The following is a 138,344-nucleotide window of genomic DNA, read 5'->3' as shown; positions in this document are numbered from 1 at the left end:
GATCCCCAGAACCTGTGTGTTCTGTTCAGCATATACCTGTGACCCCTGAGGTCAAGGGACTGAGACAGGAGGATCCCTGGGTCTCTCTGGCCACCCAGTGTAGTTATATTAGCAAGTTTCAGGCCAATGAAGGATCCTGTCTCAATAAGGTGGAGGCAGGGGTTGGGGATTTAGCTCAGTGGTAGAGTGCTTGGGCCCTGGGTTCGGTCCCCAGCTCCGAAAAAAAGAAAAAAAAAATAAGGTGGAGGCAGGCTCAGGGGCTGAGTGGGTAGAGCTGCCTGATGCCAAACCTGCCGACCTGAGCTCAGTCTGTAGGACCCACGTGCTGGTACGAGACAATTGCCGCCTCTCTTATGCTGTCCTCTGACCTCCACACACACTCTGCGGCACACACACACTCAGAATAAATAAGCAGAAGTGTAATAAGGTAGAGAGCAACTCACACACACACACACACACACACACACACATGCACACACACACACACACTACAGGGTGCTCCTGTGTTACTGTCCAGCCCTCTGCCTTATGGCACAGACAATAAATGTTTCTTTCTAAAAAGGGAAAAGACCTTAAAGGACACCACAGTCAAGGTCATGGTCACTTCTCAATCAGATACCTCTGTCCACCTCAGCACAAGAACAGTTACTAACTGGAATGGAGCAGAGATAAACCATTATAAGATCTGCTCCTCGACAGCTGGAGTGGTCTTCGCAGTTGGGTTCGTGTTTACCTTCCTCCGAACACTGTACATCAACAGCTGACCACGTCCTTCGGGCTCCAAGGACTGTAGCAGGTTAAATGGATGTAGCGTTTGGAAAAGGAACAGGTTCTATCAGCAGTCAGCATCTAAACCTTTATATTCATAAGTGTGTAAGGTGATCCAATTGTGTCCACCACCGGCTTTTCCAGAAGCAACTACTTCTGCCATCCAGCTTTCTTCAGACAGCTGCTTACACAGCACAGCAGCAGACATGGTGCGTGCATGCACACCCATCGTCCGTCTGGCTAATAGAGATTGCCCCATGATGCTGTACAGCTAGGTCACAGGGTCCTTTTAAAGATTTACTTTAAGGGTTGGGGATTTAGCTCAGTGGTAGAGCGCTTGCCTAGCAAGTGCAAGGCCCTGGGTTCGATCCCCAGCTCCGAAAAAAAGAAAAAAGAAAAAAAAAGATTTACTTTAATTATGTGCACATGGGTATGTCTGCATGTGGATATATATGTGCACGTGGATATGTCTGCATGTGGATATGTATGTGCACGTGGATACGTCTGCATGTGGATATGTATGTGCACGTGGATATGTCTGCATGTGGATATGTATGTGCACGTGCCAGCACAGGGGCACAGCAAAGTCCAGAAGGGACATCATCTCCCCTGCAGCCAGAGCCACAGGTGGGTAGGAGCTGCCTCATGAGGATGCTACAAAGCAAACTTGGGTCCTCTTCAAGAGCAGCAACTGCTTTTAACATCAGAGCCACCTCCCTAACCCTTTTAAATGGCATGAACATCAACGTCATGATCCCTGTCCAGCGCAGCCCAGCTTCACCTTTCAACACTAGCAGGCTTGGAACACACAGCTTTGGTATTGTAGTCTAAATCTTTATCACTGCCAGATTTCCCTCAGCTTTCTTTCAACCATTCAGTGTGTGTGTGTGTGTGTGTGTGTGTGTGTGTGTGTGTGTGTGTGTGTGTGTGTGTGCGCGCGCGCGCGCTCCTGCACATCTGTGGGGAAGAGGGGATCATGGGTATGTGCATGCATGTATATATGGGAAGATTTAGGGTTGTGGCACTGTTTGGGTGTGTCGTTCAGGGAACAATGCATGGAAGCAGTTCTGTCCCTCGACTATGTGGGTCACAAGGACCAAACTCAGGTCAAGCTTAGCAGCAAGTCCCTTTACCCACCAAGCCACCTCTCTGGCCCTATTATTTGTTTTGGTTTGTCTCTTGTAGCCCAGTTTGGCTTTGAAGTCATCCTCCTGCCTCTGCCTCCCAAGTGCTGTATAGGTGCTACCACTCCCAGCTCCTTCAACCACTAGTAATATTTCTGTTTTTCGGGGCATCTCTGGCAAGTTCTTTCCATGCCCATTTCTTTCTTCATCTTTTTTTTTCTTTTTTCTTTTTTTCGGAGCTGGGGACCGAACCCAGGGCCTTGGGGCCTTGCGCTTGCTAGGCAAGTGCTCTACCGCTGAGCTAAATCCCCAACCCCATCTTTTTTTTTTTTTTTTTTTTCAGAGCTGGGGACCGAACCTAGAGCCTTGTGCTTGCTAGGCAAGCGCTCTACCACTGAGGTAAATCCCCAACCCCATTTCTTCATCTTTTTAGATATTTATTTTATTCTATCTGTATATGGGCGTTTTGCCTGCATGTTTGTATGTGTGTCAGAAGGTATCAGATCCCCTAGAATGGATGGCTGCGAGACATGCTGTGGGAACCAAACTCAGGCAACCCTTGTTCCCAACTGCTGAGCCATCTCTCCAACCCCTCACGTCTCTTCCTTTCTTTCTGTTTGTTTTTGTTGTTTGTTTTGTTGTTGTTTTTTGAGGTAGGATTTCTCCGAGTAGCTTTGGCTGCCCTGGAACTCACATTGTACATTAGGCTGGCCTTGAACTCACACAAGTCTGCCTGCCTCTGCTTCCCAAGTGCTGGGATTAAAGGTACGTGCCACCACCACGTATCCTCTGTCTATTTCTTAAAGCTTTGTTTTGACCAGCTCACTGAGGTTGTATGGAGGGTCTCTTTTCTTGACCCCAGGAGCTCTGCGTTCTGATGTCCATGCCAGCCATGGTCAGCCAGGACTTCCCCTCAGGGTGAAAAAGAGAAGGCACGACCAGGAAGAGCGGAGCCTTTCTTTCCCAGAAAGAGCTGGGAGCTGTATGGGAGCATTGAGGAACTTGTTGGCTAGGAACAAAGTGTGGGGCTCAGGAAGGCATTTCCCTCTGTGAAAGTCCTGCATTTGACAGCCTCTGGGCTTCCTCCCTTGTGACACGTCATGTAATTCTCAGCAGACCTTTGGGTCACGAACTGCCCTCTCTCATCTACAAGTAGAGGAAGTAAGACTCAGAGTTAGCCCAAGGTCTAGCCATTTCAGCCAGGACCAGACTTAGGCTGCCAGACTCAGGGTCCCCCTGGTACCTGCTCACTCTCAATGCTTCTATTTCCTTCTGTCCTTCTGAGGGGCTCCACATTCCAGGCATGACCCCGGCTCTCCTATTGCTTAGCTACTCTGTCCTCTGAGAAGGCACATCCACCTGCGTTGTGGCGCTTTACTACCCCATATGTGGTACAGGGAACACCTCCTTCCCCTCCTGCTGTCCCCCCAGTATGAGTCTGCGTCTTCAAGAGGAAGTGGACATCCTTGTCACATGCAGTTTGAAGCCAAGTGCCTGGAGGAGCAGTGACCGGCACCAACCATCTCAGAGAATGGCATCCTAGTACCCGTGGGCACCACAAAGACCAAGAAGCACAGGCTCTCAGGAGAGTGGAGGACACTAAGAGACTGGCCTAAGAGGTAGAGGGTAAGGTTGGTCTCAGGCTCTGTGGCAAACAGAGAGTGGGCAGCTGGGGGAGGGGGGTTAGCCTTTGAAGTTCATGGGGCCTACAGAGAATCTTCTAGTAAATATTGTATGTTGTCTTGGAAGTAGGCAGACACCCCAGGAGCTCAACCTATTTCCTGCTTCTCCAAGGCCAACCTTATAGCCAGGCAGGAAGTGTCTCCTTCCGTGGTGGCATCCTGGTCCAAACCAGGATTGTCCTATTCCAGCAGGTAAGCCTGATCACAGCAAGACTCTCTTCCTCAAGTCCCTGGGACATGCAGAGGCTGGCGGTGGCCAGTTGGGACCTTGGCACCCTAGGTTCCTCCCCAAGTTTGGAGGGGGATAGTTGGCGTAGGCCACAAACCACCCCCCTGTTCTATTTTTCCTTTGTTCTCCTCATCCTATATTTAAAGCAACCACCTCCCACTGCCAGCTGCTGTCTTCAATCCTTAGAAAGACGGTGGGGGTGGGGTGAGAGCAAGCCACAGAGGCAGAAGGTTTGTATTATTATTAATAAGACTTCTAGACTCTTGGGTGCACAGACGTGCTAGGCTCTGTGCTGAGCATTCTGTACACTGGGTCTGGTTTGGCTCTTCTGTCCATTCTGGGATGCTGGTGCCTACATCTCACAGGCGAGTCAGGCCCAGTAGTTACAGGGCAGATCAGGATTCAGGTCGTCAGCCTGTGATCCCAGAGCCCAGCTCAAAACTGCTCAGGTGGCTGCTGCCCTCTGGAACAACTCCCTGTACCTCTGTGACCTCACCTGCAGAATAAGGATCATCCTCCTGCCCCAGGTAGACGTTGGAACCCAGGAAGAAGTGACCATGAATGTTTAAAGATGTCCACATTGCTGGGGCTCATGGATTTGGGTTAGGGCTGGTGTGGAGCCTTGGGCTCCATTCCTGACACAAAGCTTAGCGGGGTTTAGGGGAGACTGTCTGGAAGTGTCCTAGGGTGTCGGGAAGGTTAGGCTGAGTCTGTCAAGATGGCCACTATCTCCATTCCTCCCTTACCACCTAAACTCTACAAAGCTAAATCAGGAAAGGCGGGGTGACTACTGAATGCCCCTGACCAGTGACAGAGACCACATGCAGCTGGGACCAGACCCTGACCTTTCATCTCGAGCTGAGACAGACTCCAGAGCATGTGCACCCGTGCTGGGGTTTTGCTCCTGACCAAGCAGCACCCCCTGCTATGTGTCCTTCTAGCCTCAAAATAGCCTTGTGAAACAGGCCAGGGAGATTGCACAAGAACCTTAGCATCGGGGAGGAAATAACCCACAGCCATCTTGTGTGTGTGAAGCAGGCTCTGGGTGAGGTTCTCACTGTGAGCTAGTGGCTCAGGGTGACAGCAAGAGTCCCACACTACCTGCCCCCTGCAGTAGTGACAGCTGCCCAGTCATTCTGTGTCCCCTTGTGCCCTGTGGCACATGTCACCATAGCATCTGCACCTGCTGCACCTTAGTTATTCCGTTAACTAAGGAGTGCTGGGACTGTGTGCTCTGTGCATCCCCAGTGCCTGGCACAAGGCTCCACATACACTATAATACATGCGTGAGCCACTGTGCATCCTCACACATGCTGTGCCAGCACTTAGGAAATGTAAGCAGGACTCTCGGAAATTTAGGTTACATCGTGATTGCCAGGCCAGCCTGGACTAAGCACGAGTGAGTCCCGATGTCTCTAAGAAATAAACACAAGTCAAGAATGCTGGTGTGAGCCTCTGATCCCAGCACTCAGGAGGCAGAGGCAGGCAGAACTCTGTGAGTTCAAGGCCAGCCTGGTCTACAGAGAGAGTTTCAGGACAGGCAGGTCTACACAGAAAAACCCTGTCTTGAAAAACCAAACTAACTGACCAAGTAGTAGTAGTAGTAGTAGTAGTAGTAGTAGTAGTAGTAGTAGTAGTAATAATAATAATAATAATAATAATAATAATAATAATATGCAGTGTGACTAATTAATTGAGCAAGTGAATAAAAGAATGATAATTGGGCAGCTAGACAAGTAGAGGGATGGGTGGATGGAGGAATGATGGATGGGTAAGTGTGTAAGAAGAATGGAGGGATGGATGGAAAGAGAGGGATGGGTGGAAATGTTGGTAGGGGGATGATGAGTGGATGGAAGGAAGAGGATAGAGGGATGAAAAGATGAGGTATAGAGGGTTGGTGGTCTGGGTACAGGACTCTAAAGGGGACTCCGGAATGAGAGCTGGCAGCTAGGGGCTCTGGGCAGAAGTACAGGCTCATGTTCCCAGCAGGAGCCCTCTGTGAAACTTCTGGCATCTTCCTTGACCACACTGGAGCCAGAATCTTCTGGCTGTGAGGACTCGAGAAGCAGAGGAACCTTCTGTTCCTTGTGGATCCCTGACCAAGCTTAAGACTGTGTACTCAGCTGCTGTTCACTCAATCATTAGCTCTAGGAGGCGTGGAGGTCCTTGACGCTCAGATGAACCCTAGAGGAACCTGGAATGTTAAACACACAGGGTTGTTCCTTTACAGGAAGGGATGCACAGCCTGCTATGACCATCACATGTCTGATGGGTCAGCATCTGTGAGGTTGAGCAGGATCCCTAGCAACAGAGTCAGCCCAGTAGGCAGGCTGGAGTGGTCCTGTGCCCGACCAGAGACCATCTCTCTACCTCTTCTTATCTGAGTGAATCCAGTGGTCAGGATAGAACCACAGCTATTTCTCCAGGCTCTCTGGACCCGCTGTGGTCTCCATATAGCTTGTCTTCTCCCTCCATCGCACCTGGCTGCTGGGCTCTGGAATGAAGGCCACTCCTATCACGATGCAGCCAGAGCCTTAACTATAAACCCAGCTAACACCAACGGTCTGCTCCATGGCTGGGGTACAGGGATCATGGAGGAAGGGAGACCGCCAAAGCACTGACCCCAGGGCCTACATACAGGAACCATTTAACTGGGATAGAGAGGTTTAGAAAGCCATGGGAAAGTCAAGAGGCTCCCAGCTTGTCAGTCAAAGATGCTATGAGTGGGGAGTGGGCAGAGCCATGATCGACAGGGTGAGACTCATACGTTATGGGCAGGAGGAAAAAACCTGGACCAGTGGGCAGGGACTCTTACAGGACAGCAAGGGGACAGAATAGGGATTGAGAACTCAGGCTTCATCTAGCTTTGAGGGTCTGACGGAGCTGGGGTGGGTAGGGGAGCAAGAGAGCCAGACCAGTAAGAACCTGCCCTACTAGCCAAAATGGAGCCGGGCTGCAAGCCATGCTGCAGGCATCAGAGAGCAGCAACCTCTTCACTGAAGCCCTCACTTGTACCCTGAACCTGATGGGTGTAACCCCTAGACCCAAAGTTCCCCATGGCTTTCCACCCTGGCTTGCAAGACCCAGCATAGCTTGGTTCCCCCACCTCTCCCTAGGGTCAACATTCCTGGCACCAATCCTGGTTCTAGGGCTTGGAGCCCCAGAACTGCAGGGCATGAGACACAACACTAAGCCCTGGGGCACTGGTAATACCCAGTTTCGCATTCACATCACCCAGGTGAGCTGGTCCTAGCCGGGTCCGCCACAACAGAAGAGACACTCATGATGTCCCACCTTGGGAGCCCAGACCTCTGTAGGCGCAACCATCCTGCCCTTTCTGAGTCCACAAATTGAACAGCTTTCTGCTGCTGGCGGTGCGGGGCGACCTCTTGTGGTCATACACGGGCATAACATGGCTATCGTGCCTCCGGGAGACTCCTGGGCTGAGTGGCAAGCCAACCACTGGCCAGGCTCATCAAGCCAAAAGAGAGAAAAAAGATAGAGTGGTTTTAAGTCCGCCAGAAACAGACGTGTGCTCTTCATCCACGCACGTTTATCAAGCACTTCCTCCACACTCTTTCTGCATAGGTACCGAGGCACAGACAGCCTAGTAGATTGACCCCCAACCTCCCTGGAGCTATAGGTCAGCTTGGGCCTGAGCTTCCACTTCAAGCTCAGAGCCCACAGTGCCAGTTCAGCACCTTCTGAGCCATACTCATGGGGATCCAGTGACCTGACTGGCCTAGCACCAGCTACCTCCTCCTTCTACCATGCAGGTATCACATGTTCTCTTCTTCCTGGGGTTCATTACAAGGGCCGCCAAATCCAGTGCATCAGCCTCTCCCTCCAGGGTCAGTCCCAAGAGTGACAAAGTGATGCCTGGGAAGCTTCTGGTGGTACAAGGGCCCATTGTCAGACTCACTGGGTGCTTGACTTGGCTTTGCCTGCAATGGGGCTATCCTAGGCTATCTGGGTAAATGCTGCTTCTACAAACCCCACAGGCCATGTGGGTATGAGTACCTTAGCTAGGAACATCAGGCACGACCATCTCCTCCACTCCCAATTCCCTCTGCCTCCTGAGTGCTGGGATCAAAGGTGTGCACCACCCCCACACCCCAGTAAGTCCTTACTTCAGACAGATTTGTCCAGGCAGCCCTAATATGAGAAACACCTAGAGGAGAGCAGCTAAAGTGGAGAGACTTTGCTTAGCTCTCAGGGGACGTGTCTGGCAGACTGTTGTCAGGGCCTCGATGGCCTGAGTGAGGAACCACGGTACTCAGAGCTGCCGGACATCTCAGCAGCATAGCTGGTATGAGGCTCGCCCTGCTGTGTTTCATGAGAAAGTGATGATAGGATAGGCTGCATGCTGCTGCCTCCTCATATCTGAACAACCTTAGGCTGTGGTCTCATGAGCACCCTCACAGCCCTCAACCACTACCCAGGTGCCCTAGGGCGGCCTCTTTCACAGCTCTCTTACCTTTCCTCCAGAACCTTCCCTGCCTTCCTACATTCCAACCCAGACCTGGACTAGTACGGGATAATGCCTTCATGAGGGACAGCAATGACAGCTTCCTGCTCTGCAGTATGCAGATGAGGAGAGGCCAGGACCAGTAGTGGATGGTGTGTGCGTGCTAGTGTGTGCACTCATGCACATGCACACACTTGCTCACCCACTCTCCGGCACCTCTAGCATCTATGTGTTGCTGTGCAGATCTGGAGGTAAGCACACAGGACCCCACTGGTTCTCTAGGTGAGGAGAGGACCTGAAGAGCAGGGAGGGCCACCTTGATGAGCTCTGTGATCAGCTGGATGTCTGCAGCCCACACAGTGAAGGTCCTGGTACTTTAGAGACAGAGGCTGATTTTGGACCTGCAGCGACCCCAGTAACATGCACCCCAAAGCCATCTAAGATGTGCCACATAGATTTGCCAGTCCATTCTCTTTTTTTAATTTTTTTTTTTTTTTTTTTTAGGAGCTGGGGACTGAACCCAGGGCCTTGCGCTTGCTAGGCAAGCACTCTACCACTGAGCTAAATCCCCAACCCCTTTTTAATGTTTTTTTAAGTTTTTGAAATAAGGGAGGTTGCGACGGTACAAACTTTTAATCGCACGCAGCATTTGGGAGGCAGGGGTAGTTTGTGAGTTTGAGGATAGCCTGATCTATATAACAGATTCCAGGCAAGCCAGGGCTACATAGAGACTCTGCCTCAGGAAAATAAACACACACACACACACACACACACACACACACACACACACACACACACATTTCCCAAAGATTGCCTACATTTGAGTTTTGTGTCAGTGGAGACACCAGGGTGGAGAGCCCCCTCAGTTCTCAAAGACAAGTATTTAAAAATAAATTAGGGGCTCGGTGGAAGTGCATGCCTTTAATCCTAGCAGAGACAGGCAGATCTCTGTGAGTTCAAGGCCAGCCTGGTCTACAAACAGAGTTCCAGGACAGCCAGGGCTACACAAAGAAACTCTGTTTCAAAAAAACAGAAAAAAGAAAAAAAAAAAGAAAGAAACTGGACCTGTGTGTTTTGTGTGTGTGAATGCTTTGCCTATGTATTTTATGTGTCGTGTGTGTGTGCACCATGAGCATGCCTAGCACTTACACAGCTCAGAGGACAACCTGGGATCCCCTGGAACCAGAGTTACTGAGAGAGGGCAAGGGAGAGACCACCGCAGTTACAGCTCATGGACCTCACATTGGACTAGCATGGTTCTGAGCAAGCCTGAGCCCTTCCTGTAACACTAACTGGGTGTGCTCAGCCACCCTGCTACATCCCTGGAGACCACCCCCAAACCCCAACCTCTATCTTACATACATCCACACCAGCCTCCTTCCCTCTGACAGTTTCTTCTAGGCCATTTTGGCTGACACTCTACTAATCAGTTGTCTTCCTCACGTCCTAGAGAGGCCGGGGTGCTCTGATCCTTGCCAAAAAACCTCATGACAGAGGGAAGAGACATTCCTGAGACCTCTGGGATCCTTCTTACAACTTCTAAATGGCTCTGTCCAAGTCTGAGAAAGTTTTCAGGTCCAGCTCTGCTTTGGGACGCTCCTTCCAACAGCAGGAACCTGTCAGTCACTGGCCAGAGCACAGCCACAGAGGGCTGCAGGCCTACTGAAGCAGGGAGGGCACCACTGCCTAAGGCCAAGCAGGTACAGGGGGAGGACGTGGTTTTAGTTTGGAAAAAAGGAAACTTTGAGCTCAAGCTCCAGCAACCTACAGGGTGGCTCTCAGGGCTCAGTCTAAACTGCTGCTCACAGATGACACCTTCTAGTGAGAACACAGCAGAGGCCTGAGGAACAAAGAGACCGGGGCATAGCTTCTAGGCATCTTCTCCAGGGTAGTCACGAAGCTCCTCAGAAACCAGCTGCGACGAGCCAGATGCTGACTGGCATGGCTGTCAGTGGACTCAGAGCCCTCGCTTTGTATTGAGGGCTGGTCATGTGTGCACCCTCTGCCTCACTTACCAAAGCTCCCAACTGACAGGAGGGCAGTCTGTTTGCGTAGTACTGTGTTTGAATAGATGCACAGGCTAGGCACAGAAAGCTGGCCTCCTCCTCCTTTTCCTCCTCTTCCTCCTCCTCCTCTTCCTCCTCCTTTTCCTCCTCTTCCTCCTCCTCCTCTTCCTCTTCCTCCTCTTCCTCCTCTTCTTCCTCTTCTTCCTCCTCTTCTTCCTCTTCCTCTTCTTCCTCCTCCTCTTCTTTTTTCTTTTTTTTAAAATATTTTATATATTTATTATATATAAGTACACTGTAGCTGTCTTCAGACACACCAGAAAAGAGCATCAGATCTCATTACACATGGTTGTGAGCCACCATGTGGTTGCTGGGAATTGAACTCAGGACCTTGGGAAGAGCAGTCGGTGCATTTAACCACTGAACCATTTCTCCACCCCCTCTTCTTTTTTCATGTCCATATAAGCTGGTCTTCTTATAACATGATGGGAATCTTACCCAGATCCAGATGCCTGGAAGCTAGCTAGCTAGAGCCAGACTTAGCAGACACCAGAAAGAAGGGAGACTATGAGAGTAAATGGGGCACAGGTGACGTGTGTGTGTGTGTGTGTGTGTGTGTGTGTGTGTGTGTGTGTGTGTGTGTGTGTGTGTTTTAATGACTCAATGAAGTCTATACTCAAGGAAGATCTCCATAGAGCATGAAGGTTGGAGGAGACGGAAGGGGGGGGGTCTCTAGGGAGCTGCAGAAATGTGGCAGAGCATTGGAGAAAAAACAACCAGAATAATGATCCCCTGGGGCTAAAGAGATGGCTGGGTGCTTAAAGCCCTCACTGTACAGCCATGAGGACCTGCGACTGGATCCTAGCACTCTCCCATGAGCTGAGCATAGTTGGAGTGTGGGGCTGTAACCGCACACAGTAGGGGAAGATCCCCAGGACTTGTTGAAGGCCAGCCTAGCTAAAAGACACAAGCTCCTGTGTGAGGGAGAGACCCTGTCTTGAAGGAACAAGTTAGAGAGCGGTCAGGAAACGACACTGGGTGTCCTTTGATCTCACCATGGGCTGGTTTGAGTCTGGGGAGGGATGCAGAAGAAAGCCCACGTCTAAGGAGCATGCTCCGAAAGCAGGACAGAACCCTCTTGATGGATAAGCACAGCTACCCTGGCCCCAGAACAAGGCTGTTGAGAAGACAGCAGAGGAGTGAGGTGGCGTGGGAAGGGGACAGGAAAGGGAAAAGAGTGTGGACAGGAGTCAGGTGATAAGACAATGGCCTGCGTGGCTGGATCTTGGCAATCAGTGGGAAGAGAGGGTAAGTCAGATGGACGCATGTGCAACAACCCCGCCCTCCAACACTGGTGAGCCCTCCTTCTCCAGGTGGCAAAGCCAGAGTCTCTGGCCACTTGGAGGTCTTGTATGGTAACTACAAGGTATCAGTGTGCCCTGGGCATGCTGGTGGAGAGGGAGGGCTGGCTGACAGCGTGGAGCAGAACATACAGCCACACTGGCTTTTGCAGCCCTACCCCACTGTATCCTGTGCCACAAAGACCAGCCACCCAGCCTTCCCACACTTGGAGGACGGGGGCTGGCTGGAAGTACAGTCCTAGGAAACAGGGACAATGTGAGGATGTGATGAACACAGACTCCTGGGGTCCCAGATTGGGATGCCCTCATCATTGAGAGGAGACCTCTAACCCTGTGTGCTTTCTGGGGAGCACTCCAGGGGCTTACCATAGAATATTCCTCCTATGTTGGATGCTGGGACAGGGGAGGGTACTCTCAATGTTCATCCTTGCTCAGAGAAGTAAGTTGGGCAAGCAAAAGAACACTGCTATGTCAAGGCCTCCATAGATCCTTCTCCCCTGGCTTGACGGACCTCCACACTGCTCTGCTGTCCATAGCCACCTGTCAGGAAGAGGAAGAGAAGGGGATGCTACACCCATTTTGCAGGTAGGAAAACTGAGGCCAAGTAGATGAAGCCTGGAAGGTGAGGATGGAAGTTTGTGAGGGCAGGGGATTGATACATGCTGGGGCCTCCCAGGCCACCAAAGGGACAAGGTGGAGGTCTAGGCAGCAGGGCTAGGATGGGACTAAGGACGGTTCTGCAAGCTATCTTAATGGGACTGCTCCTTCCACAGCTGCCTATAACTGAGCTGTCCCCTCTTGTCCCTCTGCCCTTGGCTACTCCTCTCACATGTGAGACACGTTTCCCAGCAGTTCCTTTGACCCTTCAAAGTGTGTGCAGGCCATTGGGCCAGAATCCATGAAGGTCAGTGGAAACAACTATTACTCCTCTTCTTCTTCCTCCTCTTTTTCCTCTTCCTCATCCTCCTCTTCTTCCTCTTCCTCCTCCTCCTCCTCTTCCTCATCTTCCTCTCCCTCTTCCTCCTCCTCTTCCTCCTCTTATTCCTCCTCTTCCTATTCTTTCTCCTCTTCCTCCTCCTCCTCCTCATCAGAAAGAGATATAATCAAGTTTGGAATATGTTTGCCTTTATATGAAAATAGCTGCAAATTATACTTTTAGTATTTTTTTGAAGATTGCGTGCCTGTGTGTGTGTGTATGTGTGTATATGTATGTGTGTGTATGTGTGTATATGTATGTGTGTATGTGTGCATGTCTGTGTGTGTGCACACATGCACACATACACACTCATGAGCACATTGGCAGACATGCCTGTGGAGGCTTGAGGCTGACCTCATATGTCTTCCCCCACCACTTTTCATTTTTTATTTTAAAGATGGGGTCTCACTACATAGCTCTGGCTGACCTCAAATTCACAGAGATCCATCTATCTTTGCCATCGAGTGTTGGGTTTAAAGGAATACACCGCTATGCCCTGCTCCACCTCGTTTTTTGCGAATCTCTCACTTAACCTGGAACTCAGGGATTCAAGAAGCCTCCTCTCTCTGCCTCCCCTGTGCTGGACTCTAAGCAAGTGTATGTGGGTACTGGGGATCTGAACTCAGGTCCTTATGCTTGTGAAGCAAGTGCTTTACTGGCTGACCCGTCTTTCTAGTCCTGGAGGGAGAACTTTAAAAAATGCTATTGAAGTCACACTAAGGGTCTGGTTATGGTGTTTGTTGTGGCCTGTGACCCAGCTAGAACTTATGTCTTGTTGTGATATGCTGAAACTGGTCAGTAGTTCATCCCTACAGCCTGGTGGCCTGTCCTGCCTGACCTTGCCAGAGAAGGGCTGTAGTTAGTGCTGTGGCTGACTAAACAGGTGCTCATTAAAAACGAACACCAACCCCATCACTGATAGCCTTCCAGGGAACCACACACTATACTAAGCTCATTCACACACCCATTATTCAGATGGGAACATCAAGGCTGAGAATAATGAAATAACACACCCACATTGTTTTTCGAGAAGGTCTGAGTCTCACGCCAGCTTCCTGAACCATCGGCCAGGTAATGTCACCGGGGCAGCTGATATAGCTGCTGTTTATGTCAGAGGGACGACCTCCCATAGTCATGGAGCAAAATGTCTGACCTATACAGCCACAGTCAAAGATGCTAAGCCTAAGGCTGGAGAGATGGCTCAGTGGTTAGGAACACTGACTGCTCTTCCAAAAGTCCTGAGTTCAAATCCCAGCAACCACATGGTGGCTCACAGCCATCTGTAATGGGATCTGATGCCCTCTTCTGGTGTGTCTGAAGACAGCTACAGGGTACTTATATATAATAAATAAATCTTAAAAAAAAAAAAAAAAAAAAAACAATGCTAAGCCTGCCTCTGCCTTCCTTCCTTCTGGATGCTCAACTGAGCATCCAGGCTATTATTCTGGGCCATCCCAGAACAGAGAGCAAAGGGTGTAGAGATAAAGGGATGTGCAGAATGTGGGAGCAGGCATGGAAGCTGCTGCTCTGCTTGGGAACTTGAATTGGGAAATGTCAGGGAAGACACCTAGGAACCTGTTACTGAATGATTGGCAGGATGTCATCAGCAAGAAAAGGGAAAAGGGCAAACCAGGCCCCAGTCCAGCCCAAGCACAGGCTTGGCCTTAGGAGAGGCCATAGGCAGGGCTCTGGGAGTGAAATTGAGGCCCACAGGGGCTCTGCATCTAAGGCTCCCTGAAGGCTGTGCCAGGGAGTCGGTAATTGAAGTTCAAGAAGCTGTGTTTAGTTAGCGTTTATTAGAAGCCTGGCACTGTAATGGGCGTGGGGTCGGAGAAGATGGAGAGACAGTCATTCCAAAGAGTCTGGGCCAACTGCTGTGTGCCTGGGAGTGTCCACCTCCGTCAGAGATCTACATCCCTCACCGACTACATGTATCACGTGTCTTGTAGCACACTCCTTCCATAAAACAGCTTTACTGGGCTGGCGCCTGCTAACAAACTCTTGGAATGGTTGGATTAAAGAGCCATGGCAGGGCTGGGTGCAGTGCGGCAACACCCCGCATCAGATCCCAAGGAGGCGGAGAAACAGCCTCCGGGACTTGGGGGCACCAGCTTTCTCAAGAGTCCTCACCCTCTGTGAGCTGCCAAACGTGTTCCATGCAGACATGAAAGTCCCCACACTGCCAGGTTGGCCTGTGATGGTTAAATGACAGACGCCAACACCCAACCGGCGGCTGATGCTGATACTGGCAGGGAGCAATAGGGGTGACCTTGGTTGCACAGAGGGGAGGGGACCCCTCACAGAAGTACTGAGTACTTGTCCCACCACCATGTGGGGCATAGCAAGGGAAGCCCCCAAGTTTGGCTGTAGGTCAAGGACAAACTGGGGGCCATGTGCTCTCCCCACAACGCCTTTTGCTTTCTTCGCCTGACCTCATGGAGGAGGCAACAGAATCCGGAAGGGCTCATTAACTTCTTCAAGGCCAGAGTTACTTGGTGTGGCAAGCAAAACGATTGCTGTTATTCATGTTTTATAAAAAGAGGAAACAGTTCAGAGAGGTTAAGTGACTTGCCTTGTCACAGGGTGAGCAAGCAGCCTCCACTGCAATGGCCCTTCCTCCACTCACCTGGACAAGAAGAGAGCCAGCAGCCACAAACCATCTCACGGTCCTGTGTTGGGAAGGGTGGTTTAATATTTGGCTCACCCCACTGAGCCCTGACTCTTGGTGTCTCTAGCCAGTGCAGGTGGGAAGAGGGCACCTCAACTGAGGGATTGCCTCCAACAGATTGGCCTGTAGGCAAAAGTCTCTGGGGGGCAGTTTCTTGATTGGTAATTGATGTGGGAGGGCCCACTGTGGGCGGTGCTGCCCCTAGCCAGGCAGTCCTGGATAGTATAAGAACACAAACGGAGGGAACCCACGAGGAACAGGCGCAGCAGTAAGCAGTAACTCTTTACAGTTTCTGCCTCTGCTCCTGCTTGAATTCCTGCGGACTGTCCTCAGTGAGAGACTGCAATAAGGACAAGTGAGCCAGAGAAGTCTTTTCCTCCTCCAAGCTGCTTTTGGTCCATGCTTTTATCACAGCCACAGGGAACCAAACTAGGACATCAAGTTCATGCTGATCTCATAAAAGAGGAGCATTACGCATGATAAAAAAGTAACATCTTTCTACCCACGTGGGAAGGAACATAACTTTATTATTTTTCTAGAGCCCTCGTGTGTGCTCCGGCATGGAGCTGTAAAATGGGGAAGGCACTACAGGAGGCGAAAAAAAAAAAAAAAAAAAAAAAGAAAAGAAAAGAAAAATGGAGGATGATAAAGCCAGAATGTGATCCCACTCTCCTGGCCAGGGTTGTCCCCCTCTGCGATCTTCTTTTACTTGGGGCAAACCAGTGTCTCTGCCCCTCCACAACACGGGAACGATGAGAAAAAAAAGCAAAGTAATGAGGGCCTCCAGTGGGTGATGGAGAGAAGGCCGCCTTACACATGACAGACCTCCCCAGAAGGGACAGAAATGACAGGGACAGAAGTCTGTAAGGTCTCTCAGAGATCCGATAAGGGCTGTCATGACAATGGAGATGGAATTACCAAAGCTGAGAATTTTTATTTCCCTGCATTGATTTCCTATAGTTGTTATGACAAATGGCTATAAACTTGGTGACTTAAAGCAACAGAATTGTATTGCCCCACATAGTTCTGTAGGCTTGAAATCTGTGATTGGTCACTAGCCCCTCCAAAATGAAAGTGTGGCAGGGCCCCGTGACTTTCCTTTCCCTCGGGAGAGTCCATTACTTGTCCTTGTGGGCATTCCTCCTCTCTGGGCCTTGATCTCTGTCTCAGAGGCCATATTGCGCCCCTTTCCCTTATCCATGCCTTTTCCTGAAATGAATTCTTGTCACAAGGCCCCTGATAATCCAGGATCATCTCACTCCAAAGTCTGAAAAGCCCTTCCATTTCAGATCCAATCATAGAACCGAGGATTAGCACCCATTCATGTGTAGCGGCCTAGCATACAGGGGAATGGTTGCCTGCAGCCAGTCTATGGGTATGAGGCACAAACCAGCACCTGGGGTAGGGAAGCAGGCTCTGTAATGGAGGTGGAGACTACACGGAGTGAGCCTGGACCCAACCCAGAGTCCCTCTCCTGCATAGGTATCTTCCCTGTCCAGCTAACGTTCACGCAGGCGTTAGTTCGCAGGAAGTCTAGGTTGTTCAGAAATAACACTAGTTAGCACAGGTCCAAAGATACTGCAAGGGTAGGCAGCACCCCATTTCCAGATGGGATAATGGAGGTCTAGAAAGGGGGTCTGCTTTAATCTGGCGGTGGAACCAAACCAATACGAGGGGTTTTGTGCTTCCTGAGTTTCCTACTGCCTTTCTATACCTGCTTTTGTTATTTTATCATTTTCTTGTCTCATTTTTTTTTTTCCTGGCATTTTAAACTGAAGGACACTGGTTGTCATCTTCCCTAGAAGAGACTGAACAGAAGTGTTTTATCCCCAGCCACACTCCTTCATCTTTTGGGGGGATGGTGTGTGGAAAGGGGACAGGTCTGTGGAGTCAGGAACTCACTCCAGAGGGTGGAAAAGTAGGAGAATATGTTGCTAGCCCTACCTTCTCTTGCCACCTGCTGTGGATGAAGCCTTCCTTAAAACAGAAAAGCTGCTGTGAAATTTGGGATTTCTGACTGGACATGGCGGTGCGGTGCACTCCTTTAATCTCAGTTCCGGGAGGCAGAGAGGTAGGTGGATCTCTGTGACAGTACAATCTTGTCTTGGAAAAGCAAAAACAAACTAAAACAACAAAAATGGGTGGTTGGGGAAAATGGGTAGTATCCTGCCCATCTTGGAACTAAAAATTCAACCTTAAAATTAAAACAGTATTAATCTTCTAGACCCAACTTCCCCTCTGGGTAGGTTCTATGTAAGAAACAAAACTTCCGGGGTTGGGGATTTAGCTCAGTGGTAGAGCGCTTGCCTAGAAAGCGCAAGGCCCTGGGTTCGGTCCTCAGCTCCAAAAAAAAAAGAAAGAAAAAAAAAAAAAAGAAAGAAAAGAAAAGAAACAAAACTTCCATGGATCTGTTTCCCTTGTCTTTAAAGTGGGCAGACAGGGCTGGCGCTGGGAAGTGTCCACACCACCGGTGCGCGCGGGGTCCACGGAGGGATCCTTTCCCAATGGCCAATTCCATGACACCCTGTGTGCACCAGCACCTAAAGCCTTTAGAGCTCCGGCGCGGCGTGAGCGTGGGCACGGGTGGGCGACGGAACGCACAAGTCCCACAGCCAGGAGGTCCTACTTGCTCCCGCCTCCCACGCGCGAACTACAGGGCCCACGCGAAGGGCGGGCCGAGCCGGAGCCTTTGTGTTCAAACCAACCAATGGGCGGCAACGGAGGGCGGGGCGGGCCGGCTGGGCCTGGCCAATGACTTGTGGGCTGTCAGCCTTGACTGACAGGCGCACACATACACACTCGGCCACGCGCGCACCGCCCTGCCCCACTCGCGCAGCGCGGGCCTCCGCCGGCCGCATTGTCCCGCGTCTCCGCTCTGCGCTCATCTCAGCCTCAGCCTCAGCCTCGGGACCGGCCCGGCCCAGCGCGCGGCGCCGCCCGGGGAACCCCGACACGGGAACAGCCACGGAAGGTAAGGAACGGGTTGGGCCCGCCTCCCACGGCCCCACGGCCGCCTGACCCGGGTCGCCGTCCAGCTGTAGCGGGCCTGAGCCTCACCGTCCGGTCAGGCCGGGCCACTCCAACCCCCTTGCGACGCACGCTCCGGGACACTCGCGGGCCGGCGCCCTGACGCATCGCAGTCACGGGGAGGGCGCTGTCCCCAGGCGGGACTTCCCCAGCAGCCTCCGGGGAGGAGGGCAGCCAAGACCCAGCCGCCCCAAACCGGACCAGGGCAGTGCCACAGGCCGAGCCCTGGCACTGGAAGTTCCCAGCCTGCGCCACCACCGCCTGTCACAGTTATGGGGGATGGGGGAGGGCCCATTTAGCTCAGTTCCAAAACAGCCTAACCCAACCAAAACAAAACAAAGCCATCGCGCGCTGGGGTGTGACTTAGAGCCAGGACAGAGAGTGAGCGCCTGGAGCACTTTTTGTGTCCCGGGGGAAATGGAGTGGAGATGTCACATATAAGATTCCCAACAGGGGCCATGTCTCAGGGGTCAAGGCTCTGAAGTAGGAAAGGATGTTTTATTTGAGGGTTTTGTAACTAATGGCAGGATGGAGGAGTGAATATCCCAGCCGCTCCCCACAGTAGACCTTTGTGATCTTGTGTAACCTGGATGGCCGCTGTGGTAAACTGTTTTGTGACAACAGGATGAAGTATGAAAGATAACGATGATAAGATTCGCATAGCTCTGGGAGTGCTGGGAGATGGCACATGGGCAGTGTTCAGTGCCCTATCTCCCCACCCCCTCAGAACGTTTAGATTCTTGCCACAGCAGCGTGGGTACTGTATAAACATGTTGCACTGTTTTCCCCCCTGGCAAAAGCTTCATGTGCTACAGCAGGGCAGGGGTTAAGAGGTGGAGGGTGTGGGCATCTAGAGCTGTTAGGTAGGGGTGGCAGTCATGGGTGGAACTACCTTATAAGGACTGGAATACAACCCAGGATACTACCAGTTGGTCCCTTTACCAACACCAGTTAAAGAGAGTGAAGGATGCCAGATGGGCATCCCACCTGGTTAAATGCCAGTTAGCCCAGACAGGAGGCTACTTGTCTTTCTAGCTGGATGAACCTGACCTTCTGGTTTCTGAGGTCGGGGTTTGGGTGTGTTTCCCACCATGGGAGGTCAGTATTCACCAGGAATCTCAGAAGCAATACAAAGTCATAAATACCAGGATCTCTTTTTGGATGGGTTTGGGGATCTAAAGTTTTGTAATTCTGCTAGCCCAGGTTGGAGAGACTCCTGTGTTGATGTTCTGAGATTTGAAATTAGGTCCCTGCACTGAAAGATTTGTTTATCTTCGCTGATGTAGTGGAAGGCTGTCTTTGGCCAGATCTTTTCACTTTGGCCTTCTTATCAGTTTCACCCACCTCATGTGGTGACTCTGACTGTCCTATAGGCCAGACTGACTGCAACTCCACAAAACAGCTCCACCTTCCGCCTTACTTCGTTAACAGATACTTGTGTAACTGCCATGTAACCACACCGTTGACAGCTATGTTCCAAGCATATGCTATATGGAGCTGTAACATTCCCCAGACAACTTGCAGACCTTCTGATGAAGTGCAAATGCCCAGGCCCACAGCCTGTCAGGTCTGAGCAGAGACCTGGCTCTCACCTGCAGGCTCGCATCCCAGGTTCCTCCCCTTAGATGGGTGATGATGGCCCCCTTGCTTGTGCCAGGGTCATTAATGAGTAGGAAAGGAATTAGGCAGCCAGTAGTAATTTATCACTGTCATTGTCACATCAAGGTGTCATAGCACAGTGTGCTGAGGGGCCGCAGAATATGGTAGGAAGGGTTTCTGCAGTCAGGACGTAGCTGGCTCTGTGAACCAGAGGCTGTGACTGAAAAGAAGGAAAGGAGGTCTGGAGAGATGGCTCAGAGGTTAAGAGCACTGGCTGCTTTTCCAGAGGTCCTGAGTTCAAATCCCAGCAACCACATGGTGGTTCATAACTGTCTGTAACTCTAGTTCTAGGGAACCTAACACCCTTACACATACATACATACATACATACATACATACATGAGAAACACCAATGGAAGGGGAGCGGTACCTATGAGGTTGGGCAGTTGGCTGGGGGTGGGCAGGCTGAAGAGCACACCCCAGGGAGCAGTGTCTGTCAGATGTCAGTCCCTGCTGCACCTCAGAGGTCCAACAAGGCCTGATTCTGGCTCCCACAGGATAAGGACAAGCAACCTATCAATTAGGAAACCCTGTGAAAAGAGCCGTGGAAGAAGCTCCCAGAGTCCTAAGTCAGTCCCAAGGCAGGTGGTAGACAGGGGTGAGGGGAGATGCCCTCTACCACAGGGCTGCTTTGTCTAAGTGCACAGGCATCTATTCTTTCCCCGGGGACAGCCCCAAACCTTATATGTTGCCCTGTCTCCTCCAAGTCTTTCTTCAGGAGAAGAGTCCCCACTCTGCCTCATCATGTCAAGACGAAGCCAGCGCCTCACGCGCTACTCCCAGGATGACAACGATGGTAGCAGCAGCAGTGGTGCAAGCTCCGTGGCAGGAGGCCAGAGCACCGTGTTTAAAGACAGTCCTCTCAGGTAGGAGCAGAGCCCGTGGCCCTTCCTTTCACTGCCTTTGTGGATGGAGACAGATACTTGGTCAAGAGGGTTGGTTCTGTCTGTCTTCACTTCTGTAAGGACACCAGGAGCCAGGATGCTGCCTTCTCTACCCAGTGTGAGCAGGGGCCACCCAGCCTCGGTTTAGTGAACAGGAAGTGGGGAGAAGCAGCTTCACACAAAAGCCAGGCAGGAAACGACAAAGTCTTCCACTGGGCTCACAGCAGCAGGCTGACTGTGGGCAGGTGTGGCAGACCAGCCACCTTTCCCAGGCTCACACTTTACATCTCACCAAGTGGAGAGCCTCAGTGGCTTGGGACTACATGCCTTGTCATCTCCCTTCCCCTCCCCCGGCAGCCATGAGCCCCTGAGGCTCTGACTAGGTCTGGGAAGCCAGGTCAGGTTTGTCCAGATTTTCAGTAGGTTATGGGAACTCCAAGTCCCCCTAGGAAGCATGGGGAAACATTTGGCTTTGAAGTTAGAAACCTGAGTTGGATGCTGTCTCTGTCTCTGGAGCTTGCTCATGTCTGGTGAGATTCAGCGATGACACTGGGAGCAGAGAAATACCTGTGTTGGAAGTAGTTGGGTTTTTGGGCGCCTGGCAACAAGGCTTTCCCACACAAAACGAGGTCGCCAGGGTTGGTGGCTTCCCCTTCCTGGCGGGGTTAACCCCTCCCCCCTCCTCTCTTCTCATGTCTGTCCCACAGGACTTTGAAGAGGAAATCCAGCAACATGAAGCGCCTGTCCCCAGCTCCGCAGCTGCCCCCCCCCTCTGACTCCCACACCTCCTACTACAGCGAGTCTGTGGTTCGGGAGTCCTACATAGGCAGCCCCCGGGCTGTGTCCCTTGCCAGAAGCGCCCTCCTGGATGACCACCTACACAGTGAGCCCTACTGGAGTGAGTACCCCATATCTCACTCCCAAGACCTGGTCTCCAAATTCCTCCCCTCTCAGTGTTCCTGAGGTCCCTCAGAGGACGATCCCTGAAGTATCCCTCAGCTCCAGACCCACTAGGGTGGAGGCTGTAGGAGCTCAGCAGAGCCCCTATCTCCTGCCAGGTGGGGACCTTCGGGGGAGGAGGAGGAGAGGAACAGGCGGCTCTGAGAGCAGCAAAGCCAATGGGCTCACCATGGAGAACAAGGCCTCAGAGGACTTTTTTGGCTCTTCCTCAGGCTACTCTTCTGAGGATGACCTTGCAGGTAGGTGCTGCTTTGTTACCCCATGAGAGTGGGCTCTAGGGCAGACAGGAGACTGAGGGCAAGGAGCACCCTGACAGCATGAGATGACTTCACATGTCATGGGCCATGGGCACTTCATAGCTTCCGTGAGACCTGAGAGCTGGGATAGTTTTAGTGGTAGAGAATTTGCCTAGCAAACATGCAGCCTTGAGTGTGTGTGTGTGTGTGTGTGTGTGTGTGTGTGTGTGTCCGTGCGTGTGTGCACCTTACTGGGTGTCCCTGTACCAAAGCTCTCCCTCCTGGCCCAAGCTGTCCCTACCTTAGGACTGTGGTGTCTGTAGGATCCTCCTCCACTGGTCTGTGAGCGACCCAGAACCACACCACTATGTTTTAGGCAGTTTTATCTGGGGCTCAAACATGGTTAATACTCAGTGATTTCTGATACACATGGGAGCAACCACCTAGAGATTGTTGGCAAGGTGAGGGTACAAAGGGAAAATAAAATGTCAGGGCCTGGGGACTTAGTTCAGGAGGCACAGAGCTAAAGCAAGCACAGGTCCTGGGTTCATTCCCCAGCACCAGGAGATTTCCCGTCTCCTCACTTCACAAACATTTCTGGACCTACTGTGTGCTGGGCCAGTCTAACACTCTGGGCAGAGGACGAGTGGCTTCAGCTCAAGGAGCAGTCAGGCTCCACGTCTGCGGCTCTTAGAAATCAGTGCTATTAAGGAGCTATGTTTGTTTTCTTCCCCTTCCCTGCAGGCTACACGGACTCAGACCAGCACAGTTCAGGGTCAGGGTTAAGAAGTGCAGCATCTCGGGCCGGCTCCTTTGTCTGGACGCTGGTCACTCTTCCAGGTGCGTGCTGACTGTGTGCTAGACAACTTCGGCAGCAGTCACTTCCTCCTGTGTCTGTAATTGGGCACCTGGGCTGCAGAGCTGGGGAAGGCTCTGGAATAATCACTGGGAGCCATGTCTGTGGGAAGCCTAGCAGGTTTGGGCAGGAGCCACCTCAGAGCAGGCTGAGTTAGGAAGGCTGGGCAGGTAGGCTTGGAAAGGGGTCACTGTGGAGTGGGACAAAGGGGACTGGGCAAGAGAGCACCTGATGGGGAAAGGGCAGTGTGCTAAATACGACCAAGTCTTAGGCTTAACGGCCACTTTTCAGGCCGCCTCTTTGGTCTTCTCTACTGGTGGGTTGGCACCACCTGGTACCGTCTGACAACAGCTGCCTCCCTCCTGGATGTCTTCGTCCTAACCAGGTGAGTGAGACTCCAGCCTTGATGAAGAACCAGAAAGACCTGGTACCACAGGGCTTAACAGAGCATCCAAGCCTGAATGTGGTCCACCATTCCTTGACGGTTCCCCAGGGTACATGTAGCTTTTGGCTGAGGTGGGCTTTCCCTCCTAGTTGATTACCTTCTAGCAGTACTCTGGAGCACAGGTTCTTGCTTCACTGAGACCCTTCCAGTCCTCAGCAAAAGGGTGGCTTTGCTCCTACTGGCAAACTGTGAGGCACTAACCCTTCTAGAAGAGGGGTTCACAAAAGTGAAGTCCTGCCTCCATCTTAGATCCGTGACAGGCTACATTCCAGAAGTTCCTGCCCATGATCAGAAATCGAAAAGAGATACTGTCTGAGGATGCTGTAGGGTCATTCCCCAAGTTCCCATACCAGCAGGACAGAGGTTAAGAACTGGGCCCCCTGGGCAGAGAACAAAGGTAGACCAGGAGAAGGTCAGGGTGCCTCTGCCAAGTCCAGGTCAGGGAGCATGACTAGTGCTGCTAGAAAGCTAGCCTGAGCTACATGGGGAGTCCAGGTCAGCCTGGGCTACCAATCAAAACCCTGAGGTGGTGTGGCTGGAGGCTTAGCTCAGCACTTAAGAGCACTTCCACAGGACTTGAGTTCAATTCCTAGCACCCACTTGGCGGCTCACAATAGTCTGTAACTTCAGTTTCAGGGACTCTGAAAGTACCTGCACTCATCTGCACACACGCGCACACACACACACGCACACACACACACAATTGAAATAAGTTTTAAGTTTATAGAACCAAAGTTTCCCCACAACTTTTAGGACCTACAGTACCATTCCAGTGGCCTGCCCAATCTCAGCCCCATGGGGAGCCCAAGGGTACATGTCGTAACTCCAGCTCAGAATTCTAGAAATGTCCCAAGAGACTGAGTGCAGAACGGAGGCCCAGATCCCACTGATGTCTGCCTTTTGTCTGTCCTCCTGAGGTCCAGGCACTTCTCACCAAACCTGAAGAGTTTTCTGTGGTTCCTCCTGCTCTTGCTACTCCTGACTGGTCTGACCTACGGTAAGCAGGGGTGGAAGAGAGGGAAGCTAGACAGGGCTAGGGTGTGGCAGAGTTGGGGCTAACGGTGATCCAGCTGTCCATACAGAGCCCTGGGCCTGACTTTCCTACTCCCCCGATCCCCCGAAAGTCCTCTAGTGACTCAGGCTGCCTGTCTGACAGTGTGCCGGGGCTGAGGGAATCTGCCTCGTCTCCTGACCTTGCTCCTGCTCTAGTACAGGGAGCTTTGGGAGGAACACCCCCGACAGCCACTTTCTGGGCAGCAAGCAAGAACTCTGCTATTATTAGGAGCAGCTATTTTCCCTCTCTTCCAAATCGGGACAGAGTCTATGTGAGTGGATTGTTTTTACAAGATCAAGTGAAACCTTGGCTGCCTTGGAGCTAGAAGCAGCCAGAAGGGCCCTGGTTGAGACTGTAAGAGCTGCTTACCTACAGCCCTGCTGCACTGTGCTGGTCACAGGGCCGTCTTATCTTTGTCTTGTGTGTTCTGCTTCTCATTGCACAATTGAACCAAGTTTGTGATTTCACATGAAGGCTGTGTGGACCGAGGCTCACTTTGAGCAACTGCATCAGCAGAGCTTTGTCAGTGCCGTTAGAGAGTTGGTTCCACCTTATAGTCTTGTACTCTTTCTGTTTTCATTTTTGAGACGGGGTTTCTCTGTGTAGCCCTGGCTGTCCCGGAACTCACTTTGAACACCAGGTTGGCCTCAAACTCACAGGTCTACTTGCCTCTGCCTCCTGAGTACTAGGATTAAGGTGTGGGCCACCCAGCACCCAGCACCCAGCTTTTTTTTTTTTTTTTTTTTTTTCGGAGCTGGGGACTGAACCCAGGGCCTTGCGCTTGCTAGGCAAGCGCTCTACCACTGAGCTAAATCCCCAACCCCACAGCTTTTTATTAATAAAGACGGCAGGGCATTTTTCCAAATGTCGGTTTCCTTTTTGTTTCCCGTTGCAAGAACTACTTGTTCATACTCAGTGGAAACTGGGCATCACCCTTAAAATAATATTACTTTATTACTCGAGGCCTTGTAGTGTTTATCCTGTCAGCCCTTTCCCAGGTGGTAAGCACAGCTCTGAGTCGTGGCTGATAGAGCCCATGTCACAGCCAGAGCATGTGGAGATGTGAGGTGAGAGGGCCCAGGCCTGCTCAGGGGGTGTGTGGTCATGTGCACTTGGGACTTCAGGCCTAGTGGCTTGTGTATGCTCCCTTCCCCTCCCTGCTCATGGCCGATAACTAAGGCAAATGTGAATTAAACACTGTTTCTCTGTGGCTAATCCTGCCCCCCACCCCCGAAGCGGGTGCTGTGCTCTCTGTGATGCCAGCCAGGGAGCCAGGGAGCTGTTAAACCCACTCACAAATGCCACTCGAGCCAGCAAGCCCTTCCAGACAGAGCAGTCAATACTAGTTGTTGTCAAAGATCCCAGGGACTGTCACTGAACTGGGAAGTCATCTGTCAGGGTCTGGGCTCCACCCCTGAGAATCTGTAACTGGTAAAGGAAGGTGCGTTCTCCTAAGTCTGGGGGATGAGTGAGGACACCTGGAGGGAGGTGTGAGCATGAAGGTGCTGTGAGGTCATGGGCTGTCACTTCCACCTCTGCTCGAGCAAGACTCACAATGTGTGACACAGGCTGTGACCAAGAAGATTCTAAGTTCTGTCTGTCTGTCTGTCTGTCTGTCTGTCTGTCTGTCTGTCTGTCTGTCTCTCTCTCTCTCTCCTTGTGCCTAGGGGCTTGGCATTTTTACCCCTTAGGGCTCCAGACACTGCAACCCGCTGTGGCCTCCTGGTGGGCAGCAAAGGAGAGTAGGAGGCAGCCGGAGGTGTGGGACACCAGGGATGCCTCCTCGCACTTGCAGGTGAGTCTGAGGGTGCTGAGGGTGGAGAGCATGCTTCTACAGCCTGGCTTTGCAGGTTGGAGAAGTCACACAAAACTCACACAAAGCCACAAAGCTACAACACCCTTCCTGGGCCGTTTGAGGTCGAGGGGGAGCTAACTTTCCTCTAAACAGGACTAAACAACCCAAAAGTTATGTACATCCTCAGAAAGCAGAAGGAAGGGGCTGGCAAACGGTCTTGTTGCTTTCCAATGCGATTTCTCCATATTGCCAAGGCTTCTGTGTGTAACATCCTGACCAGGTACCTCCCAGCCCTCCCCCAATCTACACTGTGGCTTAAGACTTCAAGTATGTAGTAGCTGCGAGTCTGAAGGGACCAGTGGGTCCTTCTGGGCTATGCCAGGACAGTCTGTGCTAGTTGTGTAGTGGGGTGGGTGGCCCAGGCCCTCACAGGGACAACTGCCCCTGCCTGTTCTTTGTTCACCTGCCAAACTAGCCCGGGCTTCTCCCAGAGCCATTCAACTGTGTTCTAGAGACAACCCAGATGAATTGAGACCTGGGGCAGCAAGTAGCAGGACCAGAGCAGATTATAGGAAGGGGAGGCAAAGAGAGGGAGGCACCTCAAGCAGGCAGTCTGCTAGGTCACTCTGCAGAGGCTGCAGGCATGGGCGTGAGACACAGCAGTCAGTGTCTTAGATTAGGGTGGGTCTAGGGTGTGCTCTTCAGGGGCCTGCACAGTTGAGGGTGACATGGACATATAACCAGAATGGAATAGAAATACAGTTCACCTGAAACTCTGTCCCCAGGCTGCGGTGCTAGTTCAATGCAGTTGAGTTCATATCACCAGTACTGACTAGCATAGGCCTGTAACACTGGTGCTGGGTGGTGGGGTGGAGTCAGGTGATCTCCAGGGCTTGCTGTCTAGTCAGTCTAGCCAAAGTGCTGAGCTCCAGGTCCAGTGAAAAGGCTTGACTCAAAAAATAAGGTGGAGAGCCATGGAGGGAGACATGTAATGTCAACCTCTGGCCTCCCCTTGTGCATGCACAAGCAGGTGCACCTGGACATACATGTGCATACATACATGTATGCGTGCACACACATGTTGAAGTTAAGATCTGGTTCTTCCTCCAGTCCCATGCTCCTAGAAATGAGACTCAGACTCAAAATATATTTACAAATACCTTGGCCATATAGCTAGGGTCTGCTCTTACTAGATCATAATTAGAGTAATCCAATTATTTTAACCTACATTCTGCCATGTGGCTGGTAACCTGTGCTTGTGTCCTCACATCTTCCCTGGCCCAATCTCCTGCACCTGCCTATTCCAGAATTCTTTCTGCCTTCCAGATATCCCACTTTCTATTTCCTGCCTAAGCCATAGGCTGTAGGCTTTTGAATTGACAGGCGGTGCATCCACACAGTACACAGGATGTTCTCTGTACACACATGCTTACACAACACAAGAACATGGCACACACACAAACCTCTTGGTCTTACCAGGGCATGGTGGCTCACACCTGTAGTCCTGGCACGTGGGAGCTTGGAGGCTAAGGCAGGAGAATCACATGTCTTTGCAGTCAGCCTGGGCTACATAGTAAACTACAGGACAGTCTGGACTGAGTGAGATCCTTTGTCAACAAAACATACAGCCCCTTCCTCCCAGCTCCTAACTCTTAGTCATTAGTGAACTCTGCCTGTATCAGCTAAATTAAGCTTGCACATTTTAAATATGTCCCAGCACAGTATGATCTTATTTCTTAAAATGATGGCATATTCTATCGCCTGTAGTTTCCTTTTAAAATTGACTTTTGAAGAGATGAGGGACAATTCGGTCTTGGGCCACCTTTCATGTGACAAGGGGAAGCAAGGCCAGCAGAGCACAGCCAGGATCTGCTCGTGGGAAGACTCAGTGAAGACAGTGGCTTGGGAGGGGTGATGGCAGGGGCAGCGCAGGGCAGGCTGGGAACAGGATTCTGTGCTTGCTGCCTTTGGAGTTGTGCAAGCATGGTTAAAACAGAATGTCTAAAACCTCTGCCCCAAAGCCCTTTGCCCTTTAATGGTAGATTGTGTTTTGTAATTTCCCTTGGCAAAGGTTTTGTTGTTTGGCCAACAATAGTCCTCATGTGAATGACACTATCAGGTGCCATGCTTGGGCCTGAATGGCTGTTACTACATCTTCTCTAGCACATTCATTTAAAGGAGGAAAATGCAAGTTTTCAAACCATTGCCTCTTTGGGACTCATTATCTATGGAAGAGCAAAAGCACTTGAAAGCCAAAAGCTGCCTCCCTGTACTTATACAGCTCATGAGGTGGGGCTGCTTAGCTGTGCCTGTGACCATCCTATAAATTCACAGAATTTTCCTGGCCAGTCCCTGTGCTCAGACTCCCTCTCCCAGCCACCTTTCCTTCCACAGTGGGATCTGATGGTGACAACATGCTGATGGCCCTCCTGTAGTGCATGCCCAGTCTCTCCTGCCAAATGCTGCTTTTTGCCATTTGTTTTTCCCTAGACAGAGTTTCATTAGCACTGGCTGTCCTGAAACTCACTCTGTAGAACAGGCAGGCCTAGAACTCACAAAGATCCACTTGCTCTGCCCCGAAAGTGCTGGCGTTAAAGGCCTGTGCCACTATGCCCAGCTGCCGTGTCGCAACTATGCAGTCAGGAGTCCTGGAACTTATTTCTTTCGGCTGTTTCAGTGGCCGCACTCAGGAAGCCTTCTGGTAGCTTTGCTCCCCTGGGCCTCACCTCTGCTCTTTCCTTCTGACCCCACTAGGCTGAGCAGCGCATTCTCTCCCGGGTTCACTCTCTGGAGCGGCGCCTGGAAGCCCTTGCTGCTGAGTTTTCCTCCAACTGGCAGAAGGAGGCCATACGGCTGGAGCGCTTGGAGCTGCGGCAGGGGGCTGCTGGCCATGGAGGAGGCAGTAGCCTGAGCCATGAAGATGCCCTGTCTCTCCTAGAAGGGTTGGTGAGCCGCCGGGAAGCTGCCCTGAAGGAGGACTTGCGCAGGGACACAGTGGCTCGTATCCAGGTGGGGGAACCATCGTTGCCTGGGGGTGGGACTGCACATTTCATAGAGGAGAGGCCATAGAAAACTCTGGCAGTCCCATGTGGGGTGTAAGAGGCCCCATAGCCAGGTACCCTGTCAAGATTAAAATGACCCATCTTCCATGGTGGGAGTCCCCAGCACAGTGCCTGACACAAGTGAAGTGCTAGGCACAGGTGGTACTCCTTGTATTCTAGAGCCTTGTGGCATAAGGCCACGAGCTGAAACTCGGGAGTTAAAGAAACGCTAGTAGGAACTCAGTTAGACCATATCTAATCACAAGTGTTCCTCCCAGGGCAGCTAGCAAACCCTCTCAGTGGGTGTGGTGGTGCACACCTTTAATCCTAGCACTCAGGAGGCAGAGGCAGGTAGATCTGAGTTGGAGGTCAGTCTGGTCTGTCGAGGGAGTTCTGGGACAGTCAGAACCACATAGAGAGACATTGCCTCAATAGAAAACAAGAAAAAAAACTACCAAAATAAAACAAAACAACCCTCATATCTGGTAGGAAGAGCTGGCTACCCTGAGGGCAGAGCATCACCAGGACTCGGAAGACCTATTCAAGAAGATCGTCCAGGCCTCTCAGGTCAGTGGGCTAGGCTAGTGCACCACGACCCCACCCAGCCCTACATGGGTCCTTGGTTCTCCATGGATACAGCTGGGATGCTGAGTGGAAGCCTGTAAGCGGGTAGTCTAGGGCCTGAACTTGCCACAGATGCTCCACAGCGACCCTGGGGACGTGCACGGGGCAGGATGGTATTTGTGCAGGGTGTTTGTGCTTAGTGAACATAAACTAACCCAGGTGGGAATGAGTCTGATGCGGCTGAGACTCACAGGACTTCACCTGCTCTGATCTTTGCTGAGAGGGCTGGGAGACACTTTCAGGGACGTGGTTAAGCAAACACTCCCTTATAGAACAGGCCCCCAGATGTCTCTGAACTCATGTCTTGTCCTTGCTCCTTCTTCCTGCTCCCAGGAGTCTGAGGCCCGTGTCCAGCAGCTGAAGACAGAATGGCGAAGGTAATGGCAGCCATCTGGCCAAGGCCTGCTCTGCCACCCCATTAGGGTTCTGCCTGGTTGGCCGAGACTTAGCTTAGGACCCTGCCTATGGCCTCTGAAGTACAAGGCGGGTTGGTAAGGCCTGGGGGTGGCAGGGACAGGTATGGCAGTGAAACTGGACTTTGTGGGCTGGTCTTTTCTGTCTGCCTTCTGCTCCTGTGAGCAAGTCTTGAAGGCCTGGGAGGCTCTCCAAGCCTAGGGAGAATCAGGCTAGAATTAGCTGAGACAGGTAAGCCCGAGCTCCTGGGCTGTGTTTTTCTGCCAGACTCCAAGGGCAGCCCTGCTCCTTCACACAGTGATGGGCTTACACATTATGACAGGAGTCAGTCAGGGGTTCCTCCTCCTTCCTCAGCATGGCCTTACCTTGCTTCCCTCCATCTGGAAATAGCATGACCCAGGAGGCTTTCCAGGAGAGCTCTGTGAAGGAGCTGGAGCGGCTGGAAGCCCAACTGGCCGGTCTGAGGCAGGAGCTGGCTGCCCTAACTCTGAAGCAGAACTCGGTGGCAGATGAAGTGGGCCTGCTGCCTCAGAAGATCCAGGCTGCCAGGGCTGATGTGAGTGGGAAGTACCAGAGCCCTACTAATCCCCCTCCCCTCTGAGACCACCCACCTGGGAGGGGGTGTGTCAGCTGGAGCAGTGGCTTTGGCCTGTTCTAGAGGCATAAGCATAGCTGACCTGATGCAGTCCTGGGCTCTAGGGGAAATGCTTTCCCATCCAGGTCACTTCCCTGGAGAGAGTAGTTCCTAACTTCTAACATCTCTTCCAGCTCTGCTTCCTCCTCCAGTGACAGCTCACCCACCCTGTCATAGCAGCCCCTGACATTCTTGCAAGGTTCTGAGTGACACTGCCTTTGTCTGTAGGTGGAATCCCAGTTCCCTGACTGGATCAGTCAGTTCCTTCTTCGAGATAGGGGCGCCCGCAGCGGGCTCCTGCAGAGAGACGAGATGCATGCTCAGCTGCAGGAGCTGGAGAACAAGATTCTTGCCAATATGGCTGAAATGCAGGGCAAGTCAGCCAGGGAGGCCGCAGCTTCTCTGGGACAGACACTGCAGAAAGAAGGCATAGTTGGGGTGACAGAGGAGGTAAGGAGTGACTCTCAACAGACTTGCTTTCTCCCCGGGAAGCTGTAGACCTGGTCAGTCTTACACTGCCAGCTCTGCATGTGTATTAGGACATGGTAGACCCTCCTGGCTGGAGGTTCAGTGTATATTCTGGGCCCAGTGTGGTGGGTGGAAGGGTTCAAACCCTGCTTGGGAGCCGCTGCTGCAGGGCCAGTCCATGGGTATGCGTGCAGTACCTCTTCTGCCCCATTCACATCCCTGTCTGCCTGGGGCATGTTTTAGCAAGTGCACCGGATCGTCAAGCAGGCCCTGCAGCGCTACAGTGAGGACCGTATTGGAATGGTGGATTATGCCCTGGAATCAGGAGGTGTGTGCCGCCTTCACCACTTCACCTTACCCCGGTCCTTACACTGCTGGGCCCCGGGCCTGCCAGGCAGCATGGTGCTGACTAAACAAGGAAAGCTTGAGGCCAGTACAGAGTAGACTCCAACCAAGGCCAGGGATGGCTGACACTGAGTGGACCCCTGGCTGGGAGTGGCTTACTCTGTGAGACTGAGTTAGAGCTAAGGGGTGGCCTGAGATACCTGTCCCCATGCAGTGGCAATCTTTTCAGCCCTGAAACCACCCAAACTTACTGGGGCTCTCCACTGAGTTTTAAAATCCTTCTTTTCCTGTGACAGGAGCCAGTGTCATCAGCACCCGTTGTTCTGAGACTTACGAGACGAAGACAGCCCTTCTCAGCCTCTTTGGCATCCCCTTGTGGTACCACTCCCAGTCACCCCGAGTCATTCTGCAGGTGGGCACTTTGAACACAGTGGGGGATGCCCTTCTCAGTCAGCCAAAGCTGGATTAGAGGCCTTGTTCTGACATGCCTCCCACCCCTCCAGCCAGATGTGCACCCAGGCAACTGCTGGGCATTCCAGGGGCCCCAGGGCTTCGCAGTGGTCCGCCTCTCTGCTCGTATCCGCCCCACAGCCGTCACCTTAGAACACGTGCCCAAGGCCTTGTCACCCAACAGCACAATCTCCAGTGCTCCCAAGGACTTCGCCATCTTTGTGAGTTCCTGATTTTTATTGGAGTGTGGGGGAGCGATCTTTGCTGAGAATCACATACCTGATCTTTACTGGAGTTTGTGTGTGTGTGTGTGTGTGTGTGTGTGTGTGTGTGTGTGTGTGTGTGTGTGTCTTTGCTGAGAATCACACTGAAATAGATTAGTTTGTTTAAAAGTGAGCCAGGGAGAGACCTGGCCCTTTTGCATGGCTGTCTGAAGCTGCAGTGCTGACACCACAGTGTGAGAGGGAATGGCCTCCCTGACTCCCTGTGTGCGTTTCTGTAGGGCTTTGATGAAGACCTGCAGCAGGAAGGGACACTTTTGGGCACGTTTGCCTACGACCAGGATGGGGAGCCCATCCAGACCTTCTACTTCCAGGTACAGGGTTGTGTGCTTGTGGGGTGGGTGGTACCTCGCACTCCCAGTCAGCAGCAGACATCTTCCAGTGTCCAGTCTTTGCACTGCTGGGCAGAGGATTCAGGGCTTGTCCCATCTTCCCACCCTGCCTTACTTCAGGGTATAGGGTAGAGATGACCCTCTGTCGTTAAACAGAGGGCAGCATCCAGAGCTTTCTGATCAGGGCTCCGCCCTAAGTGAGTTTTACTAAGGAAGGGTTGTCAGGAAGTGACTGTGAAGGGTGTTCAAGATGATCAGTGTGCTAGGGCCTCAGGTAGGGCACATGGGTGTCTGACCTAGGCCTTAAAGAGGCAGATTCTAGAGCTAAGTCATTCCTTTTAAATCTTTTTGTTTGACTTCGTGTGATGAGTATTTTGCTTGTATACATGTCTATGCCCCATCTGTGTACTGGTGCCCTAAGAGGCCAGAAGAGGGCTTTGGATCCCTTAGAGCCAGAGTTACAGACAATTACAAGTTGCCATGAATGCTGGGAATCGAACCTAGATTACATGGAAGAGTAGCCAGTGCTCTTAACTGACCCAGGTCTTCAGTCCTGTAACACTATAGCTTTAAGCATAGAGTACAGGCTAGACACTTGAGAAAAAAGCAAACTGTGTCCATAAGCTTCCTAGGAACATCCTATGCACTGATAATGCCAACTGTGACTGGGGCTGAGTTCGCCTGTCTCAGATGAACTGTGCTGGTCCTCGGTACTCAAGACTGTTAACACATGGCCCAAGGGCTGGCTTGTGTGGGTAGTGACACTTAGGAACCCCAAAGTCCTCCAAGGCCTTTGGCCTGGAAACTCTGTTCCAGGAAACAGAAACTTTAGAAATTCAGTTTTCTGTTTTTGTTATAAGCCCCAGGGCAGGAAACATCTGGCTGCCAGAGTGGCTCTCCACTACATCGCTTTTGTTGCTGAGTTGTCAAAGGACTCTGTGACACCGAACCCCTCTTTTCTACCTAGGCCTCTAAGATGGCCACATACCAAGTTGTGGAGCTTCGGATCCTGACCAACTGGGGCCACCCTGAATACACCTGTATCTACCGCTTCCGGGTGCACGGAGAGCCTGCCCACTAGCCCTATGAGATCTTGTGCCTGTTGCTAGCCACGTGGGAGGCTCACCGTTCCCAGCATCTACCCCTGCTCTGAGAGTAGGTGCACAGCACCCCACCACTGCCCGCACATGCTTGTTAGCGCTGACTTCCAGGAGCAAGAGCAAAGGCAGCATGTGTAGGACTCCCTGCATAAGCTAAACAGCCCGAGGCTGCCTACAGGCTCCTGTGCCTCTTAATCTTCCCCCTAGAGCTAGGCGCCTACGAGGGTGTATATATGTAGCATACTTTGGGGAGTCTGCGAGTCAGGAAGTGAGGTGGAGGGACTGGCACCGGTGAACTCCCGGTAGGTGCCAAAGCCACGCGCATACCAAGCCAGAGTCCCAGGGATAAGCTGGGGGTCTTGTGGCCTTTTAGGACAGTGCTTAGCACTATGCGGCTGGACTGTCCCTGGCAGGTGCCTGGTAAAGGACTCAGAGGCTGCTGTGCGCCTCCAGCATGGGAGGTACCATGGCCCATAGGACCCCTGGGGTTTCTTGCAAACTGGACGGAGCCAGCTCCTGTGTGCCTCTGAGGACTGCTGTCTGTGCCAACCTGGGAGTCCCAGTGCTGGGGACCATTGCTTTTCCCCCTGATGTGGGTGAGGGTCTATTCTGTTCCCATTCCTGCTGCATCCTGCCTGTGTGCCACAGCAAGCTTCCCACTCCCCAGGGAAGGACCTAGCCCTCTGTCTTTGGGGCGTTCTAGCAGCGTAGTCTAGAGAGGGGAGATGACTGGGGGTTCTCCTGATCCAGTGCCAATAGCCACAGTGTGGTTCAAGATATCAGGTAGAGGGGCTACACTAGCCCACCCCACTTAAGAGTGGCCCTGTCCACTCTAAAGCAGCCCCCTTGGGCTCTCAGCTTTTGCTTAGATTGTTTCCTTTCTGGCTCCTCCATGGTGGCAGTTGGATGGGGTTGAGAGGGAGGGAGGCTGGCAGAAGTTACCTTGTGTGGGGAGGAGGAAGAGGCTTTTAGATTGAATTGCCCTGTTGTATTATATAGAATTCTCAAGGTCTGTTTTTGTTGTTGTTTTGTTTTTAACTGAAAAAGCTACAGGCTTGATTTCTAGCCCCATTCTGAGGGGCACCAGCTGTTACCCAGTTTCTAGTTCCTGGCTCTGAGAGGAGCTCGGTCCTGCCTGGTCTATGGAAGGGCCAGGAGGAGCTGCAAGCAGAGGCCCATTAAGTGTTCTGGTGAACTGGCAACCTGTACAGCCCTGCCCTCAGGGCTTGTTTTGCGCTCTCCTGTCACAAATGCTGCACTGTTGATTCTTTCAAAACAAAACAAATCAAACCTCTCCAGACTCTAATTTATGCCTATGCAAAAAATAAAGGATGCCCAGGATCAATGGATTGTGTGTGTGTGTGGTTTTTTTTTTTTTTTTTTCCTGGCTGTCACACAGCTACTCAGCTTCTCTGGGGTGGGAGGAGGGGAGATACAAGGAACTGAACTGAATTCTTAGCCAAACCACAGTACCTAATGCTCAGAGACCCAGGCCTTTAGTTAAAAACCCCAGCTAAGGTCCATTCCAGTATTTTCTGGATTGGAGGGCTGCCAGGAGGAAATGAGATGACTTTAAGAGCCATCAAGAACACCTCTGTGGAAGAGGAGGAGGAGGAGGAAAAGGTGGTGGTAGAGGAAGAGGAGGGGGAGGAGCAGGAGGATTAAGAGGGCTTTCCTGTGTGCTTAAACTCAGGCAGAGGGCCTCAGGCTGACAGGTGTCTCCTGAAGGGTCAGGATCTGCCAGGTCCTGGGGGAGTTGCCCTGATGTCTAGATTCAGCTCAGGTGATGCTTCACCAAGCCTGAGGAGCCTCCTGCTGACCATGGCATCTTGCTCAGAAGCTGGTCCTTGCCATGGCTGAGAAAATAAAAGCAGGAACTGGTCAGCAGGGAGGAGAGGGCACTGACTAGAGTATACGTTGGCCCAGGGCTTGGTCCAGAGCCCAGGGACACTAGGTCTGTACTTACACCAAGGGCATAAAACAACACAGGCGGGGCTGGGGATTTAGCTCAGTGGTAGAGCGCTTACCTAGGAATCGCAAGGCCCTGGGTTCGGTCCCCAGCTCCGAAAAAAAGAACCAAAAAAAAACAAAAAAACAAAAAAAAACAAAAAAAACAAAAACAAACAAACAAACAAAAAAAACAACACAGGCATCACTGGCAGGGCAGGAAGAGCTCCAGCAACTAGCCCTGTAACTTGTCACATACCAACAGGGTAGTGCCTCTGCCGCCTGCCCACAATCAAATCTTCTGGGCTTCTCAGTCTGAGCTTCACACCATTATCTCCCTAGCTCTCCCCCAAACCCAGCCAAATACACCCCTGCACCATGGCACATTCCTGATACATCATTGTGATGAGCCTGAACAGCGCTGTACATGAGGTGAGGACTTGGTGCCTCCACCCCACCTCACCCCACAGCCTCAGTTCTAGAAAGGATGTTGCACATACAAGTTGCACATAGAGAAGGCTGAGCCTTACACTTACCAGACTGACAGGTTAACATCTGTATTCTTTATTGACTACAAACCGGCTGGTATTTTCTCTAGATGGAGAGCTGAGAGGGCTCAGTTCTGAAGGACCTTTGTGGTCCCTGTTAATAACAGTTCAACACTGAATTCAGTTGGCTCCCTTGGCCATATGCAGATCTGTCTCCCTAAGGGGCAGAGTCCAGACTGGTAGTTATGGCTCCTGAACATAATAGTTCTAGTGACCAGTAATGCTGTCAGGGCACAGTTAAGTTCTACTGTGGCTCAATGCTGTAAGAAGCCATAGTAGGCACTGTGCCATGCACCACCATGCTAAGGCCCCACTATTACAAAGGCACCAGCCTAAGAGACCCAGAACCACAAAGCACAGGTGAACAGTAGGAGTGAGAGGGTGGCCGAAGCACACAGCCCTTTCCTGAGCTTCAGGGTCCTCCTCAGAAACAGCAGCGAATGCCCAGCTGAGCAAGCCCACCCACAGCAGCACCACAGGCCTCCAGCCTGTCCAGCAAGCCCACCCACAGCAGCACCACAGGCCTCCAGCCTGTCCAGAGCACCTGGTTCCCTCACACGCTCAAAGAATCCACACAACCCGGAGGCAGGGATGTGTACAATGAGGAAAATGAGGTTCAAAGCTAGCTAGTGGAGCTCTATCACTGAGGAAGAGGGGCTCCTTTAGGTGCACAGGGCGGACAGAACCACGGCATGCCTGCAGCAGCACCCCCACCTGGAGGGCTGAGCAGGGAATGTGACACTGTCAACTTAGAACAAATTTTTATTGTGAATGCTGGTCTGGTCAGTCCATGGCCACAGGGCAGTGGTAACTAGAAACAGCTGGAGGGACACGGAGGGAGGGAAGGAAGAGCAGTCAGGAGCAGAGGACAAAAGAGACTTGGGAGGGGAGGCGGGGCTGTAGAGGGCCCCAGCCAGCTGCCTATTTGTCTTGGCTGAGCCTAAGGAGCACTCCAACCTGAGGCTGTGGTGCAGGGCTCTGCCCACTCTGGTCTGGGCAGCCCACCCTGCCCTAACCCAGCAGCAGTTCTTTCGATGGCCTAGAAGAGTCTGCACTGCCACCTGCCCTTGTACACCCCAAGTGGGGCATCTGGGCTCAGGCCCTTCCCTGCTATGTGGCATGGCTGTAGCAGCTGTGCTGGGGTGATGTGTGGTGGGAAAGGAGGATTTCTAGTCCTAGCTTAACTCAGGAGTACCTCCCCTCCCTCACCAAAGGAGGTACTATAAAACCCGATTCCAGGACGACTCGGACCCAGTCTGGTACCCTGGACTCCGAGGCTCAGCCAGAGACATAAGTGGAAACAGGAAGAACCTCCAGCGGGCATAGAAGCCAGAGCAGCCAGGGCCAGCCAGGCAAGCCCAGGATTGTCTCTAAGGATAAGCCCACCTAGGTCTCTGGATCAAGGGTCAAGAGTCAGAGAAGGCGGTCCTACAATGCAGTCACCACAGTCTCCACATCACAGTACCACTGAAGAGCTCGGAGGAAAAGGAGAGACAGGAGAGGCCACCATTTCCCATTAAACTCCCCAACGCATAGATTGAGGGAATCCCTGCTCTGGCAGAATCTTCTGAGCCCACAGGTCAGCCCCAAGGAAGAGCTTCTAGCTAAGAGGGGCACTAGCCAGGGAAGACAGGTGCCTGGGGCTCTGAGGTTCCCTGGACGTTCTGAGGATCTCATCGAGACAAATACAAACGGATGGAAGGACAGGCAGGCAGGCAGCTCTTGGAGGCTGGTGTCCAACTAGGACTGAAATGGAGACTGACAGGGTCAGCTGCACTTCTGCACACACCGGCTACAGGTGTGTGCAAGCACACACTCACACAGACACACAGACAAACTTGGGACAAATATATAATAAAAAGATAGAAATTAAGGGCCCAGATGTAGGAAAGCTGTGAGTGAGGAAGGTGTCAGGTGGCAAATGGTCAGTCCTCGGACGTCTAGTCCCTGCTCATTATAAATTACAACCCCCCCGGAAAATCGGGGTGTGGCAACAAGGGTGCTCTGGCTGTGGACTGGAGTGGGCGGGTGGCGGTCAAAAATTCTCTGCCCAGTTGGTGAGCAGTGGCCAGTGAGCAGTGAGGATCCCATGGGTGGTCAAGTGGACCGGGGGGACATTCAGCAGCCGCTGGCAGGAGTCACACAGGCCCCCTGGGACTTCACCTTGTGGCGCTGGCCCCCTCGTCGCCGGCCCCCACTGCTGGGCTTGGGCTAAAAGAAAGAAAGCAGGCACTTGAGAAGTGGTGGTCCTCCGAAGCAGGACCAGGTAGTGGAGCAGGCAGCAGCCCTAACCTGGTTCCTGGCAGATATGGGTTTGTGTAGTACTGGTGGGGAGCTCATCAGAGAAGCACAAAGGGAACAGGAGTCAGTGAGCACTGCTGCTCACTGGAAGGGGGCTTGGATGTCACACTGAGGGTCGAGGGGTACAAGGAGGAAGGAGAGAGAATAGGGAGGGGTGGAGGAGAGGGATACTAGTCCTGTGCAATAGTAGCAGATGCACACAGGACAGGCGTCAGGGAGACTGGTACCAGGCCTCTGTCAGGTCAGGAAAGGACTGGCAAGGACAGGCAGGTGAGCCAATGGAGTGATCGTACAATAGTGGTACAATGACCTCACGAGGCCACCTCCCTCATGCCGACAGGTGCATTAGGAGCCTCTAAGGCAGTGTCTCTCGGCTGTGTTGGGTCTCAGTCACACACAGCACCAGCATACCCACATATATTCTTATTATGAAGGGGAAGCCTTGGCTTGGCATGATGGCTCCTATGTGTGATTGACATCAGCATCAGAAAAGCTGAGGTGGATAGGAAAACTGCTCTGAGTTCAAGGCTGGTCTAACCTGCATAGTGACTTTCAGGCCAGAGTGCTATACAGTGAGAGCCTATCCAAAAAGAAAAAAAAAATCAAAACAACAAAAAAGGGGAACCTTGACATTTTTCTATTCTGCTTTATTTAATTAAAATCAAATGTCAATCAGGACCAATTAGATTACCAGGCTTGCTGCTCCCACCATCATGCCATAGGCCAAGAGAGGCCCTGCTTACCTGTGGCTGGAGACCACTGGATGTGGCAGCTTGTGTAGTCCCTAGCGAGGAAGCCTCATCTCCAGTTGAGGGGGGCCCTGCCGCTGGCACACCAGATGGACCACCTTCTTCTCGTTTGCTCAGGGGACCCTTTTTTGTGGACTGCATTTTAATCTGCTGGGGCTTGGAGTTCATGGGGGAGTTGTTGGTTGTCTGGAGGAGCTGTGGAGGCCAAGGATAGCAGGTCAGAGCTGCCTGCCCAGTTCTGAGCGAGGCAGGGCCATCCCAGAAGGCAGAGCAAAAAGGCCTCCCACCCTACTCTGAGTCCAGGACCACAGGGCAGTACTGATGCCTCAGCCTGCCTCCCCGTGCCTGGAAAGGATCCTGCCCAGCCGCTACTCCTGCAGAGAGCTCTCTGAACCTCTACCACTGTATCCTCAGCCCAGCTACCGAGCCAGGGTCTGGGTTGCTCAGAGCCTGCTGTGGACCATACTTTAACTTTAGGCCCCCTGAAGAAACATAATAAATGTCTGTCAGAAATCATAAAAGCTATCAGCTAGGAGCAACTGACTCAGAATCTTCCTTGCGGTCCAGGCTCAATCTCAAAGACAGCAGGAAAGGAGACTGGTTAGACTCCACAGGACACTACAGTGGGTGTCATAGCCTCTACCACACTGTCCCAGCTCCTCCAGGACAGACTGAGGGAAGTTTTTCAGGAAGAAAAGGCAGCCTGAGGTTCATTCCAGACTCAGATATGGAAGCCATGTCTTCCTCTAATGGGGGCAGGGGTCAAATTCTCTATCAAATGTCCCACCCAAGATCATGGGTGAAGTCCACAGCAGACAAAAGGTGAGCTCCAGAAAATCCTCAAGCACCATGGGAGCTTCCGACCATGCCATGTCCCCACGATACCCAGCACTCACTCCAAATGGATCTACCATGCTGTGGGAAGCCGTTGGACATAGTCCCAAGCAAGCCCCAGGACCCAGAGGGAGCAAGCAGCTCAGAGGCCAACTATGGCTCCCAGGCACTGTCCCATTGCCTCCTATGGAGGAGAACCATACTCCAATGCCACTGTCTTCAAGACAGTCTCCAACACTCAAGGTAGGCCTAGGGACAAATCCTGGGCAAACAAAGTCAACCCTGAAGCCCTATCCTAGAATTGGCTCAGCTCTGCCAGGGTGGGGACCAACACCTCTGTTCCACAGTGAAGACAGCTCCAGGATTCTCAAGAGGAGCTTGTGGTACTCATGGCTACTGGACTAGAGCAAACGGAAGCTTCCTTGGGTAGGTGAGGCTACCCCGTAATACCTTGGTGATGGTGCCAACAGCCTTGGTTCGACCTTCCCGGAACACCAACCGCTGGTCAATGTGCAGGTACTCAGGGGTCTTGATGAAGCGGAAGTGGACAGTGGCTTTATCTCCTGTGCGCAGACAGTCTTTATCCATGCTCAGAATTGTAGCTGTCTGCCGGATGCTCCCACAGTGCACTACCGAGAGAACCGCAGTCAGGACATGCATGACCTACCCCGTGGCCTCTGGTTAGAGCACTATCTCCAGGGCAGGACAAGAACTCTGAGGGCCGGATACGGCAGGGCAGCCTACTTTCAGATCTGATTCTGACTTTTTCACCCCTTCCCAGGCTACGTGGCAGAGCCTGAGTGCCTGCCTTTATGTACACACATGCCTTCCCACAGGACTGTGCCTTCATATCACCAGGCACAGAGTTACGCTCGACAACCCTGGCTAAATGAGTACTGGCACCTGCGGTCCCTGAGGACAGGTGTGGCTCTCTGAGCATCTGCAGAACTGAACAATGAGTGCTGCTCAGGGAATGAACTATAGGAGTGGCTTTGCTAAACAGGATAGAGACCTGTTTTGCCTGATGCTGGAGGCATTGGGCTTGGATTGAGGAGCTCTTTTGGGAGGGTGCTAGCCTAGAACCTCTGGGGTTGGTGGGACCTCGGATACCTACCCATGGCTTGGTATCGTGGACTAATTGTGGTGGGGTGGTGGAGGACAAGAATCTCAGCCTCAAACTCCCAGGAGGCCTGGGGATTCAGGCGTGGGGAAACCATCACCATGCCTTTCCGGATGGATGAGCGCTTGATCTGCAAGGAAAGAGGTGGGCATGGCTTGAGGACCGAGATGTCTTCCAGGCTTGCCTAGCCTGGTCCTAGAGAGCAACATGTCTCTCTAGGGGAGGAGACCACTCTAACTCAGGCCTGTTCCTCACTACCACCTAACGCAGACAGCTAAGCACAGCTCCTAGGAGGCAGGAAAGACTCAGCAAAGACTCAGGAACTCAGCATTCTAGCAGCTGGGCCTGAAAGATGGACCTGAAGCGCAGGCAGGCACTCAGGAAGAAATGAGCAGTGCATAACCACTGGAGAAGACAAACCGTATGCCACTTCTCGTGGCCATCTTGTCTTACAAACTACCAGCATTGACCCTAGACCCAAGGAGATGGAGAACTGAGCAGCAAGAGTGTGTGGCACAGACCTACGCATCCCAACCCTAAGACGGCTAGCACCATGTGCAGGAGGGATACGCCTCGCTAACTGCACTGCCAGCAAGACATAAATGCTCAGGCCACAGCGGGAGGAGCAGAGACACAAGACAGACTGTCTGAGATGGAAAGGTTACCAGGCTATGAGCCTCAGCCTTCTCTGTGAAAACGATCAGTAACCCATACCTTGCACCTGGAGACAGCAGACTACACCCTGACCTGTAGACCTCAGAAAGAGTTTTTGAAACTCTCACTCACTCACTCACCTTCACCCTCACTCACCTTCTTCAGTGCAAAGGAGGCTGTCTGGCCCCCCCGTACCTCCTTGACAGGCATTCGCTTGCGATGGATCGACTTGACAGCAATGGACAGGAAGTTACCCAAAGGGTCTGGGCCCAGCAGCAGTGTGTCATTCAGTTTGATCAGGCCCCGCAGTGTGGTCCCAGACACCACTGTCCCCACACCCTGCCAAAGAGTCATTCCCAGGTTAGAATAGGAGGTGCCCACTAGCCACCCACCCTGTGCAGACCTAGCCAGAGGCACTCACAGGAACAGAGTAGGTATCATCTATCTGGAACTCAGCAGGTTCTTCCTCCCTGTAGCTGGTGCGGGGGGACAGGAGGTTGAGGAACATCTTGAGCAGATCAAGGTTCTCACCTGTGACATTGGAGATCTGGAATATCGGGCACATCCTAAATGGAGAAGAAATAAATCTGTCACCTAGTCCCTTTGGCTCTACTCCTTGTGACTTACTTGTCTTGAGATCAGGAATTGCACATTCCTGAGTGCCTCATAGGCTAGATTCAAAGGAGCTGGAGTGGGGTTGTACCCAGTCCCTCACTGGACAGCTGTGAGTACTGAACACAGCATAAGACTAGAGAAACAGGCAAAATGCTAGGCTGCTCTAAAGCACAGACCAAGTCAGGAGGCAGGTGGTTCCCCTGAGGCCCTGGCTGTGGGCAAAGGGAAGGATCCATTATCGAAAGATGATCTTGGGAGGGGCAGTAGTAGAACATATCTTTAGTCCCAACAACTCTGGAGCCAGAGGCAGTTGTATCTCTGTGAGTTCAGGCCCAGCCTGGTTTACGGAGTGAGTTCCAAGGTAACACAGAGAAACCCTGTGTGGTGATTTGAGTAAGTCTGGCTCCCATAGACTTGTGTATTTGAATGCTTGGCCCATAGGGAGTGGCACTAGAAGGAAGTATGGCCTTGTTGTCACTGTGGGTGTGGGCTTATGAGGTCTCCTATGCTCAAACTACACTGAGTGTGAAAGTCTTCTGCTCCCTGTGGATCAAGATGTACAACCCTTGGTTTCTCCAGCACTATGTCTCTTTGTATGTTGTCATGTTTCCCACCATGATGATAACAGACTAAACCTCTGAAACTGTAAGCCAACCCCAATTAAATGTTGTCCTTTATAAGAGTTGTCTTGGTCCTCTTGCTCTTCCCCTCTTCCCCCTTTGTCTCCATTCTCTTCCTCCCCCCCCCCCCTCTCTCCACATGCTCATGGCCGGCCTCTACTTTTCTTCTCTCTCTCTCTCTCTCTCTCTCTCTCTCTGCCTTTCTCTGCCCCTCTTACCCTCTTAGCTCCCTTCCCCATGTCCTGAATAAACTCTATTCTATATCATAAAGAGTTGCCTTGGTCATGGCATCTCTTCACAGCAATTAAACCCTAAGACACCCTGTCTCAAACAAATAAGCAAACACAACAACAACAAAAAGATGATCGTGGACCAATGAACTAAAGAGCTTTAGACCGTGTTCAAGTTAATCTCTAGAACCTAGATGCATTACCATCTGGAGGAAGAGCCTACTACAACAAACGCCTGGTAAATATCTATTGAATGAAAAGACTCACTAAATAAACGCTAACCTGACCTGTGATTAGAGGGCTTTTGAGAAACAGTCTAACAAGTTAGTGAGGCATAAACAGACAGTGTTCTACCACAGGCTGCTGCCTTCCATGCTCAGGATGTCCAGAGCCCAAGCACCCTCAGAGGAGCATGAGGGTTAATTATGGTTGCCAACTTGACTGGATCTACAATCAACTGAGAAACAAGCACATGGGTGGAGTTGAGGATATTTCTGGGAAGAAGCAATTGTGTAAGGAAGTTCCTCCCCAAGGTGGACAGGATTGTAGCAGTGTAAAATGATGGGAGGTCCCCTAGTAATTTTTGGTGATGGCAGTTCCTCTAGGAGTGGTCAATTCAGAGCACTGAGCCCAGATACAAAGGAGTCCAAGAGAGAAAGCTAGGCATGGTAGCATACGCCTTAATTTTAGCACTCTGGAGGCAGAGGCAGAGTTCAAGATCTGAGTTCAAGGCCAGCTTGATCTACAAAGTTGCAGGACAGCCAGGGCCATGTAGAGAGACTCGGTCTCAAAAAAGCAACCAAACAAAAAATAAAGTGAAAATAAACAAAGAGGTCCACGGGAGAGGCAGTGCCACCTTTGCCCCCACCCTTGCTTCTTGCTAGTGAGTGCATCTACTGCTATGGCTGCCAAGGCTGTCTTCCTTCACTGACATCACAACCCAGGTTCATGGACTAAAGACCAGCAGCTCTCCAGGTATCCTTGAGGTCTTCAGCTCTAGATTGGAACCTAGGATGCATCCATCCAGCCTTGTGGATAAAGCAGCTATGAAGTTCTCAAGCTCTCCATCAAGCAGACAGCCACTGTTGGACTCGGCCTGTATCATGCAATCCAACTTAATATATCGTGTGTGGTATACATTTATTCCATTGGTTCTGTGCTTCTAGAGAACCCTGGTTAGTCCAGGAAGTTAATAACACCTCCACTTCCTAGGTAAGGACGCTGATGACCCAACTGGTACTCCAACCCGAGAGGCCAGTAATTCAGAGTGTGAGTCACATGGTAAAGGCTTAGGGGACTGCAAAGCCAACCTTCTATTCCTCCAATCGTGCCAGGAGACCTCATGCCTGATGGGCTGCTTCAGGTCTATAGCTCACTTTGTCGAGGCTGGCAGGGGCACCTGCTTAGAAGCAGGTGGTTCTCCACCCTGTAGCCCTGTCCCCATTACCTCTCAGAGCTGAAGTTGGAGGCTGTGACAATGACATCATCTTTGCTCTGCACCAAGACAGGGATCTTCCGGCAGCCTGGTGACTTCAGCAGACGCTGTAGCAGCTTCAGGGTTTCTTAAAGGGTGAAATGGAACAGAATTAGGGGACACAGCCTTCCCTCTGACCAGACAGGGTAAGACAGGTGCACTCAATGCTGATGCAAGCAGGAGACAGACAGACAGAGGAACCAGTGTAAAATGCCACAGTACCTGGAGAAGCAAAAATGATGATCAAAGGTGGGTGAACACACACTGTTAGCATTCAGAGAGCATATACATGGGTCTCTTCTCTAAGGCCATGAGTCTAGACACACAAAGTGACTTGTGTTCCCAAGGACGATGTTCTTTCCCACAATGCTCTGCTTCCTGGAAAGTCTCATCTCAGGAATATCCTGGGCATTCACCAATCTGCAGAGACCCTTTTGATTTTTGTTTTGAGACAGGGTTTCTCTGTATATCCCTGGCTATCCTATAACTCACTCTGTAGACCAGGCTACAGAGTTCTCTGTAGACAGAACTCAATAGATCCACCTGCCTCTGCCTCTGCCTCTGCCTCTGCCTCTGCCTCTGCCTCTGCCTCTGCCTCTGCCTCTGCCTCTGAGTGCTGGAATTCAAGGTGTGCACTACCACTGTTTGGCTGTAGAGAATATTCTTAGAGAACTTCTAATGGGACAGTGCTCTTTGACTTGCAGCACCAAGAAAGAGGAAAGGTGCAGAGGCCTCCTGTGGGATGATGTCACAGCTGAGGCAGGTACAGGATAGAAGGAGGCCTGTCATTGGATGAGAAGGAAGGATGGGTGGGAAAGAAGTCTGAAGGAAGAGGAGGAGACTGGGATGGAAAGGAGGAAGAGACAGGAGGGAGAGGGAGAGAAGCCATGGCAGGACAATATGGCAGGTGACGTTAAGATTCCATGCTGTACCTTTACAGGTTGTTATGAATGTTTTTAAGGGATGGATGTATATTGGGCTTTGTATGTTTAGGTGGGCAATTATATCTTATCAATTGGGTCAAAGGTTATTGTGTTATGTGGTTTACATGTGTAAATTTAAGTGTAATGGAATGTGGGGCAGCAGGTCTGGGCCACCACAGAGTTGGGATGTGTGTTTCTGGCATGGAAACCTGCCTTGGGACCTAGATAGATAAAGAGATTGCTGATGGCTCAGAGAGAGGCCTTCCGCAGTATGATATGGGATGGAGCAAAGTGAGTGAGAGGCTTTGCTGACTGAGAATTAAGATATCCAGCAGATATCTTGGGGCACTGTGGTGTAGACAGCGTTTTTATTTTTTATATTTTACTACAACAGCCTACTCCTAAGGCCTGTGTGTGTGTAAGCTTTGGTGGCTAAAGGCTACCAGACTCTTTGCCCAAATTTCTCCATACGCATCCTGCTTCAACGGTACAGCTCAGTGCCTGCTGCTGGGGACATGAAGGGGTTGAGGGAGGGGTAGCAGACTGGAGATTCCATAGATCCTGCACTTGGAACCAGGAGGGAAAAGAACAGTGGGAAATTCTAGTCAACAGCTAAAGAAGAGAGGAAGAAGTAAAAGACTTTGGCTGATGGACATCGAGGCTAATCTAGCATAGGCAAGGATGCAGAAGGTGTGTCTGAGGCTCTGAGGCAGTCAGTCCACCCTGAAATGCAGTGTCGCAACCCCAGAGGCTGATGCAGCTGGAGGCTTCATTTACCTTGAAGGATGTTGGCAGGACACATGTCAATCTTGGTGACAACCACAAAGACAGGTACATTGAGTGCCAGTGCCAAGCCCAGGTGCTCCTTGGTCATCCCCACGATGCCAGCATTGCTGCCCACCTGCCACAACAGAAAGGAACTATTAGTACAAGACAGGGATGGGTGGTTAGCGGACCCCAGCCTGCTAGTGAAAGCAGGGCAGGGCGCAGTTCATTTAATCCATTCCTGGTGATGGGACTTACACCTGAAATGCAGGTGACAAAGCCTGCAACCCCAGGCACTCAGAAGCCTGAGTTTGAGGCCTGCATGAACCAGAGTGGGGAACTCAATGACACCCTGTCTAAAAAGAAAAAAAAAGGTAGCAAAATTCTGGGGTATGGTGTAGCTTAGAGGTAGACTGTGCCTAGCACCACAGACCAGAGGTTCAGTTCTCAGTACTGAAAAAAAAAAATGAGCAAACAAAAACTCAAATCAAACCAACATCAAAAACCCCAGAGGAGGGTTGGGGATTTAGCTCAGCGGTAGAGCGCTTGCCTGGCAAGCGCAAGGCTCTGGGTTTGGTCCCCAGCTCCGAAAAAAAGAAAAGAAAAAACAAAAACAAAAAACCCAGAGGAGTTTTAGACAATAACAGACAATTGTGGTTATAGAACTGGGAAGCACAAGCACCCACGTGCCCTAAGTTTAGCATCCTTGGTCTGCAATGACCATATCACTGCTGAGCACTTTTACTTTAGAGGGTCACCTGATCTTGACATCATAATGGAACACTTGCCAGTATGAGCACACTGCTTCTCTGGGGTGGAGAGATGGCTCGGGGGTTAGGAGCACTGACTGCTCTTCCATAGGACCCAGGTTCAGTTCCCGGTATCTGCATGGTGGCTCACAACTGTCAAAAACTCCAGTTCCAAGAGATCCTATGCTCTCTTATGGCCCAAGAATACCACACATGTGGTACAAATACAAGCATGCAGGCAAAATGCTTATAAACAGAAACTAAAAAATAAATAAACCTTTGAAAAAGTGTCTCTGGCAGGCAGGTGGATCGCTGTGAGTTTGAGGCGAGCCTGGTCTACCCAGCCAAGTTCCAAACTAACAAGGGCTACACAGTAAGACCCTCTCAAAAAAAAAAAAAAAAAAGAAAGAGAGGTTAGTGTATACATGAATATGGATATGGATGTGGCCTGAGAGGGGGTAGGCATGCCACTTTGGTGTCTGGAGGAATTGTTTCTTTGAAAGATGCTTCCCGGGTATCAGGGTAGGTAGCAGACACCTTCAGCCACTGATCCATCGTGCTGGCCCTCTTCATTGCTTTTTGTGTATTATGCAAGCAAATGCTTACTAAAATAGAAGAGAGAAACTGCCACCCTGTGCCTGCCTGCCTGCCTGTGTGACACTTGGAACATGCCAGGACACCTTCACTGTGTAGCTTTTACTTGCTCCCACAGCCTGCAGGAGAATCTCCAGAAAAAGAAACTACTAGTATGTAATCCAGGCTGGCTGCAAAGCCATGATCCTCCTGCCTCCACCTCCCAAGGGCTGGGATTCTAGGCATAAGCCACCACCATGCTCAGTTATTTCTCTGCTGTGAAGTGGGAACTTGAGGGTTCTCTGGAAAGTCGGCTGGATGGTATTTTGCTGGGGCAAACACGTGAAGGAACGTTTCATTAGAGTGGACACAGGTGTGAAAGGCTAAGGCAGCCTTACGAAGGATGTTCTGCTAAAGCAAGCACGTGAAAGGACACGTGAAGGAATATTCACTAACAACATGCATGTATTGGTCTGCTTTACATTTCGTAGTTGAGCTGCACTTGTCGGAACCCCATAGAGTGAAAGGCACCAAAACCACCCTGGTGGTGTGTGCTGCAGTTTCTTGCCACTTCTGAGGACTTGGGCTGATTGGATGCATGTGCTGCGGCCAGACACGTACTGAGGCAGGGCACGTGGAGGACATGTGATGTTTGGAGCATATAAAAGGACTCCACGGAGTGGTGGAGACAGAGCTTGGCTTGCTGGTACAGCTAGCTGTACAACACTTGTGGGTCTCATGTCTTCGCTGATCTTCACTTCCCTGAGAGAGGCACAGCTTCTCCTGGTGTTCCTGCTGGTCCCTCCTGCTGACTTGAGCTGAGCCTGAGGCCTGGCTGTCTCTCTTAGGTCATGTCACTGCTGTTGCTAACCCTATTCTACTGAACTGGACTACTGGTGTATCTGTGAAGTGTTTACGAGTGGTTTGAACTGCTGCCGCCTGCTAACCTGTGAACTGAACTGCCAATTTCCAGACAACATAGACAAGAGTTATTGCACCAAAGAACCTTTGCAAACAGGTCCACCGCTCCACCAACCCCAGCCCTGCTGTGTTCTTTCTTTTCCATTACCTCTGGTGGGTGGTGAGCTACAAGGGAGGTTAAAGCATTTACGAACCATCATTAAAAATAAGGTTTGAAATAATTAAAGTTATACTGCTGTCTACAGAAGTCTAATAAATGGATGATGGCCTACAACTCAGACAGGAAAATGTGGTTTGGGGTGAAGATTACTGCGTCATTATCTTTACTCTTACAGCTCAGCTAGAAAAGGCTTGTTATTGTCTGAAGAACTTGTTAGATGCTAGTTAGCCTATGTGGTTAATCATCCTGCACACACAGTGGAGTACACTGGACCTCACAAGTAGTCCAGTTATCACACATGCTAGTTTATCACAACAGCAGCAAAAAAGAAAAAAATGGGGGCTGCAGAGACGGCTCAGCGGTTAAGAGCACTGACTGCTCTTCCCGAGGTCCTGAGTTCAATTCCCAGCAACCACATGGTGGCTCACAACCATCTGTAAAGAGATCTGATGCCCTCTTCTGGTGTGTCTGAAGACAGCTACAGTGTACTTATATATATAATAAATGAATAAATAAATCTTAAAGAAAAAAATGTTGGTTTCTAAACCCTTCATGTTTAAAAACACAGCCAGGGTGGTAGCACAGGCCTTTAACCCCAGCACTTGGGAGCCAGAAGCTGGTGGATCTCTGAGTTCTAAGCCAGCCTGGTCCACAGAGCTAGTTCCAAGACAGCCAGGGCTACACAGAGAAACCCTGACTTGAAAAACCAAAAATAAAATAAAATTAAAATAAAAAATACAATCAGGGTAGGATTTTTTTTTCTTTTTTTCGGAGCTGGGGACCGAACCCAGGGCCTTGCGTTTGCTAAGCAAGCGCTCTACCACTGAGCTAAATCCCCAACCCCCAGGGTAGGATTTTTTAAAAAACTGTTATTATTATTACTACAGGCTGGAGAGATGGTTTAGGAGTTAAAGAGTTCTGGCTGCTCTTCCAAAGGACTCAGGTTCAATTCCCAGCATCCACAAGGCAGCTCACAACTGTCTATGATCTAGTCTCTGGGGACTCTGACGCCCCCTTCTGACCACTGTGGGTACTAATACAGTGGTACATAGACATATATGCAGGCAAAATACCCAGACACATAAAATTAAGATTTAAAATTGTAAATTATTGGTATGTGTGTGCATGTAGCAGGTCAGAAGACAACTAGATACAGTCAGTTCTCTCCTACCTTTATGTGGGTGCTGAGGTCAAACTCAGGTCACCAGGTTTGCTTGGCAGGCCCTTTACTCACTGAGATATCTTCCTCAGCCTTCAAATTTTTCTTAATAGGGCTGGGGATTTAGCTCAGTGGTAGAGCGCTTACCTAGGAAGCGGAGGCCCTGGGTTCGGTCCCCAGCTCCGAAAAAAAAGAACCAAAAAAAAAATTTTTTTTTTTTTCTTAATAGCCATAGACCAATGGCCCTGTGGACTCAGAGATGCCTTTTGGTGTGGCAGCTTTCCTTAATCAAGAATAGGTGGGGTTGGGGATTTAGCTCAGTGGTAGAGCGCTTGCCTAGGAAGCGCAAGGCCCTGGGTTCGGTCCCCAGCTCCGAAAAAAAGAACCAAAAAAAAAAAAAAAAAAAAAAAAAAAAGAATAGGTAACAGCCCTTTGCAAGGTTCAAAGGCATGAGAGCAGCTGCTACAATCCCAAAAGGAATAGGCAGAGAGGGCTGGGTGTCCCTACAGCACATGCTGTTCCCTCTCTTCTCCAGTTTGAGGCTTAGCCTTGGGATCTGTTTGTGGGGCTACTTGAGCAAGTTCCCTAGGAACCGACTCCTGTGTTTACCACATGTATTAGCACAGGCAGCACTCTCTTCCTCCCGCTAGCTCCCCTGAAGCGGCACAGGAGCTGTGTGCACACACAGCGCATGTGCACACACGGCAAAGCCAAGCCTCTGCCCTTCTCCTTTTCAGTGATGGTACATGATGAGCTGCTCAAGCATCCCATCACAAGCTCTCTGGGAGCCTAGGAGCAGCGAGGCCTACTTCCCACTGTGCACATCACCAGGCGAGCACAGGGCCAGGCCCACGGCAATCCCCCAAAAGAGCTGAACCATGGCTGCCAAATCTCCCTCCCATGCTCTGAGAGACATCACCTCAGGCCCTGCTGACTGCTGTCCTTGGTTCCTGACGTGAGGTGCCCTTTTCTTCTCCAGGTTGATCTCAGAGTGCCACCTGGGGTCACCCTCTGGAAGTACCCCAAGGTGAAGGAGAAACTATTCTGAAGGCACAAAATAAGAAGAAAGGCTCTATGCCTTTCCAAAAAGGAAATCTGCAAGAGATCCATGCTTTCTATTAAGAGGCCCCTCTCTGCTTGAAATGCAGGAGAAAGGTCAAGGTTTGCCCGTGAAGACCACAGAGCTCAGAGGACAAGGGCTCCCTGAGACCCCAAACTTGCCTCCACCAGCAGGCCCCAGTCTCAGAATGATTCCAAACGTTTGCATAGCATCCTCAGATCCCCTCATGGGGGAGACCTCACACTTACCATGAGCATGCAGAAGTCAGGCAAATGGCCAGTCATGCCAAAAACAGTGGTCTTAAGGTACTTCTCGTGGCCAGCCAAGTCAATGAAGGTGATCACTTTGGAGGACTTCTCACAGATCTTTGTCCACTCAAGGCTGCCGCCGTGGCTGTCGGGCTTGTTCACCACATTGCCTTCACTGTCAAAGCCCAGAATGTCATTGCCCACGCTGCTGGTTCGACCAGATTCAATCTCATGTTTGTGGCGAAAGAGTTTTTGGCGGGCAAAGCCCCGGCCATTGTCCAGCTCCCCATGTGTTAGGACTCCCAGGAGTGTGCTTTTGCCAGCATCCACGTTGCCCACCACTGCCACCCTGCGTGGATATGAACCTGATATGAGAGCTAGTTCCTGAAGAGACGACTCAGCCAGGGACTGGGCCCTGAGCACAGGCTCACCCCAGCACTCTGGCTCAAGACTTCCCTATTCAGGATGAGCACAGCGGGGGATGTTCCTGGAGCTGTACCCAAAGAATACAAAGTTAGTCAGGAGTCCTGGCTCCTTTAACACCAGCAACCCTATAGCCCCTGCTTTGAGAACACCCCCAGTGTTATGAAAGGCACAAAGTAGCTCCCCAGCTCCCGACTTCTCCGACTTCTAGCGTCCCAAACAGACGGTAAACTGAACAAAGACTGCATGGCCAGGCCTTCTCCCACACATCCTAGATGAAATACCTAGAGAAGGAACTCAGAAACAAAGAGCAGAATCACCGAGACCACGAGCCCCTGTCTTTCCCGTCTTAGGTAGAGGAAGAGCTGACAGGCCAGTGTCACAGGCCCTACCACGTTATCTGTGAAGACCCAGGCATGCAGCAGGGCCCTGCCTGCAAGTATTCTGAGACCTTACCTGACCTCCAGGAAGTCATTGTCTCCGACTCGTTTCCTGACTAAGTAATCACGCACACGGCCACCCGATTCTTGACGTTCCCGCAGGAGGATGACGTCAGCCTCTATCTGCTCCGCCATGCTCTTCACTGTGGCGTAGGAGGCCTCCATGTCAGCCTCACTCAGCCCGTACTCAGTCCCATCTGGTGACAAGAGCCCAGACATCAGCAGGAGACGGAGTCCTGACCAACCAGCCTGCCAATACGCCAGCCAGTCAACTCTACCTAAACAGACTCCTTCCTGGCACTGCAGAGAAATAGCAACGACTCAGGCATGCACAGGGTTAATGTGGCAGGGCCATGGCTTTCCCTGTTCCCCATCAGGGTGCTGGGTAAATTCATTCACGAGTCACTGAGCTTCTCCTTGAAGTTACGCCAAGCTTCATACTGGGTGCTGGGAATACAGGTGCCCTCAGTGAGCTCACAGCCCCAAGGGAGAAACAAAGAAATTAATTAATCTCAATTTGATTGGAGCACTACCCTGAGATCTGAAGGAAGAGAAAGCAAGACACGGTCTAGGAATGTGAAGGGAGGCTGTGGATGTGCTGACCAAAAACTGGGTTTTCAGAAGTTGAGACATCACACAAGAGAAGCAAAGCCAGAAGCATGGCAGACCATGAGCAGTCAGGGACTGAGAGCAGGCACCGTGTGTGGGGAGCAGGATGGTGTGGGGGTGGCAGTAAAGTGGAAGCTGGTATGACACCAGACTGCAGCAAACGTGGGGGTCAGGCAGGACAATAACATGGTCAGAGCGAGGAGGCCTAGAAGACCTCCTAGGCAACAAGCAGGAGGCCAGAAGCAGGAACCCAGCAAGGGAGAAATTCCAATGCCTTAGGCAAGCAAGGAGGGCAGGAAGATGGAAGGACGGTGTCTCAGAGACAGTTTTTAATTAGGATGGCTCAGGTTCTGTCTCCAGTCACCAGCTGGAAAAGGAATTGGAGCTCAGACCCCGAAGGAAGCCAGGAAAAGAGTAACTAGCGTCCTCGAGTCTAAGACCGGCAATGCCCAGGTGCTTCCGTGTAGCGCGGGGTCATCGATGTTCACCACTCCCTCAGCCCCTCTCTCAGTTCCTTCTGAGCAATCCCCATAGCAGGGTACCCTCTTCTGTTTCACCCACCAGACACCTTGCCAGGCCAAGCCTGTTCCTTTACTTCCTCTCTCTCAGGTTCCCTAAAGCGAGCTCACTGATTCTAAGGAAAGGAAAGCCACTCCTCTGTCATTGTCTCTGCCCACACTCTGAGCTACCAACTATCTCTTTAGTTCTTCTCATCACCAAGGAACTCAGAAGATAAGCCAACTTGCTGACACTCTTCCCCGGCACTGTGAACCAACTACTCCTAGAAGAGCTGCTATCACCAAACATCCAGTGGCCTCCCATCATTCTGCATGGCTACAACCCTGCCCACCATTCAGCCAGAGAGCTCTTGACGTATTCTCTGTTCCTATCACCTGAATGGCAGCCTCTGCCAGTCTGTCCACCAAAGACCCTCTTCTTCCTCCAACCTTCCCTTTAGCTATCTCGTTCTATGGCCTCAACTGTCACTGTCAAGACTTCAAAAACATTCCTCTGGCAACCCCTCCAGGCTCCACATGGAACGCAGTGGCCTACATGAGAACCCCTAGGAATCTGATATTCAGACTCACCCACTCACCCTTAAGCAGTGGCACACACATGCTCAGCACCAATACAGCACTGTACACTCCCTGTAACCCTGTAAGGCAGGCTGAGCGGTTACCTTTAACAGTGAAGTAAACAGCTTGACAACAACAGAACTTGAGAGGATGAGGCAGGAGGATCATAAATGTGAGGGAAGGAGAGGAAGGGAGGAGGGAAGACAAGCAGGATAAACAGAAACCAGATACTCAGAGCTGGGAGGCTATGGAGGGGCCATAGTGTAAACTAGGGTCCTCTGACTTCAAGCCTGGATGCTTTTCCTTCCTTGCTCCCTGTTGCTTTTTCTGTCTGGCTGTTCCTTTTCTCTGGCTGTCCCCATTCTAACAAAGACTACATTGCTTCTGCTTCTCTGCATACCTAAGCATAACCATTTCACCAGTCCAGCCCTGCCAACTACACTTCTTTATGGTGGTGTCCTTTCGCTGCCTGATTTGGGCCCATATTCTATTGAAGAATTGATCTCAGTGAATCTAGTCTGTGTGCCTTCCTCCTGTGCACAGCCCATCCAGCACAGCTCCCAAAGACACCATAGCACTTACACTGCCACTTTCACATCAAAATCTCTGTTATTTTTGTCTTTTTTTTTTCCCCCGGAGCTGAGAACCGAACCCAGGGCCTTGCGCTTGCTAGGCAAGCGCTCTACCACTGAACTAAATCCCCAATCCCCGCACATCAAAATCTCTGAATGGCTTTCCAGAACCAACAGAACTCCTTCCAGTTTCAATTCCTCTAAGCCCCTTCCCCCTTTAACACAGGCTCCCCTCTCAGCTCTATCCCAGTGCAAATGTCCCGGGGCTCATCCTAGGTCCTGGATGGTCCTGGGTCTACCCTTATTCCTCACTTTAGACAGCAGTCGATCAACATCTGTTCAGAGGCCCCACAAACACTGGCCCTCCTTGGGACATTTGCCACTCCTTGCCCTTGTGCAAAGGTGTTTTTAGACACATGTTCCCCCAACTATAGAAGCGTCCTACCTTAAGCACTCAAATGTCTAGAAAATGTAAAACAACTGGAAACAAGGGACATCAAAGGGCAGAGGGCAATGGGCAGAGGGCAGAAGGGTTCTGAATGAACAGCTGAGCTGAACTAGGGAAAACTGCCATCCTCACCAGACTATCTTCCTCCCTGCTGCTTTCTAAGCTAGGGCTAGCACCAATGTCACCTTGACCATTAGAGCTCTTGGGTGGTCACATTATCCTGGTCTAGCATGCACCACTTTCATTGTGTTAGGAGTAGACAAAAGCCAAGGAGAAAGCCAGAGTCCAGTTACTAAAGACTGCGCTACCCCTCATCAGATTTCTGCCAGCTCGCTTTTCTTTCCACAGCATTCTTCTACTCAAAGTGACAGGTTCCCAGGCTTTGGGGACACAAGTCTTAGCTTTGACATGACATTCAAGGATCATAACTGCACCCTGCCTACCTGTCCAGTACCTCCTGACCTCCAAAGCCTCCATGTTTCTGGGCATGTTGTTTCTTCTGCCCACTTTCCAGTGCTCACAGAGAAGCAGCTCCTTTGTGTGGCTGTTGCTGACTCCTGTGCCCCTTGATGTGCCATCTGCCACCCCACTCATCACTAGGGTTGATCAGGCGGATCTGGCTGGCTAAGCAGGAATGCTCTCCCTCTCTCAGCGTTCCGTGTGTCCATCCAAAAGCTGTGCTCAGTTGAAGAGGACAACCTTCCCTGACAGAGAACCGCTCTTCAGTCATGGGTATAATGAAACAACTGTGCTCCCTGCCGGAAGCTCCAAACGAGCTGTCATGTCATGACTTCTAAGAAACAGTTGAGGTTCTTTTTGCAAAGCAATCCCATAGTAAATCAGCTACAACGCTGTACCCTGAAAACCTGGCAGTGCTAACACTAACGCCTCTGTGCCAAGTGTACTCCTGGAGTGCGCACACCACTCTCACTGGGGCACTGTGGGATCATTACTCATATTTCCCTACTATTTATTTATTTTGAAAGATTTGAGTTCTAATTAAATGTATGTGTGGGAACGGGCACGTGAGTGTCGGTGTCCAGTAGGTATCAGATCCGCAGGACCTAGAGTTATGAGTGGCTGTGAGCCTCCTAATGTGCGTGGGAACTGAACTTGGGACCCCTTGAAGAGCAGTACACACTCTCCAGCTCCGTATTACCTGCATTTTAAGGTAAAGGAAAAAGTTAGCAGGTACACCCAGACCTGCCAGGCTCCAAACCCCAAACCCCTGGATCATTACTGACTTGCTTCCTAAAAATGAACCTTAAATGAAGGATATACAGGTATAACACACAGTCCCCTGGATTGTGTACATGGTTTTAATTTATCTGGGAAAGATTTTTTTTTCCCCCAGGAAGGTCTCGTCTCCACACTACAGTGGAAGACCCTGGTGGAGGGGTAAAGCACCTTCACACAGACAGGAAAGCCTAAAGCTGAAGCTGACCTCTGGAGGCCTTGTCACTGATTCAGCCCTGTTTGATGCTCGACTTGTTTAACCAGTTCAGATCTCTCTGCCTCCAAAGAATCCAGCAGAAGGAGTCACCAAGATGATGTGTGGCTAATGGTAGGGTATGCTGGAGATGGGCCAGTGAGTATCTGACATCTTACCTTCTGAAGGAGGGTTAATTAGATGTGAGTTGGTGGGTATGGTAAATTTCAGACTACATTAAAGGACGGGAGAAAAATTTTGCATGGCTTGGGAAGCCCACAGCTGGGTCAGTGGTTAAGAACACTGACTATTCTTCCAAAGGTCCTGAGTTCAATTCCCAGCAACCACGTGGTAGCTCATAAACATCTGTAATGGAATCTGATGGCCTCTTCTAGTGTGTGTCAGCTGCAGTGTACTCATATAAATAAAAATAAATAAATCTTAAAAAGAACTCAAAGCCAGCCTAGATTATAAGGCAAGACCATCTTAAAACAAATGAACAAATAAATAAATAAATAAGAAGTCTGGGTCTTTAAGACTTGCTCTGCCACTTGTCAAAACTGACCTTTATGTGGTTTCCTACAACGCAGGAAGTGACCTATGAGTGGTTTGTCTTCTTTTTTTTTTTTTTTCTTTCTTTTTTTTCAGAGCTGGGGACCGAACCCAGGGCCTTGCAAGCAAGCGCTCTACCATTGAGCTAAATCCCCAACCCCTGTGGTTTGTCTTTTTAAGGTAGACCAGAGATGTACCTGATAAGCTTACCTGAGGAATCAATAATTTTTTAAAGGATTTATTTATTTATTATATATAAGTACACTGTAGCTGTCTTCAGACACATCAGAAGAGAGCATCAGATTCCATTACAGATGGTTGTGAGCCACCATGTGGTTGCTGGGATTTGAACTCAGGATCTCTGGAAGAGCAGTCAGTGCTCTTACCCACTGAGCCGTCTCTCCAGCCCCGATGATTTCTTGTCACCAAGTACACTGGCCTTTTCTGAACCTGCTGCCCAGCAGCACTTGGCAATGCTGACTGGCACCCTCCTCCCTTGACAGGTGACCCCTTAGTCTATCTCTTTTTTTTTTTTTTTTTGGTTCTTTTTTTCGGAGCTGGGGATCGAACCCAGGGCCTTGCGCTTCCTAGGTAAGCGCTCTACCACTGAGCTAAATCCCCAGCCCCCTAGTCTATCTCTTGAACCATGCTTTTTTAGGCGTAGGGTTAGCAGGAGTGGGAAGAGAAGGGAGATAAGGTGGCAGGCATAGTGGGATTCAGAAACCAAGACTTTGCCCCTGGTTGTCCTCTTTCCTCCTTGGGGTGGAGGATCAGCTTTATTATTCTTCGTTGTTTGGCTTTTCATTGCTGGGTATAGAGCACAGGGCCTTGAGCACACTAGGTGAGTCTTTGACTGCTAACCTACAAGCCCAGGGAACCAAAATTTAAGTACCCAGAAGAACTTTGGAAAGTATCAAGATTTGGACGATCCCACACACACAGGTTAAGAAGCTGAAGAACAGAGGTTTGTTCCTGCCAGCGCTGAGGCTTCAGCCAGCCTGACATAAGTTCGGCAATGAGGTGCTGCCTCTGAACCACACCTCCAGCCTTTCTTATATTTTTATTTTTAGACAAGATGGTTTGGAATTGGCTATCCTCCTGTCTCAGCCTCCTGAGTGGTAGGATCACAGGCCTGTATTCCCAAGCCTGGCCGAAGGCCTGTAAGAGCTCCTGAACTCAGTCTCAGTCTGTCAAAGAACTCTCCTGTGCCTTTCTACAAGTCTGCTAAGCAAAGAAAACTGCCCTAATGATGCACACAGGCCGGCCTGGGCTTCTTGCAAGCAATTCTCAACAATTTCAGTTTTCATTTCAGCAAAGACAATGTTGTAGTAAAGATGAAGGCAGTAAGTAGGTTACAGCATTATGAGTGACTGGAGGGTGGGGCAGGAGCTGGACAAAGGCAATTTCATAATCCCATCTGGGACTCTAACATGGGGTCAGCCTTTTTCTAAAGCTGTAAGCTCCATTACATTACAATGAACAAGTAAGTTGGAGGACAATAATCATAATGGCCCCTGACCGGATCTGGGCGCAGGGAGGGACCTCTGTTATCACAGCTATCCAGACAGCGCAGTCAGTGTGGTCTGGGCCAAAGTAGCTCAATGGAAGGGAGGAGTCCTGAGTGTCCTTTCCTTGGTGGGTTCAAGAAGAACCTCAGAGACTCTCAGCCAGGTAGGAATCAGAAAGCAATAGGAACCATAGACAGGGCCTGGAGAGGAAGCAGGATTAGTTCTAGACCTAGCTAGGACCTACTCCCTTACCTTATATAAGAGGTTTCCTTGCTTAAAGCTTCAATTCCCTGTATGCCAATAAGGAATCCTGAAGTGGAGAGGAAGTATCTCTAGGGCCCCCTGGGGAAGGAACATGGACACTCCCCTCCCCTGAAATTTGTCCTGACTGCTAACACAGGAACTGGTGTTCAGTCGCTGGTCCCTCCCTCCAGACAGTTCTGCAGATACTACAGTGTAGCCATACAAGAGATACATGAGAGAAAAAAGGTGGTGGTGGGGAAATGAGCACTAAATAATTGTTTCAAACAAAGGAAAGGAAAACTATGCTCACCTGATCCCTGCCCAATGACATATATGGTCTCTCCGCATCCCTCGTCCATCCTCTCCCACATCTGCCGAAGTAGACTGTCATACTGCTCTGATGTAGGGCTCACTAGAACCAGCTAGAAGAGAAACCAACAGCCTTAGAACCATACTCACTAGAAAATGCCACAGCCAACAACCTGACCGAAGACCCTGACCAAACCCCAGGGCACCCTAACGGAACACAGCTGCACAGACCCCTCACACACTCGCCGTCTCTCCTGGAACAGCCTTATATGATCCAGGACGAGAGGTGTACCCAGCCTGTTTCCTGTTGCTTCACAAGAGGATTAGTTCCCTGACCGGGAGAAGACAGTATGACGCTGCGGGAACGCTGTCCAGCAGTGCTGTGCACCTCTGCACGGCCTCCTGCCTGCGGTGTGCATCAGGAAGTTCAAGGATAGATTGCTCACTCACAGCCGTGCCCTCCACCCACAGCCCGGTGCTCTCATGATAACAAGAGAATTCTGGTCTACCTTGTCTAAGCTTTCTTGTTCACTACAGTGAAAACTGCCTGCAGAAGGCCATCTTTGTCAACCAAACCCTGCTGCCACTAAGGTTAGTGTTATTAGAACCACAGCTGGGCAAAACCTGTCAATAACAAAGTATCAACCACTTGCTTGGGGAGGCCATTGCCACGAGGCAAGTAGATTTCATTCTCTAGCCATGCCTATGTGACCTTGGACAAAGAACTTAACCTCTCTGAATCTCAATCTTCTAGGGAGTAACATATAAGGCATCTGGGCTGGCTCAAGTCTGTAATACCAGCGCTGGAGCACCTGAGGCAGGAAAACTGCCATGAGTTTGAAGCCAGTCGGGGCTATAGCATTAGAGCCTGTCTCAAAACAAAACAAAGAGCATCTAGGCCAGGCTCAACTAACATGCATTTATCCTCAAGAGGTCAGTTCTTCAAAAACTCTGCGTGAATTTCACACCATTAATCATTAATTGTTTTTCTTGCTGGAAGCTCTCAAGAGCCTTAGCCTCCCTCACGTCACCGTAGTGAGGGTATACATATCTAATGTCTATTCTTTTCAGGACTTACGTCTATTCAATTCACCCTTCTCTCCTCCACACGGTCAGCTTTTGTTTTCAAAATACACACACACACACACACACACACACACACACACACACACACACACAATTTCAAAGGATTTCCCCAGCTGCTTGATGAAGTAACAGTTCCTTACTCAGGGCAATTAACTAAAATGGTCAAAAAGGTACCACCCTCTTCACAACTCTGTCCCAATCTCCCACTAGGCTTTCAGGTTTCTTCAGCTCCCTGACCATGTGACAGTACACTTCCAACAGGTCCATTTGACTCATCGGGGCTTATAATTGTAACCCAGATACTGCCAGTGTTACATTGTCTCCCGCATCTTGGCTGGAGGTCTTCCTGAGCTTGGCTACCCTTATTCTACTATTAGAAGTACTGGACAGGACCATCACTACAAAAAGAAGCTTCTAAGCTTCCAAGGGACCAGCACAGACTAGAAGGAGAAAGAACAATTGGGAATTGCTTACTTGGGTCTCGGGTTCTTTTCAGCTTAGAGCCAAGTTTTATATAGCAGTGCCATCATGAGATGTCACATTTTCAAAGCACCATAAAATCTCCCATCCAAGTAGTAATCAGACCAGACTCTGCTTAGCCTCTAAGATCAGACAAGCGAGATCAGGCTCGTTCAGCATAGTATGACCACAGACATCAAAGCTCCATAAAACCTCTAGTGTAATTATCCTACGAAGGGCAGGGGGTGGGGCTCCTCTATCTTCCATCAGCTGCTTTTTAATCCACACAGGGGATCCTTCTATCTAGTCCAAACATTTACTGAGTCTTTGGTATGCATCTGATACTATAATGGGTCTTAACATTCACTTCTAATTTTTGCAACACATCTGCACTTTCTTGATGGGATGGCTGGAGAACAGAGAGGTTAAGAAAGTGTCTTAAGGTCAGAGCCTTTTAATGGCAACAGTCGGAAGGGAAGCCCTTGACATTAGTTTCTTTAGTGGTGTTAGACACTTTCTAAACATCAGTAACATCTTATAGCTACTTTCTTATTTTCCACAATGCCAAGTAAATGGTGAGATCTTAACTTCTGCCTACCTTCTCAACAATGCAGAAGATGCTATTTAAAGATGCCCTTCCATACTCCATGAATACAAGAGGTGGCTCCACTCCTAGGTGGCTAGGTGCTTATTTTTTTAAAAATTTATAACAAGGCAGGGATGGGGGAAGGCGCCGAGTACCACGGTGTACATGTGGACATCAGAGGACAACCTGTGGGAGTCAGTTCTTTTCTTCACTTGGTGGGTCCAGGGGATCGAACTGAGGTCGTCAAACAAGAGACAAGCCCCTTTACCTGCTGAGCCATCTTGTCAGCACCATCTTTTTATTTTATTTGGGTGGACACGGAAAGTGGACACTCCTTGGACATCATTCTCACCGACTGAGCAACTACTTTCTGTTTCCTTTCCAGAGACCAGGAAGAGAAACGGCTGCCACCCCTTAGACTGGCTACCTGTCTTCGCGAGTATCCCGCCCCCTGCCCAAGCCACCTTGACACTTGGTCCTCTGGGACGCTCCTAGAAGAGGAAGACCCTGTGTTTCAGGGACCCCTCCTGGGGAAGGAGGGCTGGTCCACATAGGGACAGGGACGCAGGGCGCGCGGCTGGAGTCGGGAGCCCGGTTCCACGTGGCGGAGCCAAGGGGCAGCGATCGAGGCGGGAGCGGGAAGCGCGGGAGGCCGGGTGGACACTGCCGGGTGCGGAGAGTGGGCCCGGGCCCCGCACGTCCCAGAGAGCGGCAGGTGGCCGGGTTGAGTCCCTGGGGCGCTCCTGTGAGCCGCGCCACTGGACAGCCGGCTGCCTGCCGTCGCCTCGGAGACCGCCCGGCCCCTCCGCGTACCCCTGGCCCCGCCGCCGTCTCCCAGGCCTACCTTGCTGGTGAGGTCCAGCTCCGGCTCGCCGTTGAGCGCCTCGCCGTCCTCGCTGCAGTCGGAGTCGAAGCCGCCGTGGAGTCGGGCCGCGGCCGCGGCGGCCCGGGCCGCCCCCGGAGAGCTGGGCTCGGGGGCGAACATCGAGGCCGGCACCGGCGAGTCCACCGGGGAGCGACTCCGCTCCGCCGCCATCTTTAAGAACTTAGGCTAATTCGCAGCCGGCCGCCCGCCCTCCCTGCCTGGCTCATTTAACTAATTTATGCTGGGTACCGCCCCCTTGTTGGAATAATTTATGCGCAGCTTCCCCCGCCTCTCGAAGGTGTCTCGTATCTCTGGCAGACACAAGCGACCCAGTCTCTCAGCTACCAATCGCTGCAGTTCTCTCAAATACCTTAATGAATAATTAATGAGGCCCAAACCCCAACAACAAACGTCGTAGTCGTCGAGAGCCTTGGTCCCACCTCTGGTGGGGCCAACACAGCGTGCATGCTACCTGCCTGGAGCCTTCCCGCCAACGGGAGCGAAGCAGAGGTTTGACTGACTTGACAGCAATCCAATGAAAAGAGACAGCATTGCTTTCCACCTCCCCCCCCACCCCGACTCCGGCCCCCTTTCTTTCCAGAGGCGGGGCCAGCTTCCAAATCACACAGCAAAACAGTCCCGCCTGGAGCCTCATGATGGACAAGGGCGGGACCCAATCTTATCCTTCCTAGGTCCCGCGCGTTTGGCCGCCGCATATACAGATAGTAAACTGCAAAATGAGCCTGGCACTCCGAATGATTGAAGGCGGTTGCTGCAATACTATGTCCGGCGTACTGGCATACGCAAGGCAGTTTTTATAGTAGAATCGATGCTATGTATTCCAGGAGTTGTAATATTATAGCAGCCAAACCAAGGCAATTAATTAAACGCTGACCTTAGGGAGCTCCATTCATTGATTCCTCGGAGAGCAATTGAGTGAACAGAAAGGAGATGGTGGCAGCCTAAACACCAGCGTAAATCCCCTCAGCACACTTTTGGTGAACAGCTGAGCCACAGGTCTAGGATCTGTCAAGGTAGTTTCTTGTGGCTTATTTTTTCAGTTATCACTTGTGGAAAGTCCCAGCCCACAAAACGCTGTCCGTGTGCCTGAAATTCCTGTTTCAAAGGTCTGAAAAGGTCTAGACTTTGTTAGGTGAATTCTGGTTTTTACCAAGGTCTAATGCTGGCTGGACCTGGCCACTGGTCCTGGTAATAGATTAAAAAAGAGCAGTTGTCTGAGAAAGTACGGGAAATTTAGGGTCTGGACCACAGGATTGTATGTATGTAGTGGGGAAAGAAAAGGGTTCAAAATAGCCATCACCTAATTCAGGGAGTCTATTTGAGCAACAGAATCTTCTTATTTTCTTTCTTTCTTTTTTCCTTTTTTCTTTTTTTTCCGGAGCTGGGGACCGAACCCAGGGCCTTGCGCTCACTAGGCAAGTGCTCTACCGCTGAGCTAAATCCCCAACCCTAAAAGTTTTGTGTATTTCTTTCTTTCTTTTTTTTTTTTTTTTTTTTTTTTTTGGAGCTGGGAACCGAACCCAGGGCCTTGTGCTTGCTAGGCAAGCGCTCTACCACTGAGCTAAATCCCCAACCCCGAATCTTCTTATTTTCAACTATGTACCACCAAGTCTCTGAACAGATACTGCTGGAAACTGGTCTTAATGGTTTGTTATTTAAATTTATTTTTATTTTGTGTGTATGAATTGTGTGTGTGTGTGTGTGTGTGTGTGTGTGTGTGTGCCACCTTTGTGCAGGGCCTGTAGAGTCTAAATGGGGCATCCTTTTGGACTAGAGTCACTGATGATTGTTAGGCTCCTTATGGGTACTGGGAATCAAATCCAGGTCTACTGGAAAACCTATCAATGTTCTGAACCTCTGAGCCATATCTCCAGCCTCAGAGATTTGGACTCCTAACTGACATCGAAAGTGAGAGGTAGTCTTGTGGACTGGAAGCCTTTACTTGTGGGTTCTGACAGTATCTCTGAGTGTTAAGAACCCAGTTAGAGGTTGCTTGCTGATTGCCTAGGGGTGATCAGAGTTGCTGGTTGTATTAACTCTATTACCTCGAGTGTTATTTAGCATCGTACAAACAGAAAGAGTTCGATTTCAGAATACATTGATACCTGACTGAGGGAAAAGAAAGTCCTTCTCACTATAGGATTTTGCCTAGAAAGGATAGACATTCTGAGTACTTGCTTTTCGAATTGAATGCTTTGGAGAATAAATATAAAAAGAGGGAATCCTCTATCCATCTTTACATTTTCTTTCTGAAAACAGTTTGGCCCAAGCTCAAACCCTTAATCCACTACAGACATAGTGATTTCAAACAACTTGAATGGCTTCTTTGGGCTTCCGTTTTCTCCCTGAAAAAGAAAAATGTCTAATTTACTTGGCAGTAATTAATTACTCATCAGTTAATATGAAAGGTGTTTACAATAATTCTGGTTGAATGGCAAGACTGTAGGAGATAAATCCGATGTAAATACACTGTAACAGTTTGGTAGTTTACAAATTACACACACATAAAAAAATTAAGGTAATTCAAAAGTAGTCTGTGTAGAGGCAGAGGACTCCCTACCACGTGGTGTTGCACAACACCATTGATTGGGGTGGTCTTGAGGATTAGAGAAACCGTCACTTTGAAAGAGCAAATCTGTTGTTTTCCCTAACAAAATCTGAAAGGCAGGCAGCTAGAAACAATGATTTAATTTAAATCCATGGGAAACTGCAAATAGTCTGCCTTTGGACACAGTGTCCTCAGCTAACTCAGAAAATAGGGAGCTCTAGTTGGTAGAGTGCTTTGTCTTGCATGTACCGGGGTTCGATCCCCTGCCCTGCACAAATTGGACATTCTTGGTTATGCAATGAGTTTTGAGACCAGCTGGACTAGAGAGAACACACACACACACGTCTAAAAAGGATCAGAAGGGAAAAGAAAACACAGAAAGGCAGGCTTTGTGACAGCCGTCCGAGGAGGTCGCTGAGCCAAAGGGCAGTGGTTTGTGTGAAGTGATCGGGAATATGACACCAAGGATCTGAAATAGAACTCTGGTTTCCATTTGAAATATGACTCCCGGCTAGACTCCTGCCCTCGACTCTCAAAGAAAACTGGAGGCGGTCGGGTTCACCAACCAAGATTATGCCCGGCCGTGTCAGGAAAGTGTTCAGAAATCTGGTGAACATAAGTAGGCCAGGGCAGCCGCTGCCCTAGCTCAAGAAAGTACTCCGCCCGGAGGAGGGCCCTGCGGCGTCCAGGCGGGAGTGGGCGCCCCGGAGAAGCTGCGGTGAAAAGACAAGTCGACCTTCCCCACTATCGCGGAGCCCTGGACAACGGCTCCGCGAACTACAAGCGCCAGGTGAACCTCCACCCCCGACCAACAGCCCACGCCGGTTACGTCACACAACGTCAGGGGTGACGCGAGGTGGGGCGGGCGGGGTCAGCGCGGGGGCGTGTCTAGGGTGCGCGCCGAGTGAACGCCGCTGACGTCGGCCTCAGGTGCGCGTGCCCGCCCGCTCTGCCTCCTGCTCGACCGTGCGCGGCCCAGGTGGCGGCCCGCAAGGTCCAGGTGGCTGTGAAGGGGTGACGAGCGGTCCCGGCCGGGCAGGCAGCCGGAGGAAGCCCCGGCTTGCCTCACGTGACAGCAGGAGGTCGCGGAGGGGACGACCAGCCCGGTGGGCCAGGACTGCACCGGGCTAGGCGAGGCGTCCGGCCGCACCCTCGCGGGCCGGGCGGGACCTCCCCGCGGCGGCGCCCGGGCCGCCGTTCCCCTTCCGCGGCTCCGCCCGCGCCGAGGCGAAGCGGCTCCTCCGCTGGGCCCAGTCCGCCAGCCCGCCGGCGGGCATGGAGCGCTACTCCCGAAGTCCCCGCGTGGCCCGCGACCGCACGCCCTCCGGTCCTCGCTAGCTCTTGGCATTGGGCCTTTTCTCCACCATCCAACCGGGTCTTCGGAGCCTGTGGCGTTGTGATTCGGACGAAATGGAAGAAAAGGAGCGATGTGACCCATTCGGCTCTGCCCTCTTGCATTGAGGCCTAGTTGGCATCTGCAGAGAAGAAAACACAGCCTGGAGAGCGTAGTGTTTTCTTTTTTTCCAAAGGGGGTGGGAAGGGAAGGTAGCGAAAGGGAGGGATCCTACGTTTTATGGTTTTTTTTTTTCTTTGTTAATTCTGCACTTTGAAAGTGGTGGCTAAATAAACTAATCCAAAAGTTATTTTTTTCTATCGAGAAGACAGAAAAGGTAGACTGGTGGGTTGGGTTTTTTTGTCCCTTTTGGTTCCAACCTTTCCTCCCAGTGACAAAGCATAAATCATGGACACCAGAGAGTAGGTGAACCTCAGGAATCTGAAGACAGAAACTTAGACTTTCCTCAGGAGGAAAGGAGCGGGGTGTTTATCGGCTCTGCCTGGAACCTAAATTGAAAAACATGAGTTGCATGCCATGGAAAGGAGACAAGGCCAAATCTGAATCCTTGGAGCTTCCCCAGGCAGCACCCCCACAAATCTACCATGAGAAGCAGCGCAGGGAGCTCTGTGCCCTTCATGCTCTCAACAACGTCTTCCAGGACAGCAACGCCTTCACGCGGGAAACGCTGCAGGAGATTTTCCAGAGGTAGGGCTCCCCTGCTTGACATCTTGGTCCCCACTTCTCGGTATTGGTGAATTTGTGTGGGTGGTGCAATGTCTCAGGGACAAAAACCTTCAAACCCACAGGTTTGGAATCAAGATGCTGTGGGCAAGAATAAGGAACACAGGAATGGGAGATAATGACCATCTATGGCCCATCTGTGGTGGACTAGCCTTAGTGGGCTGTCTCCACGGATGTGGTCAGACAGGGGACTCCGTGTTGCATGTGTTATTCCCGTTTTGTGATGAAGACAGGGCTCTGTGGAGCTCCTTAATTTCCTCTAAATAACCTGACCAGGCTCGGACTCAGAGTTGAGTTCAGGGTCGTATCTCCACTGGTGGGCACTGCTGTAACACCTCCCTCCCTTCCAGACCCTGCCATCAAGGAGTTTACAGTATAGGAGGGACACAAAATACATCTACATTCAGCCAACTGTTAACAAAGGTGGGATATGATGGGAGTCTCAAGAAAAGTGTACCGATAATGCTTAGCTGTTCTGGGGCCATGTGCTGCCTGCCCATGGTGTCCTTCATACATTGTTCTGTATGACTTTCCTCACAGTCCTTTTACTGATAGAGAAAATGAACAGAAAGGTCAAGTAATTTGTAATTTGTTCTGAGCAGCTTCTGAACAGCAACGCTGTGATTAGGGCAGACTCCATCATATCTCTCCTCCTGCTATATGATGATTTTCCTGGGGCCGGTGTGAAGTTCAGTGGAGTGCTTGCACATTACGTAGGGGGTCCTAAGTGCAATTCGTAGCCCAGCCTCTTCAAAGGAAAAATGATGGACTCTGTAGAACAAATATGACACTCCACAAGTGGTCAGGGTTCAGGTTTATGCCCGTCGCTTTGGTTTTTGAAAAGTCTTTTACCCAAGGGCCTGGAGAGTTAGTTCTGTGGTGTCTGACTGGACCCAGCAATATGACTGAAGTCCATAGCAGCTTTGACAGTGAGCTTGTCTTCCCCCTCCAACACGAAAAGACCTCGAGACAGAGAAAGCTCAAGGATGCTTTAAGCAGTAATATATACCGAGGCCCCATTTGGAGACGAAATTGCAGCTGCACAGCCACGTCAGTCACAGCTAGAATGTTTGGGGTGATTTGTAAGCATAAGTGTGGACCACTTTCCTTGAAGGAACTGTAGGAGTCTCTGAGAAGTATCCTGTATCCTGAGTGCTCTTCCAGGACTAAAATGAGAGTCATTACTTTTTTTTTTTTTTGGTTCTTTTTTTCGGAGCTGGGGACTGAACCCAGGGCCTTGCGCTTCCTAGGCAAGCGCTCTACCACTGAGCTAAATCCCCAACCCGAGAGTCATTACTTTGCAGGACCAGTTAAAGATCAGTAACACCCTTGGGTAGCGCGATAGGTGTGCCATTTGCTTCATGACCACCGTCTGTTAAGTCCATGTCACTCCTCAGAAGATGAAGCTCTAGGAGTTAAGAAAGGGTATCTTCGGGGCTGGGGATTTAGCTCAGTGGTAGAGCGCTTACCTAGGAAGCGCAAGGCCCTGGGTTCGGTCCCCAGCTCCGAAAAAAAGAACCAAAAAAAAAAAAAAGAAAGAAAGGGTATCTTCCACCACTCAGTCATGTGACAGAAAGGAGGGCCCAGGCTTCTGAAGTGATTCCCTTTGGGCAGCTGTTAATGTTTTTTCTGGGTAGCTCTGAATTGTTTGCTCATCTCTAACCAGGGAGAAGGAAATGGCTTACCATGAGCACCTGAGTGTGCTTGGCACTTGGTAGTGTGTACTGACCATCTTAGAGCAACCTTAGCGATGGCCTGGGGAACCAGGACTAAGTCGATGTAGTTTGCCTAGTTTTACCCACCAGATTATTAATGTCAGATTGTATATAGTTAGTCTTACTCAGGTTGACAGATTTTGACCTCTGAGTTTGGCTCCTGGACTGACAAGGGAGTGAAATCTTGAGACACTTAACAAACCAACTCTTTGCACCATTCTGAGGACTCTCTCTGTGTAGCAGCTGAGTCCTCACACCCACCTTAAGAGGTAGACACTATTGTTTCCTGTTATTCCAGATGAAGGAATTAGAACGTGGAATCTGTATTTATTAATGGCCAGATTCTGCCAAGCTTTATAGCTCCAGGGCCTGCCTCCAAAGGGCTCCTCCTGGCTTCTTGCTGCAGACTGGAAAATCTCCTCAGAGAAGCAGGAACTTCAGTAGCTGCCTTTCTGGCTAGTAAGTCAGCAGGACTGGGGGTCTGGGCTTTATATAATTGTGGCTAATTGGCATCTCTCAGATGTATTTTCCCTGAATGAAAGATGCTAAACACCTACCAGTCATCACACGGGACCAGGGCTCTGTTCCTTTGAAGCTTTTGCAAATTGTGGTCTATTTCTATGTTCCCAATCAGCACAGTGCAGGCTAACCAGTAAGAAAACTCCAGAAAAGGAGCTCTATTACAGAGCATGTTTACTTGCAAAGGTTCTGTATGATAAGTAGGGACTCCCCCAAGTGTATGTAAGGAATCTGGAGAAAATGTAAAGGAAGAGGAGAGAGACAGAGAGAGACAGAGACAGAGAGACAGAGACAGAGAGAGACAGACTGACTAGCTCCATCCAGCATACAGTGTGCAAGAGAGAGACTAGCTACATGCAGTGTGCAAGAGAGAGAGAGAGAGAGAGAGAGAGAGAGAGAGAGAGAGAGAGAGAAAGAGAGACTAGCTGCATGCAGTGAGCAAGAGAGAGAGACTAGCTACATGCAGTGTGCAAGGGGGAGGGGGACTAGCTACTTGTAGTGTGCCAGGTACTGGGAGGTATTGTAGAGAAGGCAAGCTGAGCTGAGTAGGTCACCTCAGGGCTGTACATGGGACAGGTCTAAGAGACTGAGGGGCAGAGAGCACCACCGACACTGGGACAGTTTAGAAATGAAAAGATGGTCTCTTTAGAAACTGGCATTCAGAGAGAAGACTGTCCAGAATGAGCCATGCTGTTTTAAACTGTGGCTCCTGAGTACCGAGGTGGAGGACTGTGTTGATGAGAGGAAGTCTGTCATAGCAGTGAGTTCTGGCCAGTTGAAGGAGGAGAAATACAAAAGCAGGGTGGAGTCTGAAGAGAGTTGTGGAGATGAGATGACTCATGCTCAGCATAGAAATGAGTTAAGGATTTAGAGCTGAGCTAATGCTGATTAGCAACGAGCAGGCAGGAAGGGGAGGGAGGGAGGGAGGAATCAGATGTGACTGAGGCTTGGTCCAGGAGAAAGTACTCCAAGGGTGGAAGCATGTCATCAGTGTGAGTGTCTCCCCCCACCACACACACACACTATCTGTCTAAACTTTGAAAATAAAGGGCTTAGAGGTGCACTCATAGAGGTTTGAACTCACGGCCTTACACATGCTCACCAGTGTTCTGCCACTGTAGGCCCTCAGCTTGCAGTAGCATTTATTTTATGTTATTTTATTTTGCCTGTATGAATGTCTTGGACCACATACATGTGTTAGATCGTTTGAACTGGAGTTGCAGGTGGTTGTCAGCAGCCATGGGTTCCGGGAACCAAACCTGGGTCCTGGGTGCCAGGTATTAAACTCTAGGGACTGGAGTAGCTCATCCAAACCCATGATGGGAATAGCTGACACTTACCTACTCTTTTGAACTGTGTTTTATTTAGAAACATATCAGGAAATTCTGATGAAAGAAAGAATTTAGGTTAAATCTCTCCCTTCCTTCCTCCTTTTCCCTCTTCATTGAAATCCAAAGTCACCACCATAGCAGGCCCAGTAGTAACTTTGGAGTGGACTGAGGACATTAGTGGTGACCTGGGTTAGAGCCCACCTTAGAGGCTCCCAACTTGTGTTTGTAATGGCAAACAGGAGAGGCTTGCCGTAAGCCCTAGGATGTCTGTGGAAATCAGCAAGGCAGTCCTGAGCAGCAGCCACTATACCCAAGAGACTCTGCTGGACCATGGTGGGGAAGTGATCCTGGGCAGGCTGTTGAGTGTTGTCTTAGAGGCTGGATCTCATTGTGCCACTGACCAGCTGTGCGTGACTGTGCAAGTCACTGTAACCTTTGCACCTCAGCTCCCTTGTTTACAGTATCTAAAGATTGTGAAGAATTAAGTGAAAACACCCAGGAAGCAGCTAGCCTAGTTGGGCAGTCAGTTAGCCTTAAAGTAAAAGAAAGGACTTTTGTCGGGCAGGGAGCGAATCACAGGGGTAGACAATCCCTCATCTTCAAATGACTATGGGTGAATAAAAGTGGGTGCAATAAAGAAGCCAAAATAGCTGTTTTGTGGGTAAAGGAAAAGTTTATTCTAAACCCCCTTGCTCTCTTTCAGGAAAGCAGAAATAACAGTGTTTGGGGGTGGGGGGGTTCCCAAGGCTTTAAGGGGAACAAGTACCTAGGAGGAGGGTAATCTGTAAACTGAGGTATAGTAAGAACTTGAATAGAGGTAGAAGGAACCTAGAAGCTAGCATAGACCTTGATGTGCTACTGGACACCATAGGCATATATGTTAGTGGGAGGTCCCTTTTGCCAGAGATAAGGAGAATATTTACTTTAGCAGGTGGAAGCTATTTTTCCAAGTCGGGAGTGTGCGGGGGTGGGGTGGGGTGGGGTTGGGTTGGGTTGGGTTGGGTGCTGGATTTTGTCTAAATGCCGGACTTTGGGAAAAGAGATTTCTTGGGACCAGACAGCTAGCCCTGTAAAATGGAATAGAAGTTTTTGTTAGCAATTCCTATATTGATCAATTTGGGATTTCTTTGAAAGGAGATCTCATAGTCCAGACTGGTTATGTATTGGAAGATGATCATGGGTTTCTGATACTTGGGCCTCTGCCTTCCAAGTTCTAGACAACAGCCCCGTGTCAACGTTGGCTAGCTTGGGTGTGCTTATTAGATGCCAAGGCCTGGCTCAGGGATAGTACTAAAACGGTTTCAGGACTCACTGTTTGCTTGAATGTATGCCAGATGAATTGTTTAGTAAATTAGTATTGATGTGGTATTATATGTGGTCCTCTGAGTCTCCTTCCATTTTCATAGAATCAGGAAGAATCCTGTGGAAGAGACAACGTGAGGTTGAGCCTGAAGAAGCTGTGGGATGGATTTGGCTTGTCGTCAGAAGTAGGATAAACTACTAAAGGCCATATAGTTTTAGTGCCTGAAGTGTACTTTTCCCTCTAGAGAAGACAGCAGCAGATTGAGTAGGGTGGGACTTGGAGTTGGCTAACCTGCAGTGAATTTGTATAAACCCAGGTTTGAGCTTAGTTTTTTCAGCTGTTGGTGTTCATAGACAGGTAGGTTAAAGTCACCAAACTTGAATGTGGTGGTGTGATACATGCCTAGCTTTAGCTTTCCCAGCACCTGTGAGTGGAAGCAGGAGAATTAGGAGTTTTAATTTATCTTCAGTGACTTTGAAACTCAGGCTATATAAGAAAAAAAAATCACCACCTAACTTTAGACTGTGTGTGTATGTGTGTGTGTGTATGTGTGTGTGTGTATGTGTGTGTGTGTAAATTCAATCTGGGTGTGGTGATACACACACTCAATCCCAGCACTGGGAAGGCTGGAGCAGGAAGATCTTTCTGAGTTCAAGGCCCATTTGGTCTACAAAGTGAGTTCCAGAACAGCCAGGTCTACACAAAGAAACCCTGTCTCAAAATAAATAAGCAAGCAAGCAAACAAACGAATGAATGAATGAATGAATGAATGATCCACAATCATGGCCCAGTTGGGCTGCTTTCTGCCATATTGGTGCCCAGTTTACGGATGCCTACCAGAAGGAGCTTTTATATTTTGTATTTTCTTTTCTTTTCTTTTTTTTTTTTTGGTTCTTTTTTTCAGAGCTGGGGACCGAACCCAGGGCCTTGCGCTTCCTAGGCAAGCGCTCTACCACTGAGCTAAATCCCCAACCCCTTTTTTGTTTTTTTTTGAGACAGGGTTTCTCTGTGTAGCCCTGGCTGTCCTGAAACTTTTCTGTAGACCAGGCTGGCCTCAAACTCAGAGACATCTGCCTGCCTCTGCCTCTGCCCCTGCCCCTGCCCCTGCCCCTGCCCCTGCCCCTGCCCCTGCCCCTGCCCCTGCCCCTGCCCCAGTGCTGAGATTAAAGTTAAGCCCCATCACCACCAAGCCAGGAAGGAGCTCTTTGACAAGGCCAGCAAACACCCCTTTTTATATAGCCTGGTCTGTTAGGGGTACCCTATTGCAGAAAACCCCTCTTGGCAGTTACTGCCAGCTTGTGGGACTCCCTCATTCTATGCCAGCTTTTACTAACATACTCTAACATCTCTGGGTGCAGATACGAGTGTCCAGATTATGGGTTCTGTTGGAGGGAACCTGCTAATCTTGGGCTGGCTTGCCTTGTCTTTCTGAGATTTCTTGTTCAAGTGTCCAGTCCTGGGTAATTGGGAGATGGGGCTTGAAGCAGAAAAGAAATTAAAAGAAAAAGGCACATAAAAACAAGTATGGGGACTGGAGAGATGGCTCAGTGGTTAGAGCACTGACTGCTCTTCCAGAGGTCCTGAGTTCAATTCCCAGCAACCACATGGTGGCTCACAACCATCTGGAATGGGATCTGATGCCCTCTTCTGGTGTGTCTGAAGACAGCTACAGTGTACTTATATAAATAAAAAGAGATAAATCTTTAAAAACAGAAGTCTGTGTGGGTATGTGGCTATGAGCGCAGGCACCTGTAGAGCCTGGAGGCGTCAGACTCCTAGGAGCTGCAGTTGGTGGTTGTGACCTGCCTGAGGTAGATCTTGGGGTCTACTCAGGTCCTCCAGGAGAGCAAGCAGTCCCAGCCTCAAGCCTTTTTTACTTACCTAGAATGAGCTCATACCTCTTCCTTTGAGACCTGGCACTTATTAGGCAGCTGCCCTAGTGATGGGTGTCAGAAGTAAATGATATTTGTTTCCTGTCTGGAGATGAGCAAGTGAGCCCTTTTTCCTTTGATGTTACTGTCATTTTTAAATGTGTAGGGTGGTGCTATCAATTTTCTCCAGAGATTGTCACTAGGTATCTTAGCCACACTCCAGGATAGGCTCCATGGTCAGGAGCAGTTGGCCAATACAAAACAGACTCTGTATTTGCATTTTTTTCTTTTTGTACAACTGTTTTTTTGTTTGTTTGTTTTTGTTTTTGTTTTTGTTTTTTTTTTCCTTTTCTTTTTTTCGGAGCTGGGGACCAAACCCAGGGCCTTGCACTTGCTAGGCAAGCGCTCTACCACTGAGCCAAATCCCCAACCCCACAACTGTTTTTTTAATCTTTCTTTCTAGTCTGATTTTCCTTTTGTTGTTGTTGTTTTGAGAGAAAAACTGTGAAGTTGAATGATTAGGAAGGTGAAAAGGATCTAAGAGGAGTTGGGAAGAGAATGTGATCAAAATATTGTATGAAAATAATTAAAGACATCAGTCAGAAACTTTTTTTAATGTGAAGGTGATTTTACCTTCGTCTACATTTGTGTACCATATATGTGCCTGGTACCAGCAGAGACCCGAGGCATTGGATCCCTAGGAACCAAAATTACAGATTGCTGTGAGCCGTCACTGACTGCTTGGAATTAAACCTGGGTCTTCCTTAACCCCTGAGCCAACTCTCCAGCCCTAAATCCCTGTGACGCCCAGTATACCAGTATGGTGCCACACGCCTTTAATCCCAGCACCGAGGAGGCAGAGGCAGGTAGATCTCTGTGAGTTTGAGGCCAGCCTGGTCCATTTATTTTTATTTTATGGGTATGGCTGTTTTGACTGCATGTATGCTTAGGTCTCATTGTGTCCACTGCTCATGGAGGCCAGGGAAGGGCCTCAGATGCCCGGGAACTGTAGTTCAGATGGGTTTCAGCCACTGTGTAAGTGCTGGGTCATCCTTTAAGTCCCTATCCCCCTTTTGTTTTTTGAGACAGGGTTTCACATTGTAGTCCAGGCTGGCCTGGAACTCTCAGCAGTCCTGCCTCAGATCCTGATTGTTGGAATCACAGGTGTGCACCACCATCCCTTGCAACTGGAGAGTTTTAAACCATGTCAAGGGCATGTTTTATTTTTGAAGAATGGGTCAGTTGGCAGAGTGTTAGCTTGGCATGAGCGAGGGTGTAGCATTGCTAACACCTGCCCCAAATCAGCGTGGGTGCTATGCTTGGAAAAGTTTTTTTTTTTTAAAGATTTCTTTATTCATTATATATAAGTACACTGTAGTGGGGCTGGGGATTTAGCTCAGTGGTAGAGCGCTTGCCTAGGAAGCACAAGGCCCTGGGTTCGGTCCCCAGCTCCGAAAAAAAGACCAAAAAAAAAAAAAAAAATAAGTACACTGTAGCTATCTTCAGACACACCAGAAGAGGGCATCAGATCCCATTACAGATGGTTGTGAGCCACCATGTGGATGCTGGGAATTGAACTCGGGACCCCTGGAAGAGCAGTCGGGTGCTCTTAACCGCTGAGCCATCTCTCCAGCCCGGAAAAGTTTTTGATTTTAAGCAAGAGTTCTTAAAATTTTAGAATTGACTTCTTTGGGTCAAAGTAGATATTTTCTTCTGGCAATGACATGTTACCGCCTCTGGACACTTTCCGTCCTGAGGAACCTGCCACAGTGTTCTTTCCTTTTCCAGTTGACCCATCATGTGACACATGCCTTTGATTCTATCACTCATTTGGGAGGCAGAGGCAGGCAGATCTATCTCTTTGAGTTCCCAGATAGCCAGTGCTATGTAGAGGGACCCTGTCTCAAAAACGAACAAACGAAGTAGCAAAACCCACCACCAACAAAAAGATATGTTGACCCTCCTCTAGTCAGAATGGCCTTCTTCCCCTGCTGACTTGTGGAGACTGTGAAAACAAAGTAATGGGTTTGGGAATGTCCTAAGCTCAGGCCTTGCTGGAAAATGGGGAAAGGAGCAATAAAAAGAAAGGGCTTGACATAGTGGGGTGCTGTATACCAATAGTCTTGGCACTCGGGAGCAAAGGTAAGAGGATCCTGACTTCAAGGCCAGCCTGAGCTAGTATGGAAACCTTAGTTGGAAGCTGGGTGGACCGCCATAGCTACAGAGTACCTTTTTTTTTTTTCTTTTTCTTTTCTCTCTCTCTCTCTCTCTCTCTCTCTCTTTCTTTCTTTCTTTCTTTTTTTTTAAGATTTTATTTTATTGTATTACACTGTAGCTGCCTTGAGACACACCAGAAGAGGGCATCAGATCTCATTACAGATGGTTGTGAGCCACCATGTGGTTGCTGGGATTTGAACTCAGGACCTCAGGAAGAGCAGTTGGTGCTCTTAACCACTGAGCCATCTCTCCAGTCCCTTCTTTCTCTCTCTCTCTTTTTTTTTTTTTTTTTGGTTCTTTTTTTCGGAGCTGGGTACCGAACCCAGGGCCTTGCGCTTCCTAGGCAAGCGCTCTACCACTGAGCTAAATCCCCAGCCCCTTTTTTGTTTTTTTTTTTTTTTTTTGAGACAGGGTTTCTCTGTGTAGCCCTGGCTGTCCCGAAACTTTTCTGTAGACCAGGCTGGCCTCAGACTCAGATACTCACTTGCTTCTGCCTCTTAGGTTTTTCCCAATTGATTGTTTGTGCTTATAATGTTTCTTTTGTTCAGGACACACAGAGGCATACACACACGTGCACACTGACTATGTAGACGGGTTCTACATTCCAGTGTAATTCAGGCTTCATTACTCTTTATGGCCTTGCACTTGGCTCTAGTTCATGCAGTTATGCTCTGTCTCAGCCACTACACACATATGAATAGTTAATGATTACAGAAGTACAGACCTTGCAGCATTTAAATTGCAAAAAGCAGGAATAACAGTTACTACCTGTGCCATTTAAAACACCACACACCAATTGCTAGTGCTTTTTGCCTTTAAAGTAAAGGTCACACTATGTAGTACCTAGTGGCTACATAGAACTAAGTAGATGAGGTTGGACTTTGACTCAAAGACCTGCCTTTTCTCTGCTTCCTGAGTGCTAGAGTTATAGCTGTGTACCTCCATTACAACCAGCTTTGCCAGTGTTATTAGAGGGTTTGTGTCCAAGCAGAACATCAGCAATAGGAGTGCTACGATAACAGGCCAGTGCCTCTAAGGATCATCTCTTATGGTCCCTCCCTTCGCTGTAACACTCTTCTCAGGAGGCCAGATGGGTCTCAGCCTTCCTCAGTTGTCTAGCATCATGAGAGGCAACCTCTGGGCTAGCAGGAGCCAGGCATGCAGTGCTTGGGTAGAAACTTGTGAGGCTTCTCTGCCAAGGGAGGGACCAGCTTCTAGGGGCAATGCTGTAAAGTGCCTTTCTGGTGGTATAAACCTGGGAAGGGTGGGCAGATCAACAGGCCTAAACGTTTTCCTTTATGTTTGTAGGCTGTCTCCGAACACTGTGGTGACGCCCCACAAGAAGAGCATGCTGGGAAATGGGAATTATGATGTGAATGTCATCATGGCGGCCCTTCAAACAAAAGGATATGAAGCTGTTTGGTGGGACAAGCGCAGGTAGAAAACCAAACTTTATTTGCCAACAAGAACGAGCTGTGGTCCCAACCCCAAGTGTATGGGGGCAACTATGGAGTGTGGCTGCCCTAGAGTCTGACACCTTTTCTCTTCTGTAGGGACGTGGGTGTTATTGCTCTTGCTAACGTCATGGGCTTCATCATGAACCTGCCCTCCAGCCTGTGCTGGGGTCCACTCAAGTTGCCTCTCAAAAGGCAGCACTGGATCTGTGTTCGTGAGGTGGGAGGGGCCTACTACAACCTTGACTCCAAACTCAAGATGCCAGAGTGGATTGGAGGCGAGAGTGAGCTCAGGTGACCCTGCAAGGCTGGGCTTCTGGGGAAGTCGGGCTCATCTGATTATTTGACAAAGGAGATGAAATTCCTGTGTCCTGGGATCCTCTCCCTGTCCCCTTGGAATCATAGGGTCTTGGACTTAATTAGGACTCTATCCCTTTGATGAACAGGTTTCACATCCTATGATTCTAGCTTTCTGGTTTGATGGCACTGACATTGTCACCTCTCCACTTAAGACAACTGCCAGTTAAGAAAGGAAGATGACATTATTCCAGACAGGGTTACGTTTCTATGTGACCTGTTTGTTTTGTGTGTGTGTGTGTGTGTGTGTGTGTGTGTGTGTGTGTGTGTAGGTGCCTGTGTGCTTCTGGGCATATATGGAGGTCAGAGGACAGTTTTCAGGAGTTGACCCTCTCCTTTCAGATTGAGGCCTGATTGGCTCAAGTGCTTTACACCCAGGTTTGATGCTGGTTTGTTTGAAGCTTAGTAACCATTAGAATATTCGATGGTCTTGTCCTCATGCCGGCAGCCACTAGTGACAGGACTATATGAGAACGTGCAGGAACTGAGATTGGAATTCTAGCAGGACTGGAAGGGTAACCAAACATGGAATTTTTTAAAGAGTCAGTCACCCTTGGAGTTTTAAGATTGTTATGGGAGTAGCTGGGTAGTGGTGGGAGACACCTTTAATCCCAGCACTTGGGAGGCAGAAGCCAGTGGATCTGATCTCTGATGGGGAGGATTCTGGTTAATGGGTGGTCCCAGGACTGCAATCTGTAACTCACTGGCATCTCATTTCTTGCCTATTCCCTCTTCCATAGGAAATTTCTAAAATACCATTTGCGAGGTAAAAACTGTGAACTCCTACTGGTGGTACCAGAAGAAGTGGAAGCCCATCAGAGCTGGAGGGCCGACGTGTGACAGACAGTTCTGCCTGACCCTCTTTGCCTCAACCCTCCAGACCTCTTTGATGTGCTGTGGCCTCTACAGTTCACTTCCCCAAACATCTCATTGGGTTTTCCCTTCAGATTGGCCAGTGCAATAGGACAGATATGTGGACTGTCAGAGCCACCCAGCAGTCTGTGCCTGGGGGAAGAAGGTAGGAGTTCTGAACACTTAGGGCAAGACATTGAACACCCTTTGCTGTTTGAAAGAGGGAGCTGAAAAGGGAGTCATTTGAGGGGGCTTGGTTATTTTCTCCTTTCTATGAGGTCTTGACACAGGTTCTGCTGGTAGTGTTACTGATGCTTCAGGCTCACAGAGAGGCTGCCCCCTTTTTTCTCCTGTGGCACCATGGGGTCTGAGGACAAAGTACATGCAGAGCCCAGTGACCGGCTCAAAGGACCCAGAGCCAGGAAACTGTGTCTCAGGAAACTGTCACGAGTCCAGCAATGGCACTGCATGCCATCTGCAATCCATTATGCCACCTCTTAGCCCTTTTTAAATCCCAGCCAGCCTTGGAGTTTTATAACGAAAAGTTCTGATATTCCAAAGTAGGTAAATTGCACAGTATTCTAGCAAGACAATGGTGTAACGTATACCTAATACAATGTGGGTAAAACCACAGTAGGGCAGTCAATGGTGGCTCTTCACTCTAATTATGTCCCTACCATTTCACTACATTGACTAGGGAGGCTCTGGGGCAAAAGACAATGAGCAGGGATAGCACTTATAGTTGACCCATTTTAGCAAAATCAGAAACACATCTACCACTGACATCAAATTCCATAGTTTGGGACACAGCTGGGTGAGGAAACTGCCATGAAGGTAAGCTTCAGGGTTTGAGACTGGTAGGCACATCCTGAGCTCCAGGGCTGTGGCAGCAATCTCAGGTTGGTTGTATGCATCGAGCTGGAGCCTCTGGTTTTGGCGTCTGCTATAGTTTCTTTTACAAACAGGGTTGGCTCGCTCCACCTCAAGTAGTTCTAGACCATTTTTTTCTCCTATAATTTTGGAAAATGAGGAGAAATAAGTACCATACCCCCATACCAATGTGTTTGTGGTGGCCTTCAAGGCAGGTGACCTGGCCAGCCCTTATCAATCCATGGTCTCTGTAGGTCTGAGAGCTGCCCCACTGGCCTGCTTCTCCCTGGCAGCAGAGCTACCTGGGGCTTGCATGTTAATCCTGAGCAAGCTTGTTGGGGTGAAGCAGGGGCTGTCTCCCCACTGTGACTGGAGTGCATGTTTACACCAGCACTTTTTCTGCACATGTATCTTCAATCCAACAAGGCCGTTTTTTATTCAAGTAGCAGAGGCCTCAAGTGGCTACTGCATTGCGCTCAGCCATGGTCATCTGCACCATTTTCTACACCAGATCTGCTTGGCACCACGGGGAGCTAACTCTGCCCCTGCACAATGACATTCCAATCACTACCAGCCAGAAGTTACAGCCGACCTTGCTGATTGTCACAAGCAGGACCTTGGTCCATTGGCACTGTCGGTGAGAGTAAGCCATTTCTTGGGAAGAGGAGACTCCTCCCTACAGATCTGCTTGGGCCTTTGCAAATGGCACTGCAAACAGTCCCACGCACGTGGAGCCCATGAGCTGGTGGGATGTATAAAGATGCCTAAGCATTTCAGGGCTGGTTCTGTTCATATCCAATTCTGGTGCTTAGGAACAGGGACCCATGTTGATGCCCAAGGGCAAAAAGCCCCATTCCTATTAAGGGGCATCCTGACCCTGATGCCCAGCAAGGGCAACCCTAGGCTTTGTTTTTCTTGCTTTATTCCCTTTCTTTGTTGGCCTTGTGCTGGGTTTGTTTACAAAGATGTATTTTGTTTAACCAAATATTAAAAATGAGAAGCTGAACACAAATCTCCTTGTTGTCTGATTATGTATGTTACCACTCTGAGACACATTAGTCAAATCTACCAGAAAAACCAAGAGGAAGTACTCACTTTGTGAGGTTAGTTCAGAGGTGCCCCAACCATGCTGTTGTGCTTGCAGTGAGAGGCTGAGGCAAGAGGATCAGCCTGGATTACAGCTGACTGTGCCCTGCCCCAGAAAACAAAAATGCCTCCAAGGCATCTGAATTTCTTAGTTTCAAAAATGAGACTGCGGGAAGCTGGAGAGACGGCTCAGTGGTTAAGAGCACTGACTGCTCTTTCAGAGGTCCTGAGTTCAATTCTCAGCAACCACATGGTGGCTCACAACCATCTGTAATGAGATCCGACGCCCTCTTACGGTATCTAAAGGCAGCTATAGTGTGATCACAAACATAATAAATAAACCTTTAAAAAAAGAGACTTCTGTTGTAGTTTGTACTTTGCTGACTATATTTCCCTTACTATTGAGTGAAAAGCTAGGCACACTGGAGCCACTGCTGGCCTAGAGAGCACACATTAGCAGGCTTTGTGCAGTTTCCTTAACTCATGGGACCAACACAGCCTCCTAAATCACAGTACTGTTGAGAACGTAAAGGGCTTAGAAAACCTGCAAGATAAACCAAAGCCAAGCTAGATGTGGTTCCTAGCATCGGTCCAGTTCTCAGGAGGCAGTGTCTCAGGTAGATCTGATTGAAGTGTCTCAGAGGCAGGCAATTCTGAGTTTCAAGCCAGTATGGTCAACATAGACCCCATTTCAAGAGAAAAACAAAAGGCCAATATTGAGTAGGAAAACTGCCGGGCTCAAAGATAGGGCTACAGTTGGATCTATTATCAAGAGACTCTGCATTTACTTAAAAAAAAAAAAAAAAAAGGCCTTACCAGGTGTGTATGCCCATTATCCCTCAGCACTCAGGAGGAGGACCAAGTTGAAAGCTAGCCTGGGCTCTGGAGACTCTACCCCCAATAAAAACAATTAGATAGCAAGCTCTACTTGCAAACTTCCCCTTTCTCAAGACAAGAAGGCAAACACACAGACATACTGTTATACATACAGTATAGACTGCTTATCCAGACTCTGGCCTGTACTTTCCATGGGAAGTCTAGAGGTGATGCTTGAATCTGTGACAATATTCACTACTATGTTCAATAATGCATATTTTTCCTTTTTTGAAAACTTCACTAAACAGACATTAGTGACCCATGCCTTTGATCCCACCACTTGGGGAGGCAAGTCTGAGTTCTTGGCCAGCTCTGGCCTACAAATGGGAGTTCCAGAACAGGGCTACACAAAGAAATCCTGTCTTGAAAAAAAAAATAAAAACACACATACAATGACCAAAAAAAAAAAAAAAAAAAAAAAAAAAAAAAAAAAAAAAACCAGAAAGAAAAGAAAGCTTTCTGAGGCTAGCCTGGTCTGCACAATGAGTTCCAGGATGGCTATGGTCACACACAGAAACCCTGCCTCAAAAACAAACAAAAAAACCCAACCACCACCAACAAAGCAAACTCCACTAACTTAGAAGCATGAAATGAGGTTGAAACAGAGGCGCTGGCTTAAGCAAGAGGAAATTTAGCAAGCAGTGTCCCTGGCTTTCTAAACAACCTAGGTGTGAAATATTATCACAAACACAGCAATGACACTTTCGGTTCAAGTTCTTTTAATATTTAAATACAAAAAGTGAGCGCTGACTTCTTTTGTATACACATGAAGGTCTAAGAGCCGAAATGTGCAGAGGAAATGAGTGTCTGCTCTGCCCAGTCTCCCCCTGGCCAAAGCTACAGCCAGCCACCCTTTTCCCTGGCACACACCGGATCCCTGGTGGCTGCTGTACTACAGGTGTAATGGATTTTGTCAGTCCCACACTGTTTAACACGTCCTAGACATTTCCATTAAAAAAAAAGTCCTTATAGTCAGGGGTACTTAACTTCTTTCCCACTATGGGCATGTAAGAACTTCTTAGGAGCAATTTATTAAAGGAGAGTGGGATAACCTTCCAAATGGCTGTACTCCAGCATCGGAGTGAGAACAGGAAGTAAATGAGGGCATTCATTATGAAGGGCACAGGTTTACCTGGGGTCCCTCCACGAGAAACGGAGAAAGTTCCCACTATGTTCAAAGAGATCCATGTGCCAAGGTTAAAAAAAAGAATAAAAAGTTCAAACAATCAGCAGTTCAAACACAAATGAATTTCAAAGTTCTCCCACACGGACAAATACCGAAATAAGAATCTAGATCTTTCCAGGAAGTGGAGGTAGAGCCCCTGGCATTCCTCCTGACAGTCCTGTGTTAGGCCCTAAAAGTATCTGGAAAAGAAAAATAAGATTGTCAGGACACCGTATAGTTCCAGTAGGTCTCTTTTGTCACACATGAGAAGTAGGCAAATTCTACACTGCTGAGTACCTACTCCCACTTGGGGTTAAGCGCCAACCTCCTTGGGACTCTGCCACTGGCCCAAGGCCAAGAAAGAGCATGTGCTTACCTGCCTTTGCTGCAGTTGCTGTTGTTGCTCCATTTGCAACTTTTCTGTCTCAAAGACAACAGGAAGAACCAGGATCATGAAGGAAGTGGTCCCAATCCACAAAGCTGCCCTGGAAAATCTGCAGAGGGAGAGCTTAAGTGGAGGCATGCAAAGACAAAGCAGGCAATCCAGCAAGGACCAAACCTGTGCCAGAACTTCCAGTACCACCCTCAATTTTCTGAAAGCGTACCCTACCCATTCCTTGCACCAGAGTCCTAGCAGAGGCAAGAGGAGCAGTGATTACAGTGCATTCTCCTAAGCCTCGTATATAGTAACCTTAGTCTCACAACGACCCTGCCAGGTAAGAACTTCATTCTGCAGAAGACCAATCACATTAGGTATGACAATGAATCCAAGGTCACTCAAACTCTGGTTTGCGACTTCCGAGGCCCGGTGTCTTTTGACAGCACCAGTCACCCTTCCATAAACAACTCCTGGTGGATCTACTTCGGCTCTTTACCTGTACATCTTCTGAGCCACGAAGAGCGAGAGATCAAAGGTGGCTCCAGCGGCTGACCGGACCCTCTCGGGAAACATCTCCGTCAGACCCCAGAGTCTCTCCGATAGGGTCTCATCTAGCTGTGATAGAGGAGATATGGGTCGTTGGCGAAACGGCAGCAGCCCTGGAGCCGACGAACCCGGGGCCTGGCCCTTCCCGGCCGCGCGAAGAAGACGCCCTACCCGTTTGCGACTTTCACATCCCAACCTCCCGCTCCCGCCCCGCTCCCCACAGGCCTTAGTACCTCGTCGTCGTCGTCTTCTTCCAGGTCCTCCTCAGCTTTCTCTGCCTCGGCTTTCGGGACCAATTCTTCGGGGGACAGAGGCTCCCCAGCGCCGGCTGCAGCGACGGCGGCGGCCATGGCTGTAGGACACCGGAAGCGGAAGAGAGCAGCAGAGATCGGCCCACCTCGGGACAGAGCGTCTTCCGGAAGCGAGCGGGGCTGGCTAGAGAGAAAGTGTTGACAGCTCCTCCAGCTCGCCCCCTTGGTGTCGCCAGCCTCTTAATTTCAACTGACAGTAAAAGGATGTTCAAGGAGAGATGCAGGTATTTCTCAGCTATTCTGTGTAGTTGGGTCTGGGCTGGGCTCCAAAACTGCATATTTTAGAGAGATCTGGTTTTTGTTTTGTTTTGTTTTGTTTTGTTTTGTTTTGTTTTGTTTTGAGAAAGGGTTTCTCTGTGTAGCCCTGGCTCTCCTGGAACACGCTCTGTAGACCTAGAACTCAGAAATCTGCCTGCTGCTCCCTCCTGAGTGCTAGGGTTAAAGTCGTGCACCACAAGTGAGCAATAATTCTCTTATAGATAGGTCTCACTATGTAGCCCATGCTGACCTCCAACTTATGACTGTCTGGGCCTCCCCAGGGATTAAAAGATACTTCATTAGTAGCTCAGACTGACCTCTTCTCTTGCCTCAGCCTCCTAAATGTAGGAATTACAAGCGTGTGCCATTGCACCCAACAACGAATGCGTTAAGTTTATTTTAAAAATTCATTTATTTTATATATAGGATGAGTACAACTGTAGCTGTCTTCAGACACACCAGAAGAGGGTGCCAGACCCCATTACAGATGGTTGTGAGCCCCATGTGGTTGATGGAAATTGAACTCAGGACCTCTGGAAGAGCGATCAGTGCTCTTAACCACTGAGCCATCTCTCCAGCCCTTATTTTAAATGATGTGTATATGTACACGAGTGTGGGTGTGCTTGGAGGCTAGAAGTCTTTGATCCCTGGAGCTGGAGGGAACACAGGCAGTCATGAAGCCACCTGACATGGATGTTGGGAATTGAACTTGTGTGTTTTAGAAGAACAGTAAGTACTCTTTAAATGCTACGCCATCTCTCCAGCCCCAATAGCACATAATTGGAAAAAACTAAATCTTATTTTAAAAAATTACAGTTTTATGTGTGTATGTGCATAGGTACACATAAGCTATGTTGTGCTTATGGAGGTCAGAGGACAACTTGCAGGAATTGATTCTCTCTGTAACAGGGCTCCAAACCTTAGCAGAACTGACTCCATGATGGAAATGCCATTCAGGCTGTAAATCTCAGCACATAGCATCATCAGCCAAAAATTAAAAGAAAGGCCTGGGTCAGCAAAATCCATAGTTCTGGGAAAGTCTCTAAACGTACTCACTTTTCTTTTTGGCTTCTGTAGTTCTGCTTCTGGCTAAATGTTCCTGTTAACCCAAAACGTGAGTGTGTGTGTGTGTGTGTGTGTGTGTGTGTGTGTGTGTGTGTGTGTGTGTGTGTGTGTTTGTACGTGTGCTCGCTTGCTCAAGTGCATTCTCAAGTGCTGAAAATCTCGACCTGAGAAAAGCTTGCTGGACTACACTGGGATCCTGAACACTGGCTAATAAAGATTTTTCTAGGGGGCCGGAAAAACACTGTAGGGCTGGAGTGTTGCCTCAGTTATAAGAAAAGTGTCAAGGGGCCAGCGCGAGTCAGTTTCTAGTTTGACTAAAAAGGCTCTGAGGGAGCATTTTGGTCAGAAGCTGAAGGCGATATCTACCCAAAAGGGAAATTTGTAAGAATGGCGTCTGGGCGTTGGGACATCTGGGACAACTTTAACCCCAGTACTTGGGAGGCAGAAGCAGGTGGATCTCTAGGAGTTGGAGGTTAGCCTGGTCTACACATTGAGCTCCAGGACTAGAGAGAGATCCTGTCTCAAAACAAAAACTGCATGCCTCTCAAAGAAAAAAAAATCTTCTTAAGGGAAATAGGGCTGAGGTGAGGACTGTGGGGGTATCCTTTTGTTTTTGTTGTTAACAACAGTCACCCTTGGTCCCTTCCTAAAACCATAACACCAATCAGTCTGTCCAAAAAAGCCTGGTGAACCCCACCTGTAAGTCCCATGCACACACTGGCCACATCACTCTTCTGTTTCTACCTCATTGTGATGGGAACAACCAGGTCCCTTCCACCTGCTCTTCCTACAGAACAGCCACGGCTATGGCAGCGTTCTGCCATACTTTACTGCACAGCTGCCCCATGACCTACTGGATCCAGCACCCTGCCTAAGGTGCTAGTGTCGGCAGGGGAAGGCACATCATCTGGTCATACAAATGTACTCCAGTGATGCCCAAGACTCTGGCCATAGCTCCTTCTCTTCCAGTCCTCCCCTCACTGGACTGGTTTCTTCAACTGAAAAATATTACTAAAGCTGTCATGAGAATTAAACATAGGTGCACGATTTAATCCCGGTACTCTCAAGGCAGAGGCAGGCACATCTCTGAGAGTTCGAGGTCAGCCTGGATCAACAGGGTTAGTTCCATCCAGGACAGCTGAGGCTACCCAAGAGAATCCCTTGTCTTGAAAAAACAAACAAAAAAAGATACCCAGCGTCAGCAGTTCTCAATAAATGGTTGCAGAAAACAGTGTTCTGGACACAAGCAAACCCCATTATTCCATAATCTGTACCCATCTGATGTATCTGGATTCTTTCTGGTTTCTTCAGTATTAAGCATCCTCTTGGGCTAGCAAGATGACCATGGGATAAGAGCACAATTCACTAAGCCTGACAACCTGAGTTTCTCCTCATGACCTACTTGGGACAACGAAAACTGACTCCTGAAATGTGTCTTCTGGCCTCCACATTTAGTAGTAGGACCATGTAACCTGCCTCATAAAAACATAAACTGTGGGGTTGGGGATTTAGCTCAGCGGTAGAGCGCTTGCCTAGGAATGGCAAGGCCCTGGGTTCGGTCCCCAGCTCCGAAAAAAAGAACCAAAAAAAAAAAAAAACATAAACTGTAATAGAGTTAAAGGGGAGAGAGGTAGATTTCCAGGTTTGGCACTTGAGAGGTTATCAGCTGAGGTTCTCCATCATGCTCTCGTCCATCCCCCTGCAGCGTTCTGCATTTTTTAGGAGGGACTATAAGTTTCAGCCTTGGTGTATGCAGTCCACCTCTGTCACTGTGAGCTGGGACTCAGACCTCCAACGTTTGCACTGTCGTCTACAGCAGTTTCCAAACTGGTCTCTGAATGGCATGTTGTCACCCGGGGTATGATTAAGCGTGTCGACAGGGCTCAGCTGTGGAGACATGCAGTGTGTCCTCTGACCTCCACATGGGGCAGTGGGCTGAGGGGCTGCATGCAAGGGACTGAGCCCACTGCCAGGCTCAATGCCAAACCAGGAGGTAACCACGGTAGTGGTCCCCAGGTTAATGTTCTAGCTCCATGCCTCAGTCCGTGTTCCCTGCTGAACTCTGATGATTGGACTGCTTTCTGGCTAGAGGAGGCAGGTTCACACTAACCTGGGCACCGATTCCATGCCTTTCACCTCCCGATAGGTCTGGACCAGCTAGTGGGCGCCAGTGCCACCTCGAGAACACAGGAAAGCAGAGGAATTTGAATACGAAGTCATTATTTCTCTTCCAGGGTGGTTCCCCCTTCAGGGTGCCGTTTTCCCAATTCTAAAAATCCTGTCTTTTGGTGGAGCCACACAAACTTAGAACCCAGGCTCTGATTACTTCCGGAGGAAACTACACTTTTTTTAGTTGTTGTTGATCTATTTTTGCTACACAGCGTTTATTGAACACCGTTTAATAAAAATAGAGTAAATTACAATGTGCTGTGGAAGGTTGGAGCTTGCTGCTGGGAAGCTGATGCCAGAAGAGGCCGTGAACTTGGGGATATGGGCTCTTTAAAGGCAGAGAGATTATGGCTGGGGGTTTGGGGGCTGGGGTGCAGACAACCCAGAGCCACTTCCTGTACACCCTCACATGAGGTGCTCTCTGGAAGGAGCGCCAAACCCTGGGCACCAGGGTCAAGAGGTAAGCAGCCAGCTGTCTGAACACGGTGATTCTGAGACATGGATAGTTAGATATGGTCACCTACTGACAAGCCACCAAAGGCTCCTATTCTAGACCTCCCTGGGGTATGCTTTAGATTGACGCCCTGGGTGTATCTGGGATGCCTCCTTGGCTATGGCCCTGGCCCTGGCCCGTTGGGTTCTTCCATCCCATGTCTCCTCCCTATCCCCTGTCCAAGGGAGCCAGGGCCTGTTAGTGCTCTCTCCCAGGGCAAGTCTACTGATCTGACTAAAAATCAAAGGGCTCTGCCACATCCTCCTCTCCTGGCCAGTGGCTCTTTCTAATCTAGCGAATGTTCCCAGGTTCTTCACTTCCTCCTGCGGTTGGTAATCTTCAGTTCATCCAGTTCCTTGTCCTTTAAGTGGGACTCAGCAGTGGTTTCTGAAAGCTGGAAGGAAGAGCATCAGACTGTTACAGAGAAAGTACATCCAGGCCACGCTGCAGACATGCCCTGCTACTGTGCACCAAGAAAAGCTGCCGCTCCTCACCCAGCTGCCTCTTCAACAGGAAAGCCTCGGTAGCCAGAGTTCCTCCTCCTCACACCTCTAGCATATCTACACAACTGCACAGCACACCATGTGTGAAGGACAGAAATGACAGACACTGGGTACGCTGCAGTTCAGAGACTATAAATCACTTGGCACTGTATAGCTCGTACAATGGCACTTAGCGAACAGTGCCATAAAAAAGGGATGGATGCTCTAAAATTAATGTTCCTTTCTCATTAGCATCTTGGACTAGGCTTTATAGAAGGGGGCAGACACTGAACATGAAGACAGAGGGCGGGTGGACTCTGCTCCCAGAGCATGTTTACGGCTAGTATTAGTTCCAAGAGCAAGATGCTACTCTGATGCCAGTTATCTTCTGGAGTGATGAAGTCGCAGACTAGTTAGCCAGTGGAGCAAAGAAGCTTCCCATCCGCTCCCTCACGTCTGTCATCCCCTGCACACACACCGCCAGGCCCAGCACACACAAGAGACTGACATTAATTTGGTTTGTCCCCTGCACAGGTCTGCACAGGCGGGAAGCCTCCAAACCGGAGCAGACACCCCCACCACCTGGGAGGCCTTCATCTAGTCTCCACTCCTGCCACTATCGGGGGTGTGGTCAGAGAAACTCTCTCCGCTGTCTAGACCTCTTCTCCTGTGTGGATATCAGACACTGCCTGGACTAAAGGATCCCCTTACCACAGGCCCAGGGACTGTGGGTACTGCACTACATCCCTGCCCAGGCTTTGGTGGCAAGGTTGGCTTTTGTATTTGTGTGGATACCCAGTGGCAGGAGCTGGCAGGTAGGCCCTGGGGAAATCAGTTGGGGGAAGCCGGGCGTCACTTCCGACCCCGTTCTCACCATGTCCAGCAGGATGTCCACCTTCAGCCGCAGGAGATTGTTCTCTTCTTCCAACTGCTGGTTTCGTTTGCGCAGGCGCTGAGTTTCCCTCCGGTCCACACCCCCACTAATCACTGAGTCTAGAGGACACAAGACAGGAGTGAAAGGGCTCTCCTCCTGCCACCCTGACGGACAAAACATCAGGAAGGGCCACTCACCTGCCACCCACTGGCCATTTTCAAACTTCAGGCTTTGCCCCGCCAGGTTCATGGTAGGAGTTCCATAGTCAAGACCCAGCTCCAGTTCTCGCGTTGACCGATCTAACTGTGGTAAGACACCATGGTGGCACAGGAAGCCGTGGAACAAGAGAGGACATCACAACGAGAAATGTTGGTTCTGGGAATTAGACTTAGGTCCTCACATCTCTCCACAGAGTCAATTCCTCACTGCCCGGGAACTCCTTTTTTAAAAATGCTACAAATTCTGAGGGAGACTTGTGGTGCCCAGGCAGGCCTTGACTGTGTAATACCGTCTCAGCCTCCCATGTAGCTGGAACTGTAGGCCTGCACACCACGCCAGGTGCTTCTCTTTTCCTTACTCAGCACCCAAGAGTCTGGTTGATATACAGAGTTATCAATTAGCTGCTGTGAAATCGATGAATAGGGAAGATGGCTCTGGGCAGGCAGAGCAACATAAAGGAGGCTCTTGTAAGGTTGGGTGGTTGAAGCAAAAGGCGCACAGAGGATAAGGCCATAAGGTACTTTATGTGTCTTTCTCAACCTGAGCCACTGTCCTGTACAACAGGATGCTATTAAGGCCCCCGGAAGATAGAGTAATGGCTCAGAGGTTAAGAGCACTGGCAGCTTCCAGAGGTCCTGAGTTCATATCCAGCAACCACATGGTGGCTCAAAACCATCTGTAATGGAATCTGGTGCCCTCTTCTGGCCTGCAGACATACAGGTAGGCAAACCACTGTATATATATATTTAATAAATAAATAAATAAATAAATAAATCTTAAAAGGACTCTGTACACCATGTTTTGTGTTTCCCTATCCCAGCACTTGCCTGTGATATCCTGCAAAACTGCAGGGAGGGTGAGCTTTGAGTCACGCTCAGACAGTAGTTTTATTAGCAAGTCTTTAGGACAAGTGTCCCATTGAGAGCACCAGGTGCATCTGTGTCACCAGTGTCAGGAAGGAGGTTGGCAGCCCAGTGCATGGAAAACTAGGATCCCAGACTGTTTAGCCCTGGCCTTAGTAGGGCTGCCACCATGATGTTAACTGGGGACTAGGGGCAATGGACTCAGAGTCTTCGGAGCTGGGCAATCCTTGCTTCCTAACTCAGACAGACTTGTAAAGAACTGGCTAGTCTGTGCAAATGTCACGTGGGAAAGGGACAAGGGAACTAGGGTCTGTCATCTCTTGGTATGAAAGATCCAGCAATAGCACCCAGATTTAAGGGCAGGAATGTGGTGGGGTTGAGATCCCAGTTTGTGGTCACAGATGCTGATAGGGTTGTGTGTGTGGACCTGTGTGGATCTGCACCGGGGATGGCAGGGGCGTCTCAGAGCTAGGGATGGCTTTATTATGTATTTTCTAAGTGTGGGCCATGTGTTCAGGTGGGCTCCATGTTGCATTTGGAAAGTTAACTTTGTTCCAGTGCTATCATAGCCCCAAATGGTTTTGGAACCCTTCCTTTGGAACTGTTATCCTTTCAAATGTCACTAACAATGGCAAGTCAATATTTTCTGTGACTCTCCAAAATAAACTTGATTTGGGCCGTGGGCAGATTGTGGGGTGCACACCATTAATCCCAACACTTCCGGGGCAGAAGCAGGCAGATCTCTGTGCGTTTGAAGCCATCTTGTTCTACATAGAGAGCTCCAGGACAGCCAGGACTACACAGCGACTCTGTTCTCAAAGCAACAGCAGATTTATTTTTATTTTATGTGTATGAGTGCTTTGCCATCCCGTATGTCTGTGAACTTTGTAAATGCAATACCAGAAGAGGCCAGAAGAGGGTGGTGGATCCCCTGGAACAATAGCTACAGAGGGTTGTGAGCCATCATTGGGAACTGGGAACCCAGCCCAGATTCTCTGCAAGAGCAAACAAGGACCCTTAATGGCTAAGCCATCTCTCAAGGCCCTGAACTGATTATTTTATTTTATTTTATTTATTTTTGGAGACAGAGTCTCTCTTTGTACCCTGGATGCCTCGGAACTTGAGTAGACCAGGCTAGCCTCTTGATCGCTGAGAGTAAAGGTGTGCCACGATACGCAGCTTGAATTTGATCTTTAAACATGACTGGAGTTAATTATTTGAACAAGTTCTGGAACTAAAATGTAAGTCAGATTGGACAATATCACATGGGACCATTTCACAATGAGGCTGGCTGTCATAGCTCTTGAATAAACACCGACAGTAGTTCCCATGCAGGAATTCAAACTTGACTAATAATATAAACTCCGAGGATGCCCTCCCGCAGTGTTGCCTCTCTACCGAGAGACCACTCATGCCACCCCAAGTCTCCACTCACAGAGTGCAGGTTAGAGAGAGAGGCCGACTTCCGAGGAGGAGTCTTCTTCGGGCTGAATATGCTCCCAAAGAGAGGCATCCCTGACTCAATGAGGAGACACTGGCACTTCTTTCTCCTAAAGTCAGAAAAAAAAAAAGGGACCTCACTTCATTGTTCTCTTACCATGAGAACATCTTACCCCTTGAGGATTACCAATCCTGGCAATACCTTCTGGGAACAGTCATCCCTTTAGACAGAACAGTAAAAGAAGACTTGAAGTCGGGGCTGGGGATTTGGCTCAGTGGTAGAACGCTTGCCTAGCAAGCACAAGGCCCTGGGTTTGGTCCCCAGCTCCGGAAAAAAAAAAAAAAGAAGACTTGAAGTCCTAACAGGTAGGAGCACCCATGTGCTGGGTGCTTCCTGTGTACCAGGAAGTGTGTGCTAAGGTCTTTGCATAATCTCATTTAACTCAACTACTCCTCGACGCGCCCCTCCTATTCACCCCATTTGATTGGTGACATTTGGACAGCCAAGGTCTTCAGTGGGAACAGGCATTGGAACCAAAGTTCGAGTGGCTTCACAGTGATGCTAACCTCAGGCAACTCTGTCACCCGTTGGCATCGTGTGGCGCACGGGAGGATATTTCTACTATTCCTGTCAGACAGTAAGAGCAGCACCAGGAACGCTAACTTCTGCATAGACGTCATTCTAAAGCCATGAAGCGATACTCGGATTTCACTCCCGGATCGAGAGTGGTACTTATAACTCAGTCCGTGTGTCAAGTCACCTGACTTGGTGAGGTCTTAAGGAGAGAGCCAGCCCAGGATGGCGCTGACAATGACACTCAGCACACTAGTTTTAATCACAGCACAAAACCCCCCTCATAAAATCCGTAACATCACGTAGGCTCGGGAAAGAGGCCAGCTTTTAAGTAAAACAAGTAAAGAGAAGTCATAAAACCACAAGGCTTCATGGCAGGTTTTGTTTTTTCAACGTGTGTGCTTCTGTGCTGTATGCGTGCATATGTGCGGGGGTATGCGTGTGCTTTATGAATACGTATGTGTGTAAGATGCAGGGTCTGGACGGGGACATCGGGTGTCCTCTTGGATTCCCTTTGGACGGGGTATCTCACTGAACCTGGAGCTACACTGGTGACCAGCAAGTACCAGCAGACCTGTCTCTGCCGCCAGCAGTCCTAGAATTGCACGTGTCAGAGTCCTTAGCAAGCTTTTGACCGAGACGTTGGGGGACTTGAATCCAGGTCCTCATGCTTGAGCAGTAAGTACCCACATTCACTGAGCCTTTCCCCCAGGCCCCCTCACAGACTCTTTAAACACACACACACCCTTCAAGGCACAGGACATATTAGTGCCCAGAAAGATGCTCCCATATCAGCAGCTGCAAGACCTCTGGATGGCTGGATAGGCGATTCTGCTGAGATCCTAGGATTCTTTAGTGAAGCTCTCTCATAGAGGACCCAGGGCCAAGAAAGTTAAGGGCTTGTACCTGGTTTCCAACCAACACTGTTGCTCACCCTCCGAGCGTCGTGCCTTGTGTCTGCGGATTCCTGGAACTAGAATTACTGGCGTTTGTGAGTTGGGGATCGAATTCGGATTCTCTGCAACAACAACCGGTTCTCTGTGTCTCAGAGCCATCCCTCCATCCCTTGAGTCCCTTATAATCACAAAGAACAGCACCAAGCTCGCAGGTTAAGAGTGCTTTCATGTTTACAAATTACTGGGACATCAGATGCTCAGCACGACCCTGGGAAGTAGATCGACTTGTCTCCCTTTTCAGGAAACTGCACTTATTGTGCGAAGCTTTAGTTTGCATCGGGCTATAAAACACATTATCTTCCTTCTGACAAAAAAAATTAAAGGAAGCATCTTTGGTTTTCACTGGATTCTCAAAGGGAACGTGTCTCGAAAAAGTTAAGAGCCAGCCAGTCTCGCGTCTGCAGGCTCACGGGCCACAGCACCTAAGAGTTCAGTACCGGTTAGAAGACCTTCAAAGGATGGGTCAAAACACCATCTCCGAGTCACCGTCGCAAGATGCACCAGGGGAGCACGCCACCACCGGGCCTGCCCGCTATCCTCTCCAGGGGTACCCAGGCATCCCACCCACCACGACTGATACGGGTATCCGCACGCTGCTCCCAGATGTACCTGTGTGCAAAGCCAGAGTCCAGAGCTAGCCCTCAGGGTTCTGCAAGGATCCGCCCAGGCCGCGTCAACTGCCGCGACCGCGATTGGCTGGCACCCGGCTCCCCATCGTGCGCACGCGCGGCTTCTCTGGTTTCTACCACTGAGGACAGAGGGAAAACCACCTCCGAGACGAGCCTCCGAGAAGCAGCGAGGTCCCCTGAGTCTCCCTCGGGTTCATGAATAGAGGAAAGCCTCGAGCACGTCTTCTGGAGATACACACAAAGCCTTGTGGCATAGGCCGGGAGAGGCGTGCCCCCTAAACGTGTTGGTCTGGTCCCCGGGTCGCCGCTGTCGCCATAGTAACCGTGTACACTGGCAACAAGGCAGGCTGAGAGCTGCTTTGTTGTGTTAAAGGAGTACGTGGTAACCCTGGCTGGACTCATAGTAGCAAAATGGCCCGACCTGCGACTCCCCCGCCCCGGCCACAAAGCAAACCGCGCCCCTTCCCGGCGGTTTGGGGTCGCGGATGCCGGCGGCCATCCGGAGCTTGGTCGGGTCGCCCGAGGGGCGGGTGGCGGAACTCGCCCTGAGGCTTTGGGATTCTGCCGAAGCTTTCAGGTAAGACAAGCACGACGACTCCCTGCCAATAGCAAACTGGCTCCTGCCAGGCCTGCCTCCTCCACACTCCCACAAGCAAGGGAAACTGAGGTTCAGGGAAGGTCGCCTAGTGAACAAGGGGCAGAGAAACTGGAGAGTCAGTTCTAAGGGCCGGTATTGTAGCTCAGTTCGGTAAATGAAGAAATGGGCCATTCAGAAGGCGTTTCCTATCTGCCTAGTGGGTGCACGAGGTCATCCCAGCCATAAATGACAGGGATGAGCGTTCTATGCCTCCAAACAGTTTTCCTCCACCTTCGTCACACAGCATTCGAAGAGAGAATTCCACATCAAAACCCACCATATCTGGTGTAGCAATCACTACAGAAACACAAAGCAGAGCACGTTTGTAAATTGCGATCATTCTAGCAGTTTTTGGATGTTGAATGCAGAGCCTTGTGCACGCTGATTCCGGTGATATCCTTGAAGCACCTTTCATATTTTGAGATAAGGTCTCACTGGATACTCCTATCTCATCCTCCTGCCTCAGCCTCTCAGTGCTGGAATTACAGACACACACCCAGCCTGGCTTCAGACCCCTACTCTTTTGTTTTGCTTCATTTGTTTGAGATTTGAGACTGGGGCTCACCATGTAGTTCTGGCTGGTCTCCAACTTAAAAAGACCCTCCTGCCTCTGTCTCCAGAGAGCTCAGATTAAAGGCTAGGGCTACCATACCCAGCCCTGTGCTTTTAAAGGTCAATTCAAAACAGATAAAATTAACTTGAGTATTATTGCATTTAACTGGGTTTGTCCAAAACATGATTAAACAAATATCTTAAATTTTACCACATGTTTGTTTTTAATTTTAAAAGAAATTTTACCTTCTTCAGTCACGCTAGCCAAACTTAAGGACTTTGTTTCCCTGTGTGACTAGTGGCAATGGGCCTGGGCAGCGTCCAAGGAGCGCCTTTCCAACCTTGTTGTCCTCTGTCTGGGTGGCGTTTCTTCTCCCCTTCAACCAGTTAACTCCTTCTCTTCCTTCTCACCTTGATCTCTGTAACTAGGTCAAAACAAACTGTTGCAGCAGTCCAGAGGCAGCAGCAGGAGGATCTCTGTAAGTTGTAGGCCAGCCTGGTCTACATAGCAAGTGCCAGGCCAGCCAGGGCTACGTGGTGAGACGCTGCCTCAAAACAAGAAACAAAGCCACATTGCCATCTCATAATCCTGTTCTTCTTTGGGAGCAGTAGGGAGTTATAATTCATCATCACATGCATAATTTTTATGACCTATGTTTTATAATTATGTACTTTAATTTTACAAGTCTACCCCATTAGCCCCACTAGGGCCATGCATCCTGTCTGGCCCAGTTTACCATTCTATGCCCAGTTGGAGCACACTTTCTGGTCTGTGGAAGGTCCTCAGTAAATAGTCATCAAGTGGCTGAAAGTTGACGGTGAACAGAGGTCCAGTACCGCAGTCTGCATTTCGAGAGCTATCCAATGCTAACTCTGAGTTGGGATAGTCAACCACCCCCCTAAATAATGCCCCGAGGGGAAAGGTTCCTCAGCTCCCACTCACCCACCCCAGCACCTGGCCCTATGCTTGCCATAGCTCGGCTTTCAATGGAGCTCGCTTTCCCTCCTCTGCAGGCAACGGCAGAAAACTTACTGGGCTCCAGAGCACACAAATCCTTAAATGGTATGAAGGAGAATTCAGCCTGGAGCAGTGTGTGTATTGTAAACATTCCTCTTTAGAAGCTACTCAGTTCTCACATTAGGTGTGAGTAATAGCATTAGGCTAAAGCTAGAAACTTCCTGACAGAGTCATCGGAGCCTAGCTTCCCAGAGAACATAGTGTAATTTTCCAGCCATCCTGGGGAGTAGGTAGGAGGACAATGAGAAGCCCTGAGGTGCACCTGCCTCTGCTCACCCCCGCTTGGCCTGAGAGCCTAACCACTAGGAGCAGAGAGCCGGAAACGGTTGGAGCAGTGCAGGGGTCGGGGATGGGGCAGATGGGAGGGATCTTTGCTGCCATCAAGGCCAGCAGAGTAATGATCAGACTCGGTTCAAACTTCGAGTCTGACCCTGAATTTATTTTAGGCATCTTTAAGAGAAAAAAAAAAAAGGGAAAGAAAGAAGAAAGATTCCGGGTGATAAATTTCAATCCCATGAGCACAACAAAGCTCAAAGCGATGTACAAAGTGAAGTACAGGCGAGCCCTTCCACAAGAATGGAAGGTTTTATGGATAACGAGAAAACAGGCTGAGGATAAGGAAGTGTGGTAAGGGTGTGGAGGAGGATAGCGCTATAAACCTCTGAACAGGCAAGGTCAAGAAAGGGACTGGGGGATCCGTACGGCCCGGTCACACAGTTAGCACCAGGCCAATGAACTATGCCAGTGCCTTCTGGTGAGAAAATAGATTGTATACGATTCGAAGAGACAACCTCTGTGTTTACCCTCCTGGCTTTCCCAGAGCTTAGCTGTGAGCACAAGGACCGGGTGCTCCTACAGAGCAGTGTGTGATAGACATCTTCTTCCAAGGACAAACAAGTACTGAGTGGTTACTCTAACCCTAGTGAGCTCTCCCTCCCCCCAGTAATTGTCCCAATGGAGAAAGACATAGAAGTAAGTCAGTCCAGTTCAGGTTTTCTTTCTCGAGACAGGATTTGGCTAGGTAGCCCAAGCCTGCCGACTTTATATATCAAGTGTTGTAACAGTTGAAAGTAGACATGTAAAAGAATCATGGTTCTGGGGGTTGGGGATTTAGCTCAGTGGTAGAGCGCAAGGCCCTGGGTTCGGTCCTCAGCTCCGGGAAAAAAAAAAAAAGAATCATGGTTCTGGGGGCCTGGAATAATGATCTTCTAGAAGGTCTTTCAAAAGATGATGTATTACACAAGGGCCAAGTCCATGGAAGGACCCTCATGTGCAGAGGCATAGGGCATAAGGGCCAGCTAGACGGTTCAGCAGGGACAGATGCTCACCACACAAGCCTGGCAACCTGGCCTCTATCGCTGGGCCAGGCAGCAGGAGGAAGCTGACTCCCTGAGGTTGTCGTCTTCTGATCTCCACGTGTGCGCCAGGGTCTTGTGCTCTTCCCCATTAATAAAAATATTTTTTAAAGAGTATATCATGACAGGAAACTGGGACAAGTCCGTGGGCCAGGCCTCTGGGATGCCTGGCCGGGGAGAAGAGAGTGGAGAGGAAGACTGAATTGGGGGAGTGGGGTGCAGGAAGGACTATGTTAAGGAGACCTGGGTTAGTGTCTCCATGAAGCTCCGTCTTTGCTCTTGTCATTATTAAAGATCTGCCTGGGGACAAGACCTAAGGCTCTGGCCTTCGTTATTGCCGGGTCATCGGCATTGGACTCTGGATATGGAGGGAGATAGGGTAGAACCTAGCTGGACCCAGGAGACAGGCAGAGTGTCCCAAAGCTAGAAAGGAGGAAGAGTGGTGATGGGGCCATTTTTCTGAGGAAACAGAAAACCCTAGAAGGCTTGTGTTGAGGAGATGGACTGTTGTCCTGCGATTATACCTCCTGAGAGCTAGAAAGGGTGTGGCTTACATGTGACAGGGCAAGACAGTGCAAAGGTCCCTCCATCTTGTATTCTTGCTGAGCCATTTCACATTCAACTAGAATCTGCTCTTCTTGCTGGAGAATCCATGAAAAATTGCCCAGCTCTAGTCTAGGAACCAGAGGTGGTGATGTCCTAGCACCTATAGATGCTATAGCTTCTGTAAGCTTCTGGTGAGTTACTGCTGCTTCTGTGAAGCCTCCGGCAGCTGTGAGCCAGATGCCAGGACTTTGTGTCTGCCTTTAAAAACTCGGGGCCACAGCTAAGTCCCTGAACACCGGGGTGTGGCTAACCAACCGGAATAAAGAGATTCAACTGGCTACAAACAGTATCCCAGCGGTCCTCTCTCCTGGGCTATTCATGACCTCCTCCACATCATCTCTTACAACAGAGGCCCGGAAACGCAATGAGGTTTGTTTTACCTTCTAGTCCGGATGCTGGCTTGTGGAGTAGTCGGCAGACCTGGGCTTTTCAGTGCTGTGGCCTCTTTACCCTAAAAACTAAGACAGGGCTGTCAGATGGCTCTGCAGATAATGCCTGCTGCCAAGGGGGCTGCAGAGATGGCTCAGTGGTTAAGAGCACTGACTGCTCTTCCAGAGGCCCTGAGTTCAAATCCCAGCAACCACATGGTGGCTCACAACCATCTGTGATGAAATCTGATGCCTTCTTGTGTGTCTGAAGACAGCGACAATGTACTCACATACATAAAATAAATCTTTAAAAAAAAAAGATTGATGAACCGAGTTTGATCTCTGGAACCCACTCAGTGGAAAGAGAAGACTTGTCTTTCACACATTGTCTTATGACCACACACACCTACCATGTGCATGAGTCCTCAAAAATTTGAAAATGTTAAAAAAAAAACCTACAATTTTCTATCATGAGTGTGGGGAGAGCCAGGCATTCTGAAATTAAACGAATTAGTACAGGACTGGAAAGATGGCTCAGTGGTTAAGGGCATTGATTGTTCTTCCAGTGAACCCAAGTTCAAATCCCAACACCTGCATGGCAGCTCATAACTGTAACTCCAAGATCTGACACCCTCATACAGTCATACATGCAGGCAAAACACCAGTGCACATTAAAAACAAGGTTAAGAAAGAAGTACAGAGCTGAGGATAGAGCTCAGTGTACGGAGCTTGTCCACCATGCCTGAAGCCATAGGTTAATACCTACCACGGAGGTGGGGTGGCTACTGTGCAAACACGAGGACCTGCGTTTGCATCCCCAAACCCATATAAATAAAACTAGTCCTGGTGGTGTGCACCTGTGTCAGAACATGGTCCGGGAACGGAGCTGTGTGAGGAGAATTCTGAGTGCTTGTGAGAATACTCCAAGAACAGGAGAATGTTTTTGGTTGCATTAGACTTTAGTCTGCCTCATTTATCCGCTCCCTTCTCCCAGGTCCCACTATCTCTAGAGTGGTGACACTCCTGTAACCCCAGTCAGAGGAGGCTCTGGCAAGGACATGGGGTTTGTAGGTCAGCCAGTCTAGCTGGTGAGCTTCAGGGATACTGAGAAACCCTGTCTCACAAAACAAGGTGGAGAGTGAGTGAAGAAAGACATCCTGACGTCATCCTCTGGTCTTCACACTAGCCTGCCTGGGCACACGCGCGCGCGCACACACACACACACACACACACACACACACACACACACACACACACACTACATGTGCTTTGAAATCCTGTTAAGAATGAACTTCTCAGGGCTGGAGAGATGGCTCAGTGGTTAAGAGCACTGACTGCTCTTCCAGAGGTCCTGAGTTCAATTCCCAACAACCACACGGTGGCTCACAACCATCTGTAATGAGATCTGATGCCCTCTTCTGGAGTGTCTGAAGACAGCTATAGTACAGTATACTTATATTAAGTAAATAAATAAATCTTTTTAAAAAAGAATGAGCTTCCCAGGGCTGGAGAGATGGCTCAGTGGTTAAGAGCACTAACTGTTCTTCCAGAGGTCCTGAGTTCAAATCTCAGTAACCACACAGTGGCTCACAACCATCTGTAATGGGATCTGATCCATCTTCTGGTGTGTCTGAAGACAGCGACAGTGTACTCACATATATAAAATAAATGTATCTTTAATTGAAAAAACAAAATATACCTTATATCCTTAGATTTTGAAAGTTAAGATACACATAAATACATATCTGCCTACCGGGTTTTCTTGAAGATTGATTTGATTTTTATGTATGCGGGGGCACGTGCCCACCTGCAGATGCAACAGGAGGCCAGAAGAGGGCGCCAAATCATTGGAGTTACACATTGGTATGAGCTGCCCAGCCTAGGTGCTAGGACCCAAACTCAGGTTCTTTCTAAAAGCATCAAGCACTCCTAACCCTGAGCCATCTTTCCAGACCTCTGCCGTTTTGTTTGTTTTTAGGGTATGTTTTGTAGTTTATTTTAAATTACATGTATTTAGTCATTGTGTATTTAGAGTATGTGCTACAGTGGAGACCAGAGGACAACTTATGGGTGTCTGTTCTTTCCTGTACCATGTGGATCCCAGGAATCAAGGTTACCTGCTTTGAGTCCTTTTTCTCTTAATGCCCAAGGACAATTAAAATTTTTAAATTTAGATTATGTGTGTATATATGTGCGGATCTATTTATACATGTTGAGTGCAGTATCTGCAGAGACCAGAAGGGGCGTCGGCTGCCCTGGAGCTGGAGTTACAGGAGCTTATGAGCCCCCTGACATGGATGCTTGGAGCCAAAGTCAGGTCATTTGCAAGAGTAGAAGCCTCTCTTATCCACAGAGGCATCTCTGGGATCCCAGGTAACTGCCCATAGGAACAAGTTAGTGTGGTAGGCTTTAATTATTCATTTACTTACTCGAGATGGGGTCTCTATTGCTGGAGTTGATTTATTTGCTCTAATCCTCCTCGGTGGCTGCCTGAGTTCCTTGCTGCCCCCCTCCCTCAATGCTTTGGCTTCTCCAATGAAAGCCACACATACATGAAGCCTTCTATTTAAGATACATCAATCATCTCAGGGATTGGGCCACTCCCGAATTCTGAGTTGCTAACACCTCTACTCCCATACTCTTGAATTATTACTTAGTAAAATCTGTATTCCATCCTTGCTACCAGAGACCCAATGTGGGGGATGCTGGGGCCGCTCTTCCATGGCTGGTGCTGTGTTCCGAAGCTCTCAAGTTTGCATCCTCTTCCTGTCTGGCATGGTGATTGTTAATCCTCCTCCTTCGGTCCCCTTGCCCATGAATCCTAAAGTCCTGTCTCTGTCTTCCTGCCCAGCCTTGGCTGCCGGCAACTTTATTTACCAATTAGGACCAACTTGTGAGGCCCCTCAGCACCTCATGTGCCGGATTGTCATGCATTTTGGGAAGCCATAATGCAAGCATTAAACAAAATCCTCAGCAAGTTTCACTTTGTATCTCTGACTGGCCTGGAACTCACTATAGACCAGGCTGACCTTGAAATCAGTGATCTTTCTGCCTCACCCCCATTGAGGGCTGGGATTAAAAGGGTGCACCACCACACATGACCACGTGGGGGCAGTTTGCAGTGGGAAGTGACTGTTTAGGTACCCGAGGGAGGAGATGCTGGTCTGTTTCTCAGTAGCTTCTATTCTCAGCCACTGGAGGCTCAGCCCTGGCTCACACAATCATTATCAGTGACAAAGTGACGACTCAGGTTATCATTGTGTTAAATTAATTCTACCAAAATTGGGTGTGCGTTTTTTTCTTTCCTTTCTTGGGTACAGCTGTAAGATGTCGGGATATAGGGAATGTGCTACCCTTACAGCCTTGACAGCCAGGGCGGATTGTATAACGTGAATTTTGGGGACTGGGGACGTGACTCAGTGGATGAGAGGGATTACTGCTCTTACAGAGGACCTTGCCTCCTGCACAGGCTCCACCTGCCCCTCTGGCATCACCCAGTCTACCTGGTCCAGTTCCCTTGATTTCCATCTCACTGATGAACTGTACCCGTGTATCACAGAACTCTGTCTTTGAGGAACTCAGAGCCCATCCAGCAAATCGGCCTCCCGGATTATATATAAATTGTAAATAACCCAGGCTTTCCGTTGCATGTACTATATCCATTGCAAATACTTTCTGTTGCATATAGTAACATGACATGATATTTAATTCTTAAATGGTTTACATATTTTTATTTTATGTACATTTTGTTTTATTTTATGTACATTGGTGATCTGCCTACATGTATGTCTGTGTGAGGGTGTCAAATCCCCTGGAACTAAAATTACACACAGTTGTGAGCTGCCACGTGGATGCTGGAATTGAATATGGATTCTTTGGAACAGCACCAACCACTGAACCATCTTACTGTGATATTCTTAAGCCACACCATCACCAGGGAAACTACGTCTTTGACGCGGTGCCTCACAGCTATCTATAACTCCAGTTCCTAGGGTTCCAGTCAATCTACAGGTAGTGGGAACTCAGGTGCCACACACACATGCGTGCAAAAAAATACTCATACACCAAGAGGAGAAAGAAAACCACCCTGGCCAGGCAATGGTACAAGTGCCTTTGACATTGTAGAGGAAGGCAGGCCGCTGAGTTGGAGGCCATCAGGCCTATACTAAGAGACCCTGTATCTGAAAAAACCAACCAACCAAACAGGCAAACCAAACCATACAGGGCCACCAGTCGCTGGAGCCCCAGCATTTGGGGGCAGGAACAGGTGAAACCTAGGAGTTCTCTGGCTAGCTAAAAGTGTTGAATAGAAAATCCCATCTCGGGCTGGAGAGATGGCTCAGTGGTTAAGAGCACTGACTGCTCTTCCAGAGGTCCTGAGTTCAATTCCCAGTAACCACCTGGTGGCTGACAACCATCTGATGCTCTCTTCTGGTGGGCCTGAAGACAGGGACAGTGTAGTCATATACAATAAATAAATAAATCTTTTTAAAAAAAGAAAAAGAAAATCCCATTTCTAGAAATAAGGTCAAAGGTTACAGAAGAAGCTTGCCAGTGTCATTCTTCACGTGCGTCACATACAGATGTATAAAGAAATTGTGGGGGTTGGGGATTTGGCTCAGTGGTAGAACGCTTGCCTAGGAAGTGCAAGGTCCTGGGTTCGATCCCCAGCCCCGGAAAAAAAAAAAAAAGAAATTGTGAGATATCAAAGGCGAAGATTACTTGATTACAATCCAAAACAGACGTAAATGATGTGGTTATGACAAGGCTGTGGAGGGGAAGGCTATCTGGGAAAACAGATACCTTTGAATAAGTATTTTGCATCAGTTCGGAAAAAAATAAAGGGCTTCCCAAGCGACAGCCGTTCTTCCTGCATGACTGTGTTTGGCCCCTTAGCATCCAGGTGAGCAGGTTATTGTTTTTAAAGATGGTTTTATGCCCTTTGTGCTCCCCAGCAGGCTGCCCGGATAAAGAACAAGATTAGAGCAGAAAGAGAGGAAACTTTTTTGTCTGCCAGTCTACGAGAAATTGGTCAATGTCGTCTGCTAAGACGATGGAAGCTATCAACGTCGCCGCCCTACCAATGCTAGCATTGGACGAACGCCTGGTGGTCTCTGTCAATGCGAGGAAGGTGCTGGAGAATGCTTTGAGGAAGCAGCTGCAGGAAAACCCACCCGGTATCCTTCTAAAGCTGCCACCCACAGTCAGGCCAAGCACACCCAACGGGGGACACCAGGTATAATGAGTGCTTATAGTTCATAGATGTCACCTGTGAGCACACACTACATACCGCAGTAATTTCCTCCAAGGACTTAAGTCCTTTCTACCCTCAAAAGGAACGTCACATTTTGAAGCATTGTTTGACTTGAGGTTTTATTGTTTTGTTTTGTTTAATTTTTTTTTTTTGGTTCTTTTTTTGGAGCTGGGGACCGAACCCAGGGCCTTGCGCTTCCTAGGCAAGCGCTCTACCACTGAGCTAAATCCCCAACCCCTTGTTTAATTTTTTGAGACAGGGTTTCTCTGTGTACCTCGGCTGTCCTGGAATTTGCTCCATAGACCAGACTCACCTCGAACTCAGAGATCTGCCTGCCTCTGCCTCCTGAGTGCTGGGATCAATGGCGTGTGCCTCCACTGCCTGGCTCAGGTTTATTTTTTAAGCAGAAAGAAATCAAAGGAAAGCTGCCCGAGTTGCATGTTAGAAGGAAAAAGTTCTGTTTTGTTTTGTTTTGGGCTCTCTTTACTTCTTGTTTCCAAAGAATTAGGGCTGTAATACATCCTAGACAGCAGCTAGGAAGCCAAGGGCTAGCCTTCTGTCTGTAGACAGGTGAGCTCCCCGACCAGATTCTTCATTTCCTCTGGCTGACCTCCCCTCTCCTCACCTACTAGCCCTCCTATAGAGGCTCAGTCTGCCCCTCTGGCGCATCTCCCGGGCTCCACCTACAAGTGCTTTCTCCCTGGCCTTGTCATCATTGATCGCCATCACTCCATTAAACTGTATCCCAGCATCACAAATCCCCATCTCACAGTCCATCCAACAATAGCCCTCTCAAGTTATAAATAAGCCCAGACTTTAAGTCATGGCTCCACCAGGCAAGCAGCTCTCTCACTGTGCATATGCCCCTTCAAAACCCATCTAAGACACTGTCTAATGTGATCCTGTCTCCGTCTGCAAAGGGTCTTTCCTGGGTCTCCTTCTAACGCCACACTCCATTTGGTCTTATCTATGGCACACGTCCCTCTTGGCACCCTCCCTTCCCAAATGCTTTCCCCATGGTAAGAACACTTGAGGGTGATGGACAGGAGCGTGAACCTGCTTGAGCGACAGGATTCTGAGACAGAGCCTGTATCCTGGGAGATCCTGAGGCTAAGACCCGAAATGCAAAAGGTGGAGAGGGAACAGGCATGGTAGGACTGATGAGATTTCAAGAGAGGAAATGGGGAATTCTTAGTTACTCTGTTTTGATTCTCGGTGGTAGGTCACGTGCTCTGTACCCACCCAAGAGCTCTGGATACATGAATGAAACACACACACACACACACACACACACCCCATACACATACCATACACACACACACACATACCACACACACACACATACACACACCATACACACACACATACACACACCATACACACACATACACACCACACACATACATACACACACCATACACACACACCACACACACACACACCATACACACACATACATACACCATACACACACATGCACACACACATACACGCACACATGCACATACACACATGCACACACATACACACACATACACACCATACACACCATACACACACATATACACACCATACACACACACACCATACACACACACCATACACACACACATACACACACATACATATACCATACACACACATGCACACACATACACACACATACACACCATACACACCATACACACACATATACACACCATACACACACCATACACACACACACACCATACACACACACCATACACACACACACATACACACACGCACACACACATACGCACACCATACACACACACACACACACACACACACACACCAGCTAATTTTAATATGCTTTGACTAGCTCAATAGCTGGGCATTTCCAAACCTTCCTGTGGCTAGCACACATTCCCCTGGCTATTCCTCTGGTATTCCTGGCTTAACACCTTCTAAATCTTTATTTTCTAAATCTATATTTTATCTTTGCTGCCCTGTTACCTTCTGGGAAGCCCCTCCCATAGAGCTGCTTTCCCTTTACACCTGCATTGTTATATGATTTCCACCCTGCAGCTCTTAAATCTTATTTCTCTGCCTTTGAGTCATGGTGATTCTCCTCCCCTCTTTCCTTCGGTTCCTCGCCTGCCCAATCTAAAAGTCCTGCCTCTGTCTCCCTGTCCAGCCACTGGATGTACAGCAATTCTTTATTATCAGTCAAAGTAGCTGGGGATGGGGACCCTCAGTGTTTGGAAGCACAGCTGTTGGGAGCTGAATTAAGACAAAGCATTAGGGGCTGGAGAGATGGCTCAGTAAGAGCACTGCCTGCTCTTCCAGAGGTCCTGAGTTCAAATCCCAGCAACCACATGGTAACTCACAGCCATCTGTAATGAGATCTGATACCCTCTTCTGGTGTGTCTGAAGACAGCTGCAGTGTACTTATATATAATAAATAAATCTTTTAAAAAAAGACAAAAAAAAAAAGACAAAGCATTAGAACTAATCCCCAACAAAGTTCAACTAAGAGATTACCATAACAGGTTGCCCTTTGGCCTAGTCGATCCACACCTGAAAAAATTCTCTCTTGAAGAAATAAATAGCTCAAAGGCTGGAGAGATGACTCCACTATGGAGAGTGCTCCCTGCTCTGGGTTCAGTCACCAGCACCCACATCCGGCTCTTCCGGGTGCTGGTCACTCTCACTCCAGGAGATCCACAGGTATGCAGTGGTGTTGGTACGGTTGATGTTTCCAAGTTTACCTTTAAAAAATGAGCAGACTTTTTAAAAAGATATGCTCAGGCACAAGCATGTATGCATAAAATAAAAGTATCTTTTAAAAAAGGTATTCCAAAGTTCGAAAGTGTTCTCTGTGGCATGCCCATTAAAGTGTTGCTTATCCTTGGGAGAACCGGAAATGGCTTCTGGAGCAACAGCCCTGCAGCAGGAGAGCACACTTAAGGGGTATCTTCTAAGTGGCCCGTGGGAAGTCACCAAAACGATGCTGTGAACATTATTCAGCTGTCAAGCAAGTTCTTGTGGAAACAGTGACCCAGGCATGCACTAACGTTGTAATTATGCTTGCACAGAACACTGGTGCAGGGGCACATGCCCAAGGCAGGAGGATCCTCTCCTCCTCTGTCAGACACTGAAACAAAACCCCAAAAGGTACCCTCCCAAGGCTCTAATAGAAAGGGTGGAGACAGTAAGGATGGCCTTTTTCCTTGGTTAATATTTTCCAAGTTGACTACAACACAGGAAATTTGTCCTCCTCCCCTTCTTTCTCTTCCTGCTTGCTTTCTCTTCTTTTAGATAGGATACTCACTACAGCCCTGGTCAGCCCAGAGATCACTATGAAGCTGGCCTCCAGCCGGCCTCAGACGTATAGCAAATCCTCCTGCCTCAACCTCCGAAGTGCTGGGCTTAGAACTGTGAGTGCTCATGCCTGTCACCAATCCTCATTTATAATTTACAAAGTGACTCACTTAAGATGAAGTCACCAGTGTAGTCAAAGGGACTGAATCAGCAGAGAGACAGTGTGGCCTGGACTACCCATCCTCCTGACCGAGGAGCCCTTCCGGAAGTTACCTGTGACTGTCTCCTGGAGTTTCCTTAGCAGCTTGTCTCCCAGCATGCATTATTGGCTCCATGAGCCAGGTGAACAAGAAGATTACTGAAATAGAGATGGACTCCAGCCTGTTGGTCTACACCTCGGTAAGTTGAAGTAGGTGCCAGAGCTGAGGTAAGGCCTTTGGGAATGAAGCGTCCTAGGGAAAGTAATAGAGGTTGTTGCCCTTTAGGTCTTGTGTTTCTCCCAAAGCACGTTGGTACACTTGAGGTTTCACGTTTACCCTTGAAAAATGATAGACTTTAAAAACAGTATGTCTGTGTGTCTCTGTATGTCACATGTGTGGCCGTTTTTGGAGGCCAGAAGAGGGTGTTTGATCCCCTGGAGCTGGAGTCACCCAGGGTGTAGGATGGGTACTGAACTCAGGCTCTGGGAAGGAGTAAGCTCTAACTGCTGAGCTACCCCTCCAGTTCCAGCAGGCTGCTTCGTAAGAGATTTAGGTTTGCAGTGAAACCTAAACAGACCCCACCTCCACACACGTGTGACCTGTCCCGTCAGTCTCTCTGCTCCTGAGCTACTGCTGCAACAACAACAACAACGACGACAAACCCAACAGAAAACCACCCCGACTCAGCGTTACATTCAACCTCCCTAATTTATTCTAGGCTCCCTCCCAATGGTGTGTGTGTGTGTGTGTGTGTGTGTGTGTGTGTGTGTGTGTGTGAGAGAGAGAGAGAGAGAGAGAGAGAGAGAGAGAGAGAGAGAGAACACATATGCGTACCATGGCCTATATAAGGACAGAGAACAACTTGTGAGAGTCAGTTCTCTCCTCCTACCGTGTGGATCCCAGGAGTCAAATTAAGGTCATCAGGTTTGGTGGCAGTCACCTTTATATGCTGAACCATCCTGCTGGTCCCATTTTCTTCTTTCCTTCCTCTTCCTCCTCTTACTCCTTTTCCTCCTCCTCTTCTTCCTCCTTCTTCTTCCTCTCTCTCTCCCTCTCTCTCTCTCTCTCTCTCTCTCTCTCTCTCTGCTTTCAGACAGGATTTCTCCCTCCCTCTCTGTGTCCTTTTTCTTTTTTCTTTTTTCTTTTTTTTTTTTCAGAGCTGGGGACCGAACCCAGGACCTTGCGCTTGCTAGGCAAGCGCTCTACCACTGAGCTAAATCCCCAACCTTCCTTTTCCTTTTCATACAAATGAAGTCACTCTTTATGAATGTGCAGGGGACCACTAGCATCAGTCCCCAGCCCACTCTGAGTTGCAACTGAGTTACGTTGTGAATCACAGTACAGCACATGGACACACTCCCTGAACTGATTCTATGCAAGTGCATGCGTGTTCATGTGAGGAGAGTAGCGCTCGGTGAGTGAGCCTTCCGGTCAGACTGTCAGTCTAAAACTCAAGAGGAAGTGATCCTCATCCTTGACATCCTATAAAAGGCTTGACAATAATCCAGCTACCTCAGGGCATCCACAAGGATGAGATGAGTTGTAATATGTGCCAGACACAGCTGGGGCTTAAGAGGACAGCAGGGACAGCGAGTGCACAGGACAGAAGTCTGCATAGACCCTCAGGCCCCAGGCTTGAGTGTCAGGTCACTTCTGCCATCCCAGAATCCCTCCTGCTGGGAGATACCATCCACATGGATAACATACTGACAACATGTGATGGGACCGTGTCAGTGACACAATGGCCGAGGCCCTTACCACCAGCAGAGAGAAGAGAGGTGTTTAGCTACATAATTTGCTCCAGGCTGTCAGATGCCAATAAAGCAAGTGCTCCAGCCCCTGACCCCCACTCCCTCCCCAGGTTATGTCAATCTCTAATGCCCTGTTTTTTTCTTCTTCTGGTTTTTGAAGGCAATTGAGGACTATGAGTTGGAGAAGAAGTCTTTAAAAGAGAAAACTCACAGCAGCCTGGGAGACGGAGGCAAAAAAATCTTTTTTAATTTTTTTTGAGATGTGTTTTTGTGGGGTTTGCTTTTATTTTTAACTTTGTTTAGATTGGATACTTTTTAGCTGTTTTTGTTTTATGGTACTAGGCCTTGCACGCACCCAGCACGTGCTCTGTCACTGAGGTGGACCCCAGTGGTTTTCTTCTTTCAGTTTTTGAAATCATTCAACCGAGTAGGAATCCAGGGTCTCCCTGAGGACGGGTTTGTCCTCTTCTGCACTCGCCTTCCATCGTCAGACCTGACAGTGGACAAGGAAAGAGGGAGGGACAGGACCACAGAGGGACTGTCTGCTAGGTGGCTGATGGTGGCACCATCAGATGTACTTAATGGAGGGAATTCCCGCTGGGGACAGGAACTTGTCTAGTGCACAGCATCTGGTCTTCCCTGCTGACTTTAACCAGATAGGCCAGACCCTAGCTGTCTGCTGGTCACCTGGCAGCTCTCTCTAGCAGTCTTAGCTCCCAGTAGCAAACTACCACCCTCACTTCTAACTTTTCCTCCATTCTCAGTCAAGAAACTGAAGGAAGAGTCCCCGATAATCTGCGAAGGCTCAGAGCTCCGGAATGCCAAGGTGCACATCACAAAAAGGGTAAGAGCCCAGCGCCATGCTGCTTTCCCAGTGATCTCTACCTGTACAAAATGAGTTTTATTCCTCCGGAGGGAAGATCTGTCATGCAGTCATGCAGGAATCTGGGGTGATTGTCCTTTAGCATGTCAGAGGAAGGGCACTCCCTTCCACTCAGTTCTCTGACCGGAGGCCAGCCCCCTCTACTGCCAACAGGTCTGGTCTCATCATCGTCCTCGTCAAGATTCACTGTCACGGGTTGGGGATTTAGCTCAGTGGTAGAGCGCTTGCCTAGCAAGTGCAAGGCCCTGGGTTCGGTCCTCAGCTCCAAAAAAAAAAAAAGATTCACTGTCACAGGCTGGGGTTGTGGCTCTCAAGGGTAGAGTGCTTGTCTAGCACGCACAGAGCCCCGGGTTCTGTCTCCTGTCTCCAGCATTGTAAAAGGCTGCTTGTTTATACTATCCAGATCACCTGTACCAAAAGCCTTAGGAAATAATTATCTTTTTTAAAAATGTATTGTATTTATTTGTGTGTGTGCAGGGGAGTGGTGCACACGTCACAGCACACATGGGGAGGCCTAAGGACAAGTTGCAGAAGTCGGATCCCTGGTTCTACCTCTGAGTCCCAGGGACTGAACTCCAGTCACCAGACTCTGAGGATGGCACCTTTACTCACGGAACCATCTGGACAATTCTGTTTACCTTACATTGTTTCCTTGCTATAAACTGCTGTGCTGGGTTATGTGGAAGGGGAAGGAAGGTTACCCTGTTATTTTACACCGTCAAGGTGACGGAGCCCATACACTTTTATTCTTCAGAAAACAGCAGAAAAGACCCTGCTCGCAGAGCTCCATGAATACCCCCAGTTTGACGAAATGAGGCCCAACAAACTACCCAATGGCGTGGACTTCTGCGAAATGGTGGGCAATGTGATCCGATCTGAGAAAAACCCCCTGAGTGGCAAGGTAAGGAAAAGAGAACGGCGTCAGGTCCTGCCAGCTCTGCCCTGATGGCATGCGCGTGTGGGGGTCAGAGGACGCTTTGTAGGAGGACAGGACTCAGTCATCAGAATTGTCAGAGGTGCTTTTGCCTGCTGAGCCACCTTGCCAGCCCTTCAGTGTGTTTGGAGCCTGTACCTTCTTCACAGCCACACGTCTGCCTGCAGATTGTGTGCTGTTCTGTCAGCTCGTGCTCCTGTAAGCCTGACTCCTGCTACTTTGGAGTCAAAACAACCATGGTTTGGGAGTGATGTATCCCCTTAAGGCTCATGTGTTAAAGGTTTGCTTCCTAATGAAATGCCCCAAGGTAGGGCTCTGAGGAAGTGATGGTCACGAGGACTCTGTCTTCCTTATTAAGGCATTGATGGAGTCCCAATTTGATGCCATAACCGGGGGATTCTTCCGGTCGCTTTTCTCATCGCTGTGACAAAATGCTTGACAGAAACAGCTGAAGGAAAGAAAGCTTTATTTTGGCTCATGGTTTTGTAGAGGCCGAGTGGATCTGTCCTTGTCTGTGGTGCTGGAAGCATTCATCATCATCACAAACTAAGAAGCCGAAGTCCTCACAGTAGGCCACTGAGGGCCACAGAGCTGACAGAACTTGTCCAAAATAATATGGCAAGTGGAGGAGCCAGTACTGGGTTCCATAACTCTGGATGGAGGCACCCAGCTACCTCCTCCCCTCTCAGCTCTGGCCAGCAACAGGTGCAAGCTTGTGAGGCCACTACGCAAATACACAGGACCGAGCCCCGAGATTCTGCTGAATCAGCACAAGACACACACACACACACACACACACACACACACACACACACACACACACACACACACATATATATATATATATATATATATAAACTAAGTCAAAAATTAAAGCAATTACTCCCAAGCTCAGAGGAGCAGAAAATTTAGCTTGTGCGGCCCCACCATATACAATATATGTATGTATATTATATATTACTGAATCCTGCCTGCATGACTGCCACTGGGTCACACACCACTCTTCATGTCACTCAGGAAGGACAGACTCAGCACAGCCGGGCAGCAGGAAAGAAGGATCCCAGAACAGTGGAGGAGGGCGGGGGCAGGGGTGGGGGAGAAGGGAGGAAAATGGCTGAAGGGAGGGGAACAAGGTGTAGCAGTAAGGACAGCTGACACTCGAGTTCCAGGAACGGAGGGGCAACTGTTGACGAGCTAATGAAACTGCCCAGAGCGGTTTTGGGGATAAAGATTATGTAACCACAAAAGATGAAGAGGCCCAGCTGCATGAATTCAGAGCCGTGAGCATCTTCCCCCTGCAGACCTCCACGCACTTGTCTCCTGCCTCTGGTGGTGCCTCCCGTCTGCGTCCGTCAGTATCATCACTCTGCCCGCCAAAGCTCTACCCACAGCTCTCAAGGTTCCTAGCCCAATCCTAGTTCTGTGATCACCTGTGCCTGTCTACTCCCATGCAGCCACCGCCTCTCACTGCCACACAGACAGATCCACTTGGCCTCTCTGAAACCAGGAGCCAAAGCAAAGCTTTCTTTCCTTCAGTTGTTTCTGTCAAGCATTTTGTCACAGGTTAAGAGAAAATGAAGTTGGGGGTTGGGGATTTAGCTCAGTGGTAGGCAAGCGCAAGGCCCTGGGTTCGGTCCCCAGCTCCGAAAAAAAAGAAAGAAAAAAAAAAAGAGAGAGAGAGAAAATGAAGTTGCAGGCATGGGTGACCCAGTGAGGCCCTGTCTTGAACAACAGCGGTAATAATAACAACGGCGCCCAGAGTAACCATGTGATTTTCCCTTTCTTTTCAAGTCTTACTGTTTAGACAGAGAACTAGAGAAGTTTCTGTGTTCGCCTTTTCTCGTGGCCATATGGCTGGATAGCTTTTGGTGGCTATTTCACGAAAGGTACCACGTAAGTGTGTATCTGTGCTTCTTCCCTGGCTTAACTCACTTTCCATGGAACAACGTCCTTGTTTGTTAACATGAGCAACGAGCCCCTTCAATCCCATGAGTCATCTCTGTGGACTTTGCCTGTCTCCTCCCTCCTCAGGTCCCTCTCCTGTACCTGAACTTCAGGTGTAACCCAATGCCCTACAGCTCCCTCGAATAGACAGTCTCTGCTAAGTAGCATATGGGGTCCAGGACAGAGGTGAAAGGAGAACGTGTGCCCCTCTGGTTAGGTGCTTCCTTTCACTAACACTCTGTGCTTTGTAAATGTGGGCAGCAGAAGAGCAGCTCATTCCCCAAAGCGTATGAGGTCCGCTCACCGTAGAATAAGATTTCGGGTGTGAGAACAACACTTTGCCTGAGTCGCAGACTCGTGCAGGGTGTGGCGGTGCTTGTTTGAGGCCAGCCTGGGGTTATCCGGTGAGGCTGTGTCTGGTGAAACATCAGGGAAGCTGCAGCAAGGACACTAGTGATTCTCTGCTTGTCTCTTACGCTGCAGCCAGACAGGGAGACCCAGAAGAAGCTGTTCGACCGAATAGCCCGAAACTACGCCTCCCTGATATTCAAAATGCGTCGGTCCCATTACGAAGAGGCACTCTTAAAGGTGAGTGTCACCCACGGCTTAGAAAACATCCCCACTGGCAAGAGAATGCTCCAAATAGGCCTTCCATAAAGGAGTAATAAGTATTCTGGCCCTGGCTTATAATTTAGTCATTGCAAAGAAGTATCGCTGAGTCCTACACTTACGGGGACGATGTAGCAATGTCTCTGGTGGTGGGGGAAAAGCAAGTTGTTAGACTCAGGGTTTTAAAACTATGTGTATATAGCAATCACACACTTTATGGCAATTCTGTTCATAATAGATCAATCTCTGGCAGTTGCCCCATGAGATTATATCACATAGAGGTGACATGCCATTTTAGTCTGTATAAATACAGTCTGGGATGTTCACACGACGATGACATCATCTACCGATACAGTTTTCAACATACCCTCACAGCTAGGTGACACACTGTTAGATGTACCAGCACACACATGCACACCCAGGACTAGAAAAAAAATCTAGGAAATATTTGCCAACTTCTTAGCAATGGTTATCCCTGAGGAGTGAGGGCATGAGATTCCACTTTTCTATTCTTTCTTTGTTTGTTTGTCTTTAGAATTAAAGCCTAAACTGGGCGGTGATATTGCAGGCCTTTCATCCCAACATCTGGGAAGCACAGGCAGCTCTCTCTGAGTTCTAGGACAGCCTGGTCTACAGAGCAAGTTCCAGGACAGCCAGGGCCACACAGAGAAACCCTGCCTGGAAACCTCTCCGCCCCCCCCCCAGTCAAACAAAACCAAAAGCAAACCAAACCAAACCAAAAAAACTAATCACCAAATCCCTTAGCCTGATGGTGGTGACCCATGCCTTTAATCCCAGTACTTAGGTAGCAGAGGCAGGCAGATCTCTGAGTTCAAGGTCAGCCTGGTCTACAGAGTGAGTTCTAGGATATCCAAGGATACATAGAGAAAATCAGTCTAGAAACAAAACAACAACAACAAAAATTAAACCCTTTCTATTTTATATGTGTGGGTGCATTGCCTGTGTAAATGTATGTGCATATGTATGTGCAGGGTAAAAGAGGACATTGGATTCCCTGGAACTGGACATGGAGCCAGCTATAAGCTGCCATGTGGGTGCTGAGAATTGAACTTGGGTCCTCTGGAATAACAGTCAGTGTTCTTAACCACTGGGCCTTCCTTCCTTCTAGCTCCTTTGCTATTCTGGTTTGTTTCTTGTAATGTTAAAATGAGAAGTGTAAACTATACCTTTTGTGTGTGTCTGAACTAAAAAGTATTAAAAGGAAGAAACTTCGTCAATAGTTAGATAAGTTTTTGATGAGTGGGATGTAGACGTGATCCAGGGGAAGTAGTCATTAAGCAAACGACTGATAAATTGAACTGTGTCCACACTCTGTGTGTGTGTGTGTGTGTGTGTGTGTGTGTGTGTGTGTGTAATTTTTTTTTCTGAAACAATGTCTCAATCTAGCCTCTAGCCCAGTCTAGCTTCAAACTGATATGTGATGTGGTATTGACTAGCCTCAAATTTTCCATCCTCCTGCTTCAAAATCACTAAGAGAGGATACAAACCCGTGTCACTACATGCAGCCACTAACTATAGAATTTTTTTTAAAACTACCGCACACAAAATAAAGATGTAAATAACAAATTATAGGAAAACACTGGTGGCCTATTTTTTTAGATTCATGTTTTGTTTTTTTTTTTAATGTGTGTGAGTGTTTTGCCTACATGTAAGTCTGTGTACCAGATGCATGCGTGGTGCCTTTGGAGGTCAGGTGGGGGCACTGGGTCCCCTGGATTCAGGTGCAGATGGCTATGAGTTGCCTTCTGGGCTCTGGGAGTTGAACCTGGGTCTTCTGCAAGAGCAGCTGATGATCCCAATATCACTAGTCCAACTCTTCAGCTCCTGATGACTGACGTGCATGTTACACAACACAAAGAACTCTTACCAATCAGTAAGAAAAATTAGAGATCTTGGGACTGGAGAGATGGCTCAGCCATTTACAGTATTTGTTGCTCTTGCAAAACATATGGGTTTGGTTGGCAACACTCTCCCAGCCTCTCTTTGGCTGTGATCTGAGCAGAATGCAGAAGCACTGAGTGATAGACCACTGTAGAGGCGTGCTGGGCGACATGGTGGCCGGTGGCCATACAGAGCAAGATTCCTGAGGAGTATCCTCAGTGACACCAGGGCAGGGAGGCAGCCCAAGGCAGCCTGCCGCTGGGAAGGAGTTTGGTCACAGATCCTTGGCTCAGCCAGGGCTGTCTTCTGGGGGAAGGAACCCTGGGATTGACACTGAGCTCTGCCCCTCCCAGAGGCTCTCTTCACTTCTGAGCAAAGCCATGTACACCAGCTTCTGCTGCTGCTTCCCCCAGTCCTGGTTCAATACCCACGAATTCAAGTCAGAGATCTGTAACACCATGAACCTGTGGATTTCAGGTGAGAGCGTGGGGATTCCTACCAATGGGGAAAAGAGGTTGGGTGTGTTTTTGGCTTCCTAGTGCTGTCCATTAAGGTGGCTTTTCCTGTTCCCTCCTTAACCGTAGAGAGTGTAGGCATGGTGTTGAGTGCCTGCAACTCATGCGTGAGGGGATATGACAGGTCTTGTGAGCTCAAAGGCAGTCTGAACTTGTGGTAAGACTCAAAGCAGCCTGATGCTTGAGGCCGCCCTGCCAGCTGCCCATTCTCTTTTCCAGCTCTCTTCATCCCCCAACCTTCCTACCGCAGCCCAGAGCCTTCTGAGATCATCAACTGCCGCTGTTTATCGTGAGGTTTTTTTTTTTTTTTTTTTAAATTGAACTTTTTTTTTTTTTTTTTTTTTTTTTTTGGTTCTTTTTTTCAGAGCTGGGGACCGAACCCAGGGCCTTGTGCTTCCTAGGCAAGCGCTCTACCACTGAGCTAAATCCCCAACCCCTATCGTGAGGTTTTTGTTAGCTGTGTGACACAGGAGACTTTTACTGTTCTGTTAGGGGGAAGGAAGGGCAATGATCACTTCCTCCTAAGGAGCTTCCTCACGAAGGCTAAGCGGTACAGTTCTGTAAGGAAGCTTGGCTGCATCATGGAAGGACGGGCTTGCTTTGGAGGGTCCCTGTGCAAGCTGCCTGGTGCTCACTCCCTCTGCCCACAAGGACTCCCACAGAGCCCATGTATCTACCTGTCAGGGAGCTCCTAGTATGTGAAGGCTCTGCCCAGGAGAAGCACCTCAGAGTCGGTGGCCAAGGTCTGTCTGTGTTCAGGGTCGTTGTGGAGATAGCTCCGTGTTATCTGGTATGTCAGTGTAGGAAACTATTTCCCAACTATGCTCCCAGACTCTAGCCAAAGGCCAGCATGCAGGCCTCTCTAAGGCCAGCAGCCTTGGGCCTGCCGTGTCAGCTCTTTGCTGTACACACATCCAGCCTCTGAACATGGAGGGTCATGTTTTAGAGCTAGGGTTGTTCACCTCCAAAGTCAGGTCCTGGGTCACTGTGGCAACCTGCCTCTCATTTCTCACGCTGTTCCTGCTGCTCCTCCTCCTTGTTCCTGCTGTTTTCTTAACCAATCACCTCCTGTCCATTCACACTGCCCAGCAGAGGCGCAGCACTGCCCGGTGGCTCAGCTTTCTCACATGACCCTTGCAAGCATCATTTCTGGTGCTGAACTTAGCATGGCACTGTGTTAGGGAGACTTCACTGAGCTCTTATTTACTGCTGCTGGGAGACCTTGGCCACACGGGGACAGTGGAGCTCATGGTCGGCAAGAACAAGGGGAGGCAAGGAAACCTGGTAACCACAGCATCTCCATTAGCACTTGTCACAGAATCACACAACCAAGCAGTGGAAGATGGTGGGGCAGGTGACGTTGTCCCTGTTCTGTAGGTGAACAAAGCCTCTAGAGAGGAGTGGCAAGGCTGGGACAAGGCTGCAGCAGATCTCAGGTTCCCTGTAAGCATCAGGAGACTCGGGGTCCCTGTCTCCTTTGGTCCTGCTCCATTCCATCGGCATTCTGGGTTTCTTTCAGGGACATATCCTTGCCCACAGAGCTATAACAATTGGGACTGCTCAGAACTGGATCCAGAGAGGTTCCAGAGAGAAGAATTCTTGTTACAGAACAGTCGACTTCTAAGGGGTAAGCTCCCAGATGTGGTCTCACCTCTTCTGCCCCCTAACACAACCCAGCCACCATGTAACTGAGGCAGGGGTCCCAGGGCATTGATGTCCCCACCAGATTTTCTCTCAGATTTTCAAACTGGCCTCCAAAGGAATAAAACCTCAGTGCTTGTGGATTGCAGACGAGGAATAATAGAATTTCACATTTGGTAGGAAGGCTGAGGCCACGCAGCTTTGGTAAAGGGATCCCCCAGCATGTAAAGTTCATGTGTTCCGCCCCCAGAGCTATAAACAAGATAAATCTACGCTCCTGTCGATTCTCCTATACTGTGTAAGGTCTGTATGTTCTATTTATCATCCATGAGGTCTGTGCACTCCATATTCTCCCCAGTCTGGATGTTCTAGTATCGTCCGAGACCTGTGTTTTCTATAATCTATCCAGACTGTACGTTGTACTATAGAATATAGAAAGTTAATTACAGGAGCTTAGGAGTTTAGTGATGCCTGGGACCTTCTGGGACGCCTGTGCACTGTTTCATACTCATGACAGTCAACAGAAGAAGCTCTACATATGTGCCACAAATGAATGAGGACATGACAATCTGAGGAGCAGCTTGCATGGTACCGACCTTTTCATTTCTCTCAATGTGTCATGTCATAGGTATGGCTTGGTGGCCCATACCTCTGATCGCAGCACTTGGGAGGCTGAGGGAGGAGGCTTTCTTCAAACTTGAAGCCAGCTTGGTCTCTCACAGACCAGAATATTCTACTGCCCACATGTCAGTCACACTGAGTACTGTAACCACCACAGTTCATTGGCATTGATATTTCACTTTGGTGACTAGACTGAGAGCCTATGACAGGCCATGTCACGTCAAGAGCTCCATGAGCCAGACGTTATCCTGAGGGTATCACTGGGCATGTAAGTCCCGCCTCTTCTTCCTGCCCTAGGGCAACAGAGGCATTTCAGCCACAGCTTGTGGATTATTTTTTGCCTTAAGTGGAGGCAGGGTACCGAGGCCACACAGAGCAGTGCCAGTCAGACCCGGACAGTGCCTAGTGCCCAGACCGAGATTTGAAGTTAACTGTTCGAGCAGGTGGAAGACCAGTGATGAGGAAGCTGTGAAGCTCAAGTCAGTCAGACCCAGCGGCTGACCAAGACCCACACCACCCTCAGCCACAGTGAAGCTCAAGTCCCTTCTTGGGTTCCAAGGAGGAGCCTGGCTGTACCCCTTTGCACAGAGCCAGCTGTGGCATCTGTCTGTCTGTCTGGTGGCTAACAGCCACCCCCTTTCTCAGGGTCAGAACCTGCCAGTGGTCACTGTTCAGAGCAAACACATGTGTGTTCCTTAGTCAACAGATACACTCAGGGACTTTTTTTTTTTAAAGTGAGGAGAAAAAAAATGAAAGAAGCCAGTCCTTAAATTGTTTTAATTTTAAGTTTTTTATTTTATTTTTTAAAGATTTATTTATTTGTTTATTTATTTATAAGTACACTGTTGCTGTCTTCTTCTGCTGTCACACCAGAAGAGGGCATCAGATCCCATACAGACGGTTGTGAGCCACCATGTGGTTGCTGGGATTTGAACTCAGGACCTTTGGGAGAGCAGTCAGTGCTCTTAACCACTGAGCCATCTCTCCAGCCCTAATTTTTATTTTTTTGATGAGCTGTGAGTTTACCAAGTTGTCATATGACAGTTTTTCTTATTTTTTGATGGTTTTGGGGCTCAAACCCAGAGGCTTGGCTCTAACACTGCAACACCCTAGCCGTAGACATTTTTTTGACGTTTATTTTAATTATTTTCTATTAACATTTTTTCGATCTAGTTTATGTGAATAGTGTTTTACCTGCATGAGTGTCTATGTGCTGTGTGTGTGCTTGGTGCCCACAGAAGTCGGGAGAGGGTGTTGGATTCCCCAGGTACTGGAAGTTACAGATGGTTCTGAGCCACCATGTGGGTGCTGACACTGGAACCCAGGTCCTCTGCAAGAGTAGAATGATATTTAACCACTGAGCCATCTCTCTCGCCCTGGATTTCCTTTCTCAAATGTTTTATCCTGCCGGACTTTCTGGCACATATTTCCAATCCCAGCGATTGGGAAGCTGAGGCAATTGTAAACCAGAGGCCAACCTGGTCTATCCAGAAAGTTCAAGGTCAGCCTGGTCTAGACACTAGGACCCTGTTTCAAAAGCAAGCAAACAAACAAAACAAATTTAGGAGGAGTCAGAAGGCCTGGTATGGTGGTGCACACCTTTAATCCCAGCACTTTGGAGGCAGAGGCGGGTGGATCTTTCTGAGTTCAAGGCCAGCCTAGTCTATAACCAGAGTTATATAGTAGAGACACTGTCTCAAAAACAAACAAACAAACAATCAGACAAGACAAGAAGGGTTTCATGGAGAAACCCTGTCTAAGTAGCAAAAAGACAAATAAACAAACACTTTACCTGGTACTTACTTGGCTGCTTTTAGGATTCCAGGTGGTTAGTTTTCTGTGAAGCCACCGTGAGGTGTTTTTGGTTTCCTGTACATTGTGCACAGCACATGGGGCCTCATCGACCCCATCCTTTGGCTGGCTTATCAGCCCTGCCTTGTTGACGAGAGGCCTGTGCTTGCCCGGGGCCAGGTCTGGTCCTGCTTTGTTCTTGTCAGGACTGTGTCAACACCCACACAATCCAACATGCAGTGGTCAGATGCACAGAGCAGTTTTTCTCTCTCCTAGCAAGAGAGTTCACCTCCTTCTCCTATACGAAATCATCCACCCAGGATATAGGACAGAAGAAGTATAAGAAGTTCCATAAATTTATGGTAAGTGGAGAGCACAGGCATGGATCACCCTGGGTTTCCTAGAGCATCTGTGTAGCCTTCTGTGGAAGGCATGTCCCTGTACTTCCGTTCGGTCCTATCCTGTTTCCTCAGAGCAGGGCCTGATAGGGCCCAGACAACCCACATAAGAGAGGAGCATGGGCGATAATCACAGGGCATAAGAAAGGACATAACTCGAACCTCCGAGTCCAGGCTGAGCCCCATATATGTAGTCTCACAGCTTTAGATGCATATCTGGCTTCCAGTCTTCTACCTTAGTCTCTGTCTCTGTCTCTCTGTTCCTCCCTCCACTCCCCCACTCTTCTTCCCTCCTGTCTCCCTAATCCAACCCTGCCACACAAAACAAGCCCTCCACGACTGCACTGCGGTCACTGCATTGTTGTCGTGCTCAGAGCTGCTTTTCTCGGCCTGGTCTAGAGGATGCTCCTTCTGAAGCAAGCCCAGTCCCCGTTCTTTCTGAGCACTCTGACCATGGTCATGTCTGCTCTAATCTGAAGCCCTGGGTCAACATGCCTATTCTGATGCCAGTGTGCCCATATCCAACACTGCAGGGAACCTGGTGCTGTGTTAAATGGCCCCGTCCCTGGCTGTGAGCCGGGGCCGTGTGTTTACTCAGCACAGAGACTTAGCAGGATGTCAGAACTTGATGATCAGCTCTGTAAGCTCTGGGTTCTGTTTAGCATAGGATGGAGCTCTATAAATGTCACTCCTGCCCCAGGCACAGACAGAACCAGACAATGGCCGATGCTGAGGGCCAACTGTCCTTCAGATCAGCATCAAAATATTAGTCACTGTTTGAGCACGGCCAATCATGGCACCCAAAACAAATTGGTGTCTGTGCACTGAGACACAGAAAGCCTCCTGACATTTATTGCAAGAACCCGGCTGAGAGATCCCATCTTCTGTCCTAGAAATAGAAACAATAAAAACTGGAACCTTGAAAGCAGCTGGAATGTGAATGGCGAGCCGGGACAGAGGCAGTGTTGGATATGCTGGGGGCAGAGCCTCTGGCCGTAAGCAGACAGTTCTCTATCTGCTCAGCAGATGCATATGGCAGCGGTCTGGCTGTCCCACATGTCAGTGGCTGCAGACTCTCTGAGAGTTCAGAATCTAGGGCACCAAGCAAAGATTTCTCTAAGATCAACCTGCCACCTGCCCTTGGCTTACTCATACCATGAGGACTTGCAAGAGATCCAGCTTCTCCCATGGCTCACCTATGAAGCAAAGCTCCCGGGAGCCTGTCAAAGACTCAGTCAAGTCTTCCATTCCTTTAATGGGTGGTTTTTAAAGAAGAAGGTGGAAGGCAGCTTCTATAAAGAATTGGAGTTGGAAGGAGACTCAGTCCCCAGGACCCATGGATGTGGTGTGTGTGTCCTCTCAGTGTTGGGGAGGCAGAGGCAGGCAGATCCCTAACCAGGGGTGCTAGCCAGTCAGATGCATCTAATCGTTGAGTTCCGGGCTTCTGAGAGGTCCTGTCTCAGCACTCCTGCTGGCCACCAGGGTCAGGTGTGGTGCATAGGAAGGGCTGAGGAGAGGAGAGCAAAGTAAGTCTTTTACCCTGCATGGGGAGAGGAAGTACATGCGTGTCACAAATGACACTCCCAGAAGGCGTCACGTGAGCTGAGAACCAAAGGAGCTGTTTTAGGGCTTTATTGCTGTGAAGAGACATCATGACCATGGCAACTCATATAAAGGACAAGATTTAAATGGGTGGGGCTGGCTTACAGTTTCAGAAGCTTAGTCCATTACTGTCAGGGTGGGAAGCATAGCAGCGCACAGGCTAGCATGGTGCTGGAGACAGAGCTGAGAGTTCTACACCTTGTGTGTCACCGAGCAATCTGAGACCTCCAAATCCGCCCCCACTAGGACATGCTTCCTTTAACATGGTCACACCTCCAATTAGTGCCACTCCCTATGGCCCAACCACTCAGACACATGAGTCTATGGGGGCCATACCTATCCAGACCTGAGCAGGAGCCATTGGGAGAAGGTGAGACTCTTTTAGGAATCAGGGACAGCATGAGCAAAGTCCCTGAGACTAAAGAAAGGAAGGAGAGAAGGAAAGGGGGAGGGAGGGAACCGAGGAGGAAAGAAAGAGTTACTTAGAACAGGGAGGAGGTGCGTGATACAGAACTTCATAAGTGAGGGAAGTCGAGGCTGGACTTAAGGCCGAGGATGTGGACTGGACAATTCTCTGAAATGTGAGACTGTACCAGATTTTCATTATCTACTCGTTTATTAAGCCGAACCACGTCCCTTGCCCAGCTGTAGTGTCCAGAGCAGCGTCAACCATATTTGCCTGGCGGGTGGGTATACATTTGTCGGGGGCATCTGTCCAGAAGTGGCAGTCCAGGCAGCAACGGGGTGTCACTCAGCTGCTAGGGAATCGAACAGCTTTTCCCCCTGGGGTTCCTTGAAGATGAAGGAAACACCATTTGCAATGTGCATGCAGCTCCCAACCGGGCTCCAAGCCCACTGCAGTCATTCCTAATCAGTTGGGCAGGGCCTGGCCTTCATTAACATTTCTTTGAACAAATACTGTGGTATCTGGTGCTGGGCAATCTCTGAAACCTAGCCCCTGACTTGAAGTACCCACTCCACATCACCCCATCTTTCTGCTATGGTCTTGAAACTGTTGTACTGGGCCAGAAGCTTGTCTCAGGCCTTCCTTTAGTGAGAATGGCGGGATATGGATAAGGTCCAAGTATTTCTCTCATACAACTTTTGCTAACCCCCTCCTCCTCCTCTTCTTCCTCCTCCTCTTCCTCCTCCTCCTCCTCCTCCAAAAAAGGCTGCCCTGAAGGCTTCTCGTTCCCATGTAATGAATGAAAAAGACCTTTCAAGTAAGAAGATCTCCGAGGGAAGTTGGAAGTGTTGCAGCACCATGAGAGGTAAGCAGGCTCCAGAGGACTGGCGTCTTGCACAGATTCCATTTTTGCTCTAGCCCTGGAAGCTGAGACCCACCTTGAACTCTGCCTTTTCCCTGGGCAAATATTCATATTCACCCCTTTGTCCTATCCCCTTGACAGAGAATGATATACCTACCCTGTTCTCCAGGAAAGTCACACGGCAAGTCAAGCGGATATCATACGCCAGAGCATACATGGATTCATTTATGAAAGAGGTGAGCACACGATTGGAAATTTAAGATCTATTCTATTGTTTCTCATTGCATGTGTTTGTATGTGTGCATGTGAGTGAGTGCGGGTGCTTTCAGAGCCAGAAGAGGGTGTCTGATCCCCTGGAGCAGGAGTTACAGGCCATTGTGAATCCCTTGGCATGATCACTGAGAACCAAACTTCGACCCTCTGGAAGAGCAGCAAACACTCTTGACTGTTTATTATCTCCGAGCTGATTTAAAGGCGACGTGGTTAAAACATCTTCATCTTATGCAGGTGTCAGGCAAGTGCTGGGGGTGGGGGTTCTGATACAGACCAGGTGATGCTGTCAGCTTTCCTAAAGATGATTTCTAGGTCAAGAAGATACCCACCAGCCAGGCAGTGGTGGAGCACACCTTTAATCCCAGAACCAGGAGGTAAAAGCAGGAGGATCTCTGAATTTGAGGCCAACTTCATCTACAGACCAAGTTCCAGGACAGCCAGGACTATACAGAGAAAACATGTCTTTAAAAAGAGAAAGAGGGTTGAGGATTTAGCTCAGTGGTAGAGCGCTTGTCTAGCAAGCACAAGGCCCTGGGTTTGGTCCCCAGCTCCGAAAAAAAAAAAAAAAAAAAGAGAGAGAGAGAGAAAGAAAGAAAGAAGACACCCACTGTTTGAGTGTTCTGTCTGTATTTAAATTCCCTGCTGGAATCAGGCATGGTAGCTCACATCTGGAATCCCAGCACTTAGGAAGCTGCCTTGGGAGGAATGCTAAGCATTCTGGGCCAGCCTGAGCTACAGAGTGAGTTCTTGGCTATCATGGGCTACAAAGTCAGACCTTGTTGTCTGAAGGCCTAAATAAATACATTTTTTTCCTGCTTTAAACTCAGACGCAGTGGTACTCAACCTGTGGGTCTCGACCCCTCTGGGGGAGTGTCAAATAACCCATTCACAGGAGTTGCATATCAGAATTATCCTGTATATCAGTTATTTACATTGTGACTCATAACAGTAGTAAAATTACAGTTATAAAGTAGCAATGAAATAACGTTATGGTTCAGGGTCACCACGTGAGGAATTGTATTAAGGGGTTGTGAAATTAGGAAGGTTGAGAACCTGGCTCGGTGTCTTTGGTCTCTGGTGCCAACAGCTGCCAGATCTGTTCTATGGACAGAAGCAAAATGGTGGGACAAGCATGGGCTGGCCTGTGGTTTGTCTGGGTGGGAGGAGTTAGACTGGAGAGTGACAGATTTGAACCAGGCATGACACAGGGCACAGCTGAGAACCCCAGGGGAGCAGTGGGAAGAAGTGCTGAGAGGAGCTGGCTCAGCCTCAAGGTCTTGGTGGGTTGTCATGGCCAAAGAGGCATGTGCTTGGTGCCATCACTGTAAGAAACAGGGCATCGCCACATCAGCGTGTGGTATGGTGGAGCACTTGCCTACTTTGGTAAGGGCTGGGTCACCAAAAGAAAGCCAGAGTTGGTAGAATCTGCTCCCACCGATCCTCCTGCCTTAGCCTCCCTAACTGCTGGCACTGTGCACCAGCACATGTGGCACTGTCTGAAACCACCTACTTATTAGTCAGAGCGATAACCTTTGCCCGTGGTGAAAGAGCCAAAGTGTATGTGGAAGAAAAACTTAAGAGATTTTGCCAGAGCAAAATCCACACACTTAGATTATTCTCCTCGAAACAGTACAGTGAGAACTCATCCCTGTGACTATACTGCACATCAGACAGTTGTTTTTCTTGCCATCCTGATGTGGACGTGACTGTTTGTTACTACAGTAGACCACATATAAAACCTTTCCTTGGTTTTGCCCATTCTGAGGAGGCATCGGAGCTGGAGTTACTGTGGAGTTACTGGGTCACAGGTGTGAGTGCCATAAACACAGTGTATCAGTTACCTTTCCCAGTGCTGTGAGAAGACGGTCAAGAGAAGAGCAGAAGGGAGGAAGCGTTTGTTTCGGCTCATAGTACTGACTGTGAAGGAAGGGGAGTGAAGGCAGGAGGAGCTTGAGGCAGGTAGTCACATCTCTACACTCAGAAGGCCTAGTGCCATGTGTTCGGAGCTCACTTTCTCCAAGGCATACACATCAGGATTCCTTCTCAGGAACAGCGCCACCCACAGTTAGATGGATCATCCTCTTCAATCAGACAGGATAATCCCTCACAGATATGCCCAGAAATGAAATAACCCTCACATTTGTGTTTGGGGACTTGTCTGCTAAATGACTCTAATTCTTGTCAAGTGGAGACTCACCACCACATATGACAATATCCTTTCCTTTTCTCTTTTTCCCCTTCTCAGTCCCACCCTGCCTGCAAAACCCCCGAACTGACTGCAAACCAGTTCAACCTTTATGGAAAGAGCCCGCTAATGGTGTACTTCTTCCTCAACTACTCCCCGATACAGCTGCCTGGTCGGGACCTGCTGGTCAGCAGGAGAGAAAAGACTGAAATCATCCCATATCCTTGTCAAATGCTGCCTCTTTGCAGAAGCGGGGCTTGAGGAGAAGCATCCAGGCTGCGGGCATAGCCTGGCACACAGTAGGTACTTGGTAGGAACCAGCCATGGTATATACCATGGTATATTCTCATGGATAGAGAATTGCGCTTGTGCTCAGGTGAGCCTCATGTCTAGGCCTCATGTACTGGCCAGGATGCTTGAACATGTCCCCATGGACAAAGTCACCTCTTTCTCATTGTCTAGCATGAAATTAGGTATCATACTTTCCCTGCTGCTCACTGGCCCAAGAGAGTGGAACCATGAGTTTTGGTGTCCATAAGTGAGTTTCATCTAACCTCCTCTGCCCACCTTCCTCCATGGCTGCATTTGGAGTTGGTATAAAGCTTAGCTCTTGGGAAACAGGGACAGCATATGTTAGTTTGCAGCATGTGTTGGTATGCTGAGCCTTAGCAACATGCCTTGGGGTCCGAACATGGGTTCTACTGGGAATCAGTTTGCTCTGTTTGTCTAAATAGCCCAGATTCTGAAACTAATGCTAATCACTAGTGAGATTTTTGGAAAGGTTCCAGTTTTTCTGTGGGCAATTTTTATTTCATCTGTAAAGTCAGAATAAGGGTTCCCCCATCGGGGGTGCTTTTTGTTTGTTTGAATTGATTGTGTTTTGGACTTTGTTGTTGTTGATTTGTTTGTCCCACTGTGTAGCCCTGGCTGGCCTGGAACTTACTATGTAGAGCAGACTGGTCTTAAATTCACAGAGCTCCACCTCCTTCTGTATTCTGAGTGCTGTGATTTAAGACTTATGCCACCAGGCCCAGCTTCAGGGGCCATTTTGCAGATTGCATCCCAGTGCAGTAGAGGTAAGAGTGCTCAGTTACCTTTGCTAGCTCAGAGGCAGGAAGGACACAGGGGGCCTTTTTGTCTCTTGCCCCTAGAGCTTCACATCACAGATTTCTGAAGGTGGACCATCTACCTCTGAGAAACATGGTCCAAAATTGCCACAGCATCACCCTGTTCTTGAGGTCGCTGGGCTCCAGAGACAGCCCCTGGCTGGCATGTACCAACCTCAGCAGCTCTCTCTTCCCTTCAAGCTCCCAAAGTGAAGATGGTTCTACCAAGCTTGTAATGTGACTGAGTGGTGTAGAACTGGCACTGTATGAAGAACTGGCAATGTGGCTGTCACCATCCTCTACAGCAGTGGTTCTCAACCTTCCTAATGCTGCAGCCCTTTAATACAGTTCCTCATGTTGTGGTAAGCCCAACTATAAAATCATTTCATTGCTACTTCATAACTGTAATTTTGCTACTGTTATGAATTGTAATGTAAATGTGTTTTTTTCCTGGTCTTAGGTGGCCCCTGTGAAAGGGTCATTTGACACCCCTCCAAAAGGGTCAAGACCCACAGGTTGAGTACCGCTGCTCTGAAGGAAGGATTCTCTTCTTTTCAGGAGGCTCTTGAGATAAGGTCTCACAATTTAGCCGAGGCTGGCCTCAGACTCAGGGCAATGGCTGTTGCATTTGTGAGTGCTGAGGTTACAAGTCTGAGTCACTAAACCTGGCTTTTAGACCCTTTCGTAGATAAATGGGAATAAAGAGAGTTACAGTGGCCATCCCACAGCTTGTCACAAATGCAGCTGAGATTCTAACCAAGGGTGAAGGTGGAGAGAGGACAAAGGTGTTCTTGGTTTGTCTGTTTGCCTCGATGTTCTGAGACGTGTCTTGTCAGCTCTGGCAGCCCTGGAACTCCCTGATCATCCTAATTCTATTTCCCAAACGCTAGGATCCCAGGTGAGCATGGCCGCATCTGAAATGGACAGCAGAGCCAAGTGTGCTGTGTGTGCCTATAAGCCAACACTTGAGAGGCTGAGGCAGGTGGATCTCTGTGAGTTCAAGGCCAGCTAGAGTAAGACTGTCTCAAAACCCAAAACAAAACCTAAAACAGAAAACAAGAAATGATTTATCAGGCCGACAGGGAGAGGGATGTCAGAGCCCCTTTCTCTTCATCTTTGTGGTGACAGACAACAAGCCCAGACTGTCCCGGGCCCAGAACTAAGCTTGTGAGTTATGGCTGCAGTGATTTGTAGAAAGAACACTGTGATGTTGGGGAACCCCTTGGGAACAACACTGCAGTCCCGCCAGGGCACCATCTTTTTCCTTCAGACAGTCTAAGGAGGTATTTTCTGGCTCGATACCATGGACAGAGCCAAAGGGGGCTTAATGATAGGGCGGGCACAGCCACCAGGCCATGAAGGGACAGCCTTTCTCATTCTCCAGCTGGTCATCACCAGTCTGAGAAGACCACTGCCTGTGTGGACTTTGGGTGCCTCCTCCAGAACTCTTGAGCACCACACATTGCCCTTTGGGTCATCCACTCTCCCCTTGCCATGTCCAAGGCCCAGCCACTAGGACAGCACGGCAGACCTTTCCTTGACAGCAGAATGCACTGACAACACCCTGACCTATGCTGACATCATCCAGCTGGTCACAAAGAACATGGCAATTCGAAGGAAAAAGCTCAGGCAGCTAGACCGGATGTACGAGAACGAGTGGAACTGTTTTAACAATTACCTAATGGAGCTGCAAGAAAACTATGAGAGGTAAGAGGGCACAGGGGCAGAGCCACAAGTGGACACCCATCTGCTGCAGCAGTCAGCAGGATTTAGTTGGAGTTAGGAGCAAAGAGGTTTTTCTGTGGCCCGATTAGAAAGAGCTCATTCACCGGCAAGTGGTGGTGTATGCCTTTAATCCCGGCAATCAGGAAGCAGAGGCAAGTGGATCTCGGAGTTTGAAGCCAGCATGGTCTACATAGCTAGTTACAGGATAGCCAGGGATATACAAATAAATTCTGTCTCTAAAAACTGCTACCAACACCAATAACAACAACAACGACAAAACAAACAAAAAAAAAAAAAAAAAGGAAGGAAGGAAGGAAGGAAGACATTCACAGAGCTTAGAGTCTTTTTTTTTTTTCCTTTTCTTTTTTTCGGAGCTGAGGACTGAACCCAGGGCCTTGCGCTTGCTAGGCAAGCACTCTACCACTGAGCTAAATCCCCAGTCTTTTTTTAGACTGGTGTGTGTGTGTGTGTGTGTGTGTGTGTGTGTGTGTGTGTGTGTGTGTGTGTGTGTGTTTTTGCTTGCATCTTCCTACTGTGTGGTGATGGCTGACAGTTGTAATTCTAACACTCAGGAAGGCTGAAGCAGAATTACCTCAAGTTCTAGGCCACCCTGGAGAGTAAGAGCCTGTCTCAACTACCCTACCTCTCTGTGCAAAAACAAACAAAACAAACAACTCTTTTTAAAAGGCTGACCTCATGGCCTATGTCTGTAGTCCTCAGCACTCAGAAAACTCAGGCAGAAAGATCACAATGTGGGTCCTAACCTGGGCTCAAAACCCAAGCTGAAGGTGGATATGTGTGCACTCCTGTGAATGTGCATGTGGTCAAAGGAGTTGTCACCCATGTTGTGTTTCCCCTGCTGAGCTTAAGCCAGCAAGCCCTAGAAACCCACCTGTCTCTGATGCCCAGTTTTTTATTTGGTGCTGAGATCCATTTTCTGGTCTGTACTGGCTGCCCAGCGAGTGATTTTAACCACTGAAAAGCCTCTCCAGGCCGCCACCCTACCCCCCTAATTTCTGACACAGTTTCCTAATGAATCTGGAATGAACTCCAGGGACCTTCCAGTGTCCCTCCAGTGATGAGCTTACAGACAAATACCACCCACCATGCCTGGCTTTTAAAATGTGTACTGGGGATCTGTTCAGTCCCTAATGCTTTCACGGTTAGCACTTTCCACACCTCCCATCCCCCTGGATATCTAAACAGAAAAGTGGTACTCTGCTTCACTTCTTCAAAGATGGCCAGAGCCAGGATGAAATTGGCCATGAGGAAGATGACTCCAGTGGGGTAGGACTCTCTGGGAACATTACTACTTGTTTCTCTAATAGAACACAGGTCAGGAACATTGGCTTTGACATTGGGCAGACTGAAGCTCTGCCTCAGTCTTATCCATGTCAACGAGGATCCGCACTTAGGCTGTAAAGGGTGTGGCTGCCTCTTCCCTGAACATGACCAGTACTAGCACCTGCCTTGCAGAGTAGTTCTAGCCTAGTGCCTAGCTCAGAGGTGTTGGCTGGTGAAGGGGCACACATGGGGACACATAGCAGGGCACTACAGGGCCACAGCAACACAAGGCGTTTCAGCCAGAGTTTGTGGTCAAAAGATGGTGAACGACCAAGGCCATCCATCCATCAGGCAGCTGCTGAACCTCCCAGTGTGGGGGAGGTGCCTATCTGCCCTTAATGAGGGCTGCATTGAGGAGACACAGGACCATTCGTGGAGAATGTAGTTAGTTTCCTGTGAGTCCAGAGCACAAGGCCTCCAGTATATCTGGGACAGAGTACCTGAGGTTCAAAGTACTATTGGAGAAGCTCCAGGAAATGTTCCAACATTTGATTTTGTGAGAGCTGTCTTAAAAGGAGCAGAGACGTATATAACATCCCCCACTTCTTTTTTCATTTATGCATGTGTATGGGTATATATGGGTATGTATGGGTGTGTGTGTGTGTGTGTGTGTGTGTGTGTGTGTGTGTGTTGCCCATGGTTAGCCCTGAACGCCAGGGCTCAAGTTATCTTCCCACATCAGCATGTTGAATAGTTGAGTATATACTGTCAACTCAGCTTATGATGTCATTTTTTAAAAATGATTTATAGGTGTGTGTGTGTGTGTCTTGCCTGCTTGTATGTATGTGTACTACCTAATATAGAAGTCAAAAGAGGTTGCTGAATCTCTTGGAGTTGGAATTACAGATGGTCGTGAGCTGCCATGTGGGAGCTGAGGACTGGACATGAGTCCTTTGCAAAAGCAGCAAGTCATGACAACATCTTAACTCACACAAACATAGATTAATGGCTGTTTTGCTGACCTCGAATACTCACAACCCAATTCTTCATCAAGTAAATGTGTACTTGCGTTTCAAAAGCCAACTGATGGTTATCCAGTTCAGCAAAGCCACTGTGTGCCCTGTGAACACGCTCTACAGGAGGCCTCCAATAGCAGCAGCTGCCAGCATTTATTGAGCGTTTCCTGTGTATCCAGCCGTCTTAAGCATTGGACCTCCTCTAACTCACACCTCACCCAGACCACGTGAGCACACTAGCATGGAGAGGCTAAGTAGTTTCCCCAAGGTCACCCACCAAGCAGCGCCCCACTTACAGTCATCTTCCTTTCGAGGGTGTGCACGTCAGTCTTCTTTGAAGATGGCAGACTCCTCGTCCTGTCTAATTTCATTACTGTTCATTCAAAAACCCCAGCAATGTGTATCTGGGATGGGGTGACTGCTGTGGTCAGCTGTTTCCATCCACTCTGCCTAGCAAAATAATGGAGATATTTGTTGGAAAAGATAACATTTGAAGACGGCCAGGGCTCTACAGTGAAACCTTGTCTGGAGGTAGTGGGTGGGGCAGGAGGAAAGATCCCATGGACTCTTACGGTTTTTCCCATCCACTTTTTGTCATTTCATCCCCCAGGGAGTTGGTTATCATCGATAAGAAAGAGAAAGAAAAGAAAAAAGCCAAGCACATGGTCGTCTCCTCCTCGACGTTGTTTGACTACTTGTTTAACGGCAAGGCCAAGGGAAACCCCCACAAAGAAATTGCCTTCCTTTCAAGGTTTGTTGTTCAAACAGAAGCCTCAGAAAATGTCCAGTGTGAGCAATGTAAGAATTCTTACCACATGGGGAAGGAATGTGGGGTTCAGGTCTTGGCGGGGAGGACACCCACAGAGCTTTCCTGGTCCTTACAATAGTGATAGAGACAGTTCATTAAGGAAGAAAGAAGACAGTTTCTGAGAGTGGAGGTGGCTAGAGAGCTGGGGCAATACTGAGGTACTCAGACATTATCCCCATTACAGATGGTTGTGAGCCACCATGTGGTTGCTGGGAATTGAACTCAGGACCTCTGGAAGAGCAGTCAGTGCTGTTAACTGCTGAGCCATCCCTCCAACCTGCTAATACTCTTTTCTAGCGTTCTTTCCCTCTCTTCTCACTGGAGTGCAATGGGGATGTAACACTTTCTCCCTTACCACTATAGTGCACAAACCAGTGTTTCTCAGAATCATTGAATTGTAATAATTTTGACGAGGGGCACCTATAATTTTAAGGTTGGGCATCAGTGACCAACTTTATATCCAGTAAAAGATCTGCCACACCCATTCATAATATATTCCCCTTACTTATTTACTGGCTTTTAAAGGTCCTTCCCTAGAAACACCATAACATTACTGCTTTATTTCAAGGGCCAGATATTAGTCACATGGTGATTATTGCAAGGGAGCCTGGGAAATGTAGTTTAAAAAGTGGAAACTAACTGGTTCCATTGCCAGGGTGAATGATGGCTTGGTTGGCGACTGTCCCCATCACTGATAGGTGGTAACAGCCTCTATTTTAGAGTTGAAGAAATCAGTACTCAGCCAGACTAAGAATGCTAGCCTATCCTATTAAACCTGTAGACTAACATGTTTCTTGAGTTGAGAAGACTATGAACTCAGAGAAGTAGTGGGGAGTGTCACTAACAGGCTTTTGTCACATCAATTCTAGCTTCTCAAGCATCAAAACTGCACCTCAGTCTAATTCCCTCAGACCCCACTCTCCTTCGTTTTTCCTCTCACCTGCTCAGTCTCCCCTCCTCCAGGAAGTCTTTTTTTTTTTTTTTTTTTTTTTTTGGAGCTGGGGACCGAACCCAGGGCCTTGCGCTTCCTAGGCAAGCGCTCTACCACTGAGCTAAATCCCAAACCCCCCCGCCCCGCTTGGCTCCTCTTTTTTTTTTTTTTTTTTAGATTTATGTATATAAGTACACTGTCGCTGTCTTCAGACACACCAGAAGAGGGCATCAGATCTCATTACAGATGGTTGTGAGCCACCATGTGGTTGCTGGGATTTGAACTCAGGACCTCTGGAAGAGCAGTCAGTGCTCTTAACCGCTGAGCCATCTCTCCAGCGCCCTAGGAAGTCTTCTCTGTATCTACTCACACTGCATCCTAGACTTGCTCCAGTTTGTCCTCAAGGTCAGGACAAACTTGTTTCCCCAGAGTCTTGTCTAGTCCTGGCTCCAATCGGCTGTCGGAGTAACAAGGGGCGTGGCCTTGTGCTGACCCTCTATTTTCACCACCAACCTTACCAACTTACATTTATTTCTCTCCCAGTGCACATGAAGGTGCCAGTGAAACTGCTGCTGGAGAAACCACACTCGTTTTTGAACTGTTTTTTTATTGGTATTCATTTTGCTTCCCCCACAGGAAGGAAAAGAGAGAGGTAGAAGGGAAACAAAAGGGTTTCCAGTCCCCTTTCTCACTGGAAAACTCTGTGGATAACTATTCCTTGGGCCTAAAAAGCCCCTACATAATGAAGTCTGCCTCCAGGTGAGTTGGAGGAACAATGGGAAGATAGGGGGCTGCCCACCTCCTAGCCCTGCTCCCTCCTGGTTTGTTGGAGAGACCTGACCGGAAGAGCTTTGTGCCCGGCCACTGCATCTTTTCAGACGGTGCCATGGTCGTATTGCAGTGCTGGGGACAACGAGCACCAAGAAAATATGGCGCAAACATGGCCTCAGGTGAAAGCTGAGCTTTCCTGAGGTAGGGATTAGTCACGGCATCCCAAGCCCAGAAGCAGGTTATGGCGTCCTCCAAAAAACGTTCTGCCGCAGGCACCCTGTTGCAGTGGGGATGTAGCAGTAGGTACTCAAAGCCCCATTTGACAAGCAGCTGGTGCCGGGAGGCAAATACAACAGCAAATTAAATGCCCACAGTATTTCGGACCCAGGGAAGATGGAACAGGGGTCCGGGATCAATGCAGGAGTGGTGTTGCTGAGTCTGGCACAGATGACAGGGTTTCCTGGCAGGGGAGGATTCAAAGGAGGCCAGCTACTAGCGGGGGTGGGGGGTGGGGAAATGGAGGGATATCGAGGTGGGATGGAGGGATGGGGTGGGGGTGAGGCTGGTGGTGGAGGGTGTGGAGGGGAGGGGTGTGGGGAGTTGGGGGTGGAGAAAAGCTCATCATCACATGGGAGGGGCATGGGGCAAGGTGTGGCTTCCAGGGTCAGGGGTCTGGAGGTGTCTTTGGGCAAACAAGATTTCCATGAAGCCCTTGGTTTTCTGTTATGGGGACCACTGGAAGATGGTCATCGAGAGCATCACTGAGTAGTTTTGGCTTTTCAGAGACCCAGTAGGTTTTAGTGTTCATGTTTGGGGGACTTGTAAAGGCTCCCACAAATCCTTGTCTGTGCTTGGTGCCTGTCTATACTTTTCAATCAGGAATCTCTAGGCTTTCTGGATTTTGGCTCAGAAAAACATTTCAGAAGCCAATCTTTAATGCCATATTATTAAGTAAGAAACCATTTACAAGCAGAATGTGATGGCACAGGGCTGTTAGCACAGCACTCAGGAGGCTGAGGCAAGAGGCTTTAAAAAGAACAAATACCCTGGGGTCTAACTGTAGTGAATTAGTTCATTTCTGTTGCCCTAATGAAATATCCAAGGCTGAGTATCCAGGTGTCTTAGTTAAGGATCTACTGCTGTGAACAGACACCATAACCATGGCAACTCTTATACAGACAACATTTAATTGGGGCTGTCTTACAGGATCAGAGGTTCAGTCCATCATCATCAAGGCAGGAACATGGCAGCATCTAGGCAGGAGATGAGGGTTCTACATCTTGTTCCAGAGGCAAACAGAAGACTGACTTTCAGGGAGCTAGGATGAAGGTTTCAAAATCCACACCCATGCCACATATTTGCAGCGTTCTTGTCTACTCTGTTCTTAGAGCTTTGTACACTAGCTCTGCATGAACCCTCCCAGAACTCCTAGAACTCTCCTGTAATGACACTCTTCCTCCAAGGCCACACCTCCTCCAACAAGGTCACATCTAGTAGTGTCACTCCCTGAACCAAGTATATTCAAACTATCACTTCATAACAACAAGATTTATTTAGCTTACAGTACTAGGGAATCTCAAAAAAATTGTGTGTGTACACTGTGTATGTTGTGAAATATGGAGTAAAGAAATTAGAATTGTAAAAACACACACACACACACACACGTTGGCAAAACACTCATACACATAACAAAAAACAAATCAATCCTAAAAAAAAGAAAATGTAATTATTATTTTAATTGAAGTAAGGTGAATTAAGACATACTCATCTCTCTCTCTCTCTGTTTTTTGAGATAGGGTTTGTCTGTGTAGCCTTTACTTGAACTTGTTCTATAGACCAGGCTGACCTCAAACTCAGAGATCCACCTGCCTCTGCCTCCCAAGTGCTGGTATTAAATGCATGTGCCACTATGCCCAGCCTAGGAGTCAATTTTAATTTTCTTGTCTTCTTGATTTTTTTTCTCTTATGTATTCACTGCAGTCCACCCACACATTCTTTCTTGGTTGACCCTAGACCCTCCATGCTGTCTGTCATTTGCTGGCCTTTTGATCTGCTTCCCTCGGGTGCTTGATGCTAGCCTGCTGACATCTTGGTCATATGAGGTTCCCCCCATTTCTGCCCTCTTATTCCTCCACAGTAAGCCCAGCAGCAGTAAGTCCAAAGGCAAGCAGGATATGCTCTTCCGACTCTCACCCTCCTCCATTGAATGAACACACCCAAGAACAGGAGGCCTCGGAGGGGACGCCCATGTCTGCTGTCAGATGTGATAGAAAACAGAATTAGCAATGGGACATATGGAGTCTCTCCTGTGGACTGCGAATATTAAAGTTCACACTTGTCATGAACCATTCAGGGCTTAGACACACCATACACCGAATCCATCAGACATTTACTAATTTGTTCTTTCATTCACTTGATAATAACAACACAATCCAACACATCCTTGTGAAATGTAGCAAGACCTTGTCTCGAAAACCAGCCAACAGCAAGGATACCAAGGGAGCTGAGCTGCTAAGTCCCAGCTGTCTTTAGTCCCAGCACTCTCCAGGCCCGGGCACACAGGTAGATCTGAGTTCGAGGCTGGTCGTTCCTACATGTTTGTTAAAACATGTGACACACACTTATTTGAGGCTTACCCATCTATTAATCTATATTGTTAGATATTCACAACGTTTATTTATGTTTTCAGTTTAAATTTTTTATTTGCCTTGCCTATGCTAGCAAACCACTCCTTGCTGTTTGAGGGTCTTGCTGAGTTTTCTGGGACACCCGTGTGAGTCTCCTACCTTAGTCACTGGGCCCAGCTGCCTCTACCTGGTTTGGGGGTGATCATAAAGGAAGTTTACAGTAAAGCAACAGAAATGAGTTTGAGCCTACATATTTGCAATCCTTTAGTCCTGCACCTCTTTGTATTAACTGTCTGAAGGGTGTCACCCCCTCCTGGGCCTACAGGCTCTCTCAGAGCTGTAAAACAGCTCACTTCTTTCCTGGGGAGTAGGCACAACCAAACATTTCCAGGAATTTTAGATTCCTTTCAAGGTCCCTGAAACTCTGCCTGCCTCATAAGCCAACTACACTTCTGGAAATCTACCCTATGAAAACCTGAGGAAAAAAGGCGTGTAGAAGATGCTTCATTTGTCGTCTCTGAGAAGAGGGGAAACTCGTTAATAACAGACATCCTATGCAATACTGTGTGGCCATTTAAAGCTCTGTGGGAGGCATGGGAAGTGCAGAGGTAAGAGTTGGGGTGTGGCCGAGCAGCGAGTACTGGTTGAGTATGTCTTCTTGGTTTTGTTAACGTTTTCAATAAAAACTAACTTTCTATTTTGGTTTTGGTTTTTAAAACTTGGATGACTTTTTTTGTTTGTTTGTTTGTTTCTTTTCTTTCCATTAATCGAAGCCTTGAGATAAGTGCATAAGCAGCCATCATAGAGTTGTTAGAAGGTCTCTCTGAAGTAATAAGTAGAAAATTGGAAATCGGGTACTAGAAAAGACCAGAAGATGGGCCTAGAGATAGAGCTTGCAGCCCAAGGACATGCCTTCCCAGGCTGCTGCCCTTCCACTGAACCCCAGCTCCATATACCATCCATACACCGTCCCACATCAGCATTTGCCCTCTTTATCCTGCCAGACACTCAGGGGCTCAGCCTAACTGCCATGTTTCCCCTCACCGCAAACTAGATCATGTGTCCCTGTGCATGTTCCCATACCACCCTGTATCTCTGTTAAGATTTCTTATTTTTATTTGTATGTATGTATGTATGTATGTATGTATGTATGTATGTATGTATATCCATGTGTGTGTAGGTTAGAAGAGGGCGTCAGATCTCCTGGAGTTGGAATTTAAGGCAGTTGTAAGTCACCTAGAGTAGGAACTGAACTCACATCCTGGTGCATGCCTTTAGTCCCAGCACTTGGGAGGCAGGGGCAGGAGGATCTCTGAGTGTGAGGACAGCCTCAGCTACAGAGTAAGTTCCAGAACAGCCAGGGCTACACGGAGAAACCTCTCCGTGTCTCAAACAAACAAAAGTAAAAAGGAAGGGTTAAAGCAGAGGGACTGGTTCTCTCTGCGTTCTCGGAAGTCCTGGCTTCATCCTGTGAGAGGTCACACAACAGTAAGAACACGGAAAAACATTTTTCTTTCATAGGTTTGGACCACATTTGGCCACAGCAAAAATTTTTTTTTTTTTGGTTCTTTTTTTCGGAGCTGGAGACCGAACCCAGGGCCTTGTGCTTCCTAGGTAAGTGCTCTACCACTGAGCTAAATCCCCAACCCCCACAGCAATTTTTTTTAAAGGGGAAAATATTTCAATGGTAAAACTGGCACAAGAAACGTATTTCTGTTGTTAGAGAAGCAAGGAAGCACTCTGCTTCCACCATAACAGTGTTCAGACCTTTACAAAGTGACTCCAGACAGGGGAGTTAAAGTAAAATTTTAACTGTTTTTCCTTTCTAGCCCCGGCTTCCAGAAATGATGACTCTGAGACTATTTATTTATTATTAAATGCTTAGGCCATAAGCCGTGGCTCATTCCCTGACTAGCTCATAACTTACTTAACCATTTAAACTATTCTATGTCTACCAATTGGTTAATTACCTCTCTTCAGTCCTGGCCTCCTCGTGTCTCCCCTGAGTCCATGTTCTGCCTGTTTACATCCATCTCTTTGGTCTATCTCCCATCTCATTTCTCTCGGCTTTCCCCTGGACTCTCCTTTATCGCCTACTATTTCCCAGAATCCTCTCTTTTCCTGCCAGTGTCCCACCTCCTATGTCCAGCTCATTGGCCTTGGGCTTTTTAATTGGCAGGTGATGTTTATAAGAGATCCTCTCTACAGTGGAGGAGCCTTGTCATGTAATTAGATGCTACCTATTCCCAGGATGTTAGTGGTTAGTCAGGTCTGGTGTGCATGTAAGGTAATGACATTAGGGATGTTATGTCGAGACAAAATATAATACATATTCATTTGGAAACAGTAAACTCCACAGAAGTGAACTGTGGTTCTCCCCTTGCTCTGGAAAACAAATAATTTATACATTAAAGTCATGGTTGTGTTTGCATTTATAGGTGCTGTTACACAGAAAACTGAAAGTGCCATTTCAGATCCACAGAATTAATCCTCAGCACGGTGGCACATGATGGTGGGCATGAATATGCCCTAAATGGAAGACGAATAAACCTCCTACTTCATAAGAAAAGAAGTGCCATATTTTATGAAAAACACAAACCTATTCCTTCTGTTTTCAGTGTAAAGCACTCACTTGTTGGTCTGATAGCAGTGATTTGACCAGAGAGCTATAAAAGGCTCCCTGTATCAGTGAAGGCTACCACAGACTAGAAGCAGGAATTGGCACAAGCCAATGAACCAGCAGATGATAATATTAAATACTTCCCCCCAATTTCACATTGTCAATATGGTAAAATCAGAGCTCAACCACCAATTTTCTATTA

General features: G+C 49.2%; 6 protein-coding genes and 1 long non-coding RNA gene across 22 annotated transcripts; 4 read left to right on the top strand and 3 right to left on the bottom strand.

The window, feature by feature from the left end:
• The first annotated feature begins 18,044 nt into the window (after positions 1-18,044).
• Positions 18,045-35,229, top strand: Sun2 (Sad1 and UNC84 domain containing 2). Of its 4 annotated transcripts, none has more exons than XM_006242047.5 (18): positions 18,045-18,250; positions 20,673-20,831; positions 21,557-21,747; positions 21,908-22,048; positions 22,790-22,885; positions 23,193-23,286; positions 24,270-24,343; positions 26,092-26,195; positions 28,950-29,204; positions 29,726-29,803; positions 30,194-30,237; positions 30,665-30,830; positions 31,137-31,358; positions 31,620-31,704; positions 32,018-32,133; positions 32,225-32,392; positions 32,674-32,766; positions 33,752-35,229. In XM_006242047.5, exons 2-18 carry the CDS (start codon positions 20,710-20,712, stop codon positions 33,863-33,865), a joined length of 2,163 nt encoding a protein of 720 aa, XP_006242109.1. In that variant the 5' UTR covers positions 18,045-18,250; positions 20,673-20,709; the 3' UTR covers positions 33,866-35,229. The 4 variants fall into 4 exon arrangements, with proteins under 4 accessions (XP_006242109.1, NP_001414618.1, NP_001414617.1 ...); NM_001427689.1 differs by having other exon boundaries at positions 18,101-18,250; positions 26,068-26,195; NM_001427688.1 differs by having other exon boundaries at positions 18,101-18,250; positions 24,264-24,343; positions 26,068-26,195.
• Positions 35,230-37,900: 2,671 nt separating this feature from the next.
• Positions 37,901-62,350, bottom strand: Gtpbp1 (GTP binding protein 1). Its single transcript, NM_001199315.1, has 12 exons — positions 62,119-62,350; positions 59,145-59,256; positions 52,414-52,594; positions 51,535-51,883; positions 46,677-46,800; positions 44,950-45,064; positions 42,459-42,603; positions 42,194-42,376; positions 41,378-41,513; positions 40,714-40,892; positions 39,424-39,624; positions 37,901-38,590 (listed from the first exon to the last, which is right to left on the bottom strand). Exons 1-12 carry the CDS (start codon positions 62,308-62,310, stop codon positions 38,498-38,500), a joined length of 2,010 nt encoding a protein of 669 aa, NP_001186244.1. The 5' UTR covers positions 62,311-62,350; the 3' UTR covers positions 37,901-38,497.
• A 4,012-nt stretch (positions 62,351-66,362) lies between these two features.
• Positions 66,363-80,286, top strand: Josd1 (Josephin domain containing 1). 2 transcript variants are annotated; one of them, NM_001025009.1, is made up of 4 exons: positions 66,363-66,749; positions 77,050-77,178; positions 77,295-77,489; positions 78,293-80,280. In NM_001025009.1, the coding sequence occupies exons 1-4, from the start codon at positions 66,565-66,567 to the stop codon at positions 78,390-78,392; spliced, it is 609 nt and encodes a 202-aa protein (NP_001020180.1). In that variant the 5' UTR covers positions 66,363-66,564; the 3' UTR covers positions 78,393-80,280. The 2 variants fall into 2 exon arrangements, with proteins under 2 accessions (NP_001020180.1, XP_038935196.1); XM_039079268.2 differs by lacking the exon at positions 77,295-77,489 and having other exon boundaries at positions 66,565-66,749; positions 78,293-80,286.
• A 1,652-nt stretch (positions 80,287-81,938) lies between these two features.
• Positions 81,939-87,132, bottom strand: Tomm22 (translocase of outer mitochondrial membrane 22). 2 transcript variants are annotated; one of them, XM_039078838.2, is made up of 5 exons: positions 87,071-87,132; positions 83,560-83,761; positions 83,277-83,395; positions 82,778-82,895; positions 81,939-82,601 (listed from the first exon to the last, which is right to left on the bottom strand). In XM_039078838.2, exons 1-5 carry the CDS (start codon positions 87,085-87,087, stop codon positions 82,527-82,529), a joined length of 531 nt encoding a protein of 176 aa, XP_038934766.1. In that variant the 5' UTR covers positions 87,088-87,132; the 3' UTR covers positions 81,939-82,526. The 2 variants fall into 2 exon arrangements, with proteins under 2 accessions (XP_038934766.1, NP_997679.1); NM_212514.2 differs by lacking the exon at positions 87,071-87,132 and having other exon boundaries at positions 83,560-83,689.
• Positions 87,133-87,163: 31 nt separating this feature from the next.
• Cby1 (chibby 1, beta catenin antagonist) lies at positions 87,164-93,775 on the bottom strand. Of its 6 annotated transcripts, none has more exons than XM_039078427.2 (6): positions 93,640-93,775; positions 92,820-93,092; positions 91,496-91,610; positions 89,176-89,281; positions 88,979-89,097; positions 87,164-88,016 (listed from the first exon to the last, which is right to left on the bottom strand). In XM_039078427.2, exons 3-6 carry the CDS (start codon positions 91,571-91,573, stop codon positions 87,936-87,938), a joined length of 384 nt encoding a protein of 127 aa, XP_038934355.1. In that variant the 5' UTR covers positions 91,574-91,610; positions 92,820-93,092; positions 93,640-93,775; the 3' UTR covers positions 87,164-87,935. The 6 variants fall into 6 exon arrangements, with proteins under 6 accessions (XP_038934355.1, XP_006242029.1, XP_063119067.1 ...); XM_006241967.5 differs by having other exon boundaries at positions 92,981-93,092; XM_063262997.1 differs by having other exon boundaries at positions 93,009-93,092.
• Positions 88,011-89,979, top strand: LOC134479938 (uncharacterized). The gene is made up of 2 exons (XR_010053885.1): positions 88,011-88,235; positions 88,639-89,979. It is a non-coding gene; the product is annotated as an uncharacterized LOC134479938 (long non-coding RNA).
• Positions 93,776-94,096: 321 nt separating the features above from the next.
• On the top strand, positions 94,097-136,244 carry Fam227a (family with sequence similarity 227, member A). 6 transcript variants are annotated; one of them, NM_001130581.3, is made up of 18 exons: positions 94,127-94,236; positions 103,151-103,372; positions 107,054-107,136; positions 108,849-108,918; positions 109,453-109,532; positions 110,326-110,472; positions 112,297-112,398; positions 112,933-113,037; positions 115,314-115,437; positions 116,995-117,102; positions 119,805-119,890; positions 122,700-122,799; positions 122,938-123,032; positions 125,315-125,472; positions 127,915-128,067; positions 130,996-131,136; positions 132,761-132,883; positions 135,033-136,244. In NM_001130581.3, exons 2-18 carry the CDS (start codon positions 103,231-103,233, stop codon positions 135,103-135,105), a joined length of 1,890 nt encoding a protein of 629 aa, NP_001124053.2. In that variant the 5' UTR covers positions 94,127-94,236; positions 103,151-103,230; the 3' UTR covers positions 135,106-136,244. The 6 variants fall into 6 exon arrangements, 3 of the variants coding, with proteins under 3 accessions (XP_038934764.1, XP_038934765.1, NP_001124053.2); XR_005486589.2 differs by lacking the exons at positions 130,996-131,136; positions 132,761-132,883; positions 135,033-136,244 and having other exon boundaries at positions 94,097-94,236; positions 122,966-123,032; positions 125,420-125,472; positions 127,915-127,998; XM_039078836.1 differs by lacking the exons at positions 127,915-128,067; positions 130,996-131,136; positions 132,761-132,883; positions 135,033-136,244 and having other exon boundaries at positions 94,097-94,236; positions 122,966-123,032; positions 125,315-125,452.
• Positions 136,245-138,344: the final 2,100 nt, after the last annotated feature.

This window comes from Rattus norvegicus, chromosome 7 (genome assembly GCF_036323735.1).
Source record: "Rattus norvegicus strain BN/NHsdMcwi chromosome 7, GRCr8, whole genome shotgun sequence".
Taxonomy (NCBI): domain Eukaryota; kingdom Metazoa; phylum Chordata; class Mammalia; order Rodentia; family Muridae; genus Rattus; species Rattus norvegicus.
Note: the sequence above shows the minus strand (reverse complement) of the source record. Positions and strands in the feature narration are given on the sequence as shown.

What these genes read in the sequence shown, in the direction of transcription:
- Sun2 (NM_001427688.1), top strand. Translation starts at nt 20,710, where the DNA reads ATGTCAAGACGAAGCCAGCGCCTCACGCGCTACTCCCAGGATGACAAC. An exon ending in TTTAAAGACAGTCCTCTCAG is followed by an intron (nt 20,832 to 21,556) that starts GTAGGAGCAGAG and finishes TCTGTCCCACAG; the next exon opens with GACTTTGAAGAGGAAATCCA. An exon ending in GATGTCTTCGTCCTAACCAG is followed by an intron (nt 23,287 to 24,263) that starts GTGAGTGAGACT and finishes TGTCCTCCTGAG; the next exon opens with GTCCAGGCACTTCTCACCAA.
- Gtpbp1 (NM_001199315.1), bottom strand. Translation starts at nt 62,310, where the DNA reads ATGGCGGCGGAGCGGAGTCGCTCCCCGGTGGACTCGCCGGTGCCGGCC. An exon ending in CTGACTTCTGCATGCTCATG is followed by an intron (nt 46,801 to 51,534) that starts GTAAGTGTGAGG and finishes CTGTTGTGGCAG; the next exon opens with GTGGGCAGCAATGCTGGCAT. An exon ending in CCTCCTTTGCACTGAAGAAG is followed by an intron (nt 41,514 to 42,193) that starts GTGAGTGAGGGT and finishes CTTTCCTTGCAG; the next exon opens with ATCAAGCGCTCATCCATCCG.
- Josd1 (NM_001025009.1), top strand. Translation starts at nt 66,565, where the DNA reads ATGAGTTGCATGCCATGGAAAGGAGACAAGGCCAAATCTGAATCCTTG. An exon ending in GTTTGGTGGGACAAGCGCAG is followed by an intron (nt 77,179 to 77,294) that starts GTAGAAAACCAA and finishes TCTCTTCTGTAG; the next exon opens with GGACGTGGGTGTTATTGCTC. An exon ending in GGAGGCGAGAGTGAGCTCAG is followed by an intron (nt 77,490 to 78,292) that starts GTGACCCTGCAA and finishes CCTCTTCCATAG; the next exon opens with GAAATTTCTAAAATACCATT.
- Tomm22 (XM_039078838.2), bottom strand. An exon ending in GTGGCTCAGAAGATGTACAG is followed by an intron (nt 82,896 to 83,276) that starts GTAAAGAGCCGA and finishes CTCCCTCTGCAG; the next exon opens with ATTTTCCAGGGCAGCTTTGT. An exon ending in AGCAACTGCAGCAAAGGCAG is followed by an intron (nt 82,602 to 82,777) that starts GTAAGCACATGC and finishes TTTCTTTTCCAG; the next exon opens with ATACTTTTAGGGCCTAACAC.
- Cby1 (XM_039078427.2), bottom strand. Translation starts at nt 91,573, where the DNA reads ATGCCTCTCTTTGGGAGCATATTCAGCCCGAAGAAGACTCCTCCTCGG. An exon ending in CTCTCTCTAACCTGCACTCT is followed by an intron (nt 89,282 to 91,495) that starts GTGAGTGGAGAC and finishes GTCTTACCACAG; the next exon opens with TTAGATCGGTCAACGCGAGA. An exon ending in TGGACATCCTGCTGGACATG is followed by an intron (nt 88,017 to 88,978) that starts GTGAGAACGGGG and finishes TCTTCCTTCCAG; the next exon opens with CTTTCAGAAACCACTGCTGA.
- Fam227a (NM_001130581.3), top strand. Translation starts at nt 103,231, where the DNA reads ATGTCGTCTGCTAAGACGATGGAAGCTATCAACGTCGCCGCCCTACCA. An exon ending in TATTTCACGAAAGGTACCAC is followed by an intron (nt 112,399 to 112,932) that starts GTAAGTGTGTAT and finishes CTTACGCTGCAG; the next exon opens with CCAGACAGGGAGACCCAGAA. An exon ending in CATGAACCTGTGGATTTCAG is followed by an intron (nt 115,438 to 116,994) that starts GTGAGAGCGTGG and finishes GGTTTCTTTCAG; the next exon opens with GGACATATCCTTGCCCACAG.